General features: G+C 48.9%; 9 protein-coding genes and 1 long non-coding RNA gene across 17 annotated transcripts in view; 5 read left to right on the top strand and 5 right to left on the bottom strand.

The window, feature by feature from the left end:
* The first annotated feature begins 5,025 nt into the window (after positions 1-5,025).
* CCT3 (chaperonin containing TCP1 subunit 3) lies at positions 5,026-25,541 on the top strand. Of its 2 annotated transcripts, XM_081112299.1 has the most exons (14): positions 5,026-5,193; positions 8,831-8,892; positions 9,651-9,701; positions 9,787-9,849; positions 10,598-10,694; positions 15,390-15,507; positions 19,179-19,365; positions 20,285-20,434; positions 20,863-20,995; positions 21,406-21,487; positions 22,535-22,715; positions 24,004-24,249; positions 24,520-24,651; positions 25,210-25,541. In XM_081112299.1, the coding sequence occupies exons 1-14, from the start codon at positions 5,163-5,165 to the stop codon at positions 25,312-25,314; spliced, it is 1,638 nt and encodes a 545-aa protein (XP_080968425.1). In that variant the 5' UTR covers positions 5,026-5,162; the 3' UTR covers positions 25,315-25,541. The 2 variants fall into 2 exon arrangements, with proteins under 2 accessions (XP_080968425.1, XP_080968426.1); XM_081112300.1 differs by lacking the exon at positions 8,831-8,892 and having other exon boundaries at positions 5,029-5,193.
* A 5,017-nt stretch (positions 25,542-30,558) lies between these two features.
* GLMP (glycosylated lysosomal membrane protein) lies at positions 30,559-36,370 on the top strand. 4 transcript variants are annotated; one of them, XR_013997144.1, is made up of 7 exons: positions 30,559-30,714; positions 31,185-31,442; positions 31,636-31,836; positions 31,964-32,182; positions 32,650-32,906; positions 33,008-33,244; positions 36,112-36,370. XR_013997144.1 is itself a non-coding variant. In XM_081112295.1 (6 exons), exons 1-6 carry the CDS (start codon positions 30,598-30,600, stop codon positions 33,171-33,173), a joined length of 1,218 nt encoding a protein of 405 aa, XP_080968421.1. In that variant the 5' UTR covers positions 30,559-30,597; the 3' UTR covers positions 33,174-33,503. The 4 variants fall into 4 exon arrangements, 2 of the variants coding, with proteins under 2 accessions (XP_080968421.1, XP_080968422.1); XR_013997145.1 differs by lacking the exon at positions 36,112-36,370 and adding an exon at positions 33,424-33,503; XM_081112295.1 differs by lacking the exon at positions 36,112-36,370 and having other exon boundaries at positions 33,008-33,503.
* TMEM79 (transmembrane protein 79) lies at positions 33,746-38,820 on the bottom strand (the record flags this gene model as incomplete). Its single annotated transcript, XM_081112297.1, has 3 exons — positions 33,746-34,776; positions 37,570-37,783; positions 38,061-38,820. 3 exons carry the CDS (start codon positions 38,818-38,820, stop codon positions 34,569-34,571), a joined length of 1,182 nt encoding a protein of 393 aa, XP_080968423.1. The 3' UTR covers positions 33,746-34,568.
* Positions 38,821-41,163: 2,343 nt separating this feature from the next.
* SMG5 (SMG5 nonsense mediated mRNA decay factor) lies at positions 41,164-66,921 on the top strand. 2 transcript variants are annotated; one of them, XM_081112216.1, is made up of 22 exons: positions 41,164-41,392; positions 45,050-45,148; positions 45,893-46,016; positions 46,361-46,517; positions 48,200-48,289; positions 49,591-49,680; positions 50,370-50,448; positions 51,063-51,188; positions 51,295-51,363; positions 51,804-52,012; positions 52,649-52,786; positions 52,938-53,534; positions 54,969-55,144; positions 56,126-56,201; positions 56,953-57,128; positions 58,094-58,252; positions 62,840-62,899; positions 63,306-63,465; positions 63,888-63,978; positions 64,785-64,859; positions 65,249-65,387; positions 65,561-66,921. In XM_081112216.1, exons 1-22 carry the CDS (start codon positions 41,319-41,321, stop codon positions 65,642-65,644), a joined length of 3,048 nt encoding a protein of 1,015 aa, XP_080968342.1. In that variant the 5' UTR covers positions 41,164-41,318; the 3' UTR covers positions 65,645-66,921. The 2 variants fall into 2 exon arrangements, with proteins under 2 accessions (XP_080968342.1, XP_080968341.1); XM_081112215.1 differs by having other exon boundaries at positions 65,249-65,304; positions 65,561-66,911.
* Positions 66,922-68,130: 1,209 nt separating this feature from the next.
* On the top strand, positions 68,131-72,179 carry PAQR6 (progestin and adipoQ receptor family member 6). The gene is made up of 8 exons (XM_081112270.1): positions 68,131-68,372; positions 68,881-68,955; positions 69,310-69,437; positions 69,548-69,753; positions 69,884-70,010; positions 70,333-70,429; positions 70,654-70,804; positions 71,165-72,179. The coding sequence occupies exons 2-8, from the start codon at positions 68,905-68,907 to the stop codon at positions 71,437-71,439; spliced, it is 1,035 nt and encodes a 344-aa protein (XP_080968396.1). The 5' UTR covers positions 68,131-68,372; positions 68,881-68,904; the 3' UTR covers positions 71,440-72,179.
* Positions 72,180-72,210: 31 nt separating this feature from the next.
* On the bottom strand, positions 72,211-74,345 carry BGLAP (bone gamma-carboxyglutamate protein). Its single transcript, XM_081112292.1, has 4 exons — positions 73,079-74,345; positions 72,818-72,856; positions 72,559-72,628; positions 72,211-72,459 (listed from the first exon to the last, which is right to left on the bottom strand). The coding sequence occupies exons 1-4, from the start codon at positions 73,296-73,298 to the stop codon at positions 72,324-72,326; spliced, it is 465 nt and encodes a 154-aa protein (XP_080968418.1). The 5' UTR covers positions 73,299-74,345; the 3' UTR covers positions 72,211-72,323.
* A 510-nt stretch (positions 74,346-74,855) lies between these two features.
* On the bottom strand, positions 74,856-93,789 carry LOC308534004 (polyamine-modulated factor 1-like). Its single transcript, XM_081112283.1, has 5 exons — positions 93,626-93,789; positions 79,116-79,221; positions 77,509-77,609; positions 75,655-75,850; positions 74,856-75,318 (listed from the first exon to the last, which is right to left on the bottom strand). Exons 1-5 carry the CDS (start codon positions 93,784-93,786, stop codon positions 75,265-75,267), a joined length of 618 nt encoding a protein of 205 aa, XP_080968409.1. The 5' UTR covers positions 93,787-93,789; the 3' UTR covers positions 74,856-75,264.
* On the top strand, positions 79,690-86,446 carry LOC308534014. The gene is made up of 3 exons (XR_013997142.1): positions 79,690-80,143; positions 83,769-83,837; positions 85,476-86,446. It is a non-coding gene; the product is annotated as an uncharacterized lncRNA (long non-coding RNA).
* Positions 93,790-94,020: 231 nt separating the features above from the next.
* On the bottom strand, positions 94,021-115,554 carry SLC25A44 (solute carrier family 25 member 44). Of its 3 annotated transcripts, none has more exons than XR_013997136.1 (5): positions 107,764-109,347; positions 100,098-100,225; positions 96,923-97,110; positions 95,569-95,840; positions 94,021-94,257 (listed from the first exon to the last, which is right to left on the bottom strand). XR_013997136.1 is itself a non-coding variant. In XM_081112264.1 (5 exons), exons 2-5 carry the CDS (start codon positions 108,386-108,388, stop codon positions 94,167-94,169), a joined length of 1,032 nt encoding a protein of 343 aa, XP_080968390.1. In that variant the 5' UTR covers positions 108,389-108,401; positions 115,416-115,554; the 3' UTR covers positions 94,021-94,166. The 3 variants fall into 3 exon arrangements, 2 of the variants coding, with proteins under 2 accessions (XP_080968390.1, XP_080968389.1); XM_081112264.1 differs by lacking the exon at positions 95,569-95,840 and adding an exon at positions 115,416-115,554 and having other exon boundaries at positions 107,764-108,401; XM_081112263.1 differs by lacking the exon at positions 95,569-95,840.
* A 5,630-nt stretch (positions 115,555-121,184) lies between these two features.
* Positions 121,185-122,194, bottom strand: part of SEMA4A (semaphorin 4A) — a 17,419-nt gene continuing 16,409 nt past the window's right edge. Inside the window, exon 14 of the mRNA XM_081112234.1 lies at positions 121,185-122,194. This exon is cut by the window's right edge and continues 294 nt beyond it. Within this exon, the coding sequence (XP_080968360.1) occupies positions 121,896-122,194 (299 nt within the window). The 3' untranslated portion in view covers positions 121,185-121,895.

The raw sequence follows: 122,194 nt of genomic DNA, 5'->3' as shown, positions 1-122,194 counted from the left end.
ATTCTAGGTGTCCAACTTCCTGACCTAAGTGCCCAGGCAGGCAGGCAGGGGAGTGGGGGACCAGCCTCTGGGTAGCAGCAGCCTCTGGTAGCACTGCTCTCAGCAGGCCAGGCATGCACTCTGGCCTTCGCTGGCCCCTGCCCCCTGGCCCAGAGGCTCTCTACTTGATCAGCAGGAAAGCTGTTTTCCAGCTCCTGCTGTGTAGCGGTGTGGGCAGTGGGTGTCTGGTCAACCGTCTTTGGGTAATGATTCTTGGTAAATCAGCATCTGGATATCCTCCCAGGCTCGGCCTTCTGCTCCAGAGGCACCACCTGCTTTCTGAGCCCTGTTTGGGTGTAGGCGTTGCTCTGGGTTGCCCAGGCAGGGTCTGGGTAGGCCCTACGAGGGGAAGAGTCTCTGCAGAACCAGAGAGAGCAAGGCCTCTCAGCTGGGCCTTCCTAGCATCCCTGGGAGTTTCCTCCCTGATTCCAGCCTCCTCCATCTTTTTCTGACCTGTTGACCCAGTTTTTCTAAATTCCGCAGCATCTCTGGTTTTCCCTCTCTGTTGCTCATCCACTCATTCAACAACCATCCATTTGGTGCCAATCCTGGGCCAGCTCCTGGGATTCCAGTCAACACCAGTAACTGGGTTGGGTCCTGGAGGCCCCCTGCCCTGGCAGGGGTTAACCCTTTATGTGCTGGATTGCGGAGAGGTCTAGAGGGAGCCCTTGGAGGGCCAGGATAGCTGGGCCAGCTGCTAGAGGGTACACTTGAAGACCTTTGGACAACGTCTCCTTACCAGCTTGTATGGGGCAATCTTGGTATTTTAACAACTAGTGAGCACCAGCTGGTTTCACCCTTTGGCCCAGCAGAGATCAAGACCCTTGTGAGGGTTTCCTGGCCCACCACCTCCTCTGGGAAGGCTCAGTCCATGGTTTTCCTTCGGCTCACCCAGTGATGGCAAGCTCTAGGTGCCCCCTCCTGCCTCCTCTGACCCCGGAAGCTCTGATGGATTTGGGGGGCCTCATCTCTTGCTCCTTCCGCCACCTCAGACCTCCTCTTAGGGACCCCTGACTCTGTCACCGCTCCCTGCCTGCCTGGCCTGGGGTCTGTCCAATCTTAGACTTCCCATCTCTAGTTTCCAGCTGTGACCAGCTGAGCACCTAAAGGGTAGCCAAGGGGAACCGGTGTCTGCTGCTTGCCCTGGCCCAGCCTGGCCAGGCCATCCATGGGGACCAGGGCTCAGGTTACTGAGTAACTCGGGGTTGCTTAGAGCTGCCTTTTATCAGGGTCACCTCCTCCCTACTCCCTGCTGTTTTGGCTTAGAAATCCCAAAGCCACTTGGCTCCCTTAGTTCCAATGAACTTTCTCCACACAGTTATGGGCAACAAAAGAGAAAAGTAGCAAAGCACCAGAGCTAAGACATTTGTTTGTTCATGTATGTGTTGATTCATTCATTCACTCACATTTTTAAAAATTATATTTTTATTGATTTGAGAGAGGGAGGGAGAGGGAGAGATAGAAACATCAGTGATGAGAAAGAATTAATCGACTGCCTCCTGCATGTCCCCTACTGGGGATCGGGCCCACAACCCGGACGTGTGCCCTGACTGGGAATGGAACTGTATGTTCCTTATATATAGGATAATAATATCCCCCTTGTGGAAATGTTGTGAGGATCCCAGATAATCGATGTAGAGGGCTGGCATTTCCTAAGCATTCAACAGATGTGATGGTTACTGTTCTCTCCTGCCCCTGCTTCTGGCTTCCTCTTCCTCCCACTTGCTTTGCCCACCCTCACCTGGAGACAGCGGGCCACCTGGCGGTGGAGCGGAGTTAACCCACTGGCCCCCCTTCCTCCAACACCAGCACCTTCACCCTGGGCTTGCAGCTTAGGTTAGCTCCCTGGAGGGGGCACCTGGGCGCGCTCCCGCCATCGGCCCTGGAGAGGAAAGGGGTGCACTCATTCATTCATGCCTTTGGCTGGCCTATGTGTGCTCCGTGGGGGGCTCTCAGCGTGGTCTTCACCTTCCTTTCTTCTCAGCCAGATCATTTGTAAACAAAATTATCCTTCCCACATATTCTTTCAATAAATATTTATCTATTTAAGTATTTCATTTCATTAACATTCAAATATGCAGCAAATATCTCTCAAGAACCAGTTATGTGTCAGGGACTATTCTATGCATTGGTTGTACAGCAATGGAAAACAACTGTTAGGAACAGGAACAACCACCACCACCCTGATTTTTCATTAATGTGCAACATTAATTTTTTTAAAAATTTAATTGTATTGTTTTAGAATGTGTCACTACTTGAAACTGGTGACTTGACTATGCACAGAAATCCGGCCAAATAGTCTGTAAATGCCAGAAGATGGAACAAACCCAGTAGGTCCTGGGTTTGGAAGATAGGAGACGGGCTGGGGCAGCAGGTCTCAGGGAAGATGCTCGCTGGAGTGAGCTGGGAGGACCCCTCCAGGGTTCTGACTCTCCCCTTCCAAATTCTACTTTTCAAGCTCTCGACACACCCAAAGCTCTGGATTCAGGCAGAAGTGCCACATCTAAGATGGGCAATAAACAGAGGCAGGTTCAGATGAAAACTATAGGAAGGTATAAAAAAACCCGGGGTTGCTTTACCTGGAGAATGGATGTCTTAGATTAGGAGATGAGAGCACAGGTGGTCCCCATCGTCGCCGTGGAACTGGCTTACTAACCGCTTGGAGAGCCCTGGCCAGTGTGGCTTGGTTGGTTGAGTACCATCCTTCACCATTTGAAAAACTTGTTAACTTCCATGCAATGCACTTCTAAATAATTTGGGCCCTCCCTAGATATATGAGGATGCATTTCCTACTGGGTTGTAAGATTTGAAGATTACTTTACACACAATCCATACTAAAGGAACCATATTTCTGACTGGACAATAACAGAGGATGAGTTTGGGGAGCAGCAAAAGGTGGCAGAAGAGAAAATTAAAAAAGGTGCTTTACATTCTTTATTTTATATATTTCCTCACAATAATCCTATGAAGTAGGTAGCCTTATCCACATTTTGAAAAAACATAAGTTGGGAAATTTGTTCAAGATTCCACCATTAGTATGTGGCAGTGCTGGAATCAAATCCAGGCCTGTCAACTCCAAAGTCATGCTCTTGGCCACTGCACAACTAGCTCTGCAAAAAGAGCTAGTTCATTGATGTCCACACCATGACATAGTAAGGTCTCTCAGATAAAGTAATCTCCTCTGCCCTAGCCGGTTTGGCTCAGTGGGTAGAGCATCGACCTGTGGACCAAAGGGTCCCAGGTTCAATTCTGGGCAAGGGCACATGCCCAGGTTGCGGGCTCGATCCCCAGTGGGGAGCATGCAGGAGGCAGCCAATCAATGATTCTCTCTCATCATGGATGTTTCTATTTCTCTCTCTTCCATCCTCTCTGAAATTAATTAAAAAAATTTTAAAAAAAGTAATCTCCTTCACCTACAGTTAAGTGGGTAATCAGATGGCCTTAGGCATTTTCCTGGCCACCAGTGTGACTGTCCTACTCAAACTGAGTATCTGTTCACTCTAGTCAACACTATGTCTTCTGGGATCTCGACAAAATTTTGTTCTAAGTATTAAGAGGAGATAAAAAGGAAGAATATTATATTCATTTGACAAATAATTATTGAACATTTTAAAAAATTTCTTTATTGGTTAAGGCATTACTATTGAGCATTTATTATTTAGCCTATCCAGTTTTAGGCACTGGGAATACAGCAACATTCCCATTTAATGGGAAATGCAGAACAAATACTTTCCAATTAACCAAGTCAGAGGAAAAAACACATACAACTAGAATCATTTTCCCAAATGCTGAGCAGTTAAGGCCTGGCTTTTAAGGGAAGGGAAGCAGGGCCTCTGACACACCTTTTCTGTTAGTAGGATGACTAGTACGCTGCTCTATCAGAACACCAATAGGTGTGGTGCCTGGGAAAGAATCACAGGATCACATGACCAACAACCCGTGCTATTATTTTACTATTGACAATTTCACAAGTTCTCTCCAGCAGATCTTAGGCTGTTCCAATTTGGGGAGGAAAAAAGGGAGAAAGAGTGTGATTCCTGTATTGTTCGTGCTCTCACGGTCCCTTCATTGGTTTGGAAAACAGCTGTTTTCATTATTAGTGTTTCTTTTTTTCGAGGGCGGGGGACACAAAAAACAAAAACCACATAAATTTAACTAAACCTTAACAGTGCCCTACGAACGGGCAATTACTCTCTGTGTTCTCTCCACGTTTAATTTTTGCAGTATCAGGCCTTTTCCTTTCCTATAAGGTAATAGACCAGCAGTTGCGTGGATGAAAAGGGTAGGGGAGGCAATGGGCATGAAGAAACTCTCAAAGCCTTACAGGGAACTTGAGAAAATGTTTCAGATAGAATAATTCGGGAGAGGGGAGGGCAAAGAGGCCATCACCCTCTGGTACCCTCAGTTTAAACATTTGCCTTAATAGGGTAAGGTCCAAGCAGAGCAACGAGTCCAGAGGCAAAAAAAAAAACAACCAAAAAACGACAACTCGCAGCGTGCCCCCAAGAAATGCTGGCCAGCCCGATAGAACTACAACTCCCATATCACCCCGCAGCCAGGTCTTCCCTCAACTGCCGCCGAAGTCCCACCCCTTTATTCCTCCACTTGGCTTAGGCTGGAGCGAAAGACTGGAAACTGTCACGCCTTTCCCGGCCTTCGCAGCCCGAGAGAAGCTGAGCGGCAAGGCAGTCCAATGACCTACCTGCGCTATGCATTGAAAGCCTCAACCCCACCCAGCACCCACCCTGTAGTTGACAGACATGCGCAATGGCATGCGAGCCAAGTGCCCGAGCCTCTGCGCTTGCGCCTAGGAGCACCCCGCACGCGGCCGGGAGCGGCCGCTTTATTGCGCAAGCGCCAGTGCTCTCCACTTCCAGCATCGCGCGCTCTCTACCGAGCTTGCCCCGCCGTTCTTGCGTGGGAGGCGGAGTTGAGAATGTCAATTGGCCCATTTTCGTGCCTGTCAACGATGTGGGTGCGGTGATTGGTGGCGACCCGGAGGGTAGCGGGTTGAGGTGTAAGCCCTGCGGAGGCAACGTTTTCTGGGCTTCTCTCAGGCTCCTTCTCCAGAAGCTTCTGCCGCTTTCCTCCGCTCTGGGTACCGGGCTCTGCATCGTGCCGCCATGATGGGCCATCGTCCCGTGCTCGTGCTCAGTGAGTTGTGGGGGAGCCGGGGGAGAGGCCCCCTCTTCTCCCCGCTCGGCCGTACTTTTCGGGGTTGCCACAGCCCAGTCCCGCCGCGGTCCGGCCACTGTGGCTTCCAGTCATCCTCCTTATTTGGGAAGCCCTCGCTCCCTCGTTCCTGCCACCCCTGAGCCCATTCCCGTCTTCACCGACGCAAACGGCCCTTCCCCTCGCCCAGCCCCTAGTCCTACGGCTACTCGGCTCGGGATCCTTCCCACCCGGCCTTCGTTCTTCAGCCCTCCCTTCCCCCGGACCCTTCCTTACGTGATTGTCAGTGTGTAGGTAAATGGATCATGTTTTGTGTTGTTTATTTTCAGTTTGGCCTAGCTTTATAACCTGGTCCATCCCTTAGTAGCTAGCCTGTGTGGCCTCGGCCATGTTGGTTGACTTGAGCGTTAACCTCTGTATTATTGGGGTTAACGATATTTTCCCCGTAGAATCGCGAGGATCAAATGAATGAGTAGGTAAATTGCCTAAGAGCGCGTCCGGCGGACGGCCAGTGGCATCCTTGTTCATTTTTCGGGATCAGCCGTCTTGCATTTCCGCTCGGCAACCCCCGCCCTCCCTCCTCCTCGAGTAACCGGCGGGTCGGCCTCGGATGCGCTGCCAGGACCCCCCCCCCCCCCGGGATCCCCTGCGTGGCCACCTTCCCACTAACCAGCCTGAGTTTTCCCGCGTTTCTCACTGGCTCTCCTTACCCCGTGGGAGCACCCCACGTTCCCTTAGGACTAGCAAGCACCCCGTTCATTGTCTCCCCCCCACCCCCCGCCGTGTGTTTCCATTCTGTGTGTCACGTCTGTGTGACACCTGCAAGACGCCAACCTCTGTGTGCTGAATGCTCTTCAGAGTTCATCCATGTTCTCTATGCCTGGGAAATAACTGTTTTCTGGAAAAATTCCGCTTAGCCCAGAAAAAAAAACCTTTCGGATGAGTTGATGAGAAAGGTTCCTGCTTACTCACCACAGCCGGGAATGGGAACCTAAATCCGGAGAGTTGTGAAGGGCTCGCTTTGCCGGGCCTGGGTGGAGGTTTTACAGATGTAAATGGTAGGGGGTGTATAGTTTGGCGAGAGACGGGAAACGAGCATAGGTTTGTTGGTTTGGTTAGAACCACTGGCTCGTCTCTGTTGAGAGGGCCCTGGGGTGAGTCGTGCGTCCTGCATTTACCCCTGGCATTAGTGGAGGTAGCCAGTTGGGCCCCCTATTAAAATACATACACAGCCCTGACCAGTTTGGCTCAGTGGATAGAGCGTCCGCCTGCGGACTCCGGGGTCCCAGGTCCGATTCCGGGCAGGGGCATGTGCCTTGGTTGCTGGACACATCGCCAGCAGGGGGTGTGCGGGAGGCAGCTGATCGATGTTTCTAACTTCTCTATCCTTCTCCCTTCCTCTCTGTAAATAATCGATAAAATATATATTTAAAAAAATAAATAAGTAAAATACATACACACGTCTCACTGATAGTAAATGGGGGGGGGAGGTGTTTGTTGTTGTTTTAAATATGTTTTTATTGATTTCAGAGAGTGGAGGGGAGAGGGAGAGAGAGAAACATGGGAGAGAATCATTGATCAGCTGCCTCCTGCATGCCTCCCACTGGGGATCAAGCCCACAACCCAGGCATGTGCCTTTGACCGGAATCGAACCCTGGACCCTTCAGTCCGCAGGCCAACGCTCTATCCACTGAGCCAAACCAGTTAGGGCTGTTGTTTTTTAAATAGATTTTTGTTATTGATTTCAGAGAGGAGGGAGAGGGGGAGAGAGAGAGAAACATCAATGATGAGAGTCATTGATCGGCTGCCTCTTGCATGCCCCCTGCTGGGGATCAAGCCTAGAACCTGGGCATGTGGCCTTGACCCGGATGTGACCAGGGCCCTTCCGTCACAGACTGATGCTCTATCCACTGAGCTAAACTGGCTAGGGTGAGGCGTTACTATATCCAAACATGGAATGACTATATCTTGCAAACTGTGTTCTCATTCCACAGGACACCTGGGGGTCGGGGCACGATCAATAATTGTAAGGAGTGTGATTCTCCTTATCCAAGTAGGAAAATATGAACCCTCAAACTCTTTCTCTTTGTACATAAAGCAGTGATTGCTGCTTTTTTGGGGTCACTAGCCTTTTGAGAATCCAATGAAAGCTATAGATCCCTTTCCCAGACAAAAGTACATTATCTCCCATTTTCTCATATACTCTCAGGGATTTCCCTTTCCTACTGAGGCCCACTCATGGATCTCAGTTATGAATCCTTGCTGTAAATACATGAATGTTTGGTTAGAGGGAAAGTTGTGGCATGATTCCAAAGTTGAAGCATGGGTTGTTTCTTAGTATACCAGGGGTTGAAGTACAATTATAAAACTATTTTTAAAATTTATTTATTGATTTTAGAGAGGAAGGGGGAGAGAGAGAGAGAGAAACATTGTTGTTCCACTTATTCATTCATTCATTAGCTGATTCTTGTATGTGCCCTTCCTGGATCTTTGATATATCGGGACCACGGTCTAGGCCAGTGGTCGGCAAACTCATTAGTCAACAGAGCCAAATATCAACAGCACAACGATTGAAATTTCTTTTGAGAGCCAAATTTTTTAAACTTAAACTATATAGGTAGGTACATTGTTATTAACTTAATTAGGGTACTCCTAAGCTGGCCTTTGCTACAAACGTCCTCAGCCTGATTGAGGTACGTTCGCTGAGGTCGACCCCTTCCAACTCTCCCATCCACACTCTTTTATTTTATTTTATTTTTTTAAAATATATTTTATTGATTTTTTACAGAGAGGAAGGGAGAGAGATAGAGAGTTAGAAACATCGATGAGAGAGAAACATCGATCAGCTGCCTCCTGCACATCTCCTACTGGGGATATGCCCGCAACCCAGGTACATGCCCTTGACCGGAATCGAACCCGGGACCTTTCAGTCCGCAGGCCGACGCTCTATCCACTGAGCCAAACCGGTTTCGGCGATCATCCACACTCTTGTATACTTGTTTCGTCTGTCTCCTTTCGTTCATCCTCTCTATATGTCCAAACCATCTCAACATACCTTTCTCAGTCCTCGACACTGCATCTTCTTTCACTTCACAGTGTTCCCTAAAATTAGCTTAATAAACTTTACTTTTGTCACCCGCGCTCGATTTGCGGACTAGCACCAACCATTGCACAATGAGACTGCTGACTGACTGGCTCACTCAACTCGTGCATGAATCCTGTGCACTGCTATCCCGCGACCCGCCTGTGCCGCGTCTCCCGTTGCCCGACCGACTGACACCCCCCACTTCTTCTAACTCCTCTTCTTCAAAATAGACTTGCCCAGGCTGAAAACTGACTTCTGTGCATGGGCCACGAAGCTTCAGTCGTACTGTATGTGCCCGCCCACACGTGGTATTTTGTGGAAGAGCCACACTCAAGGGACCAAAGAGCCACATGTGGTTCGCGAGCCGCGGTTTGCCGACCACTGGTCTAGGCAAATACGCTTCCTGGCCAGTTGCTTTCATCTACATATACACCCATGAAACTTGTGTGTTTTTCTTTCCAATGGTGGGGGAATCCATGGCTTATATGCAATGGTACAATCATGAGCTGTTGTCTTTTGTTTTACCTATATTAGGCCAGAACGTAAAGCGTGAATCTGGAAGAAAAGTTCAATCTGGAAACATCAATGCCGCCAAGGTAGCATATCTTTGAAGTTGTTTAAAGTGTCATAATTTTTCCTCAGCTGCCTTCCCTAGTATTTCTGTATCTGTTTGCAGTTAGGGAGAAGGAAGCCCTCCATCTCTGAATTAGGTCTAATAGCCTTCTGATTGTAACTTTTGCACAATTCCATTTGCTGCATATTGTTTTATATACTACTAGAGGCCCAGTGCATGAAATTCGTGCAAGGGGCTCGGCCCTCACAGCCCTGGCTTTGTCCAGAAGGTCATCCAGGTGGTGGTTCTGCTCTTTGGTCTAATTAGCTCTTTATTATATAGGATTTGTGTTTGTCTCTTACTAGACTGAGTTACTTGAGGGGAAGGGCTATATTAATTCCCTTTTGTATTCCTAATGCCATGGTAGATCCTGGATAGGTATTTAATATCTTTTGAATGAAATAGCTCTAGGTCTGATTTAGCATGGTGTGAAGGCCACTTTCATGGAAAGAAATATTAAGACATGTATTTCCATTTATCTGGACTACTGGGAAACGGAAGCTCTGGAAGGCATGTCCCCATTTTTCTTGTGAAAAGTCATTTCTTTCTACATCTACCCTGAAAGTATTCCCAAAAGGGAAAAACAAAGGACAGAATTTAGCCACAGTCATGCTATTATCTAAAGAGGCTGCCAGCCCTACTTTAGAGGTGATGTGGGTTACTGATGCCCCCTTTCTTAGCACACACGCTGACATCATCCTCTGATTTGTACTTACATCTTTTTCCTTTTCTTCCTAATAGACTATTGCAGATATCATCCGAACATGTTTGGGACCCAAGTCTATGATGAAGGTAAGGTTATTTCTTATTGAAACTCATCGACTACAGATTTTCTCTTATCTGGAACACTGAAATATAACTTTTGCTTTTGTCCTAGATGCTTTTGGATCCAATGGGAGGCATTGTGATGACTAATGATGGCAATGCCATTCTTCGAGAGGTGTGACTTTTCATTACGCTTTCTAACAGTTTAATAAAATACTCAAAAAGCTATGTGTAGATGATGATGATTAGTTTCTTAGGGCTGCTGGAACAAATTAACACAACCTGTGTGACTTAAGTAACAAAAACTTACTCTTTCATAGCCTGGCAGCTAGAAATCTGAAATCATGGTGTCATGCTCCTAAAGACTCTAGGCAAGAATCCTTCTTTGCCTTTGACCACATCCGTGGCATTCCGTGGCTTGTAAACTCGGTCTCCTTAGTTGTCATATGGCATTCTCCTGTGGCTCTTACTATAAGTACACCAGTGGTTGGATTTAGAGCCTACCGTAATATTTGTATGACCTCATCTTAACTTGTTTATTACATTTGCAATGACTCTATTTCCAAATATAGTCACATTTACAGTTGCAAGAGGGAAGGATTTCAACATGTCCTTTTGGAGGACATAATTCAACCATAACAGTGGTGCTCCCAGTAAATAAGCTATAAGTTATTGTTCTGTTCTCAAAAAACTTCAGTAGTCCAGTTGGCATAATACATTTTTTCCCCAAAAAGAAAGGGACTTGGAAAGGTGATTTACTTAGATATTTTGGGGGCCACTTTTCATCTTTCAAGCTATGGTAAAACAAAGAAAAAGGGAGTAAGTATGGAAGCAAGAAGCTTAAGAATTAGGGCCAAGCAGAATGGATGAGAAGATCTTTGAGAGGTGTTGTTTTTAGTGGCAGTCTGCATTTTTCTTTTCAGATTCAAGTTCAGCACCCAGCAGCCAAGTCCATGATTGAAATTAGCCGGACACAGGATGAAGAGGTTGGAGATGGGACCACATCAGTAATTATTCTTGGTAAGAGAAGAATGGAAGTTTGATAAGGAAAATAGGATTGAAACAGGAGATTTTTGCCAGAAATAATATCTGTCTTATTTTAAGAAGGAAATTGTTACCCATCTACTAATTACAAATATTTAAATAACATGTTGCTAATTATCCATGTATTCTCTCCAATTGAGTATAAAATATTCATCAATAGTATAGCATGAGCTGTGTAAATCTGGTTGAATAAAATACAGTCGATTCTCATAAGTCACAGTAAATTATATTCTAAAAGTCACCACAAACTAAATTAGCAAATACTAAACCGTTACTCCTGGGGGAAATATGGGGTTAGGTACCTGTCAGCCTCTGGTCACATTCAACTGATAGATATATATATACCTTATTTTATGTGTTTTTTATTTTGTTTTAAAGACATTTTATCTAATATTGTTGATTTATTAACACTGAGCTCATGGCCAATAGCATTATAATTCATGCCTAAACAAAGGTAATATGTTTTTTCTATAAAGCACATCACAGTCTTCTTGCATTTAAAAACTAGACAGCACTTTAGTGCTTATATTTGGGGGCCATTCTAAACAGTGAAATCAACAAAATGAACAAAACGTGAAAAACATTGTACTAAATATATGACATAAAGGGAACTTGTTTACACTGAGAGCTAAAACAAGGCAGAAGATTGTCTTATTCAACCTCACCTGTGAATGTATTCATTGAGTGATTCAAATTTCTCATCTCTGCACATGTCTGTGAGTGACCATGAAAGTGATATAAATACCTATTTTGGTGTTACAAATTTTAGTGAGTAGTCACATTGAAAATGCGTCTTTTTTTAAAAAATATATTTTATTGATTTTTCACAGAGAGGAAGGGAGAGAGATAGAGAGTTAGAAACATCGATGAGAGAGAAATATCGATCAGCTGCCTCCTGCACATCTCCCACTGTGGATGTGCCCGCAACCCAGGTACATGCCCTTAACCGGAATCAAACCTGGGACCCTTCAGTCCACAGACAGACGCTCTATCCACTGAGCCAAACCGGTTTCGGCTGAAAATGAGTCTTGATTGTTACGTTTTACTGACTAATCGTTCCACTTATAGGATCATAAAGGATCACTTCTTAAAACTTGGTGTATTGCTTTTATTTATTGTATAAGTTTTAAGTTGGTGAAATTTTTTATAACAGAAACATTCATTTGTATTTTATTTAAAAATTTTTGTAGCCGAAACCGGTTTGGCTCAGTGGATAGAGCGTCGGCCTGTGGACTGAAAGGTCCCAGGTTCAATTCCGGTCAAGGGCATGTACCTGGGTTGCGGGCATATCCCCAGTAGGAGATGTGCAGGAGGCAGCTGATCGATGTTTCTCTCTCATCGATGTTTCTAACTCTCTATCTCTCTCCCTTCCTCTCTGTAAAAAATCAATAAAATATTTTTTAAAAAAAATTTTGTAATTGATTTTTAGAGAGACAGAGAGAGGAACATTGATGTGAGAGAGAAACATCAATTGGCTGCCTCCTGCACGCTCCCTTGACTGGGGATTAAACCCAAAACCTGGGTATGTGTCTTGACCGGGAATCAAACCACCACCATTTGCTGTAAGGGATGATGCTCCAACCAACTGAGCCACATCGGCCAGGGCCAGAAGCATTTTTTAAAAATATATATATTTTTATTGATTTCACTGAAGAAGGGAGAGGGAGGGAGAGATAGAAACATCAATGATGAGAGTGAATCATTGAACGGCTGCCCCCTGCATGCCCCACAGTGGGGATTGAGCTTGCAATCCGGCATATGCCCTGACCAAATCAAACCATGTGACCTCCTGGTTTATAGGTCGATACTCAATCACTGAGCCATGCTGGCCAGGCCAAAAGCATTCATTTTTAAAAATCTGATTGCAGCAGCAGTGTTAGGCAATGAGAAAAGAACTGTATTTTAGAGATTCCAATTTCTGGTGTTGGCCCACATGCCTAAAAAATAGAGTCCTACCTGGCCACTGGACTCTTAAAAAAATTATTATATGAACTTTTTATTTTTTTTAATTTGTTTTTTTTTTAATATATATTTTATTGATTTTTTACAGAGAGGAAGGGAGAGGGATAGAGAGTTAGAAACATCAATGAGAGAGAAACATCGATCAGCCGCCTCCTGCACACCTCCTACTGGGGATGTGCCCGCAACCAAGGTACATGCCCCTGACCAGAATCGAACCCGGGACCCTTCAGTCCGCAGGCCGACGCTCTATCCACTGAGCCAAACTGGTTACAGCTATTTTTTAAAATATACTTTTATTGATTTCTATCTTTCCCTAGGAAGAGAGAGATAGAAATATTAATGAGAAAGAATCATTGATCAGCTGCCTCCTGCATGCCCTACCCTGAGGATTGAGCCCACAACCTGGGTGTATGCACTGACCAGGAATGGAACCCTGACCTCCTGCTCCATAGGTGGACACTCTACCACTGAGCCACGCTAGCCGGGCTATTATATGGACTTTTTAAAGGGGGACATTTTAAATTATTTCTAAATTGCCTTTGTGTACTGCATTTTGAGACTAGTGATTTGGGTGGGAAATTTACTTGTGTCACCACCAACTGATCGCATCTTTAGATTAAATTCTGCTGACGATTGGGAATTACATATGACCAGTTCTGTACTCTAAAGAAAAACTTGGAGGATGAAACAGGAAAGACTTCAGATGCTTTCTCATTTTGGGGGGTAGACGATGAGCTTTAGATATCAGGCAGAATTTTCTAGCTAATAAATCTGAGTTGAATCTCCTGGAGATAATAGGTAAGTTAAGTATTCATGAATCTAGGTATCTCAGATATATGTCGCTTTAAAAAAGAAAAAAAAAGCGGCTAGCGCCATTTTGGAGCTCAGCCCATCTGGTTTTCCAGATGATCTAATCCTATATAATAAAAGCCTAATATGCTAGGTGTCTGACCATTCGTTCAACCAGTTGCTATGATGCGCACTGACCACCAGGGGGCAGACGTTCCAACCAGTAGGTTAGCTTGCTGTTGGGGTCCGGCCGATAGATACTGAGCAAGACTGGCCAGACACACCTTGGAGCCCTCCCATGGTCTCTCCCCAGCCCCAATTGTGTACCGGTGGGGTCCCTCAGCCTGGCCTGTGAGGATTGGGCCCAACCAGCTCTCTGACATCCCCTGAGAGGGTCCCGGATTGTGAGAGGGCACAGGCCAGGCCGAGGGACCCCACTGGTGCACGAATCTGTGCACCGGGCCTCTAGTAAAGTCATAATTCTTTTTCTATATATATATATATTTTATTGGTTTTTTACAGAGAGGAAGGGAGAGGGATAGAGAGTTAGAAACATCGATGAGAGAGTAACATCGATCAGCTGCCTCCTGCACACCCCCTACTGGGGATATGCCCGCAACCAAGGTACATGCCCTTGACCGGAATCGAACCTGGGACCCTTGAGTCCACAGGCCGACGCTCTATCCACTGAGCCAAACCGGTTAGGGCAAAGTCATAATTCTTTACGGAAGGAAGGAAGGGAGGGAATTTTGCTATCACTAAAGACATCTTCTATGTTACTGTTCTATTTAATGGCATATCCTTTTTTTTTTTTTTTAATTCCTTATTAGTTAAGGTATTACAAATGTGTCCTCATCCCCCCCATTGGCATATCCTTTTTAAGGTAACCTTTTTTTTGTTAATCCTCACCTGAGGATGAGGATATTTTTTCAATTGATTTTTTTTTTTTTTTTTTTTTTTTAGAGTTGAAAGAATGGGGGGTTGGGAGGAGAAACATTGATGTGAGAGAGACTTCATCAATTGGTTACCTCCAGTACCTACCCTGACCAGGGCCAGGGATCAAACCTGCAACCCAAGTACGTGCCCTTGACTGGGAATCGAGCTCTGGACTCTGGTGTGCGGACTGGCACTCTAATCACCAAGACACACTGGCCAGGGCTCTAAGCTAACTTATTTGAGCATCTTGTTAAAATATTTGATTATCTTTCAGTATACATGGTGGTCACTTAGAAATTGGTACAAAGTATTGAATTCAAACATTTGAGTACATAATAAGGAGTATACATGCAAACTTGGGCATATTTGTGTAAATTTAAAAAATTGATGTCTGTGGGCAGGTAGTATAAGCAACTTGTGAAAAACCAAATACGTTTACATTTCTCTTGTTAAATTACTTTTTTAGAAACAAGCTTTTGTATTATTTTGTGTGTGTATTAATTACAAAGTAAAGACAAATTTGAAAAGAAAGGGACATTTTACTAATAATTCCTCTTCCAGAGGGTAAATTTTGTACATTTTTTGGGTATTCTTCCAGGTGTAAGGTTTTGTGTTCTGTTTTTGTTCTTAGTACCAGCAATTTGCATCCAAGGTGTTGAAATAATAAGTCAATTTTCTGTTATGTGTTTTTCTTTGTTTTAGAGTTTTTGGAAAAATGTTTGCCTTTTGTTTAGAAAAACTGATAACGTATATACTTAGATCAAGAAAATAAACCCTAGGATCAATTTTTGATCATTTTATAATATGTACAATGAAGGTATTTTCTTTATTAGTTGCCTTGTACAAAGTGTACAATTTGGCATAGTATTTACAGCCAAATGGACTATTTTAGGACGAAAGGTAAGATATCTCTAGAAGCATAATGAAGTTGCCTTTATATCCGGGTACTTTTTAAAACATTATGGTGTCTGTATCCCTTTTCAGCGGGAGAGATGCTCTCTGTGGCTGAGCACTTCCTAGAGCAGCAGATGCACCCAACGGTGGTGATCAGTGCTTATCGAAAGGCATTGGATGATATGATCAACACCCTCAAGAAAATCAGGTACTAGGGGAGGACCAGAAGTGGGTAGGACAACTATGGGAGGCCTGGAAGAACGATCTGTTCTTGGGTGAAAAGAAGTCCAGGTGTATCACACACTGTGGTTTAACCCTTTGTATCATTTTGTGAGGAGGAACAAAGGGGAGAACAAAATGTAAAGGATAAGTGAAATAAAAGTTTTAGAAAATGGCAAAGAATACAAAGAAGCCAAATAAAAAGGAACTAGGTTTAATTCTTTGTTACATTTTGGTTACATGTTATCTTCTGGTTCCCATGTTAGGCACTATGGTGGGAAATGTGTAGTAAGTAAAGTAGATCTACCTTCTAAAAGCTTAGATTCTTTTTAAAAATATATATATATTTTTATTGATTTCAGAGAGGAAGGGAGAGAGAGAGAGAAACATCAGTGATGCGTAATGAGAGAGAATCATTGATCAGCTGCCTCCTGCATGAGCTGGCAACTCGGGCATGTGCCCTTGACCGAATTGAACCCGGGACCCTTTAGTCTACAGGCCGAGGTGCTATCCACTGAGCAAGACCAGCTAGGGTTTTGTTGTTTTTTAAAGACAGGATTTAACCACCTCATTCTATTTTTAATATATACATATATATACATATGTATATATGTATGTATGTGTGTGTGTGTGTGTGTGTGTATTTTTTTTTTTTTTTTCAGAGAGAAAGGGAGAGGAGGATAGAAACATCAATGATGAGAGAGACTCATTGATTGGCTGCCTCCTGCACACCCCCTATTGGGGATTGACCCCACAACCTGGGCATATGCCTTGACCAGGAATTGAACTGTGACTTGGTTCATGCGGTCGACACTCAACCACTGAGCCATACCTGCTGGGCCGAGGTTATGTGTATTGATTTTAGAGAAAGAGAGAGAACCATTGAGTGACTGCTTCCTATATGCACCTCAACCGGGGACTGAACTCACAACCTAAGCATGTACCCTGACAGAGAAGCGAACCCATGACCTTTCAGTGAATGGGACTACGTTCCAAACAACTGCGCCACACCAGCCAGGGCATAGTTTAGATTCCTATGGGGAGAATAAGGAGTTAGATAACTGTAATAACAAGTTTTAAAATATCCTACCATATGCATGATTATAACTAATTCAGCCAGTATTCTAATAAAATGCTGTGGCCCTAGCCGTTTTGGCTCAGTGGCTAGCGTCGGCCTGTGGACTGAAGGGTCCCAGGTTCGATTCCGGCCAAGGGCACATGCCCGGGTTTCGGACTTGATCGCTAGTAGGAGGCATGCAGGAGGCAGCCAATCAATGATTCTCTCATATCATCATTGATGTTTCTATCTCTCCCTCTCTGAAATCAATAAAGAGATATATTTTAAAAATAATAATAAAATAAAATGCTGTGAAGGATGGTGACTGGGACTGAAAATGCTATTTAAATCCCATGTAGTAATCAAAGAACTTGTTAATCTTTTTGCTGAGTGATAATAGGGTAATGAAAGGAATATAGAAACACATGAATTCTAACTTCAGGGAATGTTATACGCTGACCTGTGTGGTTCAGTTGAGGTCACTGGTTCGATTCCCAGTCAGAGCACATGCCCGGGGTGTAGGTTCAGTCCCCAGTAGGGGATGTGCAGGAGGCAGCTGATTGATGTTTCTTTCTCATCCATGTTTCTATCTCTCTCATCGATATTTCTATTTCCCGCTTCCTTCCTATTTTTCTAAAATCAATAAAAATACATTTTCAAAAAAAAATAATTAACTTTAGGGAATGTTAGTTAAATCACAACATGCAGAATGCAAAATTCTTTTTTTTTTCTTTTCAAAATTGCCAGTCACTGATATGCAAAATTCTTTTGATTAAAAATAAATTGTTTTAAGAGTAAAACCTATAATGTTCATATAAAATGTTCATATAAAATGGTTGGATCATTGGGTACATAAGTACCTAGTAATTTGGTAAGCTTTGTACCTGTATTGTACTGCCTGCTATTATAAAGTCTATGATAATCTATCTGGCACTCTTAGGGGATGAAGAGTTTGATTTAAATTATTTTTATGAAATAAACTTTATAAGAATGTAGAGCCGCCCTAGCCGGTTTTGCTCAGTGGACAGAGTGTCGGCCTGTGGACCTAAGGGTCGCAGGTTAGATTCCAGTTAAGGGCACATACCTCAGTTGCAGGCTCCTCCCTGACCCGGGCCCTGGTCAGGGCTGGTGCAGGAGGCAACCAATCGATATTTTTCTCTCACATTGATATTTTTCTCTGACTTGCCCTCTCTCTTCAGCTCTCTCTAAAAATCAATGGGAAAATATCCTCAAGTGAGGATTTAAAAAATAATATTTTTATTTATTTATTTATTTATTTATTTATTTATTTATTTAAATATATTTTATTGCTTTTTTACAGAGAGGAAGGGAGAGAGACAGAGAGCCAGAAACATCGATGAGAGAGAAACATCGACCAGCTGCCTCCTGCACATCCCCCACTGGGGATATGCCCGCAACCCAGGCACATGCCCCCGACCGGAATCGAACCCGGGACCCTTCAGTCCGCAGGCCGACGCTCTATCCACTGAGCCAAACCGGTCTCAGCAAAAAAATAATAATAATTTTTAAAAAAAGAATGTAGAAATACCCAAAGGATATGAGTGTGTGGAGCTGAATCATTAGAAAGCTTTTCTTTTTATCAAGCAATAATTGCATATATATCTTTGATAATACTTTTGGAGCTATTGCTTCTTCCCTAAAATGCATACTTCAACAATATTTAGTGATTGTATATTATGTGCCTTACACTGTTTTTATAAGAGTTAAGTAATACGTGAAAATTTGGACAAGATGATATCAAAGAACACTTACAATTTCATTTTATGGTTCTGACTGTTCTTACCATGTACAGATTTTGTTAGGGGAGACAGACACATAAAAACAATAAACACTATGTGGTGCACCGTGTATTAAGGTGCTATATAGAATAGAACCAGGTGTTCAAATGGATAGTACAGACCAACGCTGATTATTTTTTAGTTAATCCTCACCTGGCGATATTGTTTTCATTGATTTTTTTTTTTTTTTTTTTTTAAGAAAAATGGAAAAGAGGGAGGGGGGGAGAGAGAAACATTGATGTGAGAGACACATCGATTGGTTGCCTCCCTCATGTGCCCCGAGTGGAGTGGGAATTGAACCTGCAATCTAGGTATGTACCCTTGACAGGGAATCAAGCCCATGACTCTTTGGTGCATGGCCTGACACTAACCACTGAGACACTGGCCAGGGCTGAGGCTGATAATTAAGAGGAACTCAGAATTTGCTAGGGGTCAGGTTTCAAAAACCAAACATTTTTTGACCCAAGTTGTAAAAGTTTTAGAATTTTTATTTGGTTGAAGCAGAAGGTGAAGAACAAATTCTTTTACTGAAGGTCTATATGTAAGTGTAGAAGAGTTGTCAAACATGGGAACAGATTACTTGGAGGATTTGATATACCTTTCAGGGATGGGTTAGTTGTAATCTTGCTGAAAAGGGAGAAGGATGGACAAGATTACTTGATGTCACTTTTAGTTTCCTACAAAGGAACAGATTCCCTAAATCTGCCTTTTGACCCATTATTAGCGTCATTGAGATATAGATGAGGGATTTTCTTAAATATACAGACTCCTGTTGAGCATATTACCTGTTTTTCTTTTCCCCAGTACTCCCGTCGACACCACTAACCGAGATATGATGCTGAACATTATCAACAGCTCCATTACTACCAAAGCAATCAGTCGGTGGTCCTCTTTGGCTTGCAGCATCGCCCTGGATGCTGTCAAAACTGTACAGTTTGAGGAGAACGGTCGGAAGGAGATTGATATCAAGAAATACGCAAAGGTGGAAAAGGTAAACTTCCAATTAATACTTTGGAGACAAATTGTTTCCTAGCACGAGTCATCTCACTTGTGGATGAAATAGGTTTAAATCAGAGCAATATATCTTTATAGTTATAACTAGGAAGAAGAATATTTGCTGCCTGGGAAACAAAAACTTGAAAAAGGGTATTCCTGGAATAATTCTATTACCTTCACTGCTGTCCGTACACAAAGTTTATAGGGGCTAAAGAAAGGTTTATTGGTGTCTCCATGTTTGTGTATTTGTGTACATATCAGCCACTTGGTTGGTATATAAAGAAAGGCTCTACAATATACTGTTAATAAACCCCAGAATGCTTTCTGCATCTCCCTATTAATTTAAGATCAAAAAGTAGCATTAATAGACCAGCTAGTGTGGTTCAGTGGTTGAACATCGACCTATGAACCAGGAGGTCACGGTTCGATTCCAGGCCAGAGCACATGCCCGAGTTGCAGCCTCAATTCCCATTATGGGAAATGCAGGAGGCAGCTGATCAATCATTCTTTCTCATCATTGATGTTTCTATCTCTCCCTCTCCTCCAAAATCAATAAAAGCATATATTTTTTAAAGTAGCATTCATATCTTGTGGCCAGTAGATGGAGCCCTGAGCCTAAAATTCTGTGGGAATATCTTTCAGGAAGTAGAAATCTGAGCCCCTTGTGATTAAATATTTGTCAGTCTCTGTTTCTGAGTCTCACCTGATCTTCAAATTAGGTGTTACGGTCCAAGATTGATGTGCCTACTAGAAGGAAAAAAATGTGATTGTAACAGTATTTGTTTTTGAGGTTCATGGAAGAATGATACTTTGGAAACTCAAAATAGTGACCCTTTGGGCAAGATGAACATTTGGGAAGAGAGTTGAGAAATTGTCTCCTCCTGGTTGTGGATTAAAGTGGATCTTTTGCGCAGATACCCGGGGGTATTATTGAAGACTCGTGTGTTTTACGAGGAGTCATGATTAACAAAGATGTGACCCATCCACGAATGCGGCGCTACATCAAGAACCCTCGCATAGTGCTGCTGGATTCTTCTCTGGAATACAAGAAAGGAGAAAGCCAGGTAAGGTTCCTGGTTCTATTCCTTAAACTTCATATAGGAATCTAACTATTAATATGTACATGGGAAATAAAAGATAGTTCATTACATGCCTACTAAGTGTCAGTTACTGACCTTTATATGTAATTTCTGATTCTTAACAACCCTTTAAGGCAGTTGGTTTTGACTTCCATTTTACAGATGAGGAATCTAAAGATCAGAAAAGTTGGATTAAGGAACACACCTGATTACTGGTCAAATCAGGGTTTGAAGCCAGCTCTGTTTGGCCTCAACTCCACACTACCATGTCACTTTTTCTAATGCATCAGTAGAACATAGAATAGTAGTTAATTTAGTTTTGAAGTGCTAAAGGAAAATAAAACAAAGTAGTTGGAGGTTATTAAATAAGGATTGTGAATAAGAATCAATTTATTATGACTTTCCACCCACAGACTGACATTGAGATCACACGAGAGGAAGACTTTACCCGAATCCTCCAAATGGAAGAGGAATACATCCAGCAGCTCTGTGAGGACATTATCCATATGAAGCCCGACGTGGTCATCACTGAAAAGGGCATCTCAGGTAGGACTCCACTCTTTAAAAAAAAATGTATTTTTATTGATTTCAGAGAGGAAGGGAGAGAGAGAGAAACATCAATGATGAGAATGATTGATCGGCTGGCTCCTGCATGCCCCCTACTAAGGATCGAGCCCAAAACCCGGGCATTTGCCCTGACCAGGAATTGAACCAGGACCTCCTGATTCATAGGTTGATGCTCAACCACTGAGCCACGCCAGCTGGGCTGGACTCTACTCATTTTTTTAGTCTACTGTTGAGGTAGAAGAGAGTGGGTGATTGCCCCTCTCCCCATGTTGGCATAGATTGATTATAGTAAACATGTGATGGTTAGGGTACATTGAGGATCTGAGGATAAACCAGTTCAGAACCCAGGAGTTCTGGTTTTGAGCTTACTTCTGCTCTTGGGTTTGCAGATTTAGCTCAGCACTACCTCATGCGGGCCAACATCACAGCCATCCGCAGAGTCCGGAAGACAGACAATAATCGCATCGCTAGGTGAGTAGGTCAGGTAAAAATAAGATTCTTCCTTTCCAAGTATTTCTATTTCGTAGCTTCATAATGCAGTTGTCATTACCTGAAAAGGTCTAACATAGGATATAATCAGTCAAATCAGTTATAGGCCTTGGGTTTAGCTCTCTGCCCTTTTCAGAAGTCCTTTAATCCAACAGTTGTCTAATGTATGAGTGTCTTCTGTACTGCTCCTAACCAGTAGTGACCAGCTTCTACTTAGACATCTCTGATCGCTACCTTGGTGTAGGGGTCCATTACAGAGTAACATGTTTTTAACTAGCTCAGAATATAGCAGAACCATCCGCTTCCTTGATTGGTCCTCAGTTGCTGTTAATGAAACTTTAGATTTCACTCACTACTTCTGCACTGATGCCTGTGCTCAGATACCAGTAATTTTTAATGCGAACTTATATACATAAAATATAAGCCTGCCTCAACATTACAGAATATATCATAGATCCAAATCGATTTTTATACTTCAGCTTGCTCTGAAATGGCTCTGGGCATATGCACATATACTTAGTTGATTGTCTACACGTCCATGAGTGGGGGAAAAGAATGACAAATAAAATGTTAGTCCTGCGTTTATTAAAATTGGGTCAGACATATACTTAGGTACTTATTCACCTTCCTCCTTACTTGCCTTTGCATCATCTTTGGTAGAGTCCTATTATTGGCTTTGAAACTAACTAGGTATACAGAATGAATTCTTCTAGAAATGACTGTTGTGTGGTATGTTCATGTTAGATATGTGTAAGAGCTCATTTGTCCAAACTGTACCTGGTTATAGTAGTTGCCTTAGCTGGGCACACTTTTACTTATAAAGCCGAATTAGTTTAGGGAAACTTACTTCACTTACACATGTTTGAAAACCTATTCACCAGGCAGCCAAGACCTCTTGAATTTTAGGTAGCAATGTTTCTAGCAATCCACTTTTGCCCTTATCCCCAGCCACAGACTCTAGGGACTAGGAAGATGAGTAAAAATAACTGAAATCATCTAGTTCCTCCTCCTCCCTCATCTAATCAATAGAGCCTGTGGGGCCCGCATAGTCAGCCGACCAGAGGAACTGAGAGAAGACGATGTTGGAACAGGAGCAGGCCTGTTGGAAATCAAGAAAATTGGAGATGAGTACTTTACATTTATCACTGAGTGTAAAGACCCCAAAGCCTGTACCATTCTTCTCCGGGGGGCCAGCAAAGAGATTCTCTCGGTGAGTCAGCCTTGAAAGTGTGACTGAATTTCTTGAGTTTCCCAGAGGGCTTAAAATCACCCTGTTGTTCATGTATAGCTGTTTAATTTTGATCTGTAGCCACACATACCTGTCTCTCCTGCTTTCTTCAAAAAAAAGAAAAGGTTTTTATTGAATTTTTTTTTTTTTTTTTTTTTTTTTTTTAGGAAGAGGAAGGAAAGGAATAGAGTTAGAAACATCAGTGAGAAAGAAATATTATCGATTTGGCTGCCTCTTGCACGCCCCCTCCTGAGTGTCAAGCCTGAAACCCAGGCATGTGCCCAGACCATGACCTGGAATTGAACCAGTGACCTTTTGGTTCCTGGGTTGACGCTCAACTGCTGAGCCACACCTGTCAGGCCTGCTTACTTTTTTTTTTTTAATATATATTATTGATTTTTTTACAGAGAAGAAGGGAGAAGGATAGAGAGTTAGAAACATCAATGAGAGAGAAACATCTACCAGCTGCCTCCTGCACACTCCCCACTGGGGATGTGCCCTCAACCAAGGTACATGCCCTTGACCAGAATCGAACCTGGGACCCTTGAGTTCGCAGGCCGACACTCTATCCACTGAGCCAAACCAGTTAGGGCAGGCCTGCTTACTTTTTAAGTATATTCACATTCTTGTAAAGCAGGTCTCCAGAACTTTTTCTGGTTCACATCTTGCAAAACTGAGACAATATCCATTGAGTAGTGATTCATCATCCCCCAACCCCTGGTAATCAGTCATTGCTTCCTTATTTTTTAAGTTGAAATTACTTTTTTTCCTTTGTTAATCTTCACCCAAGGATATTTTATCCATTGATTTTTAAAGAGTGGAAGGGGGGGAGAGAGAAACATCAGTGTGAGAGAGACAGATCGATTGGTTGCCTCCCACATATGCACCAACTGGGGCTGGGGATTGGACCTGCAACCCTGCGGAACACAGGCAGACGATCTAACCACTGAGCTACTGGCCAGGGCATAAATACTGCTTTTTTTCCCACCTCAATGAGGTTAAGTAACTTACCCAAAGGCACATAGCTAGTAAGAAACCTAACTCCACAGAATAACACCTCCGTCCCATCCCCAGCCCTTTTGCAGTTGCAGTTACTGTGTTTGCCCAAGGTAACTAGCATCTGCCTTGTCCAGTAGGGATTCCAAGGACCTTTCTTAGTTGCCCTTGTTGGTGGGTTGCTGAACTTGGCCGTCAGGAAGTCCTTTGGTGCCTCTGATTTGTCCCTGAGTCATCGAGCTTTTGCTTCATACTATCTGTTTGCTTTCCCCAGGAAGTAGAACGCAACCTCCAGGATGCCATGCAAGTGTGCCGCAACGTTCTCCTGGACCCTCAGCTGGTGCCAGGGGGTGGGGCCTGTGAGATGGCTGTGGCCCATGCCTTGACAGAAAAATCCAAGGCCATGACTGGTGTGGAGCAGTGGCCATACAGGGCTGTTGCTCAGGCCCTGGAGGTCATCCCTCGTACCCTTATCCAGAACTGTGGAGCCAGCACCATTCGTCTACTTACCTCTCTTCGGGTGAGTTCCTTTTCATGCTGTTCTCTTGATGCGGTAGAGAAAGCTGTGTTCGGCTTGAGGATGGATGACATCTGTCTATCCAGGTTCTCTTATATAGGTTGTTTCCTTAATATCTCTGCTCCTAATTTTTGACTTGTTTGTTGTCATTGCCATTTCTTCTTGTCCTTCCCAATCCAGTGTGTTTGGTTTAGTTTTTACCTAATGTTCCCTGCTAGCTTACTTATTCCCAGTGTTTCCCCCTTTAACTGTTTATGCTTGTTCCAACTACAGGCCAAGCATACCCAGGAGAACTGTGAGACCTGGGGTGTAAATGGTGAAACAGGTACTTTGGTGGACATGAAAGAACTAGGCATCTGGGAGCCATTGGCTGTAAAACTGCAAATATATAAGACGGCAGTGGAGGTGAGGCACCCCAAGGCAAATGCTATACTGTTTATTCCCGGATAACCAGAAACCAGTATGTTCAGTTCCATCTTGAAGGGAGGGGTATGGAAGGCAGAGTATTCCCACAAAGATCCACAAGGAATTCCATTCCCCCACTTACCTTTAGCTCATATAAAAAGGCAAGGTGCCCTGGCTGGTGTTGCTCAGTGGTTAGGACATTGGCCCGAGCACCAAAGTGGCAGGCTCAAGGGGCACATACCTGGGTTGCAGGTTCAATACAATCGGGGCACACACAGGAGGCAACCAATTGATGTGTCTCTTTCACGTCAATGTTTCTCTCCCCTTTCCCTTCCACTCTCTTTTTTTAAAAAAATCAATGGAAAAAATATCCTCTGGTGAGGATTAATAAAAAAGCAAGGTGTACAAGCTACATTCCTGGCTTAGGAAGAGCTGCATTTTAATTTAACACTCTGAAAGGATAGCTTTCAGATAAAATGGTAATTGTGGAGGAGGAGCCGGGTGATAATGTCCCTCCCTTCTCTGCTGACCTCGTTGGGCCTGTGGTTTTTCTCCTAGACGGCAGTGCTGCTGCTGCGGATTGATGACATCGTCTCAGGCCACAAAAAGAAGGGCGATGACCACAGCCAGCCGTGCGGGGCTCCTGATGCTGGCCAGGAGTGAGTGGTGGGCAAGGTGACCTCAACACACAGAGCCAACAGTCTCCTCCTCGCCTGAGCCAGACGGCCAGGGACACTGTGGATGTCTTTGTTTGGAAAGGATCAGGTTGAGGGGCAGCCCCAGTCCCTTTCTGTCCCGGCTCAGTTTGCAAAAGGCACTGACATGTAATTCTTCTCTATTGTAAGCTTTCCATTTAGTTTGCTTCCGATGATTAAATCTAAGTCATTTGAGACAGTTGTTATGTGTTTTTCAACCTTGGGTTATTTCTCTGCCTCCTGGCAAAGAAGGAAGAGGCAGAATTCTTCACTGGGGAGGAAGGGAGATGGGAATAGGGTCATTAAATGTTTTTATTTGCCTTGTTGAAGGGGTATTCTTCAGACTTCTCAGTAGATGCTGGTTGGAAAGACTCAAAGTTCAAAGGATGATACTGTAAAATTTAAAGAAGCGTCACCTTGCATTCACCGCCCAAAGAACAGGAGGAACCTGTCCAAACCATGGATGTTTCTCATCTGTGGTTGTATGTAGAGCAACACCCAATTCATGCTAGGGCTCAGACATGTGTCCTAAAGCACATAGAACGTCTGTTTCTGATATTGTAGCCTGTAGCTTTTAGAATCCTTCCTGTCTTACCTGGAATTCTTTTTCTCTGCCTTCTCCCAATGTTCTTCCTGATTCTGATCTATATTTTGACTTGTTGGCTTATTGTCAGGGCATGCTTTGTCAAGGTAGGACTACTTGCCCTCCCTGCTAGCAGAAACAAAATAACTTAAAACTCATTTCGTGCTTTGTTTTTATTTAAGATTTTTAAATTGACTTTTAAGGAGAGGGAGAGAGAGAGAGAGAGAGAAACATTGATGTGAGAGCGAAATATCAGTAGGCTGCCTCCTTCAGTTCCTTACCAGGGATTGAGCCCACAACCTGGGCATGTGTCCTGACTGGAAATTGAACTGGCAACTTTTTGGCGCACAGGATGACGCCCAACCAACAGCACATCAGCCAGGGCTGTGCTTTTTCTTTATCAAGGAAAAGACTTGAGTAATGGCCCTGGGATGTGGGAGGCTAGGTAAGCCTAGCCTTTGATTTTTTCAATTCCTTCCTCTTGGCTATTGGGCCTTCCACCCTTTGGCCTTATAATGCATATAATTAGCCTTTATCTCATACTTCCTGACCACAGGATTTACTTTTATATTAAGTTGAATATTAGGTAGAATAATAGTCTGTCCTGTGTAATAGACATACTGTAGTCACTTCGCATATATTAACTAATCCTCACATGGATCCTATAGGATAGGTACTATCCCCCTTATTATGATGGGGAATCTAAAGCCATGGATAAAGAAGCTTGTCCAAGGGTCACAAAGCTGATAAGTGGCAGACCTAGACTTTCTATGCAGGCAGTCTGCTGTAGAAGCCATGCTATTACAGCTGGCTGTGCTGGCTGGATTGAGGTACAAGGTGGAAAATGGCTTGTAAGAAGGCTTCTGGAGACTTTCTGCTCTGTTTATACCTAGTATTAGCTTCCTGCCTCGCCCAGTCTAAAGTCCTCAGCCTTTCCTCATCTAGCCTACCTAACCGTTGAAATCCCTGCCTCTTGTGGTGTTAATAATTCCCTCGAGTTTTAAGACCTTAGGTCAATTCTCAAATAACTAAAAAAGATCTTGAAGAAATAGTACTCATAAGACCTTAATAGAGGAAGGAAGCTAGTCACACTGTGTGGATTCTTTTTTTCCCATTTGTCCCTTACTCTTGTAGGTCTATTCTGGTTTCAACTCTTAACGGTTAAGCACTTGGATAACTGTACATGGCAATCTTCCCTTTAAGCGTCTCCTGAACCTATGGAAATCCCTTCTGGTATGTTAGATCAGTCTGTACTCTTCTATCTGTCAAAGCCCCCTCGTGCTGTTCAAAGCCTAAATTTAACATAGTGATTAATTTTTGCCATCTCTTTGTTCATGATTCTTCCTACTGTCAAACTCCTAGATTCAGTAAATTCTATTTCCCTTATATAAAAGCAGTATCTTTTGGGTGGTGGAGAGACTTGAATTCCTGACTACTAGATCCTCGGTCTTAAGCCCAGACTTGTTTTTACTCTCCCTTATCAGGTCCTAGAGTTGATATCTCAGGATACAAGTACTACCTTTTCCCCAAGAAAAATGAAAGTTTTTGAGGAAATGAGTTCATCTTAGAGTAGCCACTTGGGGGGATGAAATGAAATTGGATCCCTACTTCATTCATTACAGCAAAATTAATTCTGGGCCGCTGAAATACTTAAATATAAGAAAGTGAAACTTGAAGAATACTAGAAGAAAACATGATTTTTAAATGTACCAGAGTGCCCAGCCAGTGGTTGAGTGTCAACCTATAAACCAGGAGGTCACAGTTTGATTCCCGGTCAAGGCACATTCCTGGGTTGTAGGCTTGATCCCCAGTAGAGGGCGTGCAGGAGGCAGCCGATCAATGACTGTCTCATCATTGATGTGTCTGTCTCCCTTCCTTTCTGAAATCAATAAAAATATATTTAAAAAATTTTTGTATAGCAAAAGACAAATGGGAGAGGGAGGATGTTTCAACAATACAAGAGTTGATTTCCTGGAACAGCTTTTAGGACTTGGAAGTCCTGTGTGGTTCATTGGTTGGGCTCGTCCTATGCACCTGTGCGCTGACAAGTTCGTTCGATTTCTGGTCAGGGCACATGCTCAGGTTGTGGGTTCAATCCCCGCTAGGTGGCATGCAGCAGGAAGCCAATTGATATTTTGCTTTCACATTGATGTTTTCTCCTCCTCCCATCTCTCTAAAAAATCAATAAAAATAAAAAAGATAGAACCTGTAGAAAAATAGGCAAAGGGTGTAAATAGCCCCAGAAAAGCAAAAATAAATTACTGTAAAACATGATATGCTCAACCTATTTATAAGGGAAGTGCAAATTAAGTTTGATAAACACTTGCAAGGATGTGGGGAAATGAGCCTTCAACTCATGGTTTGAGCAGCAATTGATAAGCCTCATAGGGCAGTTTGACCTGGCAATTCCATTCCTCGGTGTTTACCATGTGGATTTGGTTACAAATATATATATGAAATGCTGCCCTGGCCGGGTGCTCAGTTGGTTAGAGCATCATCCCAAAACGCCAAGGTTGCAGGTTTGATCCCTGATCAGGACACATACAAGAATCAACCAAAGATCCCTGGCTGGTTTGGTTTAGTGGTTAGAGCAGTGATGGCAAACATTTTGAGCTCGGCGTGTCAGCATTTTGAAAAAACTTAACTCTGGTGTCCTGTCACATATAGACATTTTTTAATATTTGCAACCATAGTATGAAAAAGATATTTTTGATATTTATTTTATATATTTAAATGCCATTTAACAAAGAAAAATCAACCGAAAAAATGAGTTCGCATGTCACCTCTGACACGCGTGTCATAGGTTCGCCATCACTGAATTAGAGCATCAGACTATGGACTGAGGGTCCTGGGTTTGATTCCAGTTAAGGGTACATGCCCGGGTTGCAGGCTTGATCCCCAGGAGGGGGCATAAAGGAGGCGGTTGATCAATGATTCTTATCATTGATGTTTCTATCTCCCCTCTCCCTTCCTCTCTGAAATCAATAAAAGTATATTTTAAGCCGAAACCGGTTTGGCTCAGTGGATAGAGCGTCGGCCTGCGGACTGAAAGGTCCCAGGTTCGATTCCGGTCAAGGGCATGTACCTGGGTTGCGGGCATATCCCCAGTAGGAGATGTGCAGGAGGCAGCTGATCGATGTTTCTCGCTCATCGATGTTTCTAACTATCTCTCTCCCTTCCTCTCTGTAAAAAAATGAATAAAATATATTTTAAAAAAAGTATATTTTAAAAAGAATCAACCAAAGAATGCATCAGTAAATGGAATAATAAATCGTTTTTTTCAAATCAATAAACTTAATAATATTAAAAATATATATGAAACATTACATACAGAGATATTCCTTTCAGCATTGTTTACCATTGCAAAATGTTGGAACTATGAAGGTTCTGGCTGAATATATCCATGCAGCATTCTCCTGCAGTGAAATACTTCTATGGAGAGTAAGTCAGCTCCAGGTGCCCTGACACTGAACAGTGTTCAATGTACAAGTGAAAACTGCAGAACGGTGGATGCCATTGTATGGTATTTTACACGTGTACCTAATGTATTATATACTCAAGTACGCATAGACTATCTTTGGAAGGACACAAACTGGTAATAGTTGTCTCAGGGAAGAAACCAAGTTGCTAGGGAATAGGGGTGATACCCTGTGGTACCTTGAGAATTTTGTACCATATGCATTTATTATTAGTGAAAATAATTTTAAGATTAAGCAAAAAACAAAACCCAAGCACAACACAAAGTACATTCATTCAGCTGGACATGACAATGTTTTGCTCTCATATCCTATTTTCAGAGTTATCTTTTTTTCTTTAATTCCACCTTGGGGCTCAATAAATAGTAATTGACAAAAAGAACCTTCTAGAGCAGTGACGGCGAACCTTTTGAGCTCTGCGTGTCAGCATTTTGAAAAACCCTTACTTAACTCTGGTGCCGTGTCACATATAGACATTTTTTTATATTTGCAACCATAGTATGAAAAAGATATTTTTGATATTTATTTTATATATTTAAATGCCATTTAACAAAGAAAAATCAACCAAAAAAATGAGTTCGCGTGTCAGAGGTGACACTGTTCTAGAGTGTGCTGTCTTCCCCACGGAATTCTTTCAAATTCCTCTCTGTGCCTTCTATACTAGAGTCATTTTGGGGGATCTCATTTGGATCTTGAATCTAGACATCATGCCCACTTTTAGGTAACTGTTCAGTGGGACCAGTTGGGTAGGAGAGGTCAGGAATATGTCGACCTATTTGTCTAGTCTGAGGTGTCTTTCTTGCCAACCCAGTTGGGAATAAACTTCTAACCATTCTGAGTCTATTATCCAGTGGTTCTCAACCTTCTGGCCCTTTAAATACAGTTCCTCATGTTGTGACCCAACCATAAAATTATCATCGTTGCTACTTCGTAACTGTAATGTTGCTACTGTTATGAATCGTAATGTAAATATCTGATATGCAGGATGGTCTTAGGCGACCCCTGTGAAGGGTCGTTCGACCCCTATAGGGTCGCGACCCACAGGTTGAGAACCGCTGGCTCACCCAAGCCTAGAGCTGGGTTAAGTACAGCGGTCTCTTTAAGAACTGGTGTGATGGCTCCGCCCTTTAAAGAGATCAGCTGAGTCTCAGTCACGTGACTCGTGTCTTCCGTCCTCTGAAGCCGGGGCTGCATGTGCAGCTGTGAGGAGCCCCGCTGGGGTTGGGGGCATTGTGCCCCCGGCCCCATTCTCCTCCTGAGTCTTCTGTTGGCAGCTCCGTGTGGCCTGCTGGGGGAGGAGACCCGCCAGGTGAGGGGCTAGAGCAGTAGGGGTTTCAGGAAATGCTAGGCTTGAAGGGCGGTTGGAATCCAGGGCACTCAAGGCGGGGAGGGTGGACGGGGGAGGGTGGTTGCTTAGAGAAGAGTTCTTCAACTTGGGGTTGGGGCCAGCCGTGGAGCTGGGCGGGTTTAAGGGCTTCCTGTCTTCTTGGGAAGTCTGGATCCTGACTCAGCCCTGAGTAACCCGGGTCCAGGCAATGTTATTTTTTTCTTCCTCCTCTTAGATCTATGCGCTGATCTCTTAACCAGTCAGAGCAGTTCTGGCTCTTCCGCCCTCTCCTTTACCCCTCCTCTGCCCCTAAGATTCCCATACCTCCCACACGAACTTCTCTCCTAGGCCCCACCCTGTCCCCCAGCATTTTCCAAGTCCCCAAGCTTCTCCTTTGCCCTGAGTCTCTCCCTAATCCTGGTGTCTTGACCCTCCATTATTCCATGTTCCAGGTGACTCTGGAGGTCATCCCTGACTCGATGGGGCTCCCCCAGAACCTGCTTCATATCCGAGCAGTGGGCACCAATTCCACGCTGCACTATGTGTGGAGCAGCCTCGGGCCTCCAGCGGTGCTGCTGGTGGCCACCAATACCCCCCACAGCGACCTGAGTGTCAACTGGAGCCGCTTGCTCTCCCCTGAGCCTGATGGGGCCCTGATGGTGCTTCCCAAAGACAGCATCCAGTTCTCTTCTGCCCTTGTCTTTACCAGGGTGAGGAGGCTGGGGGGGAACCAGGGGAAAGAGGAGGGGGCTCATCCAATTAGAGGAGGAAACTGAAGCCTGGGTGGGTGAAGTAGAGTCAGGTGTGAGAGCCTGAGCATGGGGTCCAGTGAGGGGGGGGGGGGGTGATTCAGGAGAAAGCTGGACTCAGGCAAGCCCAGCCCTGTCCCACCCCACCCACCAGCTGTTTGAGTTTGACAGCACCAACACGTCCGATGTGGCAGCAGAGCCTCCAGGAAAACCGTACCCCCCGTACTCCTTGGCCGAGTTCTCCTGGAACAACATCACTGACTCACTGGATCCTGCCACCCTGAGTGCCACATTTCGAGGCCACCCCAATCAGGACCCCACCCGGGCTTTTGCCAATGGCAGCCTGGCCTTCCGGGTAAGGGCATGGGAACCAGAAGAACTCAAAAGACTGAGTTATGAGGGTGGGAGTTAATGATGGGGGCGGCCTTCAAGGACAGGCATCCATCTGCTTCCCACACCCCCCCATGCTTCCTCCATCTCAGGTGCAGGCCTTCTCCAGATCCGGCCGACCAGCCCAACCACCTCGCCTCCTGCACACGATGGACACCTGCCAGCTAGAGGTGGCCCTGGTTGGGGCCTCTCCCCGAGGAAACCGCTCCCTTTTTGGGCTGGAGGTAGCCACCTTGGGCCAGGGCCCTGACTGCCCCTCAATGCAGGAGCAGCACTCCATCGACGATGAATATGCACCTGCTGTCTTCCAGGTCAGGCTTCCAGTGGAGAGACAGATGAGTGGGTGAATGTAGATGGAACCCCTATTAGGACCTCAGACAATCATTCAACCATTTACTATTTAGCAACACTTTATTCAGCTCCGTTAAGTACTGGGCACCATGCTAATGAATTTGGCCCAGTCTCTGCCCTCAGTGGAGAAGACAGAAGACAGGCAGTGCAGTGTGACTCAGTGCTCTGGAAAGGGGGATGTGCAAGGCCTAAGGGCGCAGAGGAGGGAGCTGAGTGCAGGCTTGCAAAGAGCCAGTGTTCATCCAGTCCAACTCCCCTCTCTATAGAGTGAGATTGAGGTCCCAGTGCAAACAGCCTGTGAGTTCTAGAACCAGGCCTAGGACTCAGGACGACTAGTGACAGATGAAGTCTGAGAAGGCTGGGGGTAACAGAAGGGTCAGGCGGAGGTCGGTCCTCTTCACTCTGCACTGTCTGCCTTTCTCCCCAGTTGGACCAGCTGCTATGGGGCTCTCTCCCATCAGGCTTTGTGCAGTGGCGACCAGTGGCTTTCTCCCAGAAGCAGGGGGGCCGAGAATCCGCCCTTCCCTGCCAAGCTTCCCCTCTTCATCCCACCCTGGCGTACCCTCTCCCCCAGTCACCCATTGTCCGAGCCTTCTTTGGATCCCACAACAACTTCTGTGCCTTCAATCTGACATTTGGGGCTTCTACAGGCCCTGGCTACTGGGACCAACACTACCTCAGCTGGTGAGTCAGGTCCTGGGCCAAGGGACCGGGAAGTTGAAGTGGGCCTCTTAACCTCCCCTCCTAAGCCTGCTTACCTCTCTTTTTCACTCTGCTTGCTCTAGGTCAATGCTCCTTGGTGTGGGTACCCCTCCAGTGGATGCCTTGTCCCCCCTAGTCCTAGGCATCATGGCAGTGGCCCTGGGTGCTCCAGGATTCATGCTGCTTGCAGGAGGCCTGTTTCTGCTGCTGGGCCCCAAGAGGTACTCAGAATATCAGCCCATAAATTGAGGCCCGCTCTCTAGACGGAAGGACATGACTGGACCTGCCGTGCTGTGTCTCAAACCTCTGCAGGTTTGAGGGTCAGTGTTCCCAGCCAGCTACTCCTTTCTCCCATCTTGCTTTTCTGAAGAACATGAGACTAGCCTCAACTCCTGGGAACCACCTTCATACTCTGGAGAGGGACCAGGGTTATTGCTAGAGGGAGGGTGCCCTTCTTTGGAGCCTACCCACCCCTCCAGCCCCCATTTCTCTTGGATAGGACTCAGAGGCGAAAACGAAAGGCTGGCTGACTGGTTGCTGCTTTGCGGGCTTGAAATAGACTTATTTTTCTCCACAGGACTTGTCTCTCTGTGTGAATGTTGTTGGGTTGTTCCAGGGAATGAGAGGGCTAAGCGATGGACGTGGAAGGCAGGTGTCTGTGAATGGCCCCATTTTCTCACCAGGTCTGGTTCTCTCTCGAGGTTCCTGCCAGCCACTCTCCATCATGTGGAGCAGGGAGGTTTCTGACTCAGTATGACTCAGACAAGGAAGGGACACTCAGAATAGGGTGCAAACACGAAGAAAGAGCCCAGTAAGACTGTGGTAGTCATTTATTGTTTCAACCCCCCCCCCCCCCACACACACACACACGGGGTTAACACCAACCATTGTGCCTTCCAACCACGCCCCAGCCACCACATGCATGGACGTGGATGGACACACACACACACACACACACACACACACACATCTCATGGGAGGCAGGCTTCCGTCTGCTCCTCTCTTCTGGGCAGTTTGGAAGTGGGAAGTTACAGGGGCCTAATTGGTCGGAAGACAGGAGGCAGCAGTTCTGTGCTGGGGCAGCTATAATAGTCTTGACTGAGTCTAAAGGGCTTGTGAGGGCCAGTCATGGAGGGTTCTCAACACAGGCCCCAGGATGGTTTTACCCAGCGTGCAAGTCCCATTTGATCTGATGCCCAGCCTTTATCTCTAGGCAGGAGCAGTATTTCCAGTCTCCTTGAGGCCCTGTGCTTAGACAGCTGCCACAGAAATGGTCAGCGTTTGGGCTGTGGCTCTGCCCACTGCCTCACAGGAGGCCAGAGAGTGGACGAGTTCAGCAGTGGTGGGTGCTAGTGGCTGTGGAGGGAGGCAGGCCACTCAGGGAGGCTGCCCCTGGTCTTGGCCCTGTTCCCTCAGCATCCTTAAGGAACATAACTGTCCACCTCTCCCTGCAAGAAAACACCTGGTCTACCTCCCTCCCCCATGCCTATCCTGGCTTCGAAGGTGAAGGCCAGCCCCGCCACGGGGAGAGCTGAAGGGGCGGGGGTCAGTCAATCCAAGCTCTGATTGGATGGGACCCTGTCGGGTCAGAGCAGGATTCATCTCACCAAGGCACCCAGGCTGGGGCAAGAGGTCAGAGCTGTTTCAGCCCCAGGGGCGGGGCCTGTAGTCCGAGCGGGCATAGTCGGGGTAGTCCAGGCGGCTCTCGGTGGCAGTGAACATGCGCTCGGGCTCCACCACGAACATGTAGTAGAGGTTCCACACTAGCATGGACAGCAGGGGCAGGAATGTCAGGCCGTAGCCAAAGCCGCGGAAGGAGCGGCCGATGGCAAAGGTCAGCCAGTATATCAGCCTGCCAGGGCGAGAAGAGAGAACAGACAGTGAGGGAGGCAGATGGGTTGGTGGGTGTGACTGATGCTTCTAAAGACAGTAAATGTCTATGTACAGTGTGCCAGGCGCAATGCTAGTTACTCAAGGGGCACTAGTCCCGATAAAATTCCCGATAGCTCTATGAGGTGAGTTTATTATTTCCCTCCCTCTTCTGTTTTTCAAATTTTAATTAGAAATTTTTGAGTAGGCAGTGTACAGTCACATGGTTCAAAGTTCAAAGGTGCTAATGCGTGTATTAAATATCTCCCTCCCTCTGCTGGTCCCTGCTGCCCTATTTGTTCTCTTTCCTCCCCTCCCTAACCCCCCCCCTACCCCCGGCAGCCAATATTATGGCTTCTTGTGTAAAAAGTGATTTTTTTAATGCATGTATGAACAAAAAGATCTGTTTTCCTCCCCACCCCCTTTTGCAGTTTGGGAGCATACTATTTAGACTGTTCTGCACACTGACTTTTCCCCCGATTTACATATCTTGGCAATTATTTTTATCAGTATATAGTTTCCTCATTATTTTACTCCGGTACCTTCCATTGTATTTATTTCCCCATTTGCAGATGAAGAAACTAAGATTCCAAAGGGGTTAAGGAAGACTGATCCAAGGTCAAGGTCACATATGTGGGAAATAGTAAATCTGTGATTTGATCCCAAGCCTGTTCATTACCCTTCCTCCCGCCATCTCAGAGCCAGAGGAAGAGTAAGGAAGGCAGCTTCCAGAGGGTGAAGCCCAGAGGATGGATAAGCCACAACCAAAGTTCTCCTGGAATATCCACTAAAAATACATACCCCTCCACAGGGGAGGAGAGCAGCTTCCTCTTAATATATAAAGGACAACTTACTATCAAGTTGATGTGCCTCCATGTTTAAACCTGTTAAACAGAGGGAAGAGTAACCACTGCTTCTCTACTGCACCAGGAGGCAACTTGTTATAATAGTAAAAGTTCACATTTAGCAAGCCCTTGCCAAGTGCCAGGCTACTGTACACACTCTACGTGAATTAACTTATTTAATCCTCACAACCGCTTTATCTTATAGATGAAATGGATGATGAAAGTAGATACAGCCTGGCCAGTGTGGCTCAATGGTTGATCATCAACCTATGAACCAGGAGGTCATGGTTCAATTCCTGGTCAGGGCACATGCCTGGGTTGCAGGCTCAGCCCCTCATAGGGGGCGTGCAGGAGGCAGCCAATCAATGATTCTCATCATTGATGTTTCTATTTCTCCCTCTCCCTTCCTCTCTGAAATCAATTTTACATATATATATATTTTTTTTTTCTTTTTTTTTTTTTTCTCCCCCAAGAAAATAAAGAAGCTGAGAATAGCCCTGGCTGGATGGGTCCGTTGGTTGGAGCTTCATCCCCCCTGCACCAAAAGGCTGTGGGTTCGATTCCTGGTCAGGGCACATATCTTTGTTGCATGTTTGATCCCCAGCTGGAGCACCTACAGGAGGCAACAGATCAATGTTTCTCTCTCACATTGATGTCTGTCTGTCGCACCCCCCTCTCCCGTCCTTCCTATCTCTAAAGTCAATAAAAACATATCCTCAGGTGAAGATTTTTAAAAAAATGCTTAAGTTACTTGCCTATGGTAGAAAAGAAAGGACCTTGGATGAGGGAGGAAAGGGACCTGGATTCTAGTCCTGACACTTGCACTGATTGACCTGAGCGACTCTTCTCCCCCAATCTGTCGTGATTTCCTCTGTATAAAATGGGTCAGGTGGACCAATCACCGATTCTTTTTTAGCTCCCTGATGATTCTTACAGCTTAAACCAACTTGTAATGAAACCAGCATTCCCCGAGGGAGACGGGAGGTGGAGTTATATGGACGGGAACGTTTATCTTGGGAAACATCTACTGGGGGAAAATGCAGGGCTATGTGATGGGAGGCTGGTGGGACAGGACCACTAGACGACATCAGAAGTAACAGGAAGACAACTTTTAGCTCAATAGGAAGAGTGTTTTAGCAATTAAATCAATCTGGATTCGTATATTGAAAGTGACAAACGGAAATGTGTTAGAGACAAATTCAAAGGTACCTTCCGGGTTAACAGTAGTTCACATGAAAGCACCTTTAAGGATTTCAGGTGGCTGTAAATTATAAATGAGAGTAATGAGGCTGCCATGAGAACTAAGGTGGCCTTGGTTGGTATGAACAGAACAATACCCTTGACCAGGCCTCCCCACCCCATAGGACAAGTAGGAGAATTTCCTACCCAGAGGGAAGGACTCAGGACAGTGAAGAAATCAGGGTCACTCAGCAAGTAAACACTAGGGGAGCAGGCTGTTATCAAATATCCAGATTTATCCCAGGCAATTCCAGAGGTCAGAGCCAGGGCGGCAGTTTTGAGCACATATAAGGAACTTTGTAATAATCAGGACCTTTGAAAAACGAAGCAGACTGCCTTACAGAGCACGGAGCCCTTGGTTATAGGGGGTGTTCAACTAGAGGCCAACGGCTCCCTGCCCAGAGCGTCACAGGAGTGGCTGCAGTGCGTGGAGGTTGGTGTCTGTGACACTGGGAGCCCGTTCCGTCTTCGAAGGCATAAGCGCCTCTGAAATCAACTTCTTGTGAGAAGACATACGAGCTGCTCCCCCCGGTGAGGCAAGTTGCAAGGGAGAAAGTGGACTCACCTTTCCGGGGCACACATTTGGGCTGGTGCAGGATCCAGAAAGCTCCCTGTCCCTGAATGGCTCTCCAGACATTCAGACCTGGGCCCCTCTAGCACCATCACCTGCCCTGTGCCCTGCCCCAACTCACCGGGACACGGCGAAGAGGCCAGTGAGCAGAGGGAGCAGCTTGAGGGTGTCTTGGGGCAGGTAGGTGGACAGCACAGCCAGGTTGAAGAAGTAGAGGATGAAGAGCTGGACCGACTGGGCCACGTACTGCCGGTGGATCTCCACCTCCCGCCGAGGCTCCTCGAAGGGCCGCAGGGAGGAGAAGCACAGCAGGCTCAGCCCGTACACCAGCAGCCCTGGGCAGGGGGGCGGGGGCGGGTGGAGAACAGGGGGTCAGGATCCAACGGGAGACAGGGAGCAGGGCAGGGTTTGTAGTGGAGAGCTCAAGGTCACGGGCTCTCCAGAGGGGGACTCAGAGGGTCCTGGGAGGGGACAGGCACACAGGGTGGCAGGGTGTGCAAGGCCTGAGGGTCCAGGCTGAGTGAAGGAAAACCCCTGCTCCCCAAGCCGGGCAGGCCCTGACCTCAAGTGCATTCCCAGACGCCCCCTCCTTCTCACAGGGCCCCGGCTCACCCAGCACGATGGGGAAGGTGGCGAAGACGCCGCAGCGCAGTGTGTAGACAAGGCGGGAACTCATGGTGGGCAGCCGGGGGGCATCGAAGGGCAGGAAGGTGTAGGCGCCATACAGCAGGCAGGGGAAGAGGAGGAGAGCGGCTCCCACCGAGGCCACGGCCTTCAAGCCCTCATGGCCCTCACAGCTCCCGCAGCTCCCACAGGGGTGGCCAGGCGGCCTCGCCACGGCCTCGGCCCACTTGCGCTCACAGGGCTCCGGCTGGATGGTGCGGGTGGGCAGGAAGGCCCGGCGGCGCTCGCCCTCGCCCGCCTCACAGCGCACAGCAAGGTCCTCCTGCGGCCGCCGCTCAATGCACTGTAGGTCGATGGGCACGAAGGCCCGGGCTGCCTTCTCAGGCAGCAGGTTGGCATCATCTTCAGGCAACTCTTCTAGTTTGCTGAGTGGCTCCAACTCGAGGGGCTCGGGCTCAATGTCCCGCCAACCAGGGGGATCGGGGAACAGGGCACTGGGCGGGGGGCCAGTCCCCCAGGGCAGGGTGGCCGCCTCGCTTACTGTGCTGTCTAGACCGTCTCCAGTCCCCTCCTCAGCTGCGGGAGACCCAGCTGAAGACTCCACTCTCGAGGACTCAGCACCAGGGGACTGCGCCCCACCTTCCCCTTCCGGCTGCCTGCCATTGGGGACCAAGGCCTGGGGTGGGCTCTTCTCCGGGGCCTCGGGACTCTTCACTTCCAGCAGCTTCAGGGTTTCGGGTTCTGTCATCCTGGAGCCTCAGTTCTGGCGTCTACCGGAGGTCATGTCACGGCGGAGGGCAGCAGGAGAGCTCTGTCAGAAGCTCTGTCCTCTGGCCTTAGGACGGGTTGATAGAACTGGAACGCTCCAGGGCAGCTGGCCTCATGGGCTTTAGCCCCTTCGGGGACCTTAAGAAGAACATGGTACAGAGGAAAGTGTTGAAAGAGAGGGAGGCAGGAGGGAAGTGAGCAGCTGAAATGGAAGAACCCTTTTGACATTAAATCCAATCCAGCAGGAAAGGGTGAGTCAGGGGGCACAGGCCCTGTCAGCTCTGGCCTCAGCCAGTCCCCACCCATGCCTTCTACCGCCTCCACCAAAACCCCCGGGGTCATTGCCACCCTAATGCAGGAATGGGAGGAAGAGGAGGTGCCTAGAATTTTGTTAAGAGTTCCCTTCCCACTAAGGGTCTCCTTGTGGACAGAAAGACCACCCCTTCACTTTCAAACCTCCCCTTCTCCTGTAGATACCCACTTGGCACTCTCCTGGCAACTGAGACCAGGGATTTGCCAACAAATCTGTCCCAAGGAACTGGCAGTAGCAGCGTTCCCTATTCTTTAGTCTCCAGTCTGGGCACTTGGACAATTTCTAAACTCCTCACTAGCGTACCTCATCCATCGTACGTCTGTGCATTCTGATTTCTAGGTCTAATCATGGCTGTTCTCTATGCCTCTTCCGTCTTTCTCCTCTCCCTGCCATCCGCCCTCTATCTCACTGCTTCTTGGTGGGGCTGATCCCCTCCCTCTACCTCCTCGAGGGCCTCCTACCCCTTGCCATTTGGACCCATGACACCCTCTTACTTTCAACCTGGAGAGACGTGGAGGGTCCCCAGCTTCTGAGAAAGAGCTGCCCAGCTCCCTGCTGGCTCTGCAAGTATTCCTTTCCCTCCCTCCCTTTACCTGTGTCTCCAAACCAGTCTGACCAGAGCAGGTGGGGCCCAGATTAAAGGGGCAGGCCCCGCCCCGTTGAATCGGCCGACAGAAAAAGCATTAGAGGAGCACTTCATTCTTTCTGAAGGTGGGGGTGAAGCTGGGCATGGAAATAAGAGTGTGTTCCAGGCAAACAGGACATGTAGGAGCTCCCAGCTCAGCAAAGCAGAGGGGGGCCATTGGGTATGTGCATCAAAGGGTGCTTGGAGTAGGGAACACCCAGAAAAGAGGTGGAATTTGTACACTTATTCATTCAATATTTATTGAGCACCTATTACTAATGACACTATTCTAGGCACAGACAGGTAAGAGAACAGGATGACAGGCAAGGTCTCTGGTCTTGAGGAGCTTGTTCTACTGGGGTAACAGATAATAAAGAAGCCCAGCAACTAAGTCAGTAAGACAACCTCATTCGGGAAAACCTCTTTGCCAAGGTGCCATGTGAGCCAAGACCTGAAGGGAACTGAGAAGTATGAATGTCCCAGGCAGAGGAACAGAAAGCGAAAGACCAATGAGTGGGAAAGACTTAGGCTGTTTCAGGAACAGAAAGAAGGTCAATGATTGGAACAGGATCATATTGGTCCAGGGGAAATTTGTTCCCCTAACAACATGTACACAGCTTTCTCCCCACCCCTCCATCCCAATCCCTTGTGGTTTTTTTAGCTTAGGTTTAAGGTCAAGAAAGCAATAGGAATCCAACGCGGTCTTTCCAGTGGGAAGACCAGGGGGCAGAATCATGGGGGAGTGGCCTATCCCTCCTGTGGAACCTCACCTCTAAAGCCATTTGAGCTTTGGCAGGGAGGGTGTCTGGGTTGCCCATCTTTGTGGCTCCAGACCTGGCTTTGTGGCTGGAAAACGGCGGGTGTGCAATAAATGTTTGGGCTGGAAACGTTTGGGAGGGAGAGGTGGAGGGCCGAGGCACTTACAGAAGGTGCATGTCTTGGAGAGCCTTACTCTTATGCTCGGCTCTTTACAAGAACACTTTCACATTCACTTCTGTTGTTTGTTTAAATAACAGAAAAAAGGGAGATTTGGAATCACTCTACCCAGTAATCTGAAAGAGACTTGGTTCAACTGGTCGCGGGTGGGTGGAGGAGCAGAAAGATGGACTAAATAACCTCTGTAGGGACGAGGCAAAGTCAGCTCTAGCTCCTGGCATGAGCCCATCCGGTTTGGTTTCAGCCCACTGGCTGGGTCCACTGTCCGTTTTCTGGTAGCTTTGTCAATAAAGTTTTTCTTCAGGGCTTGAAGAAGCCGGAAAAAGGTTAGGCTGCCGCTGCCCAGAGTTAGTTCGGGCAACTTCCCGGGAGGGAAAACGAGTTTCGCGAGATTTGGCAGCCGTCGGTCACTGGCCCGCAAAGGTGCAGCCGATATCGCGAGATTTGCCAGGCGGAGGAGGAGCTGTCGCGGGCAGCCGCCTTACAGCGATGGCGGCCGAGCAGGGCCGGCCGTGGTGGCGGCTACGGTCGGAGACTGCAGTTGTGGCTGTAGCGGTGGGCGGCGGGAGCCTGTGACCGGGAACCATCTCCGGATCCGGGCACCATGAGCCAAGGCCCCGCCGCAGGGGAGAGCAGCGAACCCGAAGCAAAAGTCCTTCACACTAAGCGGCTTTACCGGTGAGAGGGGCCGGGGCGTGCGTGCACCTGCGGAGGGAAGTAGGGGACAGCGAGGGGTGGGGCCTCGGGCGGGCGGACCCCGGGTGCGGGGCCGGGGTGCGGGCGGTAGAGGAGGGTGCAATTTTGGAGGGAGCGGGGGGCGGGGGCGGGGACGGGGCCCCGTAGCCCGGGATGGAGCTGGAAGCGGGAATTGGGTGGGTGGGAGGTTTGGATGGAAGCACGTGGAGGAATCCCCTACGCGGGGCGCGGTGAGCCCGGGGCGGGCTCCGAGCCTTGCGGATTTGGGCTAAGAAGGTGGGAATTGAGGGGTTGGGAAGGTGAAGGGTGGAGTCAGCGCTGGAGGGAAACCCGGCGGAGAATGGCGCTAAGAACTCCGTAGGTAGGGCTTCCTGGGAAGAGCCCTGAGCTGAGATCGAGAGCCGGTTCAGGTGCCTGCCTGCCCGCCTCGCAGTGTGACCTTGGCCCCGCGCTTCCTCACCCTTAAAAGGGAAGGTTTGGACTTGACACATTCTGCAGCCTCTCATGGCTCTAGTTTTTGGGAATCTGAACGAAAAGAAAGGCCCGAAGACGGTGTGTTGGCCTGGAAGGGCCGTAAAGGACTTGGAGTCCAGAGCGTTCTTGGTCAGGGGAGCCCGTTTCGGGGCACCGGGGGACTCCTGGGTCTTGCCTTCCTCCAGCCTCATGGCCAGGCAGCCACTCGCGCCCAGCCCAGCGCCTTCAGCCCTCTGTGGGGAACAGGCCGGCAGGAGCTCTTCCCACCCGGGTCGGGGATTTTCTGTGCGGGGGGCAGCTGGAGCATGGGCTGTCGAACCGGATCGGAAGAGAATGAGCATAGAGATCAGGTTGAGTTCTCTGCTTTCTGGTAGGGGGGGCCGCTTTCATTGGGCTCAGGCTCTCCTGAACGGAACTGTTCGCCTGAGAAGACTGCCCTCCGAGCCCTTGGCCCCCTCTTGACAGCCAAAGAGTCAGAGCATGTTGCCTTTCCTCCCGTGAGTAGGCGCACTGCCCGCCCTGGCTTTATACGCCAGAAGACGGGGAGTAGCGGCTGCTCCCAGAATAGAAAAGTGACCCAATGCCTCAGTGCCCGGGCTCCCACTGCGGCCGCCCCAGCATCCCGGGCGAGGAGCTGGCTTGGGGGGGGGGGGGCACCTGTGCCTTGGGTGCTGCTGTCAGTGCTGCCTGTCAGACAGCCTGGGCAGTGGCTGCCGGCTTCCGTGTCTTCTGCTTTTGGTAATGGCTCTGGTCATCCCTTTGTCATTCTCAGATGTAGTTCTTTCTCAAGTCACTACCTGGCTGAGTTAAGCTGATGTGCCTGCGTGTGTGGCTCACATGGGTGCACCTGGGTGTCTCTCTGCTTGTAGTTGTGTGTGGTTGGCTCTGATGGGGTGGAACGGGGAGGCAGCAGGTCTCTGTGTTTGTTCTTTATTACAGCAGTGGTGATTGGCGGAAGGAGCTGGAAGAGGGGAGATCTGATTTCTCTGCCCAGGATAAGTGTATCATTGGCCTATCTCACTCTGAGCTTTCGTAAATTTGGGTCATTCCCATAGTGGAGCTGTTTACAGAAATGAAATTCTGAAATGTTTTAAGCCCTTCAGAAGAAAAGGCAACTGGAGTAGGGATGCTGGAAGGGATATAAGCACCAATTAATTAATTAACTTCTAAAAAATATATTTTTTTAAAAATATATTTTATTGGTTTTTTACAGAGAGGAAGGGAGAGAGAGAGAGAGTTAGAAACATCGATGAGAGAGAAACATCGATCAGCCGCCTCCTGCACATCTCCCATCGGGGATGTGCCCGCAACCCAGGTACATGCCCTTGACCGGAATCGAACCTGGGACCTTTCAGTCCGCAGGCCGACGCTCTATCCACTGAGCCAAACCGGTTTCGGCTTTTTTTTTTTTTTTTTTTTTAATATTTTTATTTTTTAACACTGTGCTTGGCCTGGGAGAATGAGGCACAGGACAGTTTTTGTGGAGGAGTTTATGGTCTGATGGGGAATGGAGAAGAAAGTCCTAAGTCCTCTCAGGTTTAAAAATTTGCAGTTAGAACTTAGAGTAGTGGCTGTTAGCTTTTTTTTTTTGATTGAGAATCTACGGAGAGCTCAGGAGCCTGCCCATAAAAATACACACACGTGTACGCACTCCTTATATCTACCCCTGCCCTGAGTGCTAAGCTGGTATAGAGTAAGTCACTGACGGCTGCACGATGCTGCCCTGGCATCCAGGGCCAGGCTGGCTGAAGGGCAGCCCGGAAGGTGTTTGGAGAAATGCTCAGCTCTCAAGTTTGCCTGGGAGAAGGCCTTGACTACCATCCCACCCACTCATCAGGGCTCTGGTGCTCACTTTGCCCTGGAAAGGGCAGCTTTTAGTGCTGTACCACCTAAGCCTCCACAGGTGCTCACCTGCTGTGGCCCCCTTTCCCGACCCAGGAGCACACGTTTTAGTTTTCGGAGACAATCTTGTATTGTTTTAGGCACCATCACTCTTTGGTTTTGGTTGCTTTTGTGTCCAGAGCGATGCCTGATTCATTTGTTCTTACAGCTGCTGCCGGTCATCTTCTGGGCTTTACTCATCCAGAGATGACACCTAGCCATCCAGAGCGTTTCCTTGGCCTTTCTGTTAGTGCCTGGGGTCTCCTCAGCCTTACAGCAAGAAGGGTGGGGATTTCTCCTTACTGAACACTTAACTATGTGTGAGGCACTGTTACGAGTGCTTCTTATATTAACTAATTTAATCCTCACAAAATAGGTGATCATGTTATTCCCAATTTATAGATGGGAGAACTGAGACATAAGGAAGTTAGGTATTTTCCCCAAGACCACATAGCTGGTAACAATTAGAACCAGGATTTGAACCCAGGCAGTCTGGTTCCATAACCTAGACTCTGTATTAAACAATTCCTTCAGCAGAATCCAGGAGACCTTAAGATAAGGCAGCTCAGGAACCCCCCACCCTACTTTCCCATACTCCACTATTCCAAGGCAGAATTTTATACTAGGAATGCCTTTCCTTTCTGTCAGAAATAGTAAGCCCTTGCATAATAAGAATTTATTAATTCCACCATTATTTATTGGGTGCCCACCATGTGCCAGTGTTGTATATAAATTATTTTATTTAATTCTCCCAATAGTACTCTAGGTAGCTGCTATTATTTTCTTTATTTTTATGGATGTGGTAACTAAGGCTTAAAGAGGTCAGGTAATTTGCTGCCCAAAGTTAGAGTTAGTAAGGCACAGCCAGGGTTCAAACCCTGTATTTTCCGCCTAGGATCACAGCCTGTGCTCTTTCCATTGGAAGAGTCCACTTTCCCTATCACAGGGTTTCTCTTCCTTGACACTGACATTTGGGCGGGATAGTTATTATGGTAGACTGTCCTGTGTATTATGAGGTGTCTAGCAACACCTAAGAAATGATAGTGGCAGCTCATCTCCATACCCCCAGTTGTGACCATCAGAAATGTCTCTGTCATTGCCAGCTGTCCCCGGGGGTGCAGCTCTGTCTAGATGGAGACTTCATTTTGTTTTGTACCGAGCGCAACCTGCAACATTCTCATTTCTGCCCCCTAATTCTTTAGCTTGTCCTTTAGGGTCAGTGCCCTAGCATCCTAGGGGGACCATACACATGGCTGAGGGCCGTTTGCCTGTATTCCCTTGCAGGGCTGTCGTGGAGGCTGTGCATCGACTGGACCTCATCCTTTGCAACAAAACCGCTTATCAAGAAGTGTTCAAACCAGAGAACATTAGCCTGAGGAACAAGTAAGCTGGAGAGAGGTTCTTCTCTCTCTCTTCGTCTAAAACCCTGTCACACATAGACACATGTTCTTACCTTCTGTCCCCATGGCACAGTAATGGGCTGTGAAGGCTCTGTCCCTCCTAAGAGAGGAGACGGGGATCCTCACTCTGTTTTCAGCTTCTGCATCTAATAGACTGGTGCCAGAGAGTGGCATTTGAGTTGGGGGAATTGGCCATACCATACTCACAGTGAAAGGAAAACGGGGGGACAGATAGGCAGGGAAGAAAGGAGAGAAGTGCGCAGGGGAAGAAAATGAAGTTTATTCAAATTCTTTTTTTTTTTTAATATATTTTATTGATTTTTTTACAGAGAGGAAGGGAGAGGGATAGAGAGTCAGAAACATCGATGTGAGAGAAACATCAATCAGCTGCCTCCTGCACACCCCCTACTGGGGATGTGCCCGCAACCCAGGTACATGCCCTTGACCGGAATCGAACCTGGGACTCTTGAGTCCGCAGGCCGACGCTCTATCCACTGAGCCAAACCAGTTAGGGCGTCAAATTCTTACTGCTCCCATGTATCTTTTGGGGTTCCTACTGCCTTCTAGCATTACTCTTGTCCTAGGTCATACTGACTGAGCCTGGATGTCGATTGGGGGGCCCAGAGATTTGTGGGTAGGGTGTTGACAAATGCTTCCTTGCCCTCGGTTCTTGTGTCCTTCACTAAGGAGTGGGCAGTCTCTCTCATGCTCCTCTGCACCCTTCCAGGCTGCGTGAGCTCTGCGTCAAGCTTATGTTCCTGCACCCAGTGGACTATGGGAGGAAGGCTGAGGAGCTGCTATGGAGAAAGGTATACTATGAAGTTATCCAGCTTATCAAGACTAACAAAAAGGTAAGGGGAGATCTAGGTCTTGGGAAGAAATGTGTCTAAAGAGGAGAAGCTAAGGAAGGAAGAGACAGCTAGGAATGTGGGCCGGAGCATGGTTGGAGATGGGGGAGCCAAGGAAGAGGATGTCAGAAAGGAGGAAGGGCGTTAGATAGAATTAGGAGGGGAAGGAGGGAGCCTGATCCCAGACTTGAGGGTGTGGGGTAATTTGTGATTGAGAGGAGATGTGGATAAAGTTCCAGAGCCAAGAAGAGAAGTTTATTTCCTCAGTGAGATGAAAAGCTTATGGAGGGGGGAGCAGTACTCGGAGCTTGTTGCTTAGCCACCCCCCTCCCTTTCCACCTCTCTAGCATATCCACAGCCGGAGCACCTTGGAATGTGCCTACAGAACACACCTGGTGGCTGGCATTGGCTTCTACCAGCATCTTCTTCTCTATATCCAGTCCCACTACCAGCTGGAACTGCAGTGCTGCATCGACTGGACCCATGTCACCGACCCGCTCATAGGTTAGTGAAGTCTGAAGGCGGGCTTGAGGAACAAGTTCGTAGGCCTCTGTCTCTGGTCTTATCCCTCAGGGTTCGTGTCACCTGTGACCCAGCCAAGACCTACAAATGGTTCATGAAGTTTGAATTTATCCAAGCAAGCATATGGGTTAGGGTGAAGATGTTAAGAAAGACAGAGACCTCTGTTGGTCTGGGATTGTGGGCTGATGCGGAGTGAGGAGGAGGAGGGATGGAATGATCTAGAGTAGGCCTGGCACTGGAAGATGGTATCAATAGAATTTGCTTTCTTCTCCCCGTTGAATTTGGCTGGCACTGTTTCTTTGAACTTCAGAGATTGTTTGCCAGTATTTGAAAGTATTGAACATTTTAGAAATGTTGGGGATATTATGGACATTCTTTCATCATAATGCAAATCTCTTTGCAGCCATCTCAGGCACTCGCCGCTGTAGTTTATACCTTCTTTTCTAGTTGGTAATTTTCTCTTCAATTTGGCCACCCTTTAGTGCTCCTTCCCTCTTTCTCCGACTCCCTTTGTTCTTTATACTCCCTTCTCTCCCCAGCCCTATGCCCCTGCCCTCACCAGGTCATAGGCATGCTGTGTCAGAGGTGAAGGTTGTGTGTGTGCTACCACACGGAAGCATTTTCTGGTCAGAAGCACAGCATAGCACCGTATTTTGTGCATTCAAACCATCGTTTAAAAACAAAACAACATTCCTCTGAGACAGCATGCATAGGTTTTAAACGAGATGGCTAGAAGGTTCATAGCCTAAAGAAGATGACGAACCCTTCCCTCAAAGAGTTGGTTCCCCGGTCCACTTTAGCTTTTCTTTTTATTGATGTTTTCCCCGTTCAGCTGACTCAGAGGTGTCTCTGTAGAAAATATTAGGAAGAGCTTTTCAGAATGGGGAGCTGCACGCCCAGGAGAGTGGTTGCAGGTGGAGTAGACAAGAGGATGCTCCGGAGCCAGCCTGCCCTTTGAACCTTGGCTCTGCCACTTACCCCACTGTGTGACTGATTTCCTCAGCTACCACCTCATGGGGTCGCTGTGAACTCAGCTAAATTCATATTGTAAGACACTTAGACCAGTGCCCAGCACAGGAGAAACTGCCTCTCCACCAGTCAGGCTTTCTGACCTGAAGTTCCAGGCGGTGAGAGCGGCCACACCGTCCTCGGGCAAGGCCAGCACCTTGTCTCCCTCAGGGGCAGACTGCCGTCCGCTGCCGTGGCCTCTGTGGGCTCCTCTCCCAGGGGAAGCCGGGAGCATTTACCTTGGTCTCGTCGCATTCCTTTCCTCTTGGGCAGGTTTCCCTTCTTTACCCGAACTTTTGCCTTTATGTGGGGATCTTCCACCCAGGGCACCCACAGCTGTCCTCACACTTGAGCCTCGCCTCTTCTTCCTTTTGAAAGAAGCCTTCCTATGATGACCTTTCATGTGACCTTCCCCCAGGGAGCTATCCTAAATTGAGGACCCTAACCCTTCTCTTCCGTTTCTTCCTATCCCGTGAATGCGTCCTCCCTGCAAACCTGTGTCTCTGCCTATGTCCTGGATGAGTGTCTTCTCCGTCCTATGAGACAGTGTTCCAAGACTAACCCTGGATTCTTGTTCCTTTCCCCACCTAGGAAAGGTATGCCCCATAGGTAGGGGAAGAGGGATGGGCTCATAATTTCTCTCCTTTCTCTCTCAGGATGCAAGAAGCCAGTGTCTGCTTCAGGGAAGGAGATGGACTGGGCACAGATGGCATGCCACCGATGTCTAGTGTACCTGGGCGATTTGTGTAAGAAGATGCACCTTTCATTTTCTCTGTTTAGGCTCAGGACAGGCTCAGGCTGCTTCAGTTTGACATGCTTGCTCTAAGAGCAGAAATAGTTTGGGCCTGATAACTTTTTCCTTTTCATCTGTTTACAGTGTTCCCTTCTTTTCACTGCTCTTCTGTGAGTTGGAGAGGATCAGTGAATATGGGAAGAAGGAAAATGTTTTTGAATTTTGCGAAAGTCAGGGTGATAACTCTGTTTCAGTGGTGTGTCTGGAAGCTTTACATGTCTCCTTTTTTAAAAAAAAATCTCTATGGGCTCTTAGAGGGATTGAAGTCAGGCCTCAGGAAGGACGTACTTGCCTGACAAATATTTCTTAGAATGGAAAAGTACTCTCTTTATGGCTCCTGGGTCTCTAGTCCTAATAGACAAAGGATGCTCATTAGGCAGCCTGTGTGTGGCTGTTGGGTGCATTATCTTTTGTTGACTTGAGGCTGCTTCTCTTCCTGCCCTGAGCCCACTCCTGGAACCCTCAGAGGCAGGGTGCACAGAGAGAATCGGCTGTTTCTCATTGGACAGAGCAAGGATCAGTAATGTCTCCTCTAGAACTAAGCAGTTGCATTACAGAACCAAGTTATCATAGGTCTTTCCAATTAATTATATATGCGGTAGCTTACCTTCATTGGCAAGAGATAGACAAGAAGAGCCTGTTTACTTTACACATACTAAATAAATAGTCTTTACATTTTGAACTTACCATTGAGGAGGAGAAAATTGAATAATTTGCCCTTAGTCATGCACATTTAAGATTGCCAGAAAGTCCTGGCCGGTGTAGCTCAGTTGGCTGAGCATTGTCCCTTGCACCGAAGGGTGGCAGGTTTGATTCCTGGTCAGGGTGCTTATGGGAGGCAACTGATCCATGTTTCTGTCTCTCATCTTTCTTTCTTTCTCTCCCTAATATAAATTAAAAAAAGAAAAAAAAAAAAAAAGAAGGCTGAGCCAGAGAGCCCTGGTGGAGCATTATCCTGAAATGCCAAGTGGGTTCGATCTCCAGCCAGGGTACATGAAAGAGACAACCAGTGCGTAAAATGGGTAGAACAAGAAATCAATCTCTCTCTCTCTCTCTCTCTCTCTCTCACTCTCATCAGTAAGTTAGAGAGAGAGAGAGAGAGAGAGAGAGAGAGAGAAATCCGAGGAGCCTGCCTCTTAGCTCAGGTGTCTTCCTTCCAGGCTCTTATTACAGCTCCTCAAAATGGACTCCCAGATGAGGGGAGGTTTTTCTGAAATATGGAATCATCGTGTTTCTCTTCCCCCTCTCCTACAGCACGATATCAGAATGAATTAGCTGGCGTAGACACCGAGCTGCTCGCTGAGAGATTTTACTACCAAGCCCTGTCAGTAGCTCCCCAGATTGGTAAGTGAACCCTTGCTTGGGCCTCCCAGCCAGCATCCTTTCCCAAGAGGAAGACAATGTTGAGATGGCAGGTAGGCCATACTCACTTTCCCCTGGGTCCTTACCTCACTCAGTTCTCTTGTACTTCACCTTGGTTATGCATTCTCCCCCTTGTACTGCACACTCAGAAGATGGTGGAAGAGAAAGAGAAATGGGAAAGTCTTGAACTAAGAAGGAGGGAGGCAGAAAAGGAGGAAGAGAGAAGAGGGCTTTCCTGTCCCTGAAGTCTGCGTAGAAAGCGGAGACTGTACTTCATCTGCCCCCACAGGAGACAAAATAAGAGAAGGGATTAGGCTCCATCACAGGGAGAGGTGGGGATTAGAGGAAGGAGATATCAGAGGTGAGACACTGAGTGGGGTAGGGGAGAAGGCTCCATGGAGTTCTGTCAACCTTGGAAGAGTCACAGCTACCGCTGAAGGAATGGGACCCATCAGTGCTGAAATCCTTGGCCGCCCAGGCAGGAATAGGCTAATAGGAAGGGAGTCTATAATCAATAACCCCCTGGAGAAATAAGATTAAGCTGCTAATGACCTAGACCCCTGCAAGCCTAACTCTTCCCCCCCAAGAGTTCTCTGGTGCTTACTTTGGTTGGGCCTGGCAGCTTTGGGTGAGTATTGTGGCTACAGGCTGTGTGACTTCTCTCTCCCCAGGAATGCCCTTCAACCAGCTGGGCACCCTTGCGGGCAGCAAGTACTATAATGTGGAAGCCATGTACTGCTACCTGCGCTGGTGAGTATTTGCCACTCTTTCCCCAGCCCTGTTCCTTGGCCATACCATCCCTGCTTCTTTTTCTCTTTTCCCTTCCTCCCTTCTCTAGCTCCTGCCTGAAGTAGAAGAATCCTAAGATTGAGGGGGCCCTCCTGTCAGGGCCCCTTGACACTCCTGCTGCTTTTTATACAGCCACCTGGATTTGTAGGCACTTGGGCAGCTAAATGGCTGTCCACTATATTATGCAAAATATAGGATTGCTGTTTTAAAGAAGGAAATAAATTTGGCAGAGTTGATGAAATGTTACCAAAGTATCCTCAGACAAGAACCTCAGAATTATAGAGCTCCAGTGTTTTGAGGTGACAGTGATGATATATAGGGGACCAGCTTCCCTGGATCTGACACAGCTGTTACAATAAAAGTGTGTGTATGGGCGTGGTTTTTTTAGGAGAGAGAGCTTTCACCCTGAGTATATATGGAAGGGGAGGCTGGGGCAGCTTTTATTTACTAGAAACATTGTATTGTAAATCCTTGGCAGAGTGACATTTCCCTCTTCACCCCTCCCCACCTTACTCCACCCCATCCCTTCCGTGTCCCTGCCAAGACTCAATGGTTTGCCTCTGTGTCTCCTTCAGCATCCAATCAGAAGTGTCCTTTGAGGGGGCCTATGGGAACCTCAAGAGGCTGTTTGACAAGGCAGCCAAAATGTACCACCAGCTGAAGAAGTGTGAGACTCGGAAACTCTCCCCCAGCAAGAAGCGGTGAGCGAGGCCTGTGGGAAGGAGGGGCTCTTTCTGCATTGGGTGCAGTGGGGCCGCAGGGACTCTGGAGCCACTCACCATTTACCCGGGGCTCCTCTCATTTCAGATGTAAAGACATTAAGAGGTTGCTGGTGAACTTTATGTATCTGCAAAGCCTCCTGCAGCCCAAAAGCAGGTGAGTGGGGGAGAGCATGAGCAGGAACTGTCCTGTGCGCCCCCCATGACAGCTTTTACGGAGGATGCTTGAAGAGCAGGGGTGGGCTGCTGAGTTCTGCCTCTCAGGTGGAAGTTCTCTAGCTAGTTAGCCTTTTCTTGGCATCCCTCACTGTTTGCCCATTCTCTGGGCAGCTCTTCCTCTGGCTCAAAATGGGCTCTTGTTGGATGTTGAAGGAGCAACTGAATGGAAAGCCCACTCACATCGCTTCCACTTTGCGCCTGCCCTTCCCTGTTACTTTGTCTGCGTTAGAGATCAGCTCAGCATTGAGTCCCCTGTTGTGCTCTGAAGTTCCCCTGCAGGATTCCTTAGTCTTTTGTCGGAATCCTACATTCCCAACTCTTTTTTTCCTGCCCCATCCTCCGTCACTAACCTCCCTTATTCCTCTTGCCCTTCCATAGCTCCGTGGACTCAGAGCTGACAGCGCTTTGCCAGTCAGTCTTGGAGGACTTCAACCTCTGTCTCTTCTACCTGCCCTCCTCACCCAACCTCAGCCTGGCCAGTGAGGATGAGGAGGAGTATGAGAGCGGATATGCTTTCCTCCCGGACCTTCTAATCTTTCAAATGGTCATCATCTGCCTTATGGGTGTGCATAGCTTGAAGAGAGCAGGTAACTTCCTGGGTCCCCCTTTTCCCCTCCACTGGCTTCTAGGATCCTCACTACCCTTTTCTGCAGCTTCTTATTTATCAACTTCCTTCCACAAGCAGCCCTTTCACTACTGTGTCACTGCTTGGCTGTGGGAGAGTAAGGGACAAGGTGCCTTACCCTAAGGGACCTGCTGATGAATGAACAAGGCATAGCACATCCCTTTCCCCTCCTCCTCACTCCCTCTCACAAACACATACCCCCAGCCAGGACCCAGGCAGACACAAGGGTCAGTTCTGCAAACTTTCCTGGTAGAGGAGGTGTATGTAGAACAAGGTTGGAAGGAAGGTAAGGAGAAGCAGGGCTGGATGTGAAGGTGCTTGGGGTTTGGGGAGGAGCCTGTGTGAAGGCATCAAAGCCAGGGAGGATGAGATGGGACAAGAGGATACGCTTACGTGAGGAAGCGCTGGGTGAGCTGGCACCTTCTAGATTACAGGATAATAGTGCAGAGACCTGAGAAATTTTTTTACCTTAGAAGAAGCTTTGAGAGGTAGTTTGATCCTTGGAAGGATTGAGAATAGGTGATATGGGGTTGGAATTGATGGTTCCCCCTCCTCCTCAGGGCCCTGGGTCCCTAATGCCTGGCTTTCCTGGCTTTAGGATCCAAACAGTACAGTGCAGCCATTGCCTTTACCCTGGCCCTCTTCTCTCACCTCGTCAATCATGTCAACATACGGCTGCAGGCTGAGCTGGAAGAGGGGGAAAGTCCCGTCCCGGCGTTCCAGAGTGATGGCACAGGTACAGGCCTGGGGAGGGTGTGACTGGAAATGTGAGCATGTGGATCCAGGAAGGGGAATCCCGGGTTGGCGGGTGATGGTGTGTAGGGTACCTTCCAGATTTCAGCTTCCAGTTTGTCCCTAGGCCCGACCTGAGCAGCCTCTTTCCACAGATGAACCAGAGTCCAAGGAACCCTTGGAGAAGGAGGAAGAGCCTCCTCCCATAGCACCTCAAGTGGGCGAGGTCCGGAAGAATCGGAAGTTCTCCCGCCTCTCTTGCCTTCGCCGTCGCCGCCGCCACCGCCACCTGCCCAAAGCTGGTGATGATAGTGACCTGAGTGAGGGCTTTGAATCTGACTCAAGCCATGATTCGGCCCGGGCCAGTGAGGGCTCGGACAGTGGCTCCGAAAAGAGTCTTGAAGGAGGGGAGACAGCCTTTGATGCTGAGACAGACTCGGAAATGAACAGCCAAGAGTCCCGATCAGACCTGGAAGACATGGAGGATGAGGAAGGGACACGGTCCCCAGCCCTGGACCCCCCTCGGGCTAAGTCGGAGGCTCCTGAATCCCTCAATGGCCCTCTGGGCCCCAGTGAGGCCAGCATTGCCAGCAATCTACAAGCCATGTCCACCCAGATGTTCCAGACCAAGCGCTGCTTCCGACTGGCCCCCACCTTCAGCAACCTGCTCCCCCAGCCCACCGCTGACCCTCACACCTTGGCCAGCCACAGGCCCTGTGTCAATGGGGATGTGGATAAGCCCTCAGAGCCAGGTACTTGGGCCTCTTGTCTACACCTCCGTGCCATCAGCCTTCACCTGGGAGAGGCCCCTGTGCTGTCTGTGTGAGCACCTCTCACCCCACCTTTGCTGCCTTACCTTGGGTCCTCTCCACAGCCTGGAGTTGTTTCCTGAGAACCCTTCTCTTGCTCACTTCCTCATTCCCAGCTCCCAGCCTCCTTCCTGGTTTTACACCTTTTTCCCTTCATGCTGCCCTGTGAGTTTGGGGTTTGCCTCTCCACCTGACAAGTGCAGCTACGTTTCTTTCCCTGGTGCCTTCCCAGGTCCTGCCAGGGCTCCTGGAAGTTAGAACAACCAGTGGATTAGAGTGAGACTTCTGAGTGTCTTCCCTGCAGAGGGAACACCCAGTCAGCAGCAGTGAGCACTGCTTGAGTCTCCTCTGTGCCAAGCACTAGGCTGGACTTTCTGCAGGTATTGTCTTACTTAACTTTTACAGCAACCTGCTGGAATAGTTACTGTCCCTCCTCTAAAAGCTTTACCTCCAGGTTGCTGTGCATGGTGCTCCTTCGGTCTGTAGCATATTTTTTCTCTCTTGTCCTAGCCTGTTGCGTGGCTAATTTTTACTTGCTGTATAGATTTTAGCTTGAATATTACTTGGTTTGGGACTTCACGGTTAGGTTAGATTTTCTTTCTGTGGGTTCTTCTAGCCTCTGCACTTAGGACACTTCTGGCCCTTTCCCCCTCAAGTGAAATTATCTATGGATTTGTCTATCTCTCCCACCAGCCTGTGAGCCTCCTGAGAGCAGGAGAGTGTATGTTTTATCCCTAGTACCTAACACAGGACCTGGTGTGTGGGTGGGACTAGGAAATAGTGACCGAATAAGAGAAATGAGGAAACATGCTCGGTGTTCTAACCTACAGAGTTGGAGCTACAAGTAGTTGTTTTAATTTTGTTCCACTTTTCTCCCTCCCTGTAGCCTCTTTATATCTGCCCTGCCTTCTCGCACAGAGTAGGCTCTTCGTAAATATTGCTTTGAGTATAGTTGTAGACCCATCTCACAAATTAGCTTGAGGCTAAAAGAATCATTTTAAAAGACACCAGGCTCATGCTTTAGAAGCAGCCAGTTAATGCCCGGCCGATGCGGCTCAGTTGGTTGAGCATTGTCCCATGCACCGAAAGGTTGCCTGTTCAATTTCTGGTGGGGGCACATGCCTGGGTTGTGGGCTCGATTCCTGGTAGGGGGTGTGCAGGAGGCAGCTGATCGATGTTACCCTCTCGCATCGATGTTTCTCTCTCCTTTCCTCTCGAAAACAAAAAATAAAAAATTATGGGCCTACAAAAACGAGGCAGGAGTAATTCCCTATCTTTCATATCAAAATTCTTCAAGAGTCCAGGCGGGTTGCCCCCAAGAGCTAAAGCCTGTGTCACATACCTGTTGGTCAGCCCAGTTCTTTCCGTCCACCCCAGCCTCTGAGGAGGGCTCTGAGTCGGAGGCGAGTGAGTCCAGTGGGCACTCCTGTCGGAATGAGCGCAGCATCCAGGAGAAGCTGCAGGTCCTGATGGCTGAAGGCCTGCTTCCTGCTGTGAAAGTCTTCCTGGACTGGCTACGGACCAACCCCGACCTCATCATCGTGTGTGCTCAGGTGTGTCACTCTGTCTTGTCAGGTCTCAGGGCGTTGGGGGAGGGTGTCAGGACGCGGCCTAGGAATCCCACCCAGTGGTCTGGTAAGAATTGTTGCCAGGCACCCCTTCTCTGCTGGGCTCTTAGACTTTCTACAGGAGAAGGATTAGGCCTGACCTTTGGCCTGGAGGACTGTGATCTGGAATACAAATTGTGTGGAGGGAGAGAGAGAGCTGCTCACTCTGCTTTGTATCTCCAGTGCCAGAGGTGGTGCCTGCCATTAAGAGTAATGTTGATGAGAGTATGTGTTCAGAGACTCGAGAAAGGAGAGCATACTGAATAGGGATGGAAGCGATGGGAATGGTGGGAGTTCCGGACAGGGTAGGGCAGCTGCTTAGGGAATCGCTTAGTCGTGCAGCTGGAATGGTGTCAGGGACTGATGGCTCGGGGCTGGCCGGGGCAATGGCGGCCTTCTTCTCAGGTTCAGAATCTTGGTCTTGACCAGAGCCTCTAGTGCCCGGCAGCTTTTATCCAACGTCGCTTTGTCCTACGAGCACACCTGCCCTGTGTGGGTCCCTTTTCCCTGCAGGTTGCCCTAGATGAGAGTGGTCAGGGCCAGGCACACCCTTGGGTGTGTGCTTATGTCTGATGACAGCTTCGTTACTTAGAAACTGTTTGTCATTGAGGGAGGTGAGGTAAGATGGAGATGTGAGGTCACATCCCTCAGCAGTGTCCCATGTGGGCATGGTGAGGGTTCATGCTGGGCAGGGAGAAGTGCTCAAATGCTCTGGCTCCCCCCACCACGGTCCAGAGAGGCCTTCCTGGCCTCCTGCCTTCTCTGTGAAACCTTCCGTTGGAGGTGAAGTTCAGCAAGGCTCCATGGCTCCCTGTTTCCAGGTCTTCCACAGACCCCCTTGGCGCAGGCCTCTCAAGGGTGTGCTTTTCTTGCGCCTGCCATCCCCCACACTGCCCTGGCTGAGGGCCTCTTCTGCCCTCTCCCCAGAGCTCTCAAAGTCTGTGGAACCGCCTCTCTGTGTTGTTGAATCTGTTGCCAGCTGCTGGCGAACTCCAAGAGTCTGGTAAGTGAGTCCCTGGCACTACTCTCCTTTCCCCTCTCCCTCATTGGCCCCTCGAAGCCCATCCCCCTTCCTGGTAACCTGGCCCTTGGGGTAAGGAGGTTAATGGTATTCACTGCCAAGCCTCCCTCACACATAGCAGTCATTGTGGCCTTGGCCGCTCTGGTTTCTCACCCCAACACTGCCCCACTGTGGGCAGGTGGCCTGGTCTGCCAGGGAGTGTGCTCCCTGGGGAGGCAGTGGAGCGGGCAAGAGCAGAGTGAGGGGAGCCTGGAGGCCAGCCCCAGTCGCTGGTGCCACACTGGTGCCTTGGTCATTGAGAACTGACCTTGACCTCCAGAGTTCATCTGTCTGGGTTGTTTCCTCCTACCACCGTCTAATTGGAAATCTTTACCTTCTCCTACCACTGGACTCACCCGAAGGTTATTCCTTCCCCCAGAGCCCCTCCTCTCTCTTTCAACCTAATGGAAGTAATTGCCCTGTGGTCAGGGAGCCTTACTTAGCCTGAGGCCTCTTGGTTCTCCCACCTGCTCTGTTCCCCCAGCCCTTCCAGCTCTGGGCTTCTAGAGCTCTGCCTGACAGTCCCATGTGTTTGTCTCTCTCCTTTCCTCCCGCCATCTCTGCCCCCATCCCTCCCCCCATTCTGCCCTAGGGGTGTGTCCTATCATTAGCCTGGGAATTTCCAAACAAGGCGATGTCCCTCTGCCTAGGGCTCCCACAGGGTGAGTGGTCTCACGTGTCCTCTTTTCCCCAGGCCTAGCCCTGTGTCCCGAGGTCCATGGGCTTCTTGAAGGTTGTGAACTGCCTGACCTCCCCTCTAGCCTGCTGCTTCCAGAGGACATGGCACTTCGCAACCTGCCTCCCCTCCGGGCTGCCCACAGACGCTTTAACTTTGACACGGATCGGCCCCTGCTCAGCACCTTAGAGGAGGTGAGGACATTATTTCTCAGGCCACAAGCTGTGTTGTCAGTCAGACACAGCAGCAAAGCAGGGGCTCAGAACTGGAGGGGGCAGGGAAGCACCCCCCGCCGCCCTGTCCCCATTAGGCAGGGCGAGTGTCCTTGGGGTTACAGGCTGAGTCCTTTATTCAGTGAGTTGTCTGAGTGTCTTTCCTTCTTGGCAGATCGTCCTTGCACAGGTCTGGTGGGGTGGTCTCCTGTTGTGGAACAAGCCTTCCTCCCTTTTCCATCTTTTTTCCTGTGTAGAGGACAGAACAAGTGAATTCTGGGGCTTTGAAATCTTATCGGTCTCTTTCTGCTGTGCGCCATCCTCTGATTGAACGTCAAGCAATCAGGAGAGTTAGAGCTGGAAGGGCATATGCTGTCCACTTAGTGCGGTGACTTTTGCCCTTGAATCCGTGTCCCTACACGGGCCATCTGGGGGCAGCAGAGGGAAGCCAAGCAGACGGCCTCCCAGGCTTCCCACATCTTTTGGTTGCTCCCGCTGTAGCCAGAGCAATTTAGTCTGTTTCATGCTTTAAGGTTCCAGATAAGATTTTTGTTTGATGGGGAAGAAGGGTTCTGCTGACAAAAAAAGACGTTGGAAATGTTGATGTAGTTCAGTCCCTCAGTTTACACCTGAGGAGCTGAAACTCAGAGGAGAGAAGTGGCATTAGAGCCAGGTCTCCTCACTCCCAGCTCAGTGCCGGCTCCTTCTTCTGAGCCCGAGCCCTGGTTTTCGGGTCCTGTGAGTCTCCTCGCCCTTCTTGCTCGTGCCTCGTCTGGCAGTTGGAGGCTTTGGGCTTCGGTGCTCCTCTTTCCCACCCCACAGACCGTGAGCCTTTCCAAGGAGCACTTGTTGCTGAGGTGGCTGGCACAGTCGGGAGGCAGGAGGGTGGGAGCCCTTGAGAGCAGCTCTGCTCAGCTGGGCTGGGCTCCCCGTGTGTCTCCTCACAGTCGGTCGTGCGCATCTGCTGCATCCGCAGCTTTGGCCACTTCGTCGCCCGCCTACAAGGCAGCATCCTGCAGTTCAGCTCGGAGGTCGGCATCTTCGTCAGCACGGCGCAGTCCGAGCAGGAGAGCCTGCTGCAGCAGGCCCAGGCCCAGTTCCGCATGGTGAGTCAGCCCCGCCCCGGGGCTCCCACTCGGCTCTGAGAAACCAGAGGAAGAGCCGCACGCTGGCGGCCCTTGACTGAAGAACGTGGCGCTGGGGCCGGGGAAACCGAGCCTGGAGAAGGGACCTGCGGGACGGCTGATGGGCAGGAGTGAGAGTTGCTTTGGGCAGAGGCAGCATGGCCCTGGCCCAGTATCCAGACTGCCTGCGGGTTGAGGGCCATCTTTGTCACCTCTGTGTCTGTGAATTGAGCAAGTCACTGGGAATAGTAGAATCAGCTTTAGGGGATGTTGTGAGATGGAATGATAGTACCTGTGAGGCACCGGGCACATTATCACAGCAAATGCTCCTTTCCCTTCCCTTCCCGAGGGATGAAGACTGAGGAATGGAAAGGGATAGCGCAGCGGTTGGGAACGTCTAGCCCGAAGGACATATAATTCCCTCAAAATCATTTGGTCTGGCCCTGCCAAGGCAGTAGGGGTGAGTTAATTAAATGTTTTGCCAAATATAGCAGGCTAATATATATATATTTTTAAATATATTTTATTAATTTTTCACAGAGAGGAAGGGAGAGGGATAGAGAGCCAGAAACATCGATGAGAGAGAAACATCGATCAGCTGCCTCCTGCACACCCCCCACTGGGGATGTGCTCGCAACCCAGGTACATGCCCTTGACCGGAATCGAACCTGGGACCTTTCAGTCCTCAAGCCGACGCTCTATCCACTGAGCCAAACCGGTTATGGCTAATACTTTTTAAAATATTTTTTTTTACTGATTTCAGAGAGGAAGGGAGAGAGAGTTCAGCCACTGAACTACACCAGCTGGCTTAGCTGGCTTTTTTTTTTTTTAATCCTCACCCGAGGATATTTTTTCATTGATTTTTAGAGAGAGGGAGAGACAGAGAGAAACATCGATGTGAGAGAAACACATCGATTGGTTGCCTCCTGCACAAGCCCTGACCAGGGCCCAGGCCGGGGAGGAGCCTGCAACCAGGTAATTGCCCTTGACTGGAATCGAACCTGGAACCCTTTGGTCTTCAGGCTGATGCTCTATCCACTGTGCCAAACTTAGCAGGGCTAGCAGGCTAATTTTTAAGTTGATAATTTTGTATGCCCCTTGAATGATGTCATAAATATCTGAGTGGCCCTTCACAGAAAAACGGCTCCCCGCCCTGGAATAGAGGGATCTTGGTATCAGACACCATGCAGAAAGCCTCCCATCCCAGGCTTGATCCCATCCACAGAGTCCCAACCCGGAGGAAGTGGCCTGTGTTACCTCTTTTCCATTCAGTAATTCATCCCATAAATATTTATTGAGAGTCTGCTCTGTGTCAGACTTGTCAGTATTCTGGTCACTGACAAGCCCCGAACAAGGCAGACTTTTTTTGGGAACAACAGTCTGGGTTCCACAGTGGGGCCTGCACAGCCCTGGGCTGTGCTGCCCTCCCTGAGCCGAGTGGGGTCATGGTGTCTGGCACGGGAGCATGGCCACGGGCTCGGCAGGCCCATGTTCTTCCTTCCTTCCTTTGCCCAGGCTTTCCTACCTCCTCTCAGCACACCCTTCCTGCGGATGGTCTGCTTGTCTGGGAAGGGGTACAGGCTCCCCAGAAACTCCCTTCCTTGTTGTCTTAAAAGCAAGGACATTTTGCTAAAAACAAACCCTTTGTGTTAAGGCTTTCATTGCTGTTCCATAGGGGAAAACATGGGGTTACAAAAATAACTATGGGGAAGTTGCACAGCTTCAAAAAATGTTCAGGTTTTTGCAGGCATTTCCTTTAGCCTGAAGTTCTTGAAGACTCATCCTGGGGGGCAGGGAGTATCTGAGAGCCCCTCTCATGTGGTTTTGGACACAGACCAAGCTGGGCATGGGCCACATTCCCTGCTGGGGCTGCCTCCTGCTCTGCCTGAGTCTCAGGCTTGCACCCAGGGGTTTATTCCCTTGCAGCGGCAGTGTGGTCATTGTCGTGTTGCCATGGCACCTGTCATTTCTCCAGAGCTTTCTGTGTGCAAAGCTGGGCTTGCATGTGACATCTCGTTTAACCCTCTCAGCAGTCCTGTGAGGTGGGTGCTGCATCCTCATTCTATAGATGAGGACGTGCCAAGGCTCTGGAATTGGATAATCTGAAATTGTTCTTATTGTAAGCTGGAGTGGTGCTCAGCTTTTTAAAAAAAATATATATATATATATTTTATTGATTTCATAGAGGAAGGGGGGGGGAGGGAAAGAAAGAAACATCAATGATGACAGAGAATCATTGATTGGCTGTCTCCTGCATGCCCCCTACTGGGGATCGAGCCGCCATGTGCCCTTGACCAGCATCGAACCTGGGACCCTTCAGTTCGCAGGCTGACAGCTCTATCCACTGAGCCAAACCAGCTAGGGCCGCACTCACATTTTAAAGCACCACTGTGCTGATGCCCCTTTATTCATCACAGAGTCTTCAGTGGCTCCCCATAACTTTTAGGGTAAGTTCCTATCCATAGCCTCATCTTTTATACCATACTAGAGGCCCGGTGCCCTAAATTCTTGCATGGGTAGGGTCCCTAGGCCTGGCTGGTGATTATGGTCGATAGGGGCCTTCCTTTGTTCCGCGCCGCCCCCTGCTGGTCAGCGCATGTCATAGTGAGCGATCAAACTCCTGATCTCCCAGTTGAACTCCCGATATATACAGATTAAGTAATTTTTTAAAATATATTTTATTGATTTTTTACAGAGAGGAAGGGAGAGGGATAGAGAGTCAGAAACATCGTTGAGAGAGAAACATCGATCAGCTGCCTCCTGCACACCTCCTACTGGGTATGTGCCCGCAACCAAGGTACATGCCCTTGACCGGAATCGAACCTGGGACCTTTCAGTCCACAGGCCGACGCTCTATCCACTGAGCCAAACCGGTTAGGGCCAGATTAAGTAATTTTTACTTCACCCAGAAGCCAAAGGAAAACCATCAAAGGACTTTCAGTCAAAACCATCCATGATGGGATATCAGCTGGTTTTTGGAAGATGCCTTGGTTACAGGCAGAAACAATGGATTGGATTAGAGGCAGACACCAGTAAGGAGGTGGTTATAATAGTCAAGGGTGATGCCAGAATCAGTTTGGCTCGGTGGATTGAGTGTCGGCCTGCGGACTCAGGGGTCCCGGGTTCGATTCCGGTCGGGGGCATGTGCCTTGGTTGCGGGCACATCCTCAGTGGGGAGTGTGCGGGAGGCGGCTGATCGGTGTTTCTCTCTCGTTGATGTTTCTGGCTTTCTGTCCCTCTCCCTTCCTCTCTGTAGAAAATCAATAAAACATATTTAAAAAAAAATAGTCAAGGGTGGGAGGTGCTGGCTTAGAGTAGGAGATGGAGGGATGCAGAAGGATTTGAATGAATGAATATATATATATATTAAACATTTTTATTGATTTCAGAGAGGAAGGGAGAGGGAGAGAGAGTTAGAAACATTAATGATGAGAGAGACTCATCGATTGGCTGCCTTCTGCACACCCCCCGATGGGGACTGAGCCCGCAACCCGGGTATGTGCCCGTACCGGGAACCGAACTGTGACCTGGTTCATAGGTTGATGCTTAACCACTGAGTCACGCCAGTCGGGCCTTGAATGATATTTTAGAAGGTACAATTAACAGGACTGGGAAGCCAGTGACTGCTGGGGCTGAGAGAAGGAAAAGTCAGCCACCTCAGCTTTCTGACTTGGTTTACGTACCAAGTTGGGGAATACTAAAAAGAGGAGCAGGCTCTGACCGGTTTGGCTCAGTGGATAGAGCGTCGGCCTGCAGACTGAAGGGTCCCAGGTTCGATTCCGGTCAAGGGCATGTACCTTGGTTGCGGGCACATCCCCAGTAGGGGGTGTGCAGGAGGCAGCTGATCGATGTTTCTCTCTCATCGATGTTTCTAACTCTTTATCCCTCTCCCTTCCTCTCTGTAAAAAATCAATAAAATATTTAAAAAAAAAAAAAAAAAAGAGGAGCAGGTTTTTGAGTAGATGGGGCTGCCAAGTAGGCAGTTGGATATGTGGTTCAGAGTGGTAGGTCTAGGCTGAAACAAGATTTGAAAGAAATTGGCAAGTGGCCTGGCCAGTGTGGCTCAGTGGTTGAGTGTCGACCTATGAATCAGGATGTCATGGTAAGATTCCGGGTCAGGGCACATTTCTGGGTTTAGGGCTTGATCCCCAGTGGAAGCAGTGATTCTCACTCATCATTGATGTTTCTATCTTCCTCTCCCTCTCCCTTCCTCTCTGAAATCAGAAAAAATGTATTAAAAAGAACTGGGCACATGGATGGTGATAGAGGCAGGGAAATGGGGTGCGTGGGTAGTGTTTATCCCGGGAGGGAGAGGGCAGAGGGCAGAGCTCAGACGCTGAGGCACAGCCAGGTGCTGTCCTGTGCCCTGAGTGCCGCTGTCTGCTGCCTCCCTCCTGGCGTTGGAACAGTGAGCGATGTTTTCTCCCGTGCTTCTCTTCTCACTTAGCAGGGTCGGTAGAGAGCCATACCTGCTTCAGACCCCAGCACTCTTCTTGGTCTTGGCCGCTGGGGGAAGGAGTGCAGCCTCAGCGCCTCGTCCCAGCTTAGCACTTGGTGTTTCCCTTGTAGGCGCAGGAAGAAGCTCGGCGGAACAGACTTATGAGAGACATGGCCCAGCTGCGACTCCAGGTGCTCCTCCTCCTCCTCCTCCTCCTCCTCCTCCTCCTCTTCCTCCTCCTCCTCTTCCTGGTTATCGCCCACAGCCCATTGGCAGGTCCTCACCCTCCAGCTGCAGCCCCCTGCCCCCCTGGGGCCCCTCTTTGCCCAGATTACTCCCTTCCTGGCCTCCCAGATCGCCTCCCGAAGCCCATTCTTCACAGGGCCTTGCCGTCTGGCAGCTTTCACTTCTGCCTCTTTCCCTTCTCTTTCTCTTTACTTTAACCCTGTTTCTACCTTTCCTCCAAGGTCATTGGTAGAAGGAGTCCCCTGTCCCTGGGGCAGCAGGTGGAGCACTCTAAGAGCCCCTTTGAGAACCATTTCCCCTGCCCGGCTGCGGAGCCCACACAGCTCCACTCACTATGCCTTCTCTCACCAGCTCGAGGTCTCTCAGCTGGAAGGGAGCCTACAGCAGCCCAAGGCCCAGTCAGCAATGTCACCCTACCTCGTCCCTGACACCCAGGCCCTCTGCCACCACCTCCCCATCATCCGCCAGCTGGCCACCAGTGGCCGCTTCATTGTCATCATCCCAAGGACAGGTGAGCATGCTGGGGAGGTGGGAGGACAGATAGAAGGTGGCTAAAATAAACTCTGGGCTTGGGATTGAGAGACCTTTATTTGGAGCCCAGTTTATACACAGTGGCCTTGGTCAAGTGCTTTCAACTCTGAACTTCAGTGAGTTCATCTGTGAAATGGGCATGATCTCTTAAATCCTGACTCACAAGATCGTTGGGAGAAACAGAGGAGAATATCTAAATGAAAGCAATTGGTAAATTGCCAAGTCCATGACTGGCAGGAGGTCATACTTTTGAAGGACTTCAGGAGCCCTGTCGGAGCCCCGGTCCATCCCTTCCTTTCCTGCAGTGTGTGCTGGAGGAGCTCAGCTACTTCCTGCAGAGCCCCTGTCACACACTCTGAGTTCATCTGCTTTATCTCTCCCCACCCCCACCTTGCCCACTAGTGATTGATGGCCTGGATTTGCTGAAGAAGGAACACCCAGGGGCCCGGGATGGGATCCGATACCTAGAGGCAGAGTTTAAAAAAGGAAACAGGTGAGTGCAGGCCCACTGGACTGGTGCTGATCCCGTGTGTGCCTCCCAGACAACAAATGCTTGTGTGTTACGTGTGGATAAAACACACACTTGCAGTCCCTGCGCACAGTGTGCTCACTGCTGGGGAGGGAAAACCGAAGACCTAACAAGCCAAGGTCTTAGGTGCTGAAATAGAGGGTGATTAGAGGGGCCAGGAGCTGTGGGGGGAAGCACTGACCTGCTGTCCATTTGCCTCTGGGGCGAACATAAGATCATCATCTCTAGGGAGAAGGGAGCAAACCCCAGCTCCAGGCTGTGGGCACCGTTGCACGCGTTTCTCCTGCTCACAGGGTTGGGACTAACCAGGGTTGCTCGGGTGGCAGTGCCTCCTTGGGGCCGCCTGGGGCTTCCCACCTCCCCCTGACCCGCGATGATCAGACCACAGCATGTAGGTGCCCGGCCCACACAGGCCTTTCCTTCTGGCCTCCCTGCCAGCTGACACCCCCAAACCCCACCCCACATCTGCCAGGAAGCTGTACAAAGCCTGCTTGTTTGGACCTTGTCTCCAGAAGCCCTGACTTGAAAAGCATCTGCTATTTCTCCCCTCCCAACTCCCCCCACTGGGAGGAACCGAGCGATTGATGTTATCAGGAAGAAAGTGAGCCAGCGGCCAGGAAACTTCGAAATGGCTCCCAGCAGACCTGTGATGGGGGAGAGGTGCCCCCTCCCTGCTCCGGAGAGCTAGGCCCTGGAGCCACAATGGTCTGCTGTGTGTGCAGTGCCCTTGCTCCTGTGCCCCCACCTCCACTCTCCTGTGTTCTTCGCAGGTACATTCGCTGCCAGAAAGAGGTGGGGAAGAGCTTTGAGCGACATAAGCTGAAGAGACAGGATGCAGATGCCTGGTAAAGTTTCAGCCCCTCCCTCTAGAACCTCAGGTAGCCCGCCTGCTTCGCTCCTCTGCCACTCCCTGGGAGAGAGGACAGGGCCGAGGAACTCGGGCACAGGTGGCAGGACCCGCCGGGCCTCCTGCCAGTCCCCTTGGAGGAAGGAGTTGCTCCAGCACCCGATTCCCTGGGGCCTTGAGATGCTCAGGCTTGATGTCCTCAGTGCGCCTTTGCCCACTCCCCATGGCACATCCTCCAATGCCAGCTTCCCCCTGCCTTGGCTGCCTGGTTGCTGTTGCTCCCTACTGGTGCCCTCCCCTCCCTAGCTTCCCCTGTGCCCTGGAAATCCTGGGGTTTAGGCTGTGCTAATGCCGGGGCTTGGCCTACCTTCCTCTCCTCCCCACCAGGACCCTCTATAAGATCCTGGACAGCTGCAAACAACTGAGTCTAGCCCAGGGGGCAGGTGAGGAGGACCCAGGTGGCATGGTGACCATCATCACAGGCCTCCCACTGGACAGCCCCAGCGTGCTCTCGGGCCCTATGCAGGTGGGTGAGCGGGTGAGGAGCGGGGCCTGGAATGGGGAAGAACCGGAGGAGGCTCCCTCCGCAGACCTCCCGGGCGGTGGCCCTCTTCCTCTTCCATCACCCCTTCCCCTCAGCGACTTGTCCCGGAGTTCAGGAGTCAGACTCTCACCCATCTCTCTTGCTCCCCTCCACAGGCAGCCCTGCAGGCCGCTGCACATGCCAGTGTGGACATCAAGAATGTCCTGGACTTCTACAAGCAGTGGAAGGAGATTGGCTGAGACTGATTCCCAAGCCCTGCAGTGGGGCTGACTCCAGATCTCTCCTGCCCTCTCTGGCTGCTGGGACCACCACCTGTAGTCACCCCACCACAGACTCCCGCACGCACTCAGGAAGGAAGCCCAGCTGCACACAGGCTGAGGGAGGGCCCAGGAGCCAGCTGGGAGGGTGGGCACCCCCTGTTGCCAAGACGACGTCAGGAAGTGAGGAAAGCATTTGGAGCAGGAGAGGCCTGTGGGCCCCTAGTCAGCCTTCCTGCCTCAACCCTCCTGCTGTCCCCAGAGGCGGGTGGCAGGCGTGGGTGTCTGAGTGTCACTGGCGTGATTCCTGGACCTCTGAGGGGAAGGGATGCAGAAGAGGCCCTTCCTCGCCTAAGATGGGGGGTGGTTGGGCTAGGAGTGTGGACCCTCCAGTCCTGGGGAAGAGGAGGTAGCACCAGGTATCTGGGTGGTTTTCTGCAAGACCCTGCCGTCCTCAGAGGCCACCCGTTCTCATTTCCCCTTGTGGGGCTTGGGCAGCTCTGGAGCTTTGGGGACTCTTCAAGAAGAGGGGCCTGGAGCTGGCTGCACTGGCAGGGGAGCCGGGCTTGCATCCCTCCCGTGCTGCTGGGGCTGCACACCCAGTTCCCCACTTCTGCTCTCCTGCCTAGCTTCCAGGGCAGGGAGCAGGCCTCACCAGCTGTGGGCAGTCTGGCCTGTGTGCCAGTGGGGGTTCTTGTGCCCACCAGTCCCACAGTCACCGTGCTTTGTGCTCTTGGTTGCTGTGCTGCAGCAGTGGGATGCCAGTAAGAAGAGAGGGGGATGCAGTCTGAGGCCACCACCCCCTTGACTAGAGAAAGGAGAGGCCTCCTGAAGCTGCCCAGTCAGGGCCCTAATCCTGATGGGCTTCCTGCTTCGCCCTTCCCCAGGACCGAAGGCCTGGTGGGGCTGAGCATGGGGCTAGCTCTTGGGATGTGGAGGTGACTGTGGAAGCAGAGATCATGAATAGCTCAGGACAGTGAAGGGAGCAGCAAGAGTGGGGCTGTGGGTGGGTGACTGGCCAGGATTGCCTTGGCCCCTCCCCCAGGGGTTGAGGGTGGGGATCTCAGCTCTGCTTTCCCTCACCCCAGCACTAGCCTAGCTTCCTGGGCTGTTCTCAGAGGAGAGCAGACATCCTGCCTCCTTCCTCCAAGATAGCAAGTCTGGGACAGCCTGGGAGATAGGGTCACCCCCCTCCCAATCTCTGACAGACTGAGGCTAAAGCATCATTTAATAAAGACCCCTGAAGCCCACTCCCTGTCTCCAGGTGCCTTTCTGCAGTTTTATTGGGATGTGGGAGATGGCATGCTAAAAAATGGCATTTTGGAAAGATTTCTTCAAGGTGAATGAATGCATTGAAGCAAGAAGTTTGGAATTTCAGCAAAAGCTCCAGACATAGTGACATTGTCAAGTTCCTTGATCCTGTAAACAGCTGGTGCCTTTGTAAGGGTGATGGGTGAAAACAGGATTTTGAAGGCCACGTTTGCTGGGACTTGTTTGCTGGGTCCTATGAATCGGGAGATTTCCTCAAGGGAGCAGGGGATGAACCTTGAAGCCAGATTCAGTCCCTATCCCTCTGCAAGGACTGGTACCTTAAGTGCGTCTTTGGGGAGTAAGCTTGGCAAATCCCTTGTTGAACCATTTGCTAAAGGCATTTGCTCTGGAGTCGGCCCAGCACCAGGTGCTCAGAGGCAATGAAGTAGAGTGAGAGATGGTTTCTGATTCCAAGACCAGGATTTGGGATTCTCTGCTTGGCCTGTGGCAGCGCCCACCTTCAGCTCCTGGGAGGACTGGAAGGGTGGCGCAGCCAGATCTGGGAGCCTGCACCACACTGGCTGCATCCTGGCTAGGGCTCCAGCCTGTTCCGGCCAGTCCTGATTGCAGTGGGTCTGAGTCAGGCTGGAGGGGTTGGCTGTGTGCTGAAGGCCCAGTGAGCTGCCTGCTAATGGGGTTGGGCCACCCTGCGCTGCTCCCGGAGGCTGGACAAGGCTGGGATTGTTTTCTGGCTCCTTTGTCTCCCATCCCCTGGCCTGCCAGCCTGCCACTCTCCTCCCTCCCGTTGGCCTGGCTGGCAGGAGCACCCAGGCTTGCTGACCCACCTGCTTAGGAGCTCCAGTCAAACTCTGGGTAAGGAAGCTCACCTGGGGCTGTCACCATTCTGGGAAATTAGGGCCAGCTCCAGCCCCCTCCCTCATCTCCAAGGCTACAGCACTCTACATAGACTTCTAAACACTATGGTAAAGGAAGGACCCCTAGGGCAGCTAGAGCCCAGCCAGCATCCTGCTTTCCCACCCCTCCCCCAGGCCACTCACTGGGCAGCACTCAGGATGGGTCAGACCACCCCATCCTACTCCTGGGCAAGGAATACCTTTGAGGCCTCTATCGTAAAGCTCAGCCAGGGTGCAGGGACTAGGGACCAGGTCTGTCTTGTGCCCAGCCCAGTCCCTAGGTCAGGGGCAGGGAGCCCCCACTGTTGGGGGACAGATTGGTGGTGTGAGGCTGGTGGCAGGAAGAGGGGCGGGGTTAGGTTGTGGAGTTTCTGGAAAGTTTTGGCCCTGGGAGATGGGGGGAGTGTCCTCTTCTCCCTCCTCCTAGGGTGGTTCCATCCGCCTAGCTGGCCCAGCCCCACCAATTGTGCCAAGGAATGTGCCTGGGAGAGGCGGCCTGAGGCCGGCAGGCAGCAGAGCCACGGCCACCCGGAGGCATTGCACAGGTCTGGGGCTGAGGGGCAGGGGGCTCGGGGACAAAGACCCTGAATGTCCAGGGGCACAAGTGTCCTCGGAGAAGAACCAGGCATCCCCCTAATTCCCTGCCCTGGCATCTGGCCTCTCCAGGAATTCTGGGTGCTCAGCCTGCACACTGGGCCAAGGGCTTTTGGTGGTGGTGGGTGGCTTGGGACCTCTGCACTGACCTCCATGAGTTAGGCTTCTCCTGAGATGGAACTGGAGGGCTGGGGGATGGGACCCAGGGTCGGGGTTACCGAGACAGTATTCCAGCTGGGGAGGAGGCCCCTCCACTTTGCTGGGTTAAGGGGAAAATGAATGCCCCCAGGCTAGGATGGGGAGGGGTCAGGGAAGCTGGGCCCGCCTCCTGGCCTGAAGGAAGCCGCTTGAGGCCAGCTACCCTGGCACTCAGTGACCAGGCCAGCCTGGATCTGGGTGATAAGGAGTCTGTGGACGGGGGCAGATACCTGATTTCCTCCCCCAACCCTCTGTCTCTAGGTCAACGTGGAGGTGCGGGCCACCATGCTCAGTCTCAAGCTGCCCCAACTCCTTCAAGTCCACCAGGTCCCCCGGGTGAGGGGCTACACTGGCCAACTCCTACCCCCAGGGGACTGCTGGGACTGAGGTTCTCTCTCCGCGATCGGGGACGTCCCTCCTGCAAGCTAGCTCTTACCCCTCCCATCCCAGCGGGAGACCCCTCCCCTCCCCCAGAGCACCCTGTCTGTGCCCGGCGACTCTCCCATCCTATCTTGTCCCCTTTCCGGCTCTTCTGTCCCATCTGCTTTCTGGGTATTGGAACCTGTGATGAGAGGGAAGTCAGATTTAGCTTAGCTTTGGGGTCACGGTGACCCCCAGCGCTTTCTCTTCAATCCTGCAAGCTCTCCCCTGGAGAGAGGGTCCAGCATAGTGACCCCGCCCCCCACCCAGGTGTTCTGGGAAGACGGCATCGTGTCTGGCTACCGCCGCCCCACCAGCTCGGCCTTGGACTGTGTCCTCAGCTCCTTCCAGATGACCAACGAGACTGTCAACATCTGGACCCACTTCCTGCCCACCTGGTGAGGGCGGCTGTCCCGGCTCTGCGCTCAGGGGGTGGGTGCTCGGGCGGCTGTGGGCGGAAGGCGGAAGTTGCGGGACTGCGCGGCCGCCTGAGCACGTGCCGCGGCAGGTATTTCCTGTGGCGTCTGGTCGTGCTCGCGGGAGGCCCGGGCTTCCGGGCGGAGCCCTACCACTGGCCGCTGCTCGTTTTCCTGTTGCCCACCTGCCTCTACCCTTTCGCGTCGTGCTGTGCGCACACCTTCAGCTCCATGTCGCCCCGCGCGCGGCACATCTGCTACTTCCTGGACTACGGCGCGCTCAGCCTCTACAGCCTGGGTGAGCCCGCGGGAGGCGGGGGCGGGGGCGGGACTACAGAGTTGGGGTGTGTGTCGGGGGTGGGGGGTGGCGCGCGGTATTCCGCCGGAGCACGCCCTGCGGGCCTCAGCTCCTGCCCTGCGTCCCCCAGGCTGCGCCTTCCCCTACGCCGCCTACTCCATGCCGGCCTCCTGGCTGCACGGCCGCCTGCACCAGCTCTTTGTGCCCGCCGCCGCGCTCAATTCCTTCCTGTGCACCGGCCTCTCCTGTTACTCTCGGTGGGTTCTCGGCCGGTGTTGGAGCGGGAGGCGGAGGGACAGGCCCGGGCGCCGCAGGCACTCACACCTGGGATCACTCTTGAACATCATTAAGAGCCACGGGACCATTGATTGAGAATTGCTGTGTCGGAGCCCGTGCGCTAGCACCATACCTGCCGTTTCCTGTATCCTCCCACCCGCCCATTTCACAGATGTGGTCATTTACAGAGGGGTCATGTGTCACTAAGCTGCATTGATATTCCATCGTGGTCAGAGCCTCCTGCCCCTCTGACTCCCACCCTAGGCCCAGGATGGTGACCAGCCTTTCCCTCCTGCCTCCCAGGTTCCGTGAGCTGGAAAGCCCTGGGCTCAGTAAGATCCTCCGTACGGGCGCTTTCGCCTACCCCTTCCTGTTTGACAACCTCCCACTCTTCTATCGGGTAAGGGGGCTTAGGGCTCCTGGTCAGGCCCGTTTTCCTGTCCTCTCAGTGCCCCTTCCAGTCCTGCCCTCCATTTCACCTCAGCCCTGCTGCCTCCCCTCCAGGCCCAGCACCCAGCCTGGCTCTGCGCCCCCCGCCCCCCCCCCCCCCCCCCCCCCAGATTCCAGACACATGTGGGTCCTCTCTCCAATCCCTCCTGCTCAGCCCTGCTTTTCCTTTGCCAGCTGGGACTGTGCTGGGGCAGGGGCCACAGCTGTGGGCAAGAGGCGCTCAGCACCAATCATGGCTACCACCTGTTGTGCGCGCTGCTCACTGGTTTTCTCTTCGCCTCTCACCTGCCTGAGCGGCTGGCACCAGGACGCTTTGACTACATTGGTGAGAGCAGGCCCAGCCTGGTGAGGAAAGGGCCAGGGAGACAGCTTCCCAGAACCCAGAGATTGAGCTGAGGAAATGGCGTATGCAGCCAGGAGACAGTGCACTGGAGGGCCCTCGGAGTCCAGGCCCACCCCCCGCTTCCCCGATAGCAGCAAAACTAGTCGCATGTATGCTGGGGATCGTGTTTTATGCGTATCTGCTCATTCACTCCTTCCAGGAACTCTTGGAATCAGGTTTCCTATTCCTAAGTTTAGGGTAGTAGCAGGCCCAGGTGATGGGGTGACCTGCCATGGGTCAGAGGGTGAGTTGGGGCAGCCCTGGGAATGGGTATGTGCCCTGACCTGCCTACCTTCCCCGCAGGCCACAGCCACCAGCTCTTCCACATCTGTGCAGTGCTGGGCACCCACTTCCAGCTGGAAGCGGTGCTGGCTGATATGGAGTCTCGCCAAGCCTGGCTGGCCACACAGGCCACCCCCCTGGGCCTGGCAGGCACAGTGGCCACGCTGGGCTTGGCAGTGGCAGGGAACCTGCTCATCATTGCTGCCTTCACAGCCTCCCTGTTTCGGGCCCCTAGTACATGCCCCCTGCTGCAGGGTGGCCCGCCGGAGGGGGGTACTAACGCCAAACAACAGTAAGGCCTTGTTGCCGGGGGGAGCCCAGACCCAGACCTGAAAGGGTGTGGGGCGCATAGGAGCCTGGAAGCAGAAGTGACAGAGAGAGTGCCGAGGAGGAAAGGCAGAGGAGAGGAGCCGGTGGGGCTGGCAGAGAGCCGGAGGGTCAGTGAGCGAGCTCTTGGTGGGGCTGGGGAAGTGCTGAGGGTCTGAGAGGGGAGGTGCGTGTGTCCAGGCTGGAGAGCCTCCCCTTCCCGGGCAGAGGCTGGGATGGGGAGGTGTTGGGGCCCTTTCATCTAGTCCCATTTCTGGTGCTCCTGGAAGTCTCTGCTTAGCCCGAGGAAGAACTAACATGACTAACCTAGGCCTGCCCTGAATGCTGTTCACCAGGTCAGGAGGCCCACTCTTGCCCTCACCCCCCAAACCAGGCAGTGCTGTCCGCTGGCAGCCCTTGGCCTGGGGTGACGAGTCTGTTCTGGTCACAGTCGTGTACTCAAGACGTTCAGCTCGGGGCGTCTGGTCTGTGTGGGTGGGTCAGGGATGGCGCACTGGGTTGGGGTGGCGGGGAGGGTGCTGGGCCAGAGGGGGAACCCTGGTTCGACTTTAGGAAGCCACCTTCAGTGCTTCTGGAATGAGGCAGACACAAATAAATAAAGTCAACTGACTGGGAAGCACTTTTTGGGACTGAAGGAGGTGAAACACCCCTGCCTCTCCCCACCCTCCCAGCACCTCCCCTGCCCTCCATAGATAAAGTCAGACGCCACCAATTCCTCTTCTGGAGTTTATTCTGGCGCAGCTGGGCAGATGGTGACCCCACACTTGTAGGGCAGGGAGGGCAGGGCAAGGGCAGGGGAAGGGGTTCTGGAGAGGAGCCAGAGCAGGGGGCCGGCAGGGCGGCAGGCTCTAGTCTAGGCTATGCCGTAGAACCGCCGGTAGGCCTCCTGGAAGCCGATGTGGTCAGCCAGTTCGTCGCAGTCCGGGTTGAGCTCACACACCTCCCTCTTGGGCTCCAGGGGATCTGGGTAGGGGGCTGGGGCTGGGGCTCTGACAGCCCAACACAGTGGCATCAGCCTCCACACAAACTGCCCCCTCCACTCCCACGTCACCAGGGCCCTCCTTGTCCTCCCAGACTCCTTTTCTCACCCCAGCCCGGGATCCAGGTAGCGCCGCAGTCTCTTCACCACCTCACTGCCCTCCTGCTTGGACACAAAGGCTGTGGAGCAGAGGGGCAGGGGTCAGGTGGCTGAGAGTTTGGGGGGATAAGATGGGGAGCAGGCTGGCCTTCTTAACAGCCAGAGAGGAGCCAGTAGGAGGGGGAAAATGGGACTGAGGGGGCCAGGGTGAGGGACCGCTGGGCAGCTGGGTGATGTGGCACAAAGCCCCTATCAGGCCTGCCTCCTACCTGCTCCTCTGTCAGACTCTGCACCACTGGGCTTTGCATCTGCAAAAGAAAGGACCCCGGTTTACCCCTAAGCCCCCTCCTCCCCTGCCTCTCTGGCAGTTTGCTCTCTCCCCTCTCCTTCCACAAGGACAGAGGCAGGGCAAATGGATGGCCCCGGCCTTCCTGGAGGAGGGGGTTAGACAGCCAGAGGGACTGCCAGTGGAGGGGGGTGAGGAGTGTGTGCTCCCCTCCTCACTGGCTGGGGCAAAGTGGGGGACTCACCTGTCTGGCTAGCGAGGCAGACTGCGGCCAGGGCCAGCAGGGTGAGCATGCGGGCCCTCATGGTGTGTCTCTGAGGTGGCTTTGGTCTGCTCAGACTCCGGTGTTTCCACCAGCCTCCAGCACCATTTATACTCTGGGCCCTGCCCTGGAGGCCAGGGTGGGCCGCCCGATCACGGGCAGGCGGGTCGCAGGGGACTCTGCCAGGGCTATTTGGGGTCATCCGCCCCAGATCTATAGGCCAAACCCCAAAGGATGTTGTGGTTGGAACCAGGGCAGCCTGGGCAGGCCCCTGGAGTGGAGGAGGAGGGTGGGTGGTAATCTGAGACTGCCAGCCTCTGGATGCCCCCTGCCCCTCCCTAAGGGGGCCACTGAGGTCCCCTAGCCCCTACTCTCTCTTGGAGACCCAACCTCAGCTAAACAGGCCAGGAGGGTGTGGGGGGACCCAGAAAGGAAGGGGCCCAGAGGTCCAAAATAGATCGGAGCAGAACTGGCTACAGCGCTCGATGATTGTGATTTCCACTGTCAGCCGTGGGCAGGCGCCAAACCCCAGGGAGGGAGTGCCCAGTGACGGCCTCATTCACCCTTCGAGACACCAAAGGCAGGCCTGGTGTGGGGGTGGCTAGACTTTAGTCAGGCCCTGTGGGTCAGGACAGGAGAATGGTCAGGTAGCACAGGGCCAGGAGCCAAAAGCCAACACAGGAGGGGCTGGGCATGCGGTTAAGGATGGGTCCATGTGGAAGGTAAGGACCCCTTCCCTGTGCCCTCACAGGGCCTTTGAGGAGCAGGGAGATGGAGAGCCCTGGGCTCCTGACCCTCTGCTTCTCTTCCTGCCCTTGCAGGCTCCTCGTATGAAAACCCCCATCCCACCCCTGAGCTCTGCTTCTGTCTCAGCCCAACCTGGAGGCAGGGGGTGACCTCACTCACCTGACAGCACACTGCCCACTCCCGCCCCCCCCCCCCCCCCCCCGCACCAGGCCTATGGCTGAGTAGAAGGGGATGGGGGGGCAACTGGATGGTTGAATGCTGCAGCTCCAGGTGGAGAAGAGCCATGTGCTTGATTTGAGGGGTGGCAAGCAGAGGCCACCTGATGTCTTCCTGAGTGTCCCAGTGCTCCTAGGCCAGTGATGGCGAACCTTTTGAGCTCGGCGTGTCAGCATTTTGAAAAACCCTAACTTAACTCTGGTGCCGTGTCACATGTAGAAATTTTTTGATATTTGCAACCATAGTAAAACAAAGACATATTTTTGATATTTTATATATTTAAATGCCATTTAACAAAGAAAAATCAACCAAAAAAATGAGTTCGCGTGTCACCTCTGACACGCGTGTCATAGGTTCGCCATCACTGTCCTAGGCAGACCAGCCAAGCCTCTCCAGAGAGTTAGGGTGAGACCCCCCTCTTGCCTTGCTGAGCCCCTCCTGATGCTCTGCGGGCCCTGGGAGGGCGAAGCCTGAGAAACGAGGACTATGCGCCCAGCTGTTCGGAGGCCACGGTGAGCGCTTTGGCCCGCCCGCAGGCACCTGTTCCTTTGTCAGGATTAACCCAGACCCAGGGAGAGCGGGCTGGGTTGGTCAGTGACACTGAAAGCTTGTCCTGGCCTCAAGGAACCCAGGGTCCTGGTTCTGTGATAAGGAGCTTCACTGCCCCCCGCCAGCCCACCCGAGACTGGAGGCTCTCGGTGAACTCCAGCTGAGGCCTCCAGGGGTCAGAACTCAGGAGCCCCGGAGGGGGTCTTGGCCCACAAGTGTCCCAGACGGCGGAAGCACCGCACAGATTACAGTGCAGGGAGGACGTTTATTTACGGATGTGGAGGGAACATGGCACGGCCTTCAGCTGGCCAGCAAAGGGGCAATCAGCGGGGACTGAAAACAGATTTCCAAACCAGGTCCTAGGGAGGGGTAAGGAAGTAGCAGGCTTGTGTGGGGGTGGGGTGCGGCGGGTTGGGGGGGGGGGGCGGGGAGGCGACGGCCGGCATGGATCTGGCCAAGAATCCTCAAGTTAGAAGGAAACAGGGAGGAATCGGAAGGTAGTGTGTGTGACTTGAGGGCTCCCCAAGGCACAGTGGCAGTGGGGACTGCTCACACCTCGTCCCCCAGCGAATTCCATCGTTGCTCAGGGACTAGGCAACATTGCAGCTGTACAGGGCTCTTGACCACCTTCTGCTCCTGGGCCAGCCATCTCCCTCTTACTCAGGCTCCCTCAGCATGGCCACCAGGTCCTTCTGTCCTCTGTGTAGAGCCTGCCATCAATGGGAGAGAAGGAAATTGGGAGAGGAAAACATCCAAATCCTTTCCATCGACTGTTCTTGCCTTCAGGCTTGGGTTCCCCCAGAATGATGTGGGTCTGTGGCTCATGTCAGGGCCCCGCAGGGCATGTAAGGAGTTCCCTCCCCCTGACACTCAGCAGGCATTTATGTCAGGCTGGTGCTTTGGCCACCTAGACTGGGCCTCCCCAGAGCAGAGTCCATCTCCAATAAGGGCCCCAAAGTGTCCCCCACATCTTCTGATCTCTCTCGGTCTGTTTTCTCTGCTGCAGCAGGGGAACAGGTGCCTGAGGGTAGGGCCAAAGCACTTACCTGCCAAGCCTGCCACTGAGCCTGGCCCTGCAGCTGCAGCTCTTCCACCTGCCTGCGCCCGGCCAGGACGGCATCTGCTAGCTGCCTATTCTCAGCCTCCTGTCTCTGCACCCGGCGCCGCAGGGCATCCCGCTGCTGTAGGAAGTAGGGCACCATGGTGCTGCGCAGGTCTTTCTCTGGGATCCCACTAGGGCGCCTGGAGAGTGGCAAGGAGCACAGCGTAAGAAGGCGGAGGACGTGGGACGAGGGCTCTACTTCAGCTCTAATCAGCGATGTTCCCACCTCCCATCTCAAAGTGGACTGGCTTTTGAGGTCTCTTCTGGGGTCCTTCCCACCTTCTAGGACCCAGTCGCATGACTACTCCTGATGGAAACGCTAACCTGTCCCTCAGCTTTGGTGCCCAGGAATCCACCTCCCCCTTCTCACACCCTGTATCAGCCTTCCCAGCAGTACCCCCCACTCTCCTGCCCACACACAGCCCCCAGCTCGAACACTCCAGAGCCGGAGGTGACTTTTCAGCCTTGGCCTCTGTGCTGCCGACCATGTGCCCTGATGGTGCACCCACTCTAGGCTGAGCTGGAGATGTGGGGATGGGCGTGGCAGGATGAGTCCTCCAGGATGGACTGGCTGCCTGAGAATGGGCCCAGATCTGGAGAGGCCCTGGTATTCGATAACAAGGGAAGATTATAGGGGGTCCTGGATGCCCAGAATGAGGAGATAGGTCAGTTCTGACAGGCACTGGGGTGGAAGCCACTATAGATTCTTTTTAAATTTCTTTTTCAGTTATAAAACTTCATTCTTTTAAGTACTAAGATCACAAAGCATAAAAACAATTGGAAAGCACAAAAAGGATGTTTACTTCCTTGGACTAGGACTCCTATTCAGGCCGGAGAGGGTGGAGGGAGGCAGGCGCTCAGGCCATCCTGCTCTTAGTGGCCTCAACTCTCCACTCCTTGTCCCAGGCCCTCTTCTCTCTCCTGCACAGGACACCGGGCAGCAGGGCTGCCCACTGAGATGTCAGCTCCAGGAGAACCAGGTTTTTCGTGTCCTGTTCATTGTGGAATCTCTGGCACCTACTGGGTGTACAGTCCATGTTCCCTAAAATTGGTTGAATGAACAAATGAAGAGATTCCAAACCTATAACTCTGCCTCCGCCACTCCCCCATCCTCTCTCTCACGGCTAGACAGATTCCGAAATAAGCCCCCAGGAAGGTTTCCCTCAGCCGCCTCAAACCCCTAGACAGCATGTACTTGCCCTTGGACTCTCTTCCCCAGAGGGGGCTATACTTTTCACTGATGGGGGTTCTTGTTTGGTGTCTGTCCTCTCCACCTGTCCCTGTCACAGGGTCCTCTCTTGTGAGCCGAGTCTCATACCTATGGGTCCATCATAAAAGCTCCCTCAAGCCCTGGCTGATGTTGCTCAATGGCTAAGCATCAGCATGGGCACATAAGAGTCATGGGTTCGATTCCAGTGTGTGCGGGAGGCAATCAACCATTGTCTCTCTCATATCAATGTTTCTCTCCCTCTCCCTCCCTCCCATTCTCTCTCAAAATCAATGGAGCCCTAACCGGTTTGGCTCAATGGGTACAGCATCGGCCTGTGGACTGAAGGGTCCCAGGTTTGATTCTGGTCAAGGGCATGTACCTTGGTTATGGGCACATCCCCAGTAGGGGGTGTGCAGAAGGCAGCTGATGAATATTTCTCTTATTGATGTTTCTAACTCTCTCTTCCTTCCTCTCTGTAAAAAATCAATGGAAAAAATATCCTCGGATGAGGATTAAGAACAATAAAAAAGCTCCTTCAAGATGCTGAAGTGCTGCCCCTTTCTCTGTGAGCCCTCCCGTGGTCCTCACCAGGCTGGCTCCTTTCGGTCTTTGCCTTCTTCCACAATTGCATCCAAGGCAGTCAGGACAGCTTCCAGGTTTCCCTCTGCTTTGATTTCAGAGATTTCCTCCTAAAGAGAAAGGAAGAAAGAGCTATAATGATACTAGACAAGCTTATAGTAGAAATATGCTAAACTGCTAACTGTATTTAGTAAGATTTGGGCTAAATTCTGTTGTTTCTTTACACAGACATTCTAGTTTTTCTACATGTGACTTTTACATTAAGGAAATAAAGATAGGCTCTGGCCGGATAGGTCAGTTGGTTATACATTATCCTGATACACCAAGGTTGTGGTTGATAAATGCAAAATATAAATAAGTGGAAAAACAAATCAGTGTTTTTCTCTAAAATAAATCAGTAAATAAAAGGAAGGATAAAATGGAAAACATTTAAAAAGAGCCTGCAGCAAGCCTCTCTCCTGCCCATCTGAGCGCTGCAGGCCTTGCCGTCATCCCCACACACACTTGGATGCGTAAGAGGCCCATCCTGAGGTGTAACCACAGGACCGGTTCATTCTCTAGAGCAGTGGTTCTCAATCTTCCTAATGCCGTGACCCTTTAATACATTTCCTCATGTTGTGGTGACCTCCAATTTCATTGTTACAAATTGAACATAATTAAAGCACAGTGATTAATTACAAAAACAATATGTAATTATATATGTGTTTTCCGATGGTCTTAGGCGACCTCAGTGAAAGGGTCGTTCGACCCCCAAAGGGGTCGGGACCCACAGGTTGCTCTAGAGCAGCTGTGGGCAAACTACGGCCCGCGGGCCAGATCCGGCCAGTTTGAAATGAATAAAACTATTGAAAAAAAAGACCGTGTCCTTTTATGTAATGATGTTTACTTTGAATTTATATTAGTTCACACAAACACTCCATCCATGCTTCTGTCCCGGCCTCCGGTCCAGTTTAAGATCCCATTGTGGCCCCCGAGTCAAAAAGTTTGCCCACCCCTGGCCTAGAGAGAACGAACGGGATTCTGTCCTTCTTTGTGTTCCCGCTAGTGGGCAGCTCCAACAGTTTGTAAGGTGCTGCCTCTGTGCCAGGCATCGCACCAGCTGCTGGAGAAACAAAGAATAAGACCCAGACTGCTCTCACCGAACTCACAGGCCTAGTGGGCAGACAGCACATAAACAATTATAATACAGGACAGTGACAGGCGGGGCCTTTAAGATACCCACACTGTGTGAAGGGAGGGAAACTGCCACTGCGGCCTGGCAGCACGAAAGACACTGTAGGGCAGTGGTTCTCAACCTGTGGGTCGCGACCCCTTTGGAGGTCGAACGACCCTTTCACAGGGGTCGCCTAAGACCATCGGAAAACACATATATAATTACACATTGTTTTTGTGATTAATCACTATGCTTTAATTATGTTCAATTTGTAACAATGAAATTGGGGTCACCACAACATGAAGAACTGTATTAAAGGGTCGCGGCATTAGGAAGGTTGAGAACCGCTGCTGTAGGGAGTGAGGACAGTGGAGGGGAGGGTCCCTGCCTCCAGGAGGCGAGAGTCTGGAGGCAGGACCCAAGCCAACAAACAGTCGCTGCTGGGCTTCTTCTTGTCACTCACCCTGATGGATGCCTGCAACTGTGTTAGAAACTTGTCATAGATTCGCTGAGTCATCTCAGGTTGCAACTGGTAGAAGCGCTTATAACAGTCAGTGAACCTCTGGTAGCTGGTGGAAAAGAGAGAAGGCAAAGGTGGGGAGGGTCAGACACCAGTCATCAGTCGTCGGCTTTTGCCTGGGCACCCCTTCTGTTTTTTAAACTTTACTAAGCATCAGATCACCAGGAGGACTTTTTAAAATTCAGATCGCAGGCCCTGACTGGGTCGCTCAGTTGGTTAGAGTGTCATCCTGATACACCAAGGTTGCAGGCTTGATCTCTTGTCAGGGCACATACAAGAATCAACTGGCCCTGGCCAGTGTGGCTCAGTTGGAGTGTCATCCTGTTCATTGATTCTGGTCAGGGCATATACGCAGGTTGTGGGTTCAACCCACAGTCAGGTTGCGTACAAGAGGCAACTGATCGATATAGCTCTCACACTGGTGTTTCCCTCCCTCTCTAAAATTTTAGGCTACATTTATCATCAATGAAAATCGTTTTTTAAATGGTATTTACCAAGTTTTGAAACAAATGACTATATTAACTGATTTTTAAAAAAGAATCAGTGCGTGCATAACTGAGTGGGTGCAACAAATCAATGATTCTCTCTCCCCCGTCTTGCTCAAATCAATTTTTTAAAAAACCACTCAGATCGTTGCCCTCCCCCACCAATTTCTAACAAGCTCCCAAGTGATGCTTATCCAGCTGGTCTGGGCACCACACTGAGAACCTTGGTCATTCCAGTCCCCTTTCAGGGCTGGGTTAGGGCAGGGCATGTGGCCTCTGAGAACTTTCCTTATTCCTATAGAGAACAACACAGGAAGGAGCGGATGCCTTTCCTGAAGGACATGGCCATATCCAGATGATGCCTGCAGCTCTCAGCAGCTGTGGGGGCAGAGTTTATCCCGAAGAAGGCAGAGCAGAAAGAGGAAGAACTGGGGTCTCTAAACACCAACCTGGAGCCGCCCTATCTTGGAGCTTCTTGTTGGTGAGGTAATGGATTTCTCTTATTGTTCAGGCCATTTAAAGTCAGGTCTCTGTCACTGGCCGCTGAGAGCACCTCACTGATACATCTTTTGTATCAAAAGGTACCCAGTATAGTTCCAGTGGCTATTCCTCTTGTACAAAGAAATCAAATAAGTTAAATGAACTCTGTTGGCTGTCTTCTCTCCCTTCTCCCTACTCCCAGGCCCTTCCCGTCTACAAAACATTCACTGAGTGCCACTGTGTGCTGGTCGCCCACCAGGCACTGGGTGGTGTGGCCCCTGGAGCTTCCAATGGAGAGGGCAGCAAACACAGAAGCCCACACGGGAATGTGGTGATGACCGCTTGCAGAGAGTGCCTCTGGGATCCCAGGCTGAGAGAGTATATCATGGGAATCATCTTTAAGTTGCGGGGGTGCCCTAGCCAGTTTGGCTCAGTGGATAGAGAGTCTGCCCATGGACTGTGAAGGATCCTGGGTTCCATTCCAGTCAAGGGCATGTATCTCGATTGCAGGCTTGATTCCCGGCCCTGGTAGGGGATGTACAGGATGCACCGTTAGGAGTATTTACACCTCAGAGACTGACAAACACTGAAATCCAGGGTTTTATTTTGAGAGCTGGTTGTAAGCATCCAATAGTTCACCTCTTGGTAAGGGTGACGAATCTCTTACCTTTCTGGCGGTACACATTTGATGTTCGTACACCTTGGAGGCTAAACCTGGGTAACAAAAGGACAATACAAAGAACAGATGATGGGCGTCCTTTCAACCCTCAGCAGAATCCCAGACAGCTTGTGTTTTTGTTAATTGATTTTTTTAGAGAGAGAGGGAGGGAGAGAGAAACATCGATTGGTTGATTGGTTACCTCCCATACATGCCCCAACTTGGGACCGAACCTACAACCTGAGTTAGTACCCTGACAGGGAATCGAACCTGCAGCCTTTTGGTGTACAGGACAATGTTCCAACTGAGCCACACAGCCTGGGTGACATCTTGTTGTTTTGCTGCTGGCCCTACTCGCCACGCAGTCTGTGGCCACATGAAGGAATGTGGAGAGACACATGTCTGACCAAGTGGGACTGGAATCGAAACCAGGTAATTGTGGCTTGAAACGGGTTTGGCTTGGACATGGGAGATCTTGTTCCTCCCAGCCCACTCGATAGGCAGAGGGTTTGAACTAGACACATCTCTCCTTGGTTCCAGCAGCTGGCAGGAGAGAGGGCCCAGAGCAGGGATGAGGCACATTCTGCCCACCAGTGCTGCTCATGAACTCTTCCTGTGTGCTCATGGGGTCTGAGAATTCAGTGAAAGTGAAAGACCCCCAGGAAGGTGTGCATTCATATAAGATGGGGAATAGACACTGCAAACATGAGGAGGAAGGCAGACAAATTAGAGGCCAATGTCAGTAAGTACAGGAGGAAAAGGATTCTTTTTTTTTCAGCTTTAAGATATAATTGACATACAGTACTGTATAATATACAGACTAATGATCTGACTTACATGTATTATGAAACAACACAGTTAACACCTTTCATCTTTTGTTGATACAAAAAAAAAGAAAATAAAGTAAAAACTTGTGGTGTGAACTCTTAGGATTTACTCTTTGTTTTGTTAATCCTCACCTGAGGGTATTTTTTCCATGGATTTCTAGAGAGTGGAAGGAAGCGGGGAAGACAGAGAAATATCGATGTGAGAGAGACACAATGATTGGTTGCCTCCTGCACGAGCCCCAACTAGCGCTGGAGATTGAGCCTGCAACCAAGGTATGTGCCCTTGATCGGAATCAAACCCGTGACCCTTCAGTTCGAGGGCTGACGTTCTCTCCACTGAGCCAAACCAGCTAGAGCAGGATCTGCTCTTAACAGCTTTCAAATACACCATTTAGCTGTGTTAACCAATGTCATCATGTTGTACATTAGATTCCTTGAACTTACTTATCTTATGATGGGAAGCTTGTACATTTTGACCACCTTCATTCAATTTCCCCTCCTCCCATCCCCCACAGCAATTCCTTTTTTGAGAGCCAGCTCACACTTGGGAATGATTTGAATGCTGGTACGAACTTCCTGAAAAAATATACTTGGGGATCTCCAGGGTGCCCAGAACAGTGCTGGATAGGTAGTAGCACACAAGACCCAGCAGCTGCCTGGCCCCAGACTGATCCCACTCCCACCCTGGCAATCCCTCCCCGCCCCCAACCCTCACCCCCACCTGAACCCCAGGATACCAAGGCTTGGGTTGAAGAATTCTCCCACAACAGCATCCCCAGAGTCCTCTCTGCCAAGCCCCTCTTTGCCCTCTGCTGGAATGGTCTCCCAGCCTTGGCCTCCCAAAAGTACACAAGGGCCACCCAGCTATGTGCTGGGTAAGTGCACTGGCTCTGAAGACAGGCTGCCTGGTTTCAAATCCTTCCTCTACCACTCACCAGCTGAGTGCTCTCAGACACCTTATTTACCTCTACAAGCCTCAGTTCCTTCTCTGTCAAGTGGGGATAATAACTGTGTCTATACCTCATAAAATTACTGTGAGGATTAAATAGTTGCATATATAAGTAGCACAGTTCACAGCACACCGAAATGCTCCACATTAGCTACAAAAGAACAGTCCTCACGCCCTCTCCTCTCCTTGGAAGTGAAGAACATAATGACTCTACTTCCCAGAGTTGAGAAGTCTCCTCCCCTGCAGAGGACAAGTGCTTAGTAAAATACAACCTGATTACAACCTTATGTGCGGAAACCAACCCAGCTGCAGGAAGAACAGACTGGCCCCCACTAGAGAGCAAAGGTTAAACTGTGGCCCCCCTAAAAGTGCTACATTTATCATCAATGAAAGTAACTTAAAAACCGATATTTACCATATTTCAAAACAGAAATGACTATATTAACTGATTTTAACATTTCTTATTTTTTCTCTTAAATACTTATGTAATATTTGAGACATGTCTGTTTTTTAACTCACCTTGTCAGCATTTCATTTACTGCATTTTTTAAGGAGTTTTTTGTTTTGTTTTTAAAATATATTTTATTTATTTTTTTACAGAGAGGAAGGGAGAGGGATAGAGAGTTAGAAACATCGATCAGCTGCCTCCTGCACACCTCCTACTGGGGATGTGCCCGCAACCAAGGTACATGCCCTTGACTGGAATCGATCCTGGGACCCTTCAGTCTGCAGGCCGACGCTCTATCCACTGAGCCAAATTGGTCAGGGCCATTTACTGCATTTTTTAAAAACTCACCATAAATTGAGTTTTCACATAAGTTTAACTTTAAAAAAGTGACTTCAAAATATTTAAGCCCAGAATCAAGCTCTGGTGATTTGTCCATGTCAGTTAACATGCAGATAGATTGTGCAGGAACAGGAAGATGAGAGGCACACAAGTAAACATGCGCTCCTGCAGTCTATGCTCGGGGAGCCCTGGCTTGCACTTCCTTCCCATAGTTAACTTGCTTGTTGCCCAACTGAAGGCCTATTTCACAGACTGTCCACCAGAGGGCAGGGAGGGACTGGCGCGTCAAGCTCGGATGATAGAAGGGATCCTTGTGACAGAAATTCATACTCTCCACCCCCTGCACAGCTGCTCTTTTCATTTAATGTTTCTCTTCTTTTTCCCTCTCCCCTTCCTCATCCTGTGTACAGTAGGCAGCCCCAGGGCTGAGAAAGAAAAAGGGGAAAAAACCAACAAATGTCCCTTGATGAAAATAAGAGGTCAGTGATTTATGATGAAGACTGTATTTAAAAATGTCTTTTGGGAACCAAGATGGTGGTATAGGTAAACGCCTGTACTCACTGCCTCCCACAACCACATCAAAATTGTTTCAGGATTTCAGAGCAGGAGAAATAGAGAAACTGAGACAGGAAAGTTAAAACAAAGCCAGTGTGGGCAGTTTGCAGCTAACAAGCCATTATCTTCCCCAGCTGAGGACACAGAGCAAATGGAAACACCTCCCCTAATGAGAGAATGCAGAAAGGCAAGGGGAAAGGGGAAGGAAAAAAAGGGCCATTTTACTCTCTAAGCAGAGAAGCCAGCAGTCTCAAGGCTTGGTAAGATAAAATTGCCAGGTGCTTTGCATGAATTCTGGGAAGGCCACAACACAGTAAACCAAAAAAAAGGGGGGGGGGGGCTGAGAATTCATCTACCAAAATAGTCAGCAGAGGAATTCTGAAGCCTACAGGCAGGAGGGTATAAAGCGCCTCAGACCCCCATCCAACTTGCTCTTCAGTGAGCTGAGGGCCCATCTGTGCTTCAAGTCAGACACATGTATTTGCTTGCTTTGCTTCTCCTTTTTTCAATAAAGATGCATGCTTTAATAAGCTGGCTTTTCACAACACAGCCAAGGTCTCCTATAAACTCATTTATATGAGAAGACAAGGATCAAGGTTGGGGACAGCCTGCTCCCACTGGCTCAGGAGGCTGTCTTGTCCGCTAACACCTCTCTGGTGTCAGTGAGAGGTGTCTATAACAGAATTACAACTGAAATACAGACCAACCATCATTCAGAACCGCCTGAAAGCTGGTTGAGTGGAAGTCCTACAACTAGAAGTAAAGAAAGCTCCTTGAGGCTGGTGGGAAGGGTGAGGCACAGAGCAGGCTAGTCCGACACCCACATCAGGAGGGAGATCGTGTCTGCAGAGGCCGTCCAAGAGGAGCAAGGGTCCCAGCTCCACACCAGACCCCAAGCTCAGGTTCCCAGAGCTGGGAAGCAAAGTCCCCACAACTACGGAGATTGTGGCTGAGTGATTCGAGGCCTCTGGAGACCCAGGTGTTCCATTTAAAGGGCCAGTGCACAAACATAGAACTTCCTTGGACTCCCAGCACCGGGCAGCTTTGAGGGACACGGGGTCATTATTCCTGTGCTGGGACTGCCCATGTTGCAGGGCTGACTGGCAGCCATATCTGAGTCTCCGTCAGCCTGGAGCACACTGTTTGCCTGCCCTGGTGATTCCGAGACCACGCCCCATCCAGTTTCCAGCCCCACTCAGTTGTTTGCAGCAGCTTTTCCATATGAATGGCCTGTCCTGGCTCAAGCCTCAGACTGCTAACATCTCTCAAACAAGCTGTAGCTGGTGACAGCATGCCCCAAACCTACCAATAAAAGGCCCAAGACCAGGCTCAGGTGACTGGGAAAGCTGAGCCAGTGGGCCCTACTACACAAGGTAACTCAACCAATTTCAGGCTGGGTAGCTAAAGAGTAGTGGGCATGCCCACGGCCCATGTGTGAAGATGTGCAAACAGGAAATAGTTACTGAGCACTGGCTAGAGCTAGGCATTATTCTAAGGACTCTACAAAGAGTAATTTATTTTTAAAATAATTTTTCCCTTTAAAATTTTGTTTATATTGATAGAGAAAAGGGAGAGGCATCAATGTGCATGCACTCCCCACCCCCCAACATGCACCCCGACGAGATCAAGCCCACAACCTGGGCATGTGCCCTGACCAGAATCAAACTGGTAACCTTTCAGTGCACAGGACGACGCTCAGCCAAATGAGCCACACCTGCCAGGGCTGGAGCAACTAATTTAAACCTCACAGTAACTATGAGACAGGTTCTATTATCATCATCCCATTTTCAGAAGAGAACGCTGAGGCAGAGAAGCTTGCCCAAGGTCATGCAGCTGGGACGTGGTGGAGCCATCTGGCTCTGGACAAGGTGCCCTTTGCCTCCATGGCACACAGCCTGCAGGCTGGTGAGGTAAGCAGGGAAGGGCCAGACACAGCCTGGACTGTATCATGACGGAAGGAGCTAGAAAAGGGTTCTAAGTACAGATGGAACTTCAGATGCGTACTTTAGAAAGCTCCCTCAGACTGCTGTGTGAGGATGGATTCAAGAGGCACCAGTGACAGTGATGGCAAACTCAGCAAAGCAGACACAGTGGGAGTAGAGAGAGGTAGACTGGAAACATGAAGAACAGAATCGGCATGATGGAGCTGAAGCCGCAAGCCACAGTCTGATGAGTCATACCCACTTCAGAAACGAGTCACTGACAGCACGCATCATCTGCACATTCAAAGAAAGATATTTCTGAGACATATACTTAGAATAATTTATATATTTAACCACTTTTTCCTGTGAAGAACTGTTTCCTGTGAACACCAATAATCTTTGCCACTAGTTTAAAACTACCAATTGGGGTGTGGGGGTGGTGGTGGTGAGAGATCGACCAAGGACTTGTATGCATGCATATAAGCATAACCAGTGGACAGACAGTAGGGGGGTGAGGGCATGTGCCGGGGGGTGGGAGCAGCCAGGGAGAGGTCAATGAGGGAAAAAGGAGACCTATGTAATACTTTAAACAATAAAGAATTTATTTATTTATTTATTTTTAAATATATATTTTATTGATTTTTTACAGAGAGGAAGGGAGAGAGATAGAGTTAGAAACATCGACGAGAGAGAATCATCGATCAGCTGCCTCCTGCACATCTCCCACTGGGGATATGCCCGCAACCCAGGCACATGCCCCTGACCGGAACCGAACCCGGGACCTCTCAGTCCGCAGGCCGACGCTCTATCCACTGAGCCAAACCGGTTTCGGCTAAACAATAAAGAATTTAAATGAAAAAAAAAAAAAAACAAACACGAAACTCTACCAGATCATGTACAAATGCAGTTAGCTTTTTCCTTGCTGTCAGACATGAGCTTTAATCAATTTATTATGCAAAAATCACACAGTGCACAGCACATCCCAGGCTGGAATTCTGGACCAGGACAGGCACTGGTCACAGTCTGGCATCTAAGAACATAAGAACTGTCAATCACCTCTCCTCTCAGCCCCATGGACTGATACCACATGTGGCACAGCTACTGGGGTGCCAATGGTACCTGTAGCAGACCCAGCTTTCTTCTGAAGTGCTAACTGGTCTTCAACCAGGGCCCCACCAATACCACCCCAAACCAACAGCCTCTTTTGGAGGGTCCTGATTTATAACGAAACGTAGAAAGGGGATAGCCTCATCTGTTGGCTTTAGCTAAACAGGAATGGCTGTTTCTCAGAAGGTCTGGGAGTCTGTGAGGACAGAAAAGAAACCCTCATTTTTGGAGGACAAGGCAGAGGTCACAAATCATAAGCTTCAGTAGGGCCACATTTCTATGTTCTTAAGTCTGAGAGAGGACAGGTGCAGAAATCTTTGCCCCAACAGGTCCAATGAAAAGAAGATGCCCTATTAAGATGCCTTACTGATTAAGATGGCAAGGGCAGGGTCTGTGGGAACTGAGAGCCCAGCGAGGTCAGTCATCTTCCAGTCACTCTTGGGTGCATCATATAAATTGCCCTTCTAGTCAAGCTAATATTTTCATGAAATATATGCTGTTGCCCTGGCTGGTGTGCTCAATGGTTAGAGCATCAGCCTACACACCTAAGGGTTGTAGGTTTTATTCCCAGTCAAGGGCATGCACCTGGGTTTCAGGTTCAATCGCTGGCCCCTGTCTGGGCACTTGGATGTTCCCCCGACCTTTTCCCTCTCTAAAAATCAATGGAAAAAAATATCCTCGAGTGAGGATTAACAAAAACCAAAAAAAAAAAAGACTAAGTTGTGGAGAAAGTCAATCCAGGGTTTAAAATATCTCTTTGGATCACTGATGAGAATAAATTCGCTTTTATTATGGGGAGACTTTTGGGTATAAGTACTGGTTCTTGGAGATTGAGGACTTTTAATGACTTGGGAGAGGGTCAAGTATTTGCATATATCTTAAAAGTCTATAGTCATACATGTCATATATTGAGCCCTTTCTATGTAGAAACCAGCCATGAGTAAGTTCTATTTAACCAAATGAGGAGAAGGATGTTCTAGGAAGGAAAATCTGTAAGTGGAAGCAGCAGGTGGCACGGATGGGGATAGCGGCAGCACTCAATGCAGAAAAGCTTATGTGCATGTGTGTGTGCAGTGCATGCAAGTGTGCATGTGTCGTATCCCCATCGCCCTGACCACAGCTGGAGAGATGGAGGAGCCGAGGAGTGAATGGTCTTGTATGCTGAGCTAAGGAGCTTACATATGATTCTGGAAGCAACCCTGAACCAATTAAACATTTTAAGCAGAAGGACCTGCTCAAATATGAGCTGTAGACTTGAGGGCCAGGGGGCAAGACTGAGGCTGGAGGGCCTATGTGGAGGCTGGTACAGCAATCCAGTGAGATGGTGAGGGTATGAACTAAAGCACTGGCCCAGGATGGAAAGGAGATTGAGGAGAGAGGCGGGAACCAATAGGGCTTTGTGGTTGACTGGAAGTGAAAAGGAAGGAGGGGTCAATGAGAACTCCCAAACCTCTGGCCTAGAGAATGGGTAGACCAGGGGTGGGCAAACTTTTTGACTCGAGGGCCACAATGGGTTCTTAAACTGGACTGGAGGGCCGGAACAAAAGCATGGATGGAGTGTTTGTGTGAACTAATATAAATTCAAAGTAAACATCATTACATAGAAGGGTACGATCTTTTTTTTTTTTTTTTAGTTTTATTCATTTCAAACGGGCCGTAGTTTGCCCACGGCTGGGGTAGACAGTGGTATTTTCAACTAAGTTAGAGGCGACAGAGGGAGGACAAATCCTGCTTCCATCGCACTGAGCTTGATTGGTTCTGTAGGACACCATGTGGAGGTTTCTAGTATTAAACTATTGGAGACAGATCTGAAGCTCAGGAGAGAGATGTGACTTGGGAATCTTCATTTATTCCAAAACTACTATTGAGTGTGTGTGACAGGCACCGCGATAAGCAATGAGTAGCTAGCTCAGTGGTACGGAAGAGACCCAGGAGCACATTAGGCAGAGGGACTTGCCATATGGCAAAGGGAGCTCCATAGAGCAGTGGGGACGGATAAACTGTTCAGTTGACATGATTGGGAAAACAAGAAAAACGAGACTGGCTGAGACCACCACCCTACACCTTAATCCAGACAGACTGAAGATTTTAAGTAGAGAGTAAAATGATAAGATGGGTAACAGAAGAAAACATTGGAGATTATCTTTGTGACCTAGGTGTGAGTATAACCTCTAAACAAGACTCCAAAAACACAAAACCATAGGAGGGGAAATGTAATCACATGAAAATTAAGGGTTTAAAAAACAGATTAATCAAAACTTAATTTATTATGACTGAGGGATGCTGAGTTAGTTTGGAGGCTGAGAAAGGAGTCATGAGGATCCATACAGCTTGTGAGGGGTCACCCGGGATTACTGCATTTCTCTTTCTGCTTCATCCTCCTGGATAAAGTACAAACTATAATCTGTGGGGCTTTTTATTTGATTAAAGATTTCTATTCCTCAAAGGACATTACAAAGGTAGTACCTAACAGACAGAAAAATATTTCCTTCTTCAGTTTAAAACTGACAAGAGATTGATTTTTTTTTTTTTAATCCTCACCGGAGAATATTTTTTCATTCATTTTTAGAAGACAGTGGGAGAGGGAAAGACAGAAACACATGGATTGGTTGTCTCCTGCACGTGCCCTGACCACAGCCCGGGCTGGGGAGGAGCCTGCAACTGAGTGCCCTTGACCAGAATCGAACCCGGACCCTTTAGTTCCCAGGTCGATGCTCTATCCACTGGGCCAAACTGGCCAGGGCAAGAGGTTGATTTCTATATTATACCAGGAACTCCAGAAAAACAAGATAAAAAACCCCAATTAAAAAATAAAAAAAGGGTTCTGGAAAAATAAAAAAGCAGTTCACAGAAGAGAAGCCAAAATGACTAACAATTATATGAGGAAAGGCCCAAACCTATGAGGAAATAAATGACATGCAGATTCAAACAATAATAAAATATCTCTTTCACAGTTTCAGAATAGCAAATGTTAGAATGGTGGATACCCAGTTTTGGTGAGGATGTAGGAGATAGGAACAACATTTCTGGAAAGCAATTTGACAAAACACAGGTGGGTGTAAATCCTTCGACCCAGTGATTCCCCTCCATTATAGACCTCAGAAATGCTAGCACTGCTCCATGAGGGGATGTACAAGGACATTCACCCTGGTGTAATTTGTGGAGGCAGGAGTTCGAGGCAAAGTGTCCATAAGAGGCAACAAATAAGAACTGGATGCTTATCATGGAATGACAAGCAGCACTGAAAAGCTCTGAACCATATGCACTTACAGGACATGGTTAGATCATTTTAAAAAATGGTGTTGACTGCTGGTGGGAATGTAGACTGGTGTAGCCATTATGGAAAACAGTATGGAGCGTCCTGAAAAAATTAAATGTGGAACTGCCATTTGACCCAGTGATCCCACTTCTAGGACTATATCCTAAGAAACCCAAAACACCATCAGAAAGAATGTATGCACCCCTATGTTCATGCAGCACAATTTACAATAGCTAAGATCTGGAAACAGCCCAAGTGCCCATCAGTAGATGAGTGGGTAAAAAAGCTATAGTACATTTATACCATAGAATACTATGCAACAGTAAAAAAGAAGAATCTGTTACTCTTTGAGACAGCATGGAGGGACCTGGAGAGTATCAGGCTAAGTGAAATAAGTCAGTCAGAGAAAGACAAGTATCACATGATCTCACTCATATGTGGAATCTAATTAACAAAATAACTGATGAACAGAGTGGATCCAGAGACATGGAAGCATGGAACAGAGTGTAAAATCTTGGAGGAAAGGTGGGGGAAGGTGGGTGGGTGGAAGTGATCAACCAAAGACCTTGTATGCATATATGCACAACCCATGGACACAGATAACAGAATGGTGAAGGCCTGGGGTGGGGGGCAGGGGCAGGCTGGAGGGGGCCAATAGGGGAAAAAGGGGGACATATGTAATACTTTCAACAATATATTTTTTTAAATAAATAATTTTTAAATGGTGTTGACCCCACAGTGCCCTTCAAATTAGATGTGTGTTTACTATGTGTTATATAATTTGTGGTTCCTTTTACCCAACATGCCTACTCCAACTTTTTTTCTCTAATCAAGCACATCCTGGGATCTAATGTATAAATCCAGTATTGCATGTCTTGTGCATAATAATTCTAAAAGATATTATTTTGTATATTATACGTATCAGAATAGTGTACACTGCCATTTAATATAAAGAGAGTCTACAAATGAATGCAGCCAACTATGCAAGTTCACACCAACTAAAACACCAAATAGCCCTAGCCAGCTTGGCTCAGTGAATAAAACGTCAGCCTGCGGACTGAAGGGTCTCAGGTTCAATTCCGGCCAAAGGCACATGCCTGGGTTGCGGGCTCGATCCCCGGTAGGGAGTGTGCAGGAGGCAGCCAATCAATGATTCTCTCTCATCATTGATGTTTCTATCTCTCTCCTCCCTTCCTCTCTGAAATCAATAAAGAAATATATTTTAAAATAAATAAAACACCAAATAAACCTTGCAGTGAAAAAAAGGTGGTAAGTGAAAAGATATGTAGCACAATTATCATTCATATAAACTTAAAACATACACACACAAAACAACATATTGTACAAGAAAACAAACATAATCAAATGTCACTTCACTGCACTCACACTAACACAGACCTCTTTCCCCACTTCTATTCCTTTACCCTGATTATTTTTCTTTACGGCACTAGAATGCCTATTCCATGAGAGCAACAACTATTTTGTCTTGATCACTGTTATATCTCCAGCTTTTAGAACAAAGCCTGGGACATTGTAGGTGGTTGATAAATATTTGTACATGAATAAATGGAGGGCATACAGGCAAGAGAAAAGAAAGCAGGGCCTATGGGGAGGGGAAAGGACAAAAATGAGTAGGGAAAAATCAATCAATCAAAGGAGGGATCTTGCCTGCACATATAATGGTGTGTCATAAATGGCCCATAAAAATAACAATTATTTTATCAAATTCAATACTACTGAAATTAGACCCTAGATCAGGGGTCCTCAAACTACGGCCCGCGGGCCACAGCCCGCCGAAAACATTTATGCGGCCCCGTCGGGTGTTCTTGCCGGCCGTCTGTCCTGCTTAGCAGCCGACTCGTCCGGGGCCCGCAGTGCGCATGTGTGGAATGTGTGAGGGACAGTGAACTGGCCCCCCGTTTAAAAAGTTTGAGGACCTCTGCCCTAGATGATAAGGATGTCACCTGTCTGTCCAGCCTTCTGATTTTTTAAAAATATTTTTTATTGATTTATTACAGAGAGGAAGGGAGAGGGATAGAGTTAGAAACATCGACCGGCTGCCTCCTGCACACCCTCCACTGGGGATGTGCCCGCAACCCAGGTACATGCCCTTGACCAGAATCGAACCTGGGACACTACAGTCCGCAGGCCGACGCTCTATCCACTGAGCCAAACCGGTTTGGCAGCCTTCTGATTTTAATCCCCCTCTGATCATGATGTTGTAGCCAAGCAGGCCTCTGCCAGTTCCCAGAATGCCCTACCTTGGGGCCTTTGCACAAGCTGTACCCTTTGCCCATGCACTTTCTCCAGTTCTCTCCCTCACTGTTCAAGTTTCCGTTTAATGTCACTTCCTCAGAGCGGGAGCCCCTAACCGGCCTAGCTCGTGTGTTCCTTTCCCCCCAGGCTGCTCCTATCACCTCACCTGTTCATTACCTGAGCCAGCTGTGATTGCTTTGTTTACTGAGTGTCTCTACCCACTGAATGTAAGCTCCAACAAGGGGCCCTGTCTGCTTCCCCAGCACCGGACACAGTGCCTGGCGGAAGAGGCACTCAGGCATTTCTCAGGGGCCGGCCGCTGGTCAGTGGTTGAGTCGACCTATGAACCAGGTGGTCACGGTTCAATTCCTGGTCGGGGCACATGCCCTGGTTGCCGAAGATTTTAAAATGGATTTTGGGAGAGAAAGGGAAAGGGTGAGGGTGAGGGTTAGATCCGCTGCCTCCTGCCCGTCCTCACCGGGAATCAAACCCACAAGCCCTTCCCTGCAGCGGAGGCCGCCCAAGCGACCGCATCACACCTGCCAGGGCCAGAGCCCAGGTGAGGGGCCTCGGGCCGGAGAGAGGGCGGGCTGTATCGAGCCGCCTCCAGTAACAACAGCGTTTCATCAACATGCTGGGTGGTGGGATCCCGGGCAAAACGCTTCAGTGTCCAACAGCGTTACAGTACTGTTCGTGGAAAATAAAAATCAGACAGGAAAAAAGTTTCTACGGTAACACACAACCACCCAGTGAAGGTAGTATTATTCCCGTAATAATACAGTTCTAATGCTTTATATGTGGCCGGCACTAAGCGCCTTTCGTGTACGTAATTCTCAAAACTACCCGCTGAGAAAGGTCCTACTGTTGCCATTTCACTGATGAGAGAGGGAGGCACAGAGCGGTCAGGTCTTGGTTCTGGTTCCGGAGCCGGTATCTTTCCCCTCCGGCACCTGAAGTTTTGGTCCAAACGAGACCGGCTGGAGGCGCGGAGCCACCGCCCGCTCGGACGGCCGGTCCACACGCCTCCCACCCGGGCCCACGTGACTGCCGTTTGCCTTTGCCCGAGCTGGTCTCGCGGGATTCACGTTCTGGCGGCCCAAACTCGCTCCTCTTTCCCTCACGCGCCAACCTATTGAGATTTGCCCTCACCCCACTTCCTTCACCTTACCTCCCAGCGGCGACCAGCTTCTGGAGAAAAGTATCTACTGTGGTGTCGAGAAGCTTCATCCTCGAAATGGTAGTGTCAGGGGACACGGGTTCGGGGGACGACCCCTCCCGCCCTTTTTCCTCACAGCCGCTGCCAACACTGGCGTTGCTAGCTTCGGCCATCTTAAAATGGAACCGCCAAATCTAACGGGCCAGGATGTCCCGCCCACCGGAGCCCCCGATTGGCCGCTCCCGGCATTGGGCGCGTCCGATTGGAAGCAGCGGGATGTCCGTCACCGAGTCGCCCACGGGGGGAGGGGAAACTGCTGGAGGACGAGGCCTGTGCACAGGTGAGTAGCGTGTAGTGCACTTTAGTACTTAATCCACAGGCCGGCAAAACAAGCGCCAGCCAAAAGCTCGGGGCTCAATACAAACTTTTAATTACACTTCAAAGACTTCGTACAGTGCAACAGTGAGTGAGTGTTCGCAGTTAGTATTCACAAGAGTCCACTTTATCAAATGTTAACCGCGTCTATTTCATTCCCGGCCCCTCAATACGCCCATCAGCTTTCCGTCTGCCTGGCCTCCGAAGTCTCTTCCAGTTTGGGCTCTGGACCGGCACATGACAACTGCCAGCTGCTCCGCTCCGTGGTCCTGGGAAAACGGAAGCCCACTGTCCCAGTCCCACCAAGACATGTTTTATTCGAACCCAATTAGATAGGGAAGTAGGGGCAGGGGTTCCTTTCACTAAAACAAACAAAAAAACTCTTCATCCTTTGAAACGTGTGTGTGTGTGTGTGTGTGTGTGTGAGAGAGAGAGAGAGAGAGAGAGAGAGAGAGAGAGAGAGAGAGAGAAAATGAGAATATGGGCAAATGGCTATGAAATACTGTACCATAAAATAAATCAGAAGGAAAGAGTCTGGGAAGGAGAACCATCCGAAGGCGTGAGGCAGGAGACGACCCCTGTCCGTGATGCTTCACCCACGCTGCCCAGTGGGGACAAGCTTCAGGGAGGGGAAGGTGTGGGCTGAAAAACCATCTCCAAAAGGGTCACTAGAGTGAGTTGAAAGAGAGAAGGCTGCCCTGGCTGGCGTGCTCAGTGGTTAGTGACAGCCTGTGCACCAGAGGGTCTGGAGTTTGTTCCCATCAAAGACAGGTACCTGGTTGCAGGTTCAATCTCTGCCCCTGTTGGGGTGGGTGCGGGAGGCAACCAACTGATGTCTCATCAATGTTTCTCTCTCTCTCCCTTCTCCACCCTTCCACTCTTAAAAAAAAAAAATCAATGGCCCTGACTGGTTTGGCTCAGTGGATAGAGCATCGGCCTGCGGACTGAAAGGTCCCAGGTTCGATTCCAGTCAAGGGCATGTACCTTGGTTGCGGGCACATCCCCAGTGGGGGTGTGGGGGTTGCGGGAGGCAGCTGATCGATGTTTCTAACTCTCTATCCCTCTCTCTTCCTCTCTGTAAAAAATCAATAAAATATATATATTTTTAAAAATCAATGGAACAAAAGACAGAGAAAGAAGGCTGGCTTCTGTTATGTTAATGGTTCTTAAGGTAAAGGGGTGACTGAGGGGCAGGAAGATTCAAAATGATCTGTGGGCGTAACCCTTTGGATGACCATTTGTGGGTGGGAAGGAATCTTGACAAAGTGCAAGAAAAAGCAAACCAAAATAAGGGAAAATAACCCTCAAAGATAAAAGACCAAGATGGGCAGTGTCAGTGGTGAAGGTAGAAAAATGTGTCTTTCAGATTCTGATCTGGCCAGGGCGATAGAATGTGGGGCAGCTGTAAGAAACAGCAAGGCTTCAAAAGGTAGCTAGCACCTTTCAAACTGGCACCATGGCCCTTCCCAGGGGGCGGGACCAATAAGAAGGTTTGAAGGATCATCCTGGCCACATGTCTTAAGTACAAGTGCAGGGTTTGATATGCCTTCTTCTCATCCTTTTTGCTGCACCTCTCTCACCTGCAACACAAGCTTGGTAGACAAGGTAGGATGAGGCAGGGAAGGAACGCTCCTCACTTAGCTCCCGAGAGCATCAACAGGTAACCTCGGCAGTATCAGGCTGGTGTGTAGTGGTCCTGGTGTTGGGTGACTTCCTGACCCGCTCTCTTCCAAGCATCCCCCTCGAGCAGCGGTCGCCAACCTTTCGGACCTCACAGACCTCACGGACCAGCAGTGATCCGAGGACCACTGGTTGGCGACCGCTACACGAGGGGGTGCCATGACCGGGATGACTTCACATTGGGGAGAAGAAAACACAGACAGTTCCACGTATCAGAGACAACATTCGTTTCCGTGAGTCCAAGTGATTGGGATATATCTGTGTGACAACTGCCCTCTCCTAGGCCTGGCTCAGCTGGTCTGGGAGATGGGCTGGGGCACACACCCCCTCTTGGCCTATCCAAGCCAGCTACTCTCTCAATCTGACTTTTCAGGGTAGTGCTCCAAGTCCCGTGTGCCCCAGGCCGCCTGATCTACTTAGAATTGTGCCTACCACTGTAGTCGTCTGGGCCAGGGGAAGCCAGCAGCTTTAAGTCCTGGGACTGCAGGGACATGGAAGGGATAGGGAACTGATATTGAAGGAAAAGCTACATTGTATTTTTCTGAGGAAAGGGTGGGCTCTGACTGCAGGATTGGATAGGTGCTTTAGCAGGACAAAGACAGTAACCTGGTTCACAGATGTTAAAACAATATAAACACACAAAATAAAATATTAACATTTCTCCCAATCTAATAACTCCGAAGAGAGGATGAGCACTCTGAAGTTTTTGCTGTGCCTACTCCCTGTGCAAAAGTGCTTGGCACCTTGCCCCCAGTGGCAGGAAAAAGCAGAGTAGTCTGGTGGGCAAATCAGTCCCAAAATAAAAATAAGCCTAAGACAAAGCAGGAAAGGCTGATGGCAAACTGCTTGGAATCTGGGCTGACGGCCCAAGTGGAAGAACCAGTGGCAGTAAGCAAGCTCTATGTACAGCTCTTCTCAGGATCTCAGGGACACGGATGGAAAGGGAAACCAGAAGGGTTAGCGGGAGGCACAGTGGGACTAGTGGGGAGGGTGGGTTCCTCAGGGCAGGATGGAGTACAGGGACTGAGTGAGGGAGCCTGGTTGGGCAGGAAAACTAAATGATGGGCAGGAGCTGCAGGTGTGGAGCCCCTTCAGCAAGAGCAGTTCCAAGTCTCAGTTCCTGTCCCTACAGGGCACCTGGCCCAGGGCAGGGCTAGGGATGTGGTGGGGGCCCGTAGAGCGGGTGCTGTCTCCCTGCTCTGTCCCCTCCCCAGAGTCGTGTGGGAAACAGAGGCTTCTCTCCCACACTGTTACCAGTGTCTCGAGTCCACCAGCTCAGGTCTGAGGCTCAGTTTCTTGAGGCTCTCGTAGCCGACCACAATGACAATGGTGGAGGGCGTGGCTGAGATGATTCTGGCTGAGAGGCCCTTCATGAAGCCCCAAGGCCCCTCTTCTGCCATCAGCTGTCTGAAGGTCAGGATAATGGAGTTCTTGCCCTCAACCTGGAAAAGTCAACACAGTGGAGGGTCATGGTCTGCAGGCACAGCTCCTCTGCCTTAGGGAAAACTGAATTTGAATTCTGCTCCCCAATTTACTAACAGCATAACCTCAGTCATTTAACTCACTCTTTGCACTTCAGTTTCCTTGAATACAAAACAGTGATAGCCCTATGCCACGTGGTTCTGAGCGGTGAACAAAAGACTTGTAAAAGTTGCGAACAGGACCTGGCAGCCAGTAAGTGTTCAATAAGCATTAGTCATTACTGTCATTAGATAAACTACAGGCGGTGAGCTTTGGACTGGGTGCTTTTCTCGGGTCTCTGGGTGGCTGATTCAATCACCTCTAAGGCCCTCTGCAGCTCTGCCCATCTGTGATTCTGACTCTGATCATCTCAATCCCTCTGAACCCCCATGGCTGGGGTCCCCCCGACTCTGTTGTTTCCCAGGCACCTATCTTCCCTATCACACTGGAAGCCTGGCTAAGGCAGGAATCTTTTCTTTCTCAACAGTCCTGCCCCCTCCGTCTCCCCATAAATCCTGCCACCAAACTGTATCTTTAGATACCACCCACTCAGACCCTCAGTCAAGGCAGGACAGGTGCACTCCTTGTTACACCTCCTCCTGTACTGTATGACCTTCACAAGGTGGTCCCACCTGTGGCTAAGAACATCTACCCACTCGTCCTGCCTCCTTTAACACTCTTCTCCACACTCCCGTCTTCCTCTCAGCCCACTCATCTGACCACCTAACCCTCACACTTATCCTCGGCCACGTCAAGGGCTTTTTAGCTATACCTCTAGCCCTCATGTGCACTTTGTCTCCTCTGGCCTGGAAGCACCTCTGAGTAGAGACCTATCCTTTCCCTGGATCTCCTTGCAGAACACCCAGGACAAGGCTCAGGAGAGAATGAAGATGGAACCTCTGTACTTTATTATTTACAAACTAATCAGATGCCAGCTTACTAGTACTCATTTTCAAATGTGTGTGGTGGGGGGAGGGCATTCTTTCTTGAGATAAAAATATCTAGATTTTCCCAGACAAGGACAAAGGAGTTCATCACAAAGGCAAAGAAGGACCCAGCAATTCTACTTGTGGGTATTTATTGGAAGAAACCCAAAACACTAATTCGAAAAGACACATGCATCCCTGTTAACTGAAGCATTATTTACAATAGCCAAGATATGGCAGCAACCTAAGCGTCCATCGATTGACGAATGGATAAAGAAGATGTGGAACATATATACAATGGAATATTACTCAACTTTTAAAAAGAATGGAATCTTGCCATTTGCAACAACATGAATGGACCGAGAGGGCATTATGCTAAGTCAGAGAGAGAAAGACAAATACCATAAGATTTCACTTCTGTGTGGAATCTAAAACACTAAATGAACAAAACAGAAACAGACTCATAGATACAGAGAACATTTTTTTCTTTTAATCTTCACCCAAGGATATTTTTCCCATTGATTTTTAGACAGAGTGGAAGGGAGGGGGAGAGACAGAGAGAGAAACATTGATGTGAGAGAGACACATGGATTGGTTGCCTCTTGCACTTGCTCTGACCAGGGCCAGGGATCGAGCCTGCAACTGAGATACGTGCCCTTGGCTGGAATTGAACCCAGTACTGTTCAGTCCGAGGGCTGACAATCCAACCACTAAGCCAAACTGGCTAGGGCTACGGGAACGTTTTGATGGTTGCCAGATGAGAGGGGGTTTGGGTGAAAAAGGGAAAGGGATTAAGATGTACAAATTGCCAGTTAGAAAAACAGTGCCAGGATGTAAAGTACAGCAGGGAATATGGTAAAAACCATGGATGGTGTCAGGTGGGTACTAGACTTAGCGGGATAATCACTTTGTAATTTATATAAATGTCTAATCATTATGTTGTACACCTGAAACTAATACAGTATTGTATGTCAGCTGTAATTGAAAAATAAAAAAATGATTAAAAAAAATACACCTAGATTTACCAGCCACCTCCATCCCAACATCCTGGTGTTAGGGAAGCTGACTGCACTCCCAAGCTGTTACGGTTATTTTTCTTCTCTCCCCTCCTCAGCTTCCTCTGAAGCTATCCAAATCAGACAGTAAAGCCCTCCATTCTCTTAACCTAAAGCTTTATACAGCAAAACCTGCCATTTATATTTTATATGTCATCATTCAAATTTTATTTCCTTGAACTAGGTACTCTGAAATTGTTTTTGAGCTGAATGAAGACAAGAACTGTAACTTCAGCACAGCACTACCAAGGGCTTTGTCGGTGTTTTTGCTGAGTCCACACAGTACAATCTGTGAAACCTATTCAAGAACAGTCAGTCTCACCCTGGCTGGTGTGGCTGAGCTGGTTGGAGTGTCGTCCCGCACATAAAAAGGTTGCGGGTTCAATTCCCAGTTAGGGCACATATCCAGGTTACAGGTTCAATCCCCGGTCAGGGCATATACGGGAGGCAACTGATCAATGTTTCTCTCTCACATCAGCATTTTTCACTCCCTTCTTCTCTCTCGCCCTTCCTCTTTCTCTAAAATCAATAAAAACATATCCTCTGGTGGGCACAAAGGGAAAAAAAAAAGAACAATTTCACTGCCTCTAGAGAGCTCACAGAGAGAAACCAAACAGACCTAGGAAATGAACTGAAATTGATATTTCTAAATGCAGGTAAGGAAAAGGTGGTTATAGGCTATGCTAATAGGATAAAAGGCTGTAAGAAGAAACCAGCAAGAATTTCTTAGAGGCATGGGCAAGTAAAGGAACAGAAGCACACAAGCTAGCAGACAGGATGAAAAAAACATTCTAGGTGCTTCAAACCGCTCAGCTGGTTTCTGTAAATGCTAAGTCATAACCATAAGGAAGGGGCTTGGATAACCAAGAGATGCTGGCTGACCTACACAGCTGTGACACAAAGAGGTCAGGGGAAGGCTGGAAGGCCTAAAGATCACACTTCTAATGGGTAACGCGGGAGGAGGGTTGGGGTGGAGGCTGGTCTTACCTGCACTCGGGTTCGGATGACGTCCATGGGATTGGTGAGGATGGAAGCCGTAGCTGCAGCCAGGGGCCCTGAGATGGCTTGAAACACAATGTGAGGGCATTCCTTAGGACAGAGAGACGAGAGCTGCTCTGGAATGGAGGGAAAAACAGTTCCTTAAGACATGAGGTACCACCCTGTCTGCCCTCACACTGTTTCTACCAATTGGGCCAATGATGACAAACCTTCCATCCTTAGCCACCTCAGAGCCCCCAATTCACATAACTCCCATCTTTATTTCTCTTTGCTTCCTTCTGAACCAACAAAAAATTATAAATCTGAGGCTCCATCCAGAAGTCATCTTGGTTACATCTCTGGAGAGGAAAATTTCAAATCCTCTTTGCTTGCTGACTCCTTTCATCTGATGGACAGAAATCCTTCCTGTTATAACAATCTTATGCTTGTGTTCTGCTTCGCCCAACCCATAGGCTAGAAAAGCACACACTACATATTTTCTGTAATATGCACTGAATAACTGGTTGGATACATTAAAAGCTGGTAACACTGCCCAGCCAGCATGGCTTAGTGATTGAGCATCGACCTATGAACCAGGAGGTTACAGTTTGACTCCTGGTTAGGGCACATGTCAGCATTGCAGGCTCAATCCCCAGTGTGGGTCATGCAGGAGGCAGCCAATCAATGATTCTCTCTTATCACTGATGTTTCTCTCTCTCCCTCTCCTTTCCTCTCTGAAATAAATTTAAAAAAATATTTTTAAAAAACCTGATTGGCTGAAACCGGTTTGGCTCAGTGGATAGAGCGTCGGCCTGCGGACTGAAAGGTCCCAGGTTCGATTCCGGTCAAGGGCATGTACCTGGGTTGCGGGCACATCCCCAGTAGGAGATGTGCAGGAGGCAGCTGGTCAATGTTTCTCTCTCATCGATGTTTCTAACTCTCTATCCCTCTACCTTCCTCTCTGTAAAAAAAAAATCAATAAAATATATATTTAAAAAAAAAACAAAAAAACAAAACCTGATTGTCTTTAAAGCAGGAAGTTATATGTGGTGGATGGGGGCTTTTTCACAGTATACCCTTCTTTCCTACCTTTTGAATTTTTTAAGAAGTTTTTAAAAAATTGATTTTAGAGATGGAGGAAGAGAGAGGGAGACAGAAAACAACAAAATTACAATTAAAAGAGAAAGCCATATCCTACAGCCTATATTAAGAAACAAAAATTTATTTTTCAAAATGCTGATGAAGAAGACTGAATAATAGCCCTGGCTGGTGTGCTCAGTGATTAGAGTGTTGCCCGTGCACCTAAGGGTTGGAGGTTTGATTCCTGGTCAAGGGCACGTACCTGGGTTGCAGGTTAAATCCCCATCCCAAGTTGGTGGCATTCAGAAGGTAACCAATCGATGTGTCTCTCTCATATCTATGTTTCCCCTCTGTTCTCTCTCTCTCTCTCTCCCTCCCTCCCTCCCACCCCCTTCCACTCTAAAAATCAATGGAAAAAATATCCTCAGGTAAGGATTAACAAACAAAACAAAAGAAGACTGAATAATACCCAGATTCACCCATTCCCAGTATCACTGAGAAGTTCACCTACAATTGAATTTTTTGCCTTATTCTCTCTAGAAGTGAAAGACAAGAGCTCATTAATTTATTTAACAAAGATGTATTGAATGGCTACCATGAACCAGTCCCCGTGGGTCCTGAGGATATAACAGTGAATGAAAGAGCCTCAAAATCCTTGCCCTTGTGACATTTACGTTCTAACTGCCTGAATAAACAAATAAAAAGCAAAATATATAGTTATGTCAGAAGGTGATATGTGCTAGCTAGATAAAAATAAAGCAGGGCCCTAACCGGTTTGGCTCAGTGGATAGAGCGTTGGCCTGTGGACTGAAGGGTCCCAGGTTCAATTCCGGTCAAGGGCATGTACCTTGGTTGTGGCACATCCCCAGTAGGGGGTGTGCAGGAGGCAACTGATCGATGTTTCTCTCTTATCAATGTTTCTAACTATCTCCCTTCCTCTCTGTAAAAAATCAATAAAATATATCTTAAAAAAAATAAATAGCCGAAACCGGTTTGGCTCAGTGGATAGAGCGTTGGCCTGCGGACTGAAAGGTCCTAGGTTCGATTCCGATCAAGGGCATATACCTGGGTTGCGGGCATATCCCCAGTAGGAGATGTGCAGGAGGCAGCTGATCGATGTTTCTCTCTCATCGATGTTTCTAACTCTCTATCTCTCTCCCTTCCTCTCTGTAAAAAATCAATAAAATACATTTTAAAAAATAAATAAATAAATAAAGCAGGAAAGGAGACAGGAAACGAACGCCAAAGGTAGGGTGTGAATGGGCTGCCATTTTATTTTATTTAAATATATTTTATTGATTTTTCACAGAGAGGAAGGGAGAGGGATAGAGAGTTAGAAACATTAATGAGAGAGAAACATCGATCAGCTGCCTCCTGCACACTCCCTACTGGGGGATGTGCCCCCAACCAAGGTACATGCCCTTGACCGTAATCGGACCCGGGACCCTTGAGTCCGCAGGCTGAGGCTCTATCCACTGAGCCAAACAGGTTAGGGCGGGTTGCCATTTTAAACAAGGTGGTCATGAAAGCCCTCTTCAGAAGGTGAAGTTTGAGCGAAGTCCTAAAGAAGAGTGCAAGCTATAAGGCTCTGTTGTGGACAGAACTTTCCAAGCAGAAGTCACATCCTATGTAACGGTCCTGAGACACCTTAAATCTTCAACGGGCAGCAAGGCCAGTATGCCTGGAGCAGAATGAGGGAGAGACCAGGATGAGGTCCAGGAGGGAAGTCATTTAGGACCTTGAAGCCACTGCAAGGACTTGGGCTTTTACTCTGAGACTGGATGTAAAACAGATTTATCATCTTCAAAGATTCCCTCAGTTTTCTCTCTACAATTCAATCACCATAATACCTTTACATTGTTTTCTCATGCTCCTAGTTTGGGTATTTTGTAGCCAGGCAACTAAATAGTAGGGAATAAGTAGGATTGTAGGGGTTGGCAGGGCAGAAGTGAGAGCTTCTAGGACCCAGCAGCATGGCAGAATTCCTTAAGCCCTACCAGAACCATCTCCCCTGATTTCTAATCACTTTCTTCCCCCGGGTCAGCATACAAATAGAAACAAAGTGAACTGGTGACTCCTCCTCATGGGTGTCCTGTTTCTCTTGACAAGAAAGCATTTCATAACCATTAAAGGTAGCATCTGGGCTGGCATTGCCAGCCTCCTTGGCCTGTCTGCACTAGCCCTCAGGCCTGTAAGCTGCAGTGAGAGCCAGATGCCAATTCTAGACATGCATATGTGCCATTTTCCTGGGGCTTAGGGAGAGATGGAAAAACAAAGGCAAGAGGGTAGGGGGAAGAGCCCCATGTCTTTCCTCCTCCGTTATTCATTCAACAAGTGATCGCTGGGCACCTATTATCTGACTTGGTTCTAGTCTCTCCTGGTTAAATAACTTTGGACATGTAATATAAATCATTTTTGTTTAATGCTTACTAGATGCCAAGCACTGAGATAAGCACTAGACATAAAACAGAAATGGACAGGGAAATGCCTTTATGGACCTTACGGTCTAATTAAGAAGCTGGGGCCCTAACCGGTTTGGCTCAGTGGATAGAGCGTCAGCCTGAGGACTCAAGGGTCCCGGGTTCGATTTCGGTCAAGGGCATGTACCTTGGTTGCGGGCACATCCCCAGTAGGGAGTGTGCAGGAGGCAGCTGATCGATGTTTCTCTCTCATTGATGTTTCTAACTCTCTATCCCTCTCCCTTCTTCTTTGTAAAAAATCAATTAAAATATATTAAAAAAAAAAAGAAGAAGCTGGGGTTGGAGATAAAATAACTGCAAATTATCACAAGTGCTATTATAACAAGTGCTCTGAAGGAAACAAGGTGCTGAAAAAGAAAACAGGAAGCCAAGGCCTAAAGCATGAGAAAGACCCAGCCATACAAAGAACAGGGAGAGGGTATTCCAGGCAGAAAGAACATTATTTGCAAAAGCTTTGAGGTGAGAACGGAGCTTGGTGTGTTAGAAACTGAGAGAAAGGCAGTGAAGATGGACCAGAGTGAGGGAGGGGAGAGTAGCACAAGATGGGGCTGAGGAGGCAGATAGGAGCCAGAGCATGTACAGATCATGTAGACCAGTGTTGACCACGGGAAGCATTAGATTTTATTCTAAATGCCCACAAGTCAGCACTGGTAGATTTTAAGCAAAATGGGATAATGAGAACCAGTCTACTCATTCAACAAATATTTACTGAGGACATCAATTCACCAGAGTCTAAGAGACACAGTGGTCACAGAGCCTGGCACATGGTGGATAGTCAACAAATGTTAGTTTCCTCCCCCATCCAAGAACCTTTCCAGTGAATTATATATCAATATAGCTGGAAAATGTGCATTAAAAATTAAAGAATCCACATTGTAGAAGAGAGAAGGCACACACAAATAACATCAAGGAAAATGTAGTAACAACCTTAAGAAAGATTCAAGCAATATAATGGAGGTTGAAAGGAGGGAAAGGTCACTTCTGGGTTAAGGGCTACATGGAGAGGATGGGATAGGAGGCAATAAGGAGCACGTAAGTCATGATTTCACCCCGGTAAGTGTCCCTGTAAGGCAATGAAGCAGAGGTATGATATGAACAAAATAAAGGTAGGAGAGATGACACATGGTTGAGGAACTGTACGTAGCTGGCTGGTTGCAGCACAAACTATACACAGGGGAGCAGCACGTGGTTTCACTATAGAGGGAGGCTAAAGCCAGGCTGAAGTGTTTGGATTTTACTCAGCAATCAGTGGATCTACTGAACAACACAGAGTTTAAAAAGTTAATCTATTAGGAAGTGAGTGATAGATAGGAAGAGGCTTCTAGAGAACAGGCTGATGCTGCTGTCCAGGAAGGTAGTAACAGTGGCATGGTTTCCAGGAAAGGCAGCAGGAATGGAGAGAAAGTTTGGAAAGACATTTTGGGGTCACAAGGACTAGATGTGGAGCCAAGGAAAAGGGTGTAGCCAAGCTCAATCCCCAAGGCTTCAGTCTCAGCAATTTGGAAAATAACATGACCACTGACACATAGAAAGAAGTCAGAAGGGAAAACCAAATTGGGAAGAAGAATAGTTCATAGAGCCCCCGAGGGGTCCCAGATTGGAGAGGGTGCAGGCTGGGCTGAGAGACCCCCCCCCCCCACCCAGTGCACAAATTTCGTGTACCGGGCCTCTAGTATTAAAATATTTCTTCTAATTAATTTCCTTTCAATGTGCATGAATCCGTGCACCAGGCCACTAGAATATGTATATATGAAAAAAGAATAGTTCATAGGGTACAATTTCAGATGTAAATACATGCATCCAAGTTGAGAGGTCAGTCAGAATATTTGGCTGGAGCAGAGCTCTGGAGAGGTTAGTCTGGAAATGGAAATAGAGATTTTGGGACATATTAGAAAAGTACAACTCATTTGTAAATGAAATCAAATGAAGAGAGAAGGGAGATGATAGACTCCAGAGAACATGCTCACATTTCCTAGGAAGTTTTTTTTAACATTAAGATTGCCAGGCTCGCCCTAGCGGGTTTTGCTCAGTGAATAGAGCATCAGCCTGCAGACTGAAGGGTCCCAGGTTCAGTTCCGGTCAAGGGCACATGCCCGGGTTGCAGGCTTGATCCCCAGTGGGGGGCATGCAGGAGGCAGCTAATCAATGATTCTCTTGTGGATGTTTCTATCTCTCCCTCTCCCTTTCTCTCTGAAATCAATAAAAATATATTTTAAAAAAAGACAAAGAGATTTCCAGGCTCCATTCCCACAGAATCTGATACAAAGGATCAGAAGAAGAGTCCAGGTATGTGAATTTTACCAGATACTCTTTTTTAAAAAATACATATATTTTATTGATTTTTTTTACAGAGAGGAAGGGAGAAGGATAGAGAGTTAGAAACATTGATGAGAGAGAAACATCGATCAGCTGCCTTCTACACACCCCTAACTGGGGATATGCCCGCAACCAAGGTACATGCCCTTGACCGGAATCGAACCTGGGACCCTTCAGTCCACAGGCCGACGCTCTATCCACTGAGCCAAACTGGTCAGGGCTTACCAGATATTCTTGTGTTAAACAGAAGAAGAAAGAAACAGAGAGGAAAAAAAGAAAGTGAGCTAGTTAAGAAGAAGGAGAAAGTGATACAGGGGGAAAAGGAAGGAGGAAAAAGGAGGAGGAGGAGGAGGAGGAAGAGGTACAATCAGAAAAACAGGAGAACTATAAAAGTACAGTGCCATAGAAACAAAATGATTCTAGGTTAGGAAGTCCTTATAAAATCTGGTTAGAAAAGTTCCAGATGGGATAAGACAGAATGCCCACTGCCAAGGGTTAGAGGCCAGCAGGGTTAGGGAGGTTGTAAGCACAGACTGCCCTAACTGGAATTTGCTAGTTACCCAAAGCTGCCATGTCAAGGGCAGCAGGCACACTCTTGGCAATGTGTTCTGCCCTTTCATAAGGAAGTTTGGCAATGTTTATTGAGGCTCTCAAAAATCTTATCTTTTAACACAGTAATCCTATTTCTGGGAAATACTTAAAAAGAAATAAAACGTGTTATAAACAAAAAATACAGGAGTGCAGAGGTTCATGGTTATATCACATCTTGAATTTAACAATGCTGAGGAAAGGCATCCAACTCAAAACCTCACTATTATTCATTAATTTTATCTTCAAATCCCAAATACCCCTTAATTTTGTCCTTTTCTATCTTCCAATTATCTGCCAATGTTCCACTAACCCTAGTTGATTGCAATGCACAAAGAATACATTCTATGGTCTGTAGGGAGCGGCTATAGGGTCAAGCCTCTGACTGACCTGTGGCAGGGCCACAAAAAAGTCCTAGCTTGGAAGGCAGAGCCCTCTTAGCATAATTAAACTTAACCTTATAGCCCCTCCCTAGTTCCTTCCTAGGTAGCTAATGGGCTGTGGGAGGTGCAGCAAGTGCTGCCAAAACAAGGTGAAACTCACAACACTGCAACCATGTTGACTACTTCCTTGTTTTGCTTTGACTATAAAATAAAACCTGGGCCCTAACTGGTTTGGCTCAGTGGATAGAGCTTCAGCCTGCGGACTAAAGGGTCCCAGGTTCGATTCTAGTCAAGGGCATGTACCTTAGTTGCGGGCACATCCCCAGTAGGGGGCGTGCAGGAGGCAGCTGACTGATGTTTCTCATCGATGTTTCTAACTCTCTATCCCTCTCCCTTCCTCTCTGTAAAAAAATCAATAAAATATATATTTTTAAAAAAATAATTAAAAAATAAATAAACCCTGGGCTTGGAGGCTGGACCTTTCTGTGTCCTCATCCAGGAATGGAAGATCTACCCAGCCCCAACTGTATTCTCTTTGTCTGTCTTCTTTAATCCTTCACTGTCCCTCATCAGGTTCACCCTTGGCGGTGCTGGCATGGCACAATGGTCTACAATAATCTACTCTACTTGTCTGATTCCCCCCACTTTAATATAAGCTCCCTGAAGGAAAGAACTATGTATTATTCATCTTTGAATCCTCTTGAATCAAATGTTTGCTGAATGAATGGCCCATTCTCCCATTAAATCTCCCTCTGTCACATGTACAGAACAAGGGTATCTTAGCCACATTAGTAAACCCACACCCCACTCTCCTGGGTCCCTGCTTACCTGCGTAGAAGTGATAGAAGGGCCACCAGACAGCACTGTTGGGGATGTAGGTAAGCAGTGAAGCCACATAGCCTCGGTAGAAGCCTCGAAGCCCATCGACCCGCAGGATCTGCCTGATGATGTCCTTGGTTTGGCCAAAGGCAATTACTCCTTGTCCCTCTGGGTTCCCTCGCACTTGGAAGCGGCCCACTTTCTCACCCTTACGCTGCATCATCAGGTGCTGAGAGACCACATCAATGGGTACTGTGATGCTCTGGGCCACGAGAGAGGCCGAGCCACCAGCCACAAGTGATTTGACTGTGTTGCTCTGGCTGTAATCAGATACAAACTTCCGGGTGAGCTCATAAGTGGTGACATAGCACTGGCCCGAGATGAGGGTGAAGGTGTTGACCAGGAACCCCCGGTAGAGGCCAGTCACACCATCTGCTCGCAGGATCTTAATGAAAGCATCAAAGGTCCCATGGTAGAGGCTCTTGCCTTTCTGAACCTGCAACCGAGTGCGGATGAGGGTGAATGGGTAGACGCTGACCCGGATCATCATTGTCATTGCCACACCAAACACGTAGAACTTCTTCTTGTCCAGGTGTTCCCACTCAATGATCTGGATGTTGCGTTTGTCTTCCATTGTGCCCGAAGTCCTGGGGATTTTAGCAGGGTGGAGGGATGTGAAGAAGGACCTCAGAACTTCACACGTTCCCCTCCTGGCTAGACTCTGAAACCCCATTCTCAGGCTTCATCTTCCGAGGTACTTAACTCAGTCTGGCTCTGGATGTTCCCTCACAGATTAGGAGACTGCCCCCTTCTCTCTCCTTTATCAGTCGTTCCCAAGTCCCGAAACCTTTCCTTACCTCAGTGACTTCCCTGGTTTCACTCCCATGTCAGCTCCCTACCCCCAGTTTATCATCTATTCTGGTTTCTCTGCCTCTGCCTGGGCCCTGGTGTCATGGCCCATTCTCCTCCTCCTTCTCTGGCTCACCCAAGCAGAGCTCAGGATGCTATGGACAAACCAACCACCTGACAGGATGTAAGGCCTTTCAGCGGGCTAACAGGATGCCAGTATGTGACATTTAGGAGGTTCCTAAAGGCAGGGGGAAGTGCTCCATTTTTGAGCACTAGGCCCACTGAAGAGGCACTGCCTTTGACCTCGCATCCCCAGCACAGTGCCTCTTTCATCACCCTTTCCCAGCTGCCTCACCTGACTTCATTTATGGTTTCTGTGCTGGCCCCTCCGAGCATCTCTGGCCCACCCTCACTACACTTATATTTTCTCCAGTCTGCATTAGAAGAAAGTGTGGGAGAGAAGCTAAGTGGGGCTTTCATACCACAGGGCACCCCCTCACACACACCTCCCCACTCTCCAATGAGAGCAGAACATTAGGAACAGGCAAAGATCAGAGTCCTCTCTGGTTATTAGATAACTCGCTCTAGAGAAAGAAAAGAACCACCTGAAGAGCCTTGAGAACTACAGGGTAAAGAACATGTTTGGCCCCTTTCATCCCTAAGCATATAAATCATTGCCTCAGTCCCAGGTACAATGAAGGGAGATTCAAGTAACAGAAGACTCTGCCTTCAAGAAACTCACAGTGTGTTAAAAAAAAAAAAAAAAAAAAAAAGACACAGTATCTCTCTGGGGAATGATGTCAGATACAGCCCTGGCCAAGTAGCTCAGTTGGTTAGAGTGTCATCCATTCTATTCCCGGGCACACAGAATCAACCAATGCATCAAAGCAATTAAAGCAATGTCTCTCTCTCTCTCTCTCTCAAAATCAATCAATAAAAAATTTTTAAAAAGGAATACAGGGCAGGCCTTGCTGGTTTAGCTCAGTGGATAGAGCATCGGTCTGCGGACTGAAGGGTCCCAGGTTCGATTCCGGCCAAGGGCACATGCCCGGGTTGCGGGCTTGGTCCCCAATGGGGGGCATGCAGGAGACAGCCAATCAATGATTCTCTCTCATCATTGATGTTTCTATCTCTCTCTCCCTCTCCCTTCCTCTCTGAAATCAATGAAGAAATATATATATATTTTTAAAAAGGAATACAGGGCAAATCAATGTACACAAGACCCTCATGTTAAGTGTATCCATTGCTTAAAATTTCAAACAAAACTAAAAAGCCTACTAATGTAGTAATTACATACAATCAGGACCTTCCAACTGAAGAACTGTCAAATGAACTGTCACATGAAAGGGCGTCATAGAGTGGACACATTCTTAGTAACAATGTAATGTGCTCCTGTGTAGGACATGGGCATGTCCAGAGGGTTGAAAAGTTCTACACAAGTAGTCCTGGTGCTAATGCCTTGGCAAAACTCATGTCAAGTGGTTAACCAGAGTCCATCTTCAACCGCTTTCCCCAGGTCAAGGCCCTAACTGGCCTAAGTCGTTTCTTGGTTTTCCATGGAAGTCAGTGGGGAAGCAAGGTTAGCTTTTCAGTATTCCCTGAGCTGGACTGTGTCACTTTCATGAAAGTACAGGATTCCTGCAGTGCACGCTGAGTGCCTGGGAACTGAGGGACAACCTCTCTTCAAGGTGAGGCCTAGGTGAGGTACACGTAACCAACACAGGCTTCCTGGGGAGGACAAAGCAGTTTGAATGAAGGAGGAATACGTGTATACAGTGAAAGGGAAAGAACAATAGCTTGGAATAACTAGGTTGGCCAGAATGGAGACTCTACACCAGGGGTCCTCAAACTGCGGCCCGCGGGCCACATGCGGCCCGCCGAAAACATTTATCCGGCCCGCCGGGTGTTTTTGCCGCCGCTGCCTGTCCTGCTTAGCAGCCGACTCGTCCCGGGCCCGCAGTGCGCATGTGTGGAATGTCTGAGGGACAGTGAACTGGCCCCCTGTTTAAAAAGTTCGAGGACCTCTGCTCTAGACTGGAAAATAAGTTAGAGGTGGGGTTCTAGGAGAACCCCTGAAACACTGATGTGCCATTTGCTGTGGGCAAAAGTGGCCCCTCCTCCCCACCAAGTCCAGCAGGGCAATCTTTTCTTTTGAGGCCCTTCGAGAGAAGGTAGTCACTGTTTCCCCTGCCCCCGGGTATTTGTCATCCAGGGTCCCAAGGTCATGTTTCCATTACCATTGAGAGTTGAAGAGAGACACTAGGATTTACTGAATACCTATTACCCCATGCAACCTTACAACCTAATCTGTGCACAGCTGGCTACTTCTGCTAAGGAAATAGAGGGTTAGCTATATTAAAAGGAACAGACCCAAGGTCACATAGCTGGTCAGTGGTAAAAGCAGGATATGAGCCAAGATTTGTTCTCTACCGCACCATGCCTTTTTCTCCCCTGGGAGCTGAAGAGCTCCGCCACAAATCACTCTGTTCGGTCTAAAGCCAAGTCATTCCCACTGTGGGAGCAGGATGAATGCCCTCAGGACTGCCAGGCACCCAAGGGTTAAGCACAAGCTCCTGGCCCTGCAGCTGCCTATGGATTTCTTAGCTTTGTGCTAGAGAAACCAAGAGCTGCCTCTGCTTTCTCGGTGAGCTTGTGGAATGACTGAGCGGAGTGACTGAGCAGTCACATTGTTGTCACAGGACAAATGCAGCAGGGCTCAAGCAGGAGGGACTCCTACAGGGATCATGCAAACTGTATGCTCAGCAGGGCAGAGAAGCAGAGCAACAAAGGATTCTGTTCCAGGACCTGGTTTTGTGGGCACCATCTCAATTTTTCAGCTGATTCACAAAGTACCAACATCTCCTGATGAGAAATCCTAAGGCAGGACCCAGTGCCTGCTTTCCTCCATCTGACATGTGCCAGTCTATTTTATTTCTTTTTATTTCGTGTATTTATTTAGCGTGTGTGTGTGTGTGTGTGTGTGTGATGCACGTGCGTGCACGGGCCAGTCTATTTTAAATTCTCAGAGGGAAAAGGGACTCACCAAGGCTGAAGCAGGTAATTCTAATTTATTATTGCCATGGTGACAGAAGAAACTACTAAGAGTCATGCCTCAGAGAGAGAAGCCTCTACAGTTGAAGAAGGAGAGACTCATTACATCTACCCCTGTTCCCTTCAAAAAGTAGGGCTGCTCCTAAAAGGTGGGATCTCAACCTGCTCTTTTCCTATATAATAAAAGGCTAATATGCAAACTGTCCCCTACTGGGAGTTCAACCAGGAGGCGGGGCCAGCTGACCAACCAACCGCCTGTGGCCCCTCCCCCTAGCTGGCCCACCCCAGATCGGCCCCCCCACCCTGATCAGGGGTGGGGCAGGCCAGCCAACCTCCGGCAGCCCCTCCCCCAGCCAGCCCAGGCTGCCCCACCCATGCACGAATTTGTGCACCAGGCCTTTAGTATTATATAAATGCCAAATTTCCTGCTCAAATAACAAAACCAGTACCTCTTGTTTTACCCTCTGGAAAATCCTCCTTGCAGATACCAGTATGCAAACTTCCTTTAGCCTTCCCAACTCAATCAGCCCAACATCATTATGGCTCTTCCCAGACCCTTATTTTGTGTACATGGCTCCAATTCTGAATTTCCCCCATCTTTTAACACTGCTTGGATACAAAGGCTGAAGTGTTTCCTATGAAGTCATCAAATGAGATGCCAGAGGCAGAACCCTCACTACCAAGCCCAGCAGTGGAAAGGAACAAACTGGTGGATTCAGTACACATCCTCTCCACTTCCACTTAACTTTGTAGAAAAATCACACTTGACTATTCACTAGGTTCTGAGATGAGATTAAATTCAGGACAAGGCAATGTCACCTGGAAGGCAAGGCCATGCTGTGGAAAGAACACTAGTAGTCAGGAGGGCCACGTTTGAGCTCCTCTTCCATCATAGAGTTAATTGACACAAAACTAGATTGTGTAGCCGACTACTGGTAGCTGTGTGGTACAGTCTGTTGCTCCTAGACTACAAACATTTACCATATTGTACTGAATACTGTGGGCAACTGTAACACAACGATAAATATTTGTGAATCTAAACATAGAAAAGGTACAGTCTAAATACAGTATAAAAAATAAAAAATGGTACACCTGTATAGGGCACTTACTATGGAGTTTGCAGGACTGAAGTTGCGCTGGGTGAGTGAGTGAGGAGTGAGTGAATGTGAAGGCCTAGGACATCACTGTACACTATTGTAGACTTTACAAACACTGTACACTTAGGCTGCCCTAAATCTATAAAACACTAAATCAAGCGCAAGCAAAAATAATGCAATCAAGAGATTTGGCAAACATGAAACAGGTGGGGCTGCTGTCAGTATAACACAGCATACTAATTATAGCAAACTTTTTTTTATTAATCCTCACCAAGGATATGATTTTTTACTGATTTTTAGAAAGAGAGAAACATGGACCTGTTGCCTCTTGTACATGCCCTGACCAGGAATCAAACCCACAACCTCTTGGTGTACAGGAAGACACTCCAATCAACTGAGCCACCCAGCCAGGGTGCAAAGTTGTTGTTGTATTTTTTTTTATATATATATTTTATTGATTTTTTACAGAGAGGAAGGGAGAGAGATAGAGAGTTAGAAACATCGATGAGAGAGAAACACCGATCAGCTGCCTCCTGCACACCCCCCACTGGAGATGTGCCCGCAACCCAGGTACATGCCCCTGACCGGAATCGAACCTGGGACCCTTCAGTCCGCAGGCCGACGCTCCATCCACTGAGCCAAACCGGTTTTGGCTTGTTGTATTTTTTAAGTAGAAAGAGTACACTCTAAAATAATGATTAAAAGTATAGTATAGCAAGCCCTGCCAGTGGGCTCAATGGTTAGAGCATCCATACAAGCACGGAAAGGTCGAGGGTTTGATTCCCAGCCCGGTCGGGGCACATGTGGGAGGCAACCAATCCATGTGTCTTTCTCACATTGATGTTTCTCTCTCTCTCCTCCCCCATCCCTTCCACTGACTCTAAAAAATTAATGAAAAAAATATCCATGGGTGAAGATTAATAAAACAAAAAAAGTATAGCATACAAATACCTAAACCAATAACACAACTGTTCATTATCGAATATTATGGACATAATTGTATGTGCTTTACTTTTTAAAAAATATTTTTATTGATTTCAGAAAGGAAGGGAGAGGGAGAGATAGAAACATCAGTGATTAGAGAGAATCATTGATCGGCTGCCTCCTGCATGCCCCCTACTGGGGATCGAGCCTGAAACCCAGGCATGTGCCCTTGATTGGAATCAAACCTGGGACCCCTCAGTCCATAGGCCCATGCTCTATCCACAGAGCCAAACCAGCTAGGGCGTCTGTGCTTTACTTTTATACAACAGGCAGTGCTGTTTTGTTTACGCCAGCATCACCACAAATGTGTTGTGCTAAAACATTACATTGCGATGACCACAACGTCACTAGGCAATAGAAAATTTTCAGCTCCATTATAATATTATGGGATTACTGTTGTATATGTGGTCTGGCACTGACTGAAATGTTATGTGATACATGACTGTATAACAGTGTGATGTAACTCATATGAGCTAATATCATTTCTATCATTACAGAAAGCTGTACTGAACAATGTTGCTCTAAATCATTGCTGTTTAAAGTGGTACACAGACCAGGCAGCATGGACCTCAGTGGGAGCTTGTGAGAAATACAGAATTTCAGAATGCACCCTAGATCTGTTGAATAACCAACATTTTAACAAGATCTGGAATGATTAATATGTCAGAATTTTAGAGACATTACTTTAAATATTAAGGATTATCAGCAATATAAAAATGATTACAAGACTCCAAAAGTCCAGGATCCTTATGACTAGGTTAGGAGCCCTTACTCCCTCCAGACTTGTTACCAGAACTTGGCTCAATGTCTACTACTGCGCGGCCCAGCGTGGCTCAGTGGTTGAGCATCAACCTATGAGGTTCGATTCCCAATCAGGGTATGTACATGCCTGGATTGTGGACTCCATCCCCAGTAGGGGGCGTGCAGGAGGCAGCTAGTCAATGATTCTCTCTCATCGTTGATGTTTCTCTCTCTCTCTCAAATCAATAAAAATGTATTTTTTAAAAATGTTTACTAGACTCATTCAGATCTTTTCAGCCAACCACCCCCATCAAATTAAATCACCTTCTATAACTCCTGACAAGACACCCATGGGGTTTGATCCCCACTTCCCAACTGGAAATAAGATCTTTGCTCCCTCCTTCTGTCCCCTACTGCATCTGCATCAACGCTCTGGATCGTGGGAGCTATCTACATGAACGTGAATGTGTTTACATGCTGGACCACTTGTCTTATTAACGATGGAGGAAGATGTACACCGAATGCAAGCATTTCCTTAGAGGACGTCCTTGGTGATATCTCTGGCCCCTCCCTTCCGATTATCTTCCTAGGATTAGGTGAGATACCCACCCAGCCTTTTGGTCTTCAAGAGGTACCCACGTGATCCCTCAGCACAGACACCACGTGACAATTCTCGCCACCTCCTCTATGTGACACCCCCTTTCTACACTTGGCCTCCGCACAGCCAGCTCTGGGTCCTCGGACAGGCTCCTCGCCATGCTTCTGTGGCTGTCGGCGAACCTCGTCCTCCTCCGACAGGAAAAGATGCCCCTTTGGAGTCGTCCTTCATGCCCAAAACAGCATGCGGGCTCCCACGGAACTGCAGCCGGGCACCACAGACACCGGTTGCCTCCTTGACAGGTCCAGGCCCTTAGGCGCTCCAAGCCGGCGGCTCCTTACCTTCTCAGACCAGGGAGGTCCCGCCGCGCCTGAGGCGAACTCCACGCCCAGACCGCTAGGCCGCAGCTCCCAATCTATCCGCGGTACCCGGCGACTGCCAGCTTCGGTGTACATCTTCCTCCATCTCGACCCGGCTCCTGGTACTAACCGGAACCGGAAATTGGGACGCTGTCATTCCGCCCCCTCCGGGGGGCGGGGATGAGTGGTGGGCAGCTCCACCAATGGTGTCTGGAGTCCGGGGCGAGGGCGGGCTGTCCCGGCGGCCATCTTGAATTCGGGCAGAAGCCACACTTTTATTAGCTTCGCTATGCCCTCAGCTCTACGGCGCGTGCGTGTCCTTTCTCATTCGCGCAAATCGAGGCACCCGCTGCTTCTGGAAGATCCCGGTCTAAATGTGTCACCTGCGTTTGGGATCTATTAGAATCCTTAAATTAAAATCTCATCTGTAATTTTTGTGTAGCTTTTCTCATCCTTGGAGTCAAAACAGTAGAGGCCAATGTGCAGCAGGAAGGACGAAAGGTAGACAACCAATTTTGAAGCTTGGGGACTCAAAAAATGCAGGAATAAGGGACATCCTAGAGGTGGATTAAATGACATTAAGGGTCGCTTCAACTCTGAAACGATTTGCCTACGCATGGATTTAAAACAAGAGGAAGAGCTCTTTAAATGAGGGGCTGGGAGGCCTGGAGTGGAGAGTCAATTCATTTCAAAATAGACATTTCTATAATTCAACAACAAAATGACAACAACCCAATTAAAAAATGGGCAAAGGACTTGAATAGATATTTCTCCAAAGATATACAAATAGCCAACAAGCACATGAAAAGGTTCTCAATATCATTAATTATTAGGGAAATATTAGTCAAAACCATGAGGTCCTTTTTTTAAAAAAATACATTTTTTATTGATTTTTTACAGAGAGGAAGAGAGAGGGATAGAGAGCCAGAAACATCGATGAGAGAGAAACATCGATCAGCTGCCTCCTGCACACCTCCCACTGGGGATGTGCCCGCAATCAAGGCACACGCCCCTGACCAGAATCGAACCTGGGACCCTCCAGTCCGCAGGCTGACGCTCTATCCACTGAGCCAAACCGGTCAGGGCAAAACCATGAGATCCTATTTCACATCCACTAGGATGGCTATAATTGACATACAAACAAATAAAAACCTAGAAAGTAACAAGTGTTAGCAAGGATATGGAGAAGTTGGATGCCGGAAGCTGGTCCATCCTTGCTGCTTGACACAGTCGCTGCAGGGAAGAAACATCTGCACAGCATATGTTTCAAGGGACCTGGCGTATATGGCATACTGTTCTTAATATGTTTGCTCCCCTTTTAGCTCTATGTGTTTTAAACAAGACCACCTCCCCGAGAAAGGTTGTTTCCCCAGGTTAGGGATTAACAGGACTAAGGAAGAGAATAAATCAGTAAATCCCCCTACTGTTACAGAAATACCATGGACTACTTATGAAGAACTTGGACTAAGACTGTTGACAATATATTTGGGACTTGTTGGGCCCACATCCCCAGGGGTCTGCCCACCAGGGAAGCACTAAAGCCTATACCCCTGGAGACCCACCGATACAGGGCAGTCCCAGGGAAGGCAAGCAGCGAGGCTGGGAGGACATAACCTTTACTGGGTAGGATAATCTCCTTCAGTCACTTCCTTGTAGCTTATCAGTAGAGCAGTGACCTTGGAATAGCCCTTACAAGGGAACACAGAGATTAACCTAAACAGGATTAAACTCAACAGAACTAGATTAACAAACGCCCTAACCTTTGGAATAGAATGGATAGGATTAAAATCAACTGGTATAAATACAGATGTAACAGGACAATAAAGACCGAACCTGGCTGGAGAACCTAGCTACAGAACCTGGCAGGAGAACCTCGCTATGCTAATCAACTGAAGGCTGCCTCCATGTCATTCCTTCTTCGCTGACTCTGTCCACACCTTTGGGAACCCCTGAACCTACTGGGGCTGGACCCTAACAGTTGGAGAATTGAAACCCTCAGACTTTGCTGGTGGGAATGTAAAATGGTGCATCTGATGTGAAAAAGTTTGGTGTTTCCACAATAAGTAAATAAAATTACCATATGACCAAGTGATTTCACTCTGAATATATACACAAAAGAATTAAAAACAAGTGTTCAAATAAAAGTTTGTATAGGAATGTTCATAGCAGCACTATTTACAGCAGCAAAAAAGTAGAAACAAACTATGGTATATACAATGGAATATTATTCAGTGATAAAAAGTGATGAAGTATTGATAAATACTACAACATGGGTGAATCTTGAAGCCATTATGTTAAGTGAAATAATCCAGATACAGAAGTCACATATTGTATAATTCCATTCATATGAAATATGCAGAATAGACATCTACAAAGACATAAAGCAGCCCTCTGGTCAGGGCCTGGGGGAAGGAAGAATGGGCAATGACTACCTAATTGTACAGAGCTTCATTTTTGGATGATAAAAATGTTTTGGAAGTAGAGAGTGGTGATGATTGTACAACACTGTGAACTCCCTCTCCCTTTGTCTCTGAAATATATACACACGTACATATACACATGCACACACATATATATGTATATATATTTAAGAATTGTTCTTTCAAAAAAAATCTGAGATTTCAAACTTAGTGTGATAGCTTTATGTCAATTTGGCTAGGCTATCGTACTGACTTACTCAAACACTAATACTGTTGCTGTGATTGTATTTTTTTAATAATAATATATATATATTTTTTTTTTAGAAAGAAAAGAAGGGAGAGAGAGACATTGATGTGAAGGAGAAACATCAACTAGTTGTCTCTTGCAAACACCCTGAAATCTAGGTATGAGTCCTGACCAGGAATTGAACCCTTAGCCTTTTGGTTTATGAGACAGCCGTTCCAACCAACTCAGCCTTACTGGCCATGGCTGTGATGGAATTTTGTAGGTGTGGTTAACATCTACAATAAATTGGCTTTCGAAGAGATTACCGTGATAATGTAGGTGGGCCTCATCTAATCAGTTAAAAGACCTTTAGGGCAAAACTGGGGAAGTCCAGTCCAGCCAGCGTAGCTCAGAGCCCACTGCCTCTTTGCCAGGGTTTGCAAAATGCCAGAGAAAACACCAACGCTTTCTTGGAGCTTAAATTCTTGGAGTGGGGGAGATGGTGTGGGGGGAAGAGAGGGAAGGGGGTTAAATAACTAAATAAATAAAGACGATTTTGAACAGTGACACAATGAGTGCTGTGCAGAAGCTGAGACAGGGTGCTGGGGTGAACATGATTGGAGCAGAGCTTTTCTGATACGGTGGTTGGGAAAGGCCTCTCTGAGTGGGTGGCAATTTAAAATATGATGTAAAAAGTGTAAAGGAGCCAGCACTGTGAACCACCCGTCCAGGGCCCTTGGGCTGGCATCGAATCCCAGGTCAGGAAGCCCCAGCAGACAAGCAGGGCGGCACGTTGGCTGCTGTCCTCTTAGCTCACATGCAAGTGTGAAGGTCACTGAAGGGCATGAGACAGAACAGGGAAACTTGAGAACCTTAATGGGACTTGGCAACCTGCGGGTAAATGGAAGGAACCGGCTTCTCTAGAGGGGCGGAAGTGCGCAAAAGGGAATGGAATGTCTTATTTGAACAAATAAAATACTTATTGAGCATCTACTGCATACCAGGCCGATGCTGCCCCCTAGAGATACAGAAAAAAAGGGTTCCGCTCCACAGAGAAATCATGTTCCCCAGCGGGAAGTGTGAATGAGGGTGTGTATAGATCAAAGAGATGCACAGCACTGTGTGAAACACTAAATAACCCATCTGAGGCAGCATCTCAGGGCTCTCAGATTAAAATTGCTCAATGCCCATTAAAAAACAACCACCAGTCCAGCCAGCATAGCTCCGTGGTTGAGTGTTGACCTATGAACCAGGAGGTCAAGGTTCGATTCCCAATCAGAGCATATGCCCGGAGTTGCGGGCTCGATCCCCATTGTGGGGCATGCAGGAGGGAGGCAGCCGATCAATGATTCTCTCTCATCATTGATGTTACTATCTCTCTCTCCCTTCCTCTCTGAAATCAATATATATATTTAAAAAAACAAAGAGCAGATGAAGTCCCCAGGAGCCCAATCCTGGCCCACTGCCCTTGCCATTGCCCCACGCTGTCCCATTGCCCTTGGCCTGGAGGTTGTCTGGTGAGTCAAGGAGAGGAAGTTTGGAAAGGGTGCTTGGAAAGTGAAACCACAGGGTAAAAATGTTGGGAAATGGGAGGGTGCAAAGGAGCTAGCAGAGTAGAAAAAAGAGCCAGAGAAGCCGAATAACTCCAGTGAAGGAGCGAACCGGGTCTGGAAGGGAGCCTGCACCACATGTTCACTGCAGCATGTTCACAACAGCAAAGATGGGGAACAACCCACATGTGCATCAGCAGATTAACGGCTAAAAAGCATGTGGTATATATATACAATGATTGTTATTCAGCTTCAAAAAGGGACGGATATCCTGTCACATGCTACAGTGGGGTAAACCTTGAGGATATTATGGTGGGTGAAATAAGCCAGCTGTATATTGACGACTTTAAGATAGATTCCACCTAAATGAAGTACCTGAAGTAGTCAAATTCACAGACAGGGTCGGAGCTGGTTGTCGAGGGCTGGGAGGAGGGGTAATGGGGAGTTGTTGCTCAATGGACATAGACTTTCAGTTCTGCAAAATGAGAAAGTTCTACAGATGCATTATGCAACAATGTGTCATAGTAAACACTACTGAAAATTGCACATTTAAAAATTGTTGAGAGGATACATTTTATAGTGTGTGCTTTTTATCACAATTAAAAAAACTAAAGCAAAAATAAGAAACCATAGTAGAAAGGAGTGGTGAGAAGATTAAGGGTGAAGATTGTATAAGTCAAGATCAGTTGCTTATGGGTAATTGTGGAAAGTCATTTGAGCAGAGAGGTAGGGGGGAAAGCCAGACCACAGGGGATTAAAGGTGAGGGTGACATTGGGGGTGGGGTGGGGGAGGCAGCCAGTACCTACCCTTTCTGGTGTTTGGTGGTAAAGGGGAGAGAGCGCAAGTAGGGTGGAGGGCATAGAGTCAAATGCCGGAGTTGGGGAGGGTTATTTTTTAGAACACCCAGCACAGCTGAGGGTGGGAGAGAGGAGGTTAAGCTGAGGGAGAGGTAAAGTGAGGGGGCCACGCTGGGGGGTCTCTGCAGAGAGAAGAGGGCAGAGGCACTGGTTGGAAGAGGGTCATGGGCCTTTGTGAAGGGAGGGAGGGGGGAAGGTGGTGTGGGGGCGTGGGGAGGGTACTGTTCGTTGGATATTGGGAAGGATGTAGCCACGATGGAGAGGCTGATGGTCTTTCTATAAATTCCATCCACCAAGAGGTGAACCCAAGGGCCGCAGTGGGAAAGAGGGGCTGAGTTGGAGTCACAAGAAATGTGGGGGAGTGAGGGACGGCAACAGCAGGCTGAGCAGGGACACCTGCCAGTCATCACCCAGGGGCGGATCAGGTGTTGCCTGGCCAGCAGACAGGAGCTGAGGCTGAGCAACAGCGCTGGCCTGAAAGGCCAAGTCTGACTCTAGCAGTGGCTGGAGGGGAGGGAAGAACTGTCGGGCTGGTCTGGGGGGTGGGAGGGGAGCTCAGGGCAGAAGAGCTCCAGGGAACAATCACCCCCTAACCCTGGCCCTCCTCCCCCTGATGCCTCCATGCCTAATCCCCTTACATCGTGCACTCCTCTGCCTCCTCTGCTGCAGAACTCTGCTCCCACCAAAACAGCACGGGTCCGAAGCTTTGTCTTTTTAATAAAAAATAAACTGTGACAGGCAGTTTTCTGAATCCCAAAGCGAAGGAAAGGGGGAAGGACAGAGGGCAAAGGGTCAGCCAGGGTGAAGACGCGAACAAGGCTCAGATTACCACTGCCATCCTAGCCAGGCCAGAAGACACCACCGCCGCCCCCACCTGGAGCAGGAAGGAAGGTAGGTGGTCAGTGGTGCACATAAAGGGGGCAGCTCCCTGCTGAACCCTAAAGATCCCTGGGAGAGGGGAGAACTGGTGTCCAGGGACAGCGGCTATCAGGTGGAGTCTCCGGGAGCGGCGTGCGAGCTGATGGTGGCTTGGATGTTTGTGGGTTACCCCAGGGTCCTGGAACAGCCAGATGCTTTAGGGTCTCCTGGAGCAGTATGTTTCTGGGGGGTCCCGGCTTGGCCAGAACTGAAGGATCCTCTCTAGGTCCTCCTATCATAGCCTCGGTCCAGGCCTGGGGCAGCCCCCGTCTGAGAGCCCATGCGCTTGGCACAGGGGAATCCCGTAGGGGAGCCGGCCACTGTGCCCAGCCCACGGAGTGCTATTGGTGGCACAGAGTGGCAGAGAAGCTGCTCTTGAGGGAGGAAGGTGATCTTTTGTGCTGCTCCCCGCGTGTCAGGTCCGCACTGCTCCAGGCACCCCGGTCAGCACGGCCAGGCACTGCCCCACGGCTCAGTCTGTGCCCAGAGTTTAAGCCACCTCGGTGCCCAGGTGGTTGCTGTCGGCGTCCATGTCACCGGAGGAGGTCCTGTGTTCCTTGGGGAGTTGGAGGTGCTGCTTCCTGCTCAGTGGGGCCTTCTCCCCAGGGGGCAGGTTCCCACAGCCCTGGACCTTGCCCCGGGCTCGGAGTGCCCCCAGGCGGGAGAGGAGGAGGACGATGAGGGCTCCTGAAAGGACTAAGGCGAGCAGGACAGTGACAGTGAGAAAGTGGGGCCAGTAGGACCGCTGGGCAGCCAGCCCGGCCCCACCACCGACCCTGGTCAGCGAGG

This window comes from Myotis nattereri, assembly GCF_964212035.1.
Source record: "Myotis nattereri genome assembly, chromosome: 18".
Lineage (NCBI taxonomy): Eukaryota > Metazoa > Chordata > Mammalia > Chiroptera > Vespertilionidae > Myotis > Myotis nattereri.
Note: the sequence above shows the minus strand (reverse complement) of the source record. Positions and strands in the feature narration are given on the sequence as shown.

Coding starts and splice junctions, on each gene's coding strand:
- CCT3 (XM_081112299.1), top strand. CDS start 5,163: ATGATGGGCCATCGTCCCGTGCTCGTGCTCA. Junction 9,702..9,786: donor GACCCAAGTCTATGATGAAG/GTAAGGTTATTT, acceptor CTTTTGTCCTAG/ATGCTTTTGGATCCAATGGG. Junction 20,435..20,862: donor ACAAGAAAGGAGAAAGCCAG/GTAAGGTTCCTG, acceptor TTCCACCCACAG/ACTGACATTGAGATCACACG.
- GLMP (XM_081112295.1), top strand. CDS start 30,598: ATGTGCAGCTGTGAGGAGCCCCGCTGGGGTTGGGGGCATTGTGCCCCC. Junction 30,715..31,184: donor TGGGGGAGGAGACCCGCCAG/GTGAGGGGCTAG, acceptor TCCATGTTCCAG/GTGACTCTGGAGGTCATCCC. Junction 31,837..31,963: donor ATGGCAGCCTGGCCTTCCGG/GTAAGGGCATGG, acceptor CCTCCATCTCAG/GTGCAGGCCTTCTCCAGATC.
- SMG5 (XM_081112215.1), top strand. CDS start 41,319: ATGAGCCAAGGCCCCGCCGCAGGGGAGAGCAGCGAACCCGAAGCAAAA. Junction 46,017..46,360: donor TTATCAAGACTAACAAAAAG/GTAAGGGGAGAT, acceptor CCACCTCTCTAG/CATATCCACAGCCGGAGCAC. Junction 50,449..51,062: donor ATGTACTGCTACCTGCGCTG/GTGAGTATTTGC, acceptor TGTCTCCTTCAG/CATCCAATCAGAAGTGTCCT.
- PAQR6 (XM_081112270.1), top strand. CDS start 68,905: ATGCTCAGTCTCAAGCTGCCCCAACTCCTTCAAGTCCACCAGGTCCCC. Junction 69,754..69,883: donor GCTCAGCCTCTACAGCCTGG/GTGAGCCCGCGG, acceptor TGCGTCCCCCAG/GCTGCGCCTTCCCCTACGCC. Junction 70,011..70,332: donor GGCCTCTCCTGTTACTCTCG/GTGGGTTCTCGG, acceptor CCTGCCTCCCAG/GTTCCGTGAGCTGGAAAGCC.
- BGLAP (XM_081112292.1), bottom strand. CDS start 73,298: ATGACCCCAAATAGCCCTGGCAGAGTCCCCTGCGACCCGCCTGCCCGT. Junction 72,629..72,817: donor AGAGTCTGACAGAGGAGCAG/GTAGGAGGCAGG, acceptor TCTGCTCCACAG/CCTTTGTGTCCAAGCAGGAG. Junction 72,460..72,558: donor TACCTGGATCCCGGGCTGGG/GTGAGAAAAGGA, acceptor TTGGGCTGTCAG/AGCCCCAGCCCCAGCCCCCT.
- LOC308534004 (XM_081112283.1), bottom strand. CDS start 93,786: ATGGCCGAAGCTAGCAACGCCAGTGTTGGCAGCGGCTGTGAGGAAAAA. Junction 79,222..93,625: donor AAGCTGGTCGCCGCTGGGAG/GTAAGGTGAAGG, acceptor CTTTTCCACCAG/CTACCAGAGGTTCACTGACT. Junction 75,851..77,508: donor GACCGAAAGGAGCCAGCCTG/GTGAGGACCACG, acceptor GCCACTCTCCAG/GCGCCCTAGTGGGATCCCAG.
- SLC25A44 (XM_081112263.1), bottom strand. CDS start 108,487: ATGGGGTTTCAGAGTCTAGCCAGGAGGGGAACGTGTGAAGTTCTGAGG. Junction 100,226..107,763: donor CTTCTATCACTTCTACGCAG/GTAAGCAGGGAC, acceptor CCTCCATTCCAG/AGCAGCTCTCGTCTCTCTGT. Junction 97,111..100,097: donor TCATCCGAACCCGAGTGCAG/GTAAGACCAGCC, acceptor TGACTTTTCCAG/GTTGAGGGCAAGAACTCCAT.